Here is a 143,997-nt window from a genome sequence, read left to right as displayed (position 1 = left end):
AGTTGACTGACGGCGTCGGCGGCGCCAGTACAATTATAGGCGCTTCCACTGGGGCTAGCTGGTATGGCATTCTGAAGCGTAACGATGCGCTGCATGGATGCACAGAGACGAGTGACACTAAGTGCACAAAACGGACAAGGACCTTGCGCACCAACAGCCTTTATTAAATCGCTTTCGTTCCGTCCTATATCTATATATACAGAAAATGAAATGGTGACGTGTGCAATGACACAAGAAAGTGTGAAGTATTCAACACGAAAGTGTGACGCAACGGCTCCAGCGAACAGGTGCGTTGAAGACATGAAGCAGTTCATGGAAGTGTGCCAAACCACTCGTTTAAAAACTTCACAGTGTCTGAATCTAGCGCAACGTAAGTGCACCCTCGGTTGCGCTAAATTCAGCCGTGATATGCCACGTATACGACTCTCTTGAAAGGGACTCGTTAACGCTCTTGTGGGTGCCACGAATCTCCGACGAGCGTATAATGACCCCCAAACAGAGTTCACGTGTCTCATTAAAGGCAGTCATATACGTGGCAAGTCAGAACCCTCAAAAGAGAGTCAAAGGACTCTTTTTTCTTTCTTAGAGTGCATTGGTTCATTTGAGCATAGTGATCTGCATAATTACCGCGGACGCCGTGAGGTTCCGCGACATGCCCACGCTGCGCCCAGTATCGCGTGTAATTCTAGCACTATAGTGCTAGAATAACACACAATAGTGGGAGTGAGGCGCACCACTGGAAAAGCTGGCGCCACCACCGGCGTGACGTGCTGGGAAAGATCACGCGATTATAGCTACAGCGTCATCTGCTTCGGCAGCACCTGACGCGCGCTGAAAACGAATTTCAGGAATGCCACCTCCGCTGTAATTCTGATTACAGCGCAGGTCGACACTTGAAAGCACTGCAATATACAGCCACTATATTCAAAGGTGTGTTATATAGGGCACGGTGGCACTGCAGACATGCGGAATAATCCATTCCTTTACATTGTGCAGCTTACCGGCACACTGATGCTGATATGAACAGCATGGAAAGGAAGTGGCCCATCTTCGGAAACGACCATCACGCTAACGGACCGACTGTGCAGCCGATCCTTAGCGGAGGAAATTGGCGGCGCGAGCACGGCGCTTGTACTGACATGTGCGCGGACGCCAGATTTGACGGTGCGACGGTGGCGCTCCCGGCATACCGGATCACTACAAACCAAGGGAATCGTCTCGAGCTTGTCATAGGGCACGGTGGCAGTGGAGAGATGCGGAATAATCCATTCCTTTACATTGTGCAGGTGAGAAAACGTTTTAGTAGTTCCTTCTGTTCGAGTAATCTTTGCTTTGTTGTGCTGCCGTGCCATAGGCTGCTGTATGCAACTTGTCGTAGTATTAGAAGAAATATTGCTCTTGTCGGGAAATGTTGAGACTAATCCTGGTCCTGATGTGTCCCAGCTAGGCAAAACATATACAGCATATTGCTGATGACATTAAAGACATTAAGAAAACCAGCTAAACTCCATCGATGAAAGAGCTGGAAAAATTGACAATCACTGGACAGTGCAATTGCTACGAGTGCTGGTCAGGTCGCACACTTACAAAGAAATCACCGCATCTCCACTAATGTGCAATCCCGACGAGTGGCGAAGCACTGGGTATCGTACCGGTATGTCACCGTACGTCAACCGCGCGTTGCCACTGCGAATGTCAATTGAGTGACACAATGTGTATCTATATACAAATGTACTTATTTGGTTTCTCTTTAATGTTCTATTTTAATCCTCTTGTCATAAATCGTATATCGTCTTGAGTTCTGGATTCCGTTTTCCCTTCATTATTACTGCTTTGTGGTCTGTGAAATGCAGAGCCAATGGTCCTTCGAGTGGATCTAATCTAAAGTTGGCAAAGACAAGGTCTATGCATGTTGCTCGGGTGGTTGTTGATTGTTTCCAGTCATATGAAATGCATCGTAGAGCATATCGAGACTCATATACTGCAAAATCCAGTCGCTGTCCATAATGTCTACGTTGAAGTCGCCGACTAGTATAAAGGGTTTGTGCTTGCACTTTGTTTCGTAATCGTAATCGCAACATACATACATATGTTTCGCCTTTGAGGAGGAAATTCCGCGGACTTGCTAAAGTTGTCTACGACTCAAGCTCTTACGAAAGCATTCCTTCAGGCTTTCCCGTTGACGACAAACTGTCAGGCACGACACCTTCCGCATCCCACTGTGCACATCCTTCAGAATTGTGATTGCCAGATTTGTTGATTTCGGGAACATAGTGCCTTTGATAATTATTCAATTTCATTTTTATTACGATATTTCAGAAGTATTTTCAGTGCTGCATATGACTTTTATCTGAGACTTTACAATCGTAATCGTAATGGCAACATACACACATGTTTCGACTATAGCAACGGTTTACTGTATACCGCCACAGCGGACAGTGAGTGCCGACGACAAAGCTAGGTCCTGAGTTGCTTCTTCCCTAAAAGAAGTATGATCCCTAGAACTAAAGATTGATGACCTATAAAACAGAACGAGGCGATCCAACCTAATTATTTATGGCGTGCCAGAAAAGAAAGCCGAAAATGACCACTCTCTTGATGGAATAATTCAGGACAAAATCGTTAAAGATACTGTAATATATATTTAATTGTGGGAGTTCAACGATTGTGAGGGACACCGTAGTGGAGGGTTCCGCAAATTTCAACCACCTAGGATTCATTAACGTGCACCTAAATCTAAGTACACGGATCTGAAGCATTTTCGCCTCCATCGAAAATGCAGCCGCCACGGCCGGGATTCGTTCCCGCGACTTTCGGGTCAGCAGTCGAGCACCGTATCCACCAGACCACCATGGCTGGTATTAAAGAACCTCTGCAACTCCAACCAGTTTCAATGGGACGAATCCACCGACAGGGAAAACCTGCACCTGGGAAAACTATTCCTATAATCATGAAGTTACTTGACTTCCGTGATTAAACGAAGGTTTTAAGAAACTGTAACAAACTCAAAAGAACTAACTTTTCCATCGAAGAAGATTTCTCACCTCGTGTGCGCGACATTCGGAGAAAGTTGTGGGACTTCGCAAGAACAAAGAAACACTCTGGAGCCAAGGTCTTTCTTGCATTCGATAACCTTCGTGCTAACGGTTCTACCTATCGATGGGACGCTCATAGTAACAAGGTAACCTTTGTTGAAAATGCCTCTAACATGCCTGGTTCTAAAAAAAAAAACGAAGAACCAGACAGACGCACGTTGCGATCTCACCGCCTGAATCTAGCACATAAATAAGCTTCCTGAATTTGAATGCATGCAGTATACTTCCAAAATTGCTACGAAGTCGGGCACAGAGCCCGACTTCGTAGCAGTGTCAGAAACGTGGCTGACAAAAGATGTTCAAGATTTCGAAATAACTCCACCACATTGTGCGGTAGTATGCAAAGACAGACCAACTCGAGGCGGTGGCGTAGCAGTTTTCACAAAGGAAAAAATCCTTTCGCTATTCTTCCAATTGCAGAAGGCGTGGAAGCGGTTTTTTTACACTACTTTTCAGTCCTCAACCAAGTGTTGTCCGCTGCGTATATTTATTGATTTATTTATTTATTTATTTGTAAATACTGCCAATCCCAAAGGGATCATAGCAGGAGGGCATATGCAGTAGTTGAATACAAAATAACACAAATTGCGATACAATGGAAACAACAAATAATTACAAAGAAAGTGCAACACGAGAGGGATTAGTGGTATGTGCATATAAAGAAAACAGGCTCGCATAATAAAACCATAGTCAATCGAAGGAAAAAAAGAAGCAGGGAAAAAAAGAAAAGAAAAACATTTTGAGACCATGGTGTAAGCAGTTTAACATAGTGGAGCTTTAGCGCGAGGCGACAAATGCATCCTGTGGGGCTTCAGGTATGGGAAAAGAAAAAATAAAAGCAGAAAATACATTAGAAAAAAACAGGTGGCAGGTGCAGTTTCATACATCAATAGGAGGGGGGGGGGGGGAAAACAGAACTATCTAACAGGGTTCAAGGTTCGCTTTCAAGTGCAGTTAAGAACTGTGTTAGTGATGTGCTTTCTATGATATGTAGGGGAAGGTTATTCCATTCTCTTCTGGTCAATGGAAAAAACTGAATTTTTGAAACAGGCGGTATGGAAGGTGTATTCAGTGAGCATCTGTGTATGGTTATGTCTGGAAGGGCGTGTTTGTAAGCTTGTGATTAAGTTCGTGGCATCAATATTTACTTTGTTATGTGTAAGTAAGTACACAAATTTCAGTCTAGCTATTCTGGCTTGGCGCTGAAGAGTATCGATACCAGCAGTTTCCATTAACACCGTAGGTGATTCATGTGGCCCATACTTGTTAAAAATGAACCTTATTGCCTTTCTTTGTATGCCTTCAAGTTTAGCGATGTCTTGTTTAGTAAAAGGAAACCATACGATGTTTGCGTACTCTAGTATCGGTCTTTAGAAGCCAACAGTTTGGTATCTATGGGCGCTAATCGAAGGCGGCGTCGGATGAAAAAGAGTCGTTTGAGCGCGGTCGCTGTTATGTGGCTCATATGACTACTCCATCTTAAGACCTCAGTTATTGTTAATCCAAGGTATTTATGTTCAGTGATGGCGCTTAATTCCGTGTTAATAATTTTGTACGGGAATAACGATTTATTCTTTTTTCTCGATATTATGAGTAGGGTTGAGTTTTTTGCATTTATTGTCATTTGCCAGTAGGAACACCATTTCGTTACTGTTTGTAAAGCGCAGTCAAGGGCTAGATGATCTTCATGTGTAGTAATTACATTATAAATAATGCAGTCATCTGCGAACAGTCTGATGTTGACATGAATATTAGCTGGTAGGTCGTTGATGAAGATTAAAAAGAGAACCGGAGCCAAAACACAACCCTGTGGAACACCGGATATCACTTGGGCAGCATCAGACGACTGGCCGTCAATTTCAACAAACTGTTAACGATCTCTTAAAGTAATCAGTCATCCAATTAATTATGGGGCCGTCACCTAGTGTTATCTTAAGCTTATAAATTAGTTTCTGATGAGTCGCTAGGTCGAAAGCCTTTGAAAAATCTAGTAGTATAAGGTCAATTTGTTTTGTGGAATCGATGCCCAGGGACAGGTCGTGAACAAGTTCCAGAAGTTGTGCCACCGTAGACAATCCACGGCGAAAGCCATGTTGGAAGGATGCTAGGATAGATTCAGCGTCAATGAACGATGTTATGTGTTTGAGAATAATGTGTTCAAGTATTTTAGATGCTGGGCATGTTATTGAGATAGACATGAAATTAGCTGCATTGTACTTGTTTCCTGATTTGTATACAGGAATGATTCGAGCGGTCTTCCATTCTTTTGGAAGCCTACCAGTTGATAGCGATCTGTCAAAGATTAAACATAAATACTTTCCGACCCATTCTGCTATTTCTTCAGAAATGCGTTAGGGATATTATCTGGCCCAGAGCCTTTCTTGGCATCTAAATTAAGCAGAGGATTAAGGATACCTGAATCAGTGATTGTAAGAGGTTCTATATGTTTCTTAGCCCATGCATCCATATGAGGCATACTGCCATTATCGTGTGAAGACTGATTGAAAATAATTATTAAGAGCCTTCGCAGTAGCTAGGCTTTCGCTCGAGGAAGCTGTTTTTTCGTCGGATGACTTAGGGTTGAGGTAGTTCTAGAATTTTGTAGGTGACGTTTTTATGAAGTTATTCAGTTTGTGAGTAAAGAAATTTTCTCTAGCGGCCTTTAACGTTGTTTTCAGACTAATCATGACATCATCAAAGTTGTTTTTTGTTGACATAGTAAATTTTTTCTTAAGTGATTTTCTTAGTCTCTTCACTTTTCGTTTTGCGTGAATGACGTCACGCGTTATCCATGGGTTGTGTTTCTCTACCTTCTTCACTTTTAAGGATACGAACTTGTGAATGCAATGTGAGACCATATCTTTGAACATATGCCATAATATTGTCACGTGGTCGTGACGTCGACGAAGACAGCAGTCAGCACGTCCGAGATGAAACTTTATTTGGCCGCACTTGTGGCCGGGAAACTGAAAGCAATACACTGATAGCGGCGATCAGAGCGTCGACCGTCGATCAACTGACAAGCGGTCAAGCGCGTCGGCTTTTATACAGGCGCTATCGAACTTTCCAGCGATATCGCTGGTGGCGGCGTTATCTTTCGACAAAGCTGGAACATTCGCGTGCGGCGCGCAATCTTAACAAAACGATCTACTACAATCGCGAAATTTCTCGAACACTGCTTCGCGGACAGCGTCGAGCGTTGGTAACCGTCCTTGCTGGTCAAATCCGAATACATCAAAATAAAAGAACAAGTGGGCGTGGCATTGCCCCCCTCTGAAAAAGCATCGTCCCGATGCTTGTGAAAGAACAAAGAAGAGAAAAGAAAGAAAAATCAAGTGCCCACATAAATAAATTACAATAACAAAGGAAAGAGTACAGTCCCCAGGATCGCTAACGCGCAAAAAACGGCTTAAGGCGCACGACATGGACGACTTCAGGTCGTGCGCGGCGTCGCTAGGAGTTCGTAATGCCGTCAGGGATGACCTCGTAGTCAAGAGCGCCGAGACGTCGAAGAACCTTGTATGGCCCGAAGTATCGTCGAAGAAGCTTCTCACTAAGTCCCCGTCGGCGTATTGGCGTCAATACCCATACACGGTCACCGGGTTGGTATTCCATGTGGCTTCGTCGAAGGTTGTAGCGGCGGCTGTCAGTCGTCTGCTGGTTCTTGATCCGTAGGCGGGCGAGCTGTCGTGCTTCTTCGGCGCGCTGTAGGTAGGTGGTCACGTCGATGTTTTCCTCGTCGGTCACGTTTGGTAGCATGGCATCGAGCGTCGTTGCCGGGCTCCGTCCGTAGACCAACTTGTATGGCGTCATCTGCGCCGTTTCTTGTATGGCCGTGTTGTACGCGAAGGTCACGTACGGAAGGATGGCGTCCCACGTCTTGTGTTCGACGTCGACGTACATGGTCAGCATGTCGGCGATGGTCTTATTGAGACGCTCGGTCAGGCCGTTGGTCTGTGGGTGGTACGCGGTGGTCCGGCGGTGGTCTGTGTGGCTGTATTCCAAGATCGCCTGAGTTAGGTCAGCCGTAAACGCCGTACCTCTGTCGGTGATGAGAACCTCTGGGGCGCCGTGTCGAAGGACGATGTTCTCAACGAAGAACTTGGCTACCTCAGCGGCACTGCCTTTGGGCAGGGCTTTTGTTTCGGCGTAGCGGGTGAGGTAGTCGGTAGCCACGACGATCCATTTATTTCCGCAAGTCGACGTTGGGAACGGCCCCAGGAGGTCCATGCCGATCTGCTGGAATGGTCGCCGAGGAGGCTCGATCGGCTGAAGGAAGCCTGCTGGTCTTGTGGGCGGTGTCTCCGTCGCTGACAGTCTCGGCACGACCTTACGTATCGAGTGACGTCGGGGGCAAGGCGCGGCCAGTAGTACTTTTCCTGTACTCGTGCGAGCGTGCGGGAAAGTCCGAGGTGTCCAGCCGTCGGGTCGTCGTGCAGGGCATGCAGAATTTCTGGTTGCAGTCCCCAAGGTACAACGATAAGGTAGCTGGCTCGGGCCGGAGAGAAGTTCTTTACGAGGACGTTGTTTTTCAAGGAAAATGATGCCAATCCTCGCCTGAATACTTTTGGGACAACAATGGTCCTGCCCTCCAGGTATTCCACTAGACCTTTCAGCTCCGCGTCGGCTCGCTGTCGTTCGGCGAAGTCATCGGCACTTACGGCTCCCAAGAAGCTGTCATCATCCTGGTCGTCGGGCGGTGGTGGGTCGACGGGGGCACGAGACAAGCAGTCGGCGTCGGAGTGTTTCCTTCCCAACTTGTACACAACGGTAATGTCGAATTCTTGAAGTCTTAGGCTCCACCGTGCGAGGCGACCTGAAGGGTCCTTCAAGTTAGCTAGCCAACACAAGGAGTGATGGTCGCTCACAACTTTGAAGGGCCTGCCGTAGAGGTAGGGGCGAAACTTTGACGTAGCCCAGATGATGGCGAGGCACTCCTTTTCTGTTGTGGAATAGTTGGCCTCTGCGTTACACAGCGGCAGGCTAGCATAACTGATAACCCTTTCCAGTCCCTCCGTCCTCTGCACAAGTACGGCGCCGAGTCCAACGCTGCTTGCGTCGGTGTAAATCTCCGTATCGGCGTATTCATCGAAATGCGCAAGTATCGGAGGAGTCTGGAGGCGTCGTTTCAGTTCATGAAATGCTTCGACTTGCGCTGTTTGCCACCTGAATTCGACGTCGGTCTTCGTGCGCTGCGTTAGTGGCTCGGCGATCCGTGAAAAGTTTTTGACAAAGCGTCTGTAATAGGCGCACAAGCCGAGAAATCGGCGTACGGCCTTCTTGTCGGTGGGTGGCGGGAAAGCGGCGATGGCAGCTGTTTTCTGCGGGTCTGGGCGCACTCCATTCTTGCTGATCACGTGACCCAAAAACATGAGCTCCTCGTACGCGAAGCGGCACTTTTGTGGTTTCAGGGTGAGCCCGGAGTTCTTGATTGCTTGAAGTACGGATTCAAGGCGCTGGAGGTGTTCGTCGAAGTTCGAGGAAACCACAACGACGTCGTCCGAGTAAACAAGGCAAGTTTGCCACTTCAAGCCAGCTAATACTGTATCCATGACTCTTTGGAAAGTCGCAGGTGCAGAGCAAAGACCGAAGGGCATGACCCTGAACTCCAACAGGCCGTCCGGTGTTATGAAGGCAGTCTTTTCCCGGTCTCTCTCGTCGACTTCGATTTGCCAGTAGCCGGTCTTGAGGTCCATCGACGAAAAGTACTTCGCGTTGTGGAGTCGATCCAGGGCGTCGTCTATCCGTTGGAGAGGGTACACGTCCTTCTTTGTGATTTTGTTCAGGCGACGATAATCGACGCAGAAACGTAGGGTCCAATCCTTCTTCTTCACTAACACTACGGGAGACGCCCACGGGCTGTTGGACGGCTGGATGATGTCGTCGCGTAGCATTTCGTCTGTTTGTTTCTTAACGGCCTCCCGTTCCCGCGTCTAAACCCGGTAGGGACTCTGACGGAGTGGTCGAGCATTTTCTTCTGTTATCATGCGGTGCTTAGCAAGGGGCGTTTGTCGGACCCGCGATGACGACGAGAAACAGACCTTGTATTCCTGCAGAAGGCATCGAAGCTGGTGCTGTTGGCGAGCGGGAAGACTTGGGTTTACGTCGAAGGGTGGCTCAGGTATTGGGGTAGGCGTCGTAGCTTCGTCGGAATCTGAAAAGGCAAACGCATCGCTGACTGCCAAGATTTCTTCGATGTATGCAATCGTCGTGCCCCTGCTCAGGTGTCTGTATTCTTGGCTGAAGTTCGTTAGCATCACGCTTCCTTTTCCTTCATGCAACCGAGCAATGCCCCTTGCGACGGAAATGCCACGGTCTAGCAGCAAACGTTGGTCGCTCTAGATGACACCTTCGATGTCTTCAACGTTTTCGGTGCTTACAGGAATTATGACGCTGGAACGAGGCGGGATGGTAACTTGATCCTCGAGCACGTTCAGGGCATGTTGACATGGATTCGTATCCCGGTGTCGTTTTGTCCGACGATAGGGTTATCGACTTGGTTTTTAAGTCGATGACGGTGCCGTGATGGTTTAAGAAGTCCATGCCAAGTATGACGTCCCTGGAGCAGTGTTGCAAGATTACGAAACTCGCAGGATACGTGCGATTATTGATTGTGACTTGCTGTGCAGACTCCAGACGGCGTAATTAGATGGCCTCCAGCGGTACGGATTTCGGGGCCTTCCCAAGCAGTCTTCACTTTCTTCAACTTCGTGGCGAAGGGCCCACTGATTACGCCATAGTCGGCTCCAGTATCGACGAGAGCGGTGACGTTGTGGCCGTCGATGAGAACGTAGAGGTCGCTAGTTCGTCGTCTTGCGTTGCGGTGTGGTCGCGGCGTCAGGTCACGGCTGCGTCGGTTTGTTCCGCTGCTTCCATGTTGCGTCGTCGGGTCTTCTTCGGTCCGCGAGATTTCGTCGTCAGGGGTCTGTCTGGTTCGCGTCGTGTTCTGACGGTTTCGTCGCGGCGTCGTCGTCGGCGTCGGAGGATCTTCGGTAGTTCGTCGTACAGCAACCGCACCTCCATCGGTTGCTGCACCTTGTTTCCCGGATACGGGCTAGGCGACCGGCACCAGCTTGGGCCAGTGTACTGCCGGCGGTGCGGTGACATGTAGCGGCCGGGCGACGGCGAGCTGGAAGGTCGTCGTTCTTGCCACTGTGTTCCGGTGAGATAGTCGTCGATGTCGCGAGGCCGTTCGCCTGGCTGCGCGCGGCGCATTTACGGCGAATCCGCGTAGCCCCATCTGTCGGTAATGGCAGTGGCGGTACGTGTGGCCGGCCTCCCCGCAGTGGTAGCAGAGCGGGCGGTTGTCAGGGGCACGCCAAACGTCGGTCTTTCGGGGGGCGCATCGTTGTCCTGGCGGCGAGCGGTATGGCGTCGGTGGTGGCGGCGGCGGTGCCTGGCGGCGGAACTGCTGCGGCGGCGCAGCGTCTTGGCGCGGGCGAGGAGGGGGGGGGGGGGCGTTGCGTCAGCTGCAGCAGCATAGCTCATGGCTTCCGGCTGAGCTTGCGGTGCTTCGGGAATTCCAAGCGATTGCCGGACTTCCTCGCGGACTACGTCGGCGATTGAATCCACTTGATGCTGCGGCGGGGGTAAAAGCTTTCGCAGTTCCTCCCGCACGATCACTCGAATCGTTTCACGCAGGTCGTCCGAGCAGAATGATTGAACTTTTGCGTAAGCTGGCGTCGAGCGGCGATTGAATTGTCGGGTGCGCATCTCCATCGTCTTTTCAATCGTCGTATCTTCGAGATGAATTCCTGGACAGTACTCGGTGGGTTCCGCATCAGACCCGCGAACAGCTCCTGCTTTACTCCTCGCATGAGGAAGCGAAGTTTCTTGTCTTCCGGCATTTCGGGGTCGGCGTGCCGGAAGAGTCTGGTCATCTCTTCTGTGAAGAGCACCACGTTTTCGTTTGGCAGCTGCAAACGGGTTTCAAGCAGCGCTTCAGCCCTCTCCTTGCGGATGACGCTCGTGAATGTAGCGAGGAACCTGGTGCGAAATGTGTCCCACGTTGTCAGGGTTCGCTCTTGGTTCTCGAACCAGGTGCGAGCGGCGTCTTGCAAGGCGAAGTAGACATGCCGTAGTTTGTCTTCGCTGGTCCAGGTATTGAAAACGGCGACTCGGTCGTAGGCTTCGAGCCAGCTTTCCGGGTCTTCGAATGACGATCCGCGGAAGGTTGGCGGCTCCTTGGGCGTCCGGAGAAGGATCGGTGCGGGCGGCACAGCGTCTGTCATCGTCGCTGTGGTCGATGTCACGGTCTTTGTTTGCCGGGAGTTTTCAGGTAGAGGACCATACTTTGGCGGTAGACCTTGTTGCCTGCGGCTTCCTCGCTGCTCGGCCTTGGCGTCGACGTCTTCTTTGCGACTCGGGCTTGGTTCGCGGCTTGACGGGGGCGTCCGGAACATGAAAGACCGGCACCTCCACCAGATGTCACGTGGTCGTGATGTCGACGAAGACAGCAGTCAGCACGCCCGAGATGAAACTGTTTATTTGGCCGAACTTGTGGCCGGGAAACTGAAAGCAATACACTGATAGCGGCGATCAGAGCGTCGACCGTCGATCAACTGACAAGCGGTCAAGCACGTCGGCTTTTATACAGGCGCTATCGAACTTTCCAGCGATATCGCTGGTGGCGGCGTTATCTCTTGACAAAGCTGGAACATTCGCGTGCGGCGCGCAATCTTAAGAAAACGATCTACTACAATCGCGAAATTTCGCGAACACTGCTTCGCGGACAGCGTCGAGCGTTGGTAACCGTCCTTGCTGGTCAAATCCGAATACATCAAAATAAAAGAACAAGTGGGCGTGGCAATATTTCAATATCAGTTGAGGCCTGGCAGGGAATTTCGTTGAAGGAGGATAGTACATGTGAAAGGTGGTCGATATAATGCTATGAAGAGTGATAAGCGCGACTAGACAGAGACGAAGAAAGAAAACAGACAAAGACACAGCGCTACTTTCAACTGATTTTATTTTCGCTCAAACCCATTAACATATACCGAGCGAGCGGAAACAACAGAAACAACAAATGGACAATCAGTGGTTATATCGCTGAACCGAAACACGTGTACAGGGCAATATCACGACATAGCAAGTATCAACGCGACAAAGCAAGATATTGCAACTCTTTTTGAGAAAGCGAGAGGGAAGGCTGGCTAACGCACATTTCTTCTAATCTATTAGTTTCATAGGCCTCAACAATTTCTCTAGTCATTTTACTATCCGCCTTATGCAAGACAGAGGTGTTTTCAAACAAGGGTATGCAGCCACAATCTCTGCAATGAATGCCCAAATGACCTGAGATTGCTTTTGTGACGTTATAGTGATGCTCTTTCTGTCTCTGGTTGATACATCTGCCGGTCTGACCAGCGTACGTCCTTTGACACGAAAGCGGAATGGCGTAGACAACGTTGCGATTACAGGTTACAAAAAGTGTTCGGTGATTAATAGGACATGCGTTTACTTTGTTACTCTCTGAATTTACCTGATGACATAACCTCTGTAGACGGTCAGGAGCGGAAAAGACTACGTCCACCCCCGACTTTCCCGCAATTCTTCTGAGATTGTGCGAAATGCAATGCACGTATAGCACAACGGCAACTTTATTAGCTCTGACACCACGGCTGATGCCCTTTGATGAGCTTTTCAGCTTGTTGCTCAAGCCCTCTGCGACGGAGCTGAGCATACCTAATGGGTACCCAGACTCTTCTAAGCGCTTGACCTGATCCAGGAAACTGGCTTCCACCTTGTGGCCACATGACTTCATAAGGGAATTATTGAAACAAGATTCCACTATTGAACGTTTCACAAGTTTTTAATGAGCGGATGAAAATGGCAGGACGGGCTTGTTCCCTCTCGGCTCATAACTCCAGCAAACTTTCTGTGGCGAAAAGTACAGTCCTAAGTCTAAAAATCTGATGAAATTGCCCTCGGGCAGTTCAGGCGTCAACACCAAAGGGGACAAAACTTCTGTGAATGAAGTTATGATCTTAGAGACCGCCAATTCAAGAGACCGCCAAGTTCGTCCCTGTCTAGTCGCGCTTATCACTCTTCATGAATTCAAACCAACTAGCCCGCCAACGTGTTTTAGCCGATAATGCTAGTATCGTCAGCATTGTGAAAGTCGGGAAAGGATTTCACCACCGAATATGAGCCTTTGTTATTGACTGGTATACTACACATCACCATCTTGTGGTCGGATATTCCGTCTGTTACCTCTTTTTTTATTTCTTCCCGGGGGAAAGTGACTGCTCAGGAAAATCACATCTATTATGTTCCCACCAAACCCATGATAGCGAGTAGGCATATTAACTGCTTGGTGTAAGTTCAAATCTAACATAATATCAAAAATAACATCTGAAGGGGCTGAATGATGCGCCATTGTTAACCAGTTGATATTAGGTAAATTAAAATCCCCAAGAAGGATTACTCGACCCTGTCGAAGATGATTATGCATGTATTTGTACAACGAAAGCGTGGTGTCAGTGTCAGCAGCGGGACTTCGATAAACACAACCGACAATTGTTGAATAGCAACTGAGTAAAAGCTTGCAGCCCTTCTTGCGATGTCGAGGTGATGCGTTCACTGTATTCGTACATGATCAAACACGTGCCTGGATCTAGGTTAATCGTACTTGGCGATTTGAACCTATGGGAAGCAGAAGCGCATGTTCCGATATGCTTATAGACTTGATGCTCTCATTTATTCTCTGTCAGATCGTGACAGAACATACACATACACAAGCAACAAGTTCTAATATTCTTGACTTGGGATTCTTGAGTGACCACGTTTCGGCAGGCGGTGCAAAAATTGAACCTATTGATGGCATGCCAGATCACAAAATCACCTTACGCTCCCTCCCTATGCACGACGGCAATTTACCGCGAAAGCTAATCACCACTCACTCTGATTTTAGCAATGTAGATGACAACAGCATGCTCGACTATCTTCTTTACCAATTAAGTGCCTTCGAACATCACGCCGATGCTACCGATAGTAACGTAGTATGCATCAATTCCAACTCGCCCACCTCTCTACCTAACCGTAACGTAGAGATTATCTGGCAAAAATTCAAATCAATCGTACTTACCTGCATTCATACATAATTGTCCTCTCGTACAAAGAAAAAAAAACAGACGTAACTCTTGGATTACACGCGACATCATCCACGAAAAAAGAAAGTTGAAAAGGCTAAGAAAGTATTTGAAAACGAAAACAAGTTACGAGGCAACTCACAAACACAGGATCACGCTAACCATGAAAGCAAAGGTAAAAGCAGCTAAAGGTAATTACTTTCGTAACACCCTCGGTAACTCTTCGCAAAAATTCTGGAATTACCTTTCACCAAAGGCCAACCCCAGTGCCCAGTCTGCACGGGAAGATGAAAGCAGAGTTAACATACCGAATGAATACTTTCACTCCGTTTTCACAGCAGATGACGGTCACCTACTGAACTGTAAAACGTTTTCTAACATAGCTCTAGCACCTTTGGACATAACCCGAGGTGGTGTATTTAACCTACTACTGAAACTAGGTAGCAAAAAAAGCCTCGGACCAGACAAAATTCCAAGCGCCTTTCTTAGGAGATATGCTGAGATAATATCCCATTATCTAACAATCATCTATAAGAAATCTTTAACCATTTGTGCTCTACTAAATGATTGAAAAATCACAAAAATTATCCCAATCCACAAGTCAAGAAATAATAACGAACCTCCTAACATTCGGCCTAACTCCCTCACTAGAACTTTGTGTAAACTGCTTGAGCACATCATCCTTAAACATATAAACACTTACCTCGAGCAAAATAGCATTCTATCGGCGGCGCAGCATCGGTTCCCGCAGGTATCATCCACAGTCACAGCTTGTTGAAATTATACACGACTTCTCGAGCAGTATTGATAATCAAAACCAGACAGAGCTTTTTTTTATTTTTCGAAGGCCTTCGATCACGTATCACATCAAAAACTAATACTAAAATTTGAACACACATTAGGCAAGGGGCCCGTTAGTGGACGGATAAAGGATTACCTATCGAAGCAGACGCAATTTGTACAAATTAACCATACCAATTTTAAACTTGCTCATGTCCCTTCTAGATTTCCCCAGGGTAGCGTTTTGGCTCCTGAACTATTTCCATTCTTTATTAATGATTTACCTACCGACATCACCGTCAACATAAAACATAAATGACTGTATACTCTATACAGAAATTACTTCTCCAACCGACTACCGCTGGCCGCGCCCACGTAGCCTCCCGTTAGGGGGTCCTGTCAGTAACTCCTCGGGATCCAATAAAGTTCGTTGCCTGCCTGCCTGCCTGCCTGCCTGCCTGCCTGCCTGCCTGCCTGCCTGCCTGCCTGCCTGCCTGCCTGCCTGCCTGCCTGCCTGCCTGCCTGCCTCCCTGCCTGCCTGTCCAACCGGCCACATCACTTTAATTAATGCAGCGATAATAGTTTCCGCATCCTGTACTCCGCATGCTGTGCTAACTGACAAATGACCCTTGATGTTAAAAAAACAGTTCTTTTGCGAGTAACAACGAAGCATCACGTACACGAGTTTCCTTATGCCATAAACGATGACCCGGTAGTCTCACAGCAAAAGTGCCCTGGACTATTAATAACGTCTGACCATAGATGGGATTGCCACGTTAATAACATTACTTCCACGGCACTTACGTGGCACTTTTTTCTTAAGCGATGTCTTTGTCAAGTGCCCCGTGAAACTAAATTACTGGCTTAAAATACACTCGTTAGATCAGTACTAGAATACACCACCTCTGCTTGGTTTCCATCGAGTAATAAATTATTACCATTATAGAGGGAGTGCAAAGAAAAGCAGTAAGATTCATCTTAAATAAATATCACCTGACAGACTCCCCAAGTGCTTCAGTCAAATCGGCCGCAATACTCACCATCGAAAACCACGCTACGATTGTCTGATTAAAACTGCTTCATCAATTAATTCATAACAAGTTAAATGTTAATAATTCTATGTGCATCACTATTGCAGACACAAGAATAACTCGACTAAAGCATCCATACACCCTAAAGAAATATTGATTTCATACTAACTGTTTTAAATACTCATTCTTCCAGCTATCCATAAGGCAGCGGAGCGACTTGCCTTCCACTGTTACCAATACCTCGTCACTAACCACCTTTCTTTCCCTACTTGAAATTACATGTGTATTACTATTAGTATTTATCTTGCTACCTAGGTTCCATTAACTACTTTTCGAACGTATAACTTATTTCTATTTTTTGGTAACGCTTAGGTATCTATGTGTGACTATGATTATATCATCGTAATTATATTGGTATGATATCGTATATCTGTGTTGTACAGTAAAGTGTTCGCAGGGATGCATAGATGTTTCACATGTATAATGTCCCTATTTACCTTTACATTGCTACTAAAAAAACCTGTTCTGTTATTTTGCATGATTTTTTTTCTTTTTAATTTTGACCTTTACACAATTGTTGTGTCCTTCTTGCACCCTGCAAAAATCCCTATTGGGATTGGCAGTATGTACTAAATAAATAAAAAAGCCACTGTTTCACCGCAAGGCCGAAGCAATGATTCCGATAGCAACAAATTGAAATGTCACGCGAAGAAGGGCAAGCAGCTCGACACTTGCAGCGCGCTGCTCAAACACAAAGAAGGGCGCACAGAACGAACGCACAGGTATACGCAGGACGAGCGCAATCTAACAACTGTCCCAGTTGTTATTTCTTTGTGGTAGAGCAGCGCGCTCCTTTCGCAAAACGCGGCCGCTGCAGCGAGCGAAGTGACGTTCGTGCACTTCAACGCAAGCTTTCCGGTAGAAGCACAAGAGCAACAAACCGCCCCCATGACAAGACAACTGCGCTCGCGCGGGCGACTGCGCGACTACGCTCTGTATAGGGCAAAGTACAGCGGAGCCCCCGAACCACAACGAGTGGGACGACGACCTTTAAAGCACGCGCCCTTCGCGCCATCTCGCTGGTAATGCAGAGAGCACGCTGCAATGCCCTCGAGATCGGCGTACCGCCAGCGCTAAGTGGTGTGTATAAATAACTCGCCGTTAGTATGCTGACGAACAAACGTTTCGCGGCCCAGCAGTCTAACGCCGCGCGCTGCGGAGCGAGGGGTCGCCCGTTCGAATTATTTCTTTGTGGCTTTTATATATATATATATATATATATATATATATATATATATATATATATATATATATATACGGGACATGGTGGTGACGCCGACGGGAGAAAACAGCCGAGAGTATCCATATAATTGCTGGTAAGCCAGTGCTCGGTGCCGCAGTGCAGGACATACGCACCGGAGCCCAGTGTCAGCCTTCACACGTGTCTGCAGGGTGTCACACGTGTCTGCAGCTTGGATTGTGAAACATAGAAATGGCAAATAGCCATCGGCTGCAACAAACGCGGGCAGCCAGCATTTCCACGAGGAAGACTCCTGCTTCGGCGGTGGGCTGCGATGTTCGCCGAGCTGCAGAAGGCGTTACTGAGGCGCTTGCCCGTGCACGTTATCCGGCTAATGGCACCTTTCTCCCGCAAGTTGGCCCATACGTTGCCCACCTCCATGATCGACCCTAAAATTAGGCTGATTGACTCCCAAATTAAACTTGGCCCATCCCGACCTTATTACAGCGCAAGCTGTTACGAGATCACAACAACAACCCATTTTGCCGCCGTAGTTGTCCGCCACCTCCGCCGGTGTCCGTGACCGCTATCGCACGAAATAAGAAAAAAATGAAATGAGAAAAAAATTCACCGCATATCCACGGGTGAATGATGAAGAGCTTGGGTGAAGCTCCTGAAGCAATCATGGTTACACCGTGAAATCTTGAGTGGTTTCGCCCAGCAGTAATCAAAGCGATAGCCCAGTACATCATCAGAGACGTGACAAACACTGTACATATTTATGCAAGAAATTTTATTAATCGTAAGTGGTAGCTAGACGTGGCTTCCGTTCCCCCTTCATAATAACGGCTTTATGGTCAGTGAAGTGATGGATCGGTGATGGGTCGTAGTGGGATGTTTGCAAAGACGAAGTAGTGGGCAGTTTGCAAAGGTGGCATCCGTTCCGCCTTCATTATAGCGGCTGTATGGTCGGTGAAGTAATGGATCGGTGATGGATCGTAGTGGGATGTTTGCAAAGACGAAGTAGTGGGCAGTTTGCAAAGGATCGGTGATGGGTCGTAGTGGGGTGTTTGCAAAGACGAAGTAGTGGGCAGTTTGCAAAGGTGGTTACGCCGGACAACAGAGACGTGACAAGGTTAGACTAAGAGGAGCTTCGCCCCTAGAACATTTGTAGGATCGGATGCGTTTTGACCCTGGGCCCTCTGCGTGGCAGTCGAATATTCTACCACAGAGGCACGCGTGTGCTTGAAACTCCTTCGCAAAAATACCCGATACAGGCGTCATGTCGGGCAAGGAATCGTGTTAACATATGTAATATAGCGTCGTAGAAGAGTAAAATAACAACCAGGCGTCACATAATGCGAATTGTGCAACAAGAGGGTCGTTGAATCATTCAACGACCCTGTAATGGCCAATCCCTTTGTAATGGGAGCGAGGCAGTGCTTCGCGCCCATTACAAAGGGCTCAGCCATAATTCTTCACCGTCATCAGCCACAGCATCAACAAACTGCGCATACTGCTTTACAGTTGTGTAGCGGGTACCACGGTTCTCCGCAGAATGACGAAAAATGGCATAGTGGGTTCTTCCCTACTTCATGAAAATTACCATAACTTATGGCGTATAGTGGGTGCCTTGCATGTCTACTTGTATTGGTCGTCCCAAGAGAGTCTACAGCAGGCTCTGGAAAGGCTGCTCTTCCGGCTTTCGCTGTGACTGTGCTGCGTGTTCTGCGCAGGCCTGGCGATTTTTAAAGGGACACTAAAGAAACACCAGAAGTTGATCTTCGATGGTAGATTATCTTATTACGATTACAACGGTACCATTGTTACGGCGAGCAGAGCTTTCGTAAACGAGCAAATAGCGAAAAACCGAAGGATGGGTGCTGACATTTCTTCGGCTTTCCCGCACTAGGCGATCGTGATGTAGGAAATCACAAACGCAGACGGGCCGCGATTGGTCGACAGTGATTTAATGCTGCTAACAGAAACGCCCGATGAAATGTATCTTAAACGTCCATAAACAATACTCGGCACCTATTTAAGCCGTGCTACTCTCCTGCATCTCCTGCAGGAGATGTACATAAATTGCACAGGAGATGCAGAATTAATCTCCTGTGCAATTTTCGCTCTCGTTATTTTAGGCACAAATTGAAAATACGTTTCCGCTATTCGAGGTGTCTTACGGAGCGATGCACATAGAAGGGAACGAAACGTCACGACAGGACGAGAGCGAGCAAGTACCACGCCGCATGGGATTGATCGAGGCTCGACTGACGGTCAGACGTTACAATAGCAACCGGAAAAGGCAGTGATGTCAATAATTTTGACAAAGAACGGGCACAGAACCGACAGAGACAACCGTTCCGTCCGACAGGTAGGGTTACCAACCCTCCCGGATTTTCCGGGGCTGTCCCGACTTTTCATACAGAAGCCCGTGTCCCACGCCGTCCCTGTCGGGACAGCTATATGTCCGGGATTCGTTCTGCACCGTCCAGTAAGAAATGTTTGCGTGATCTAGCGCACGCCTTAAAATGCGCGTCACGGGATGGAGCGCGAAGTTAGCGCGAATCGCACGCGCGAAGTAATGTTGCGGTGGCTGCGAGATGCGAGCAGCACGTAGCCAGCCGAAGTGCCACTTCAAGAGAAGATAAAGAAACGATGAATTTCTCTGTAAGATACCGCAATAAAGAAAACTGATTTCGCTGGTTCCCTATGTTAGCGTACGCCTTCCTTCACTGAAGAGTTGGTCACCCTACAACGGATACAGAACGACCTCAGGACGACTTGGATTGGATCGAAACGTAAGCTCTGGGGCCGGAGAATCGAATTGGCCTGCTTTGTGTCTAACGTACTCCAATTCCGCGCCGATAGTATGCGAAAATCGCAACCAGTGCTACCCCCGAACGTCTCTGTAGATTTCTACACAACCTAGCGCCCAATCAAGACATTAGCACATATAAATTGTTAAAGTCATCGCGCTCTTCACTTGGAAGCTTTGAAGAACAATACCCCCCCCCAATATTGACATTCAGTTATGGTAATTCTGTATTTCTTCATGCGTTGAGTACATTTCTGAATTCCCTCAGCAGACGATCAAGACGTGACGCGTTCTTCCGGGGCGCTCGCCTTTCGCTTATTGGTTGTTTGCTCCCTCTCATTCTGTCATTACCTTTCATTTCGTTCCATCACAGAACGTGCACAAGATGGCTCCCTTGCCTTGGCGCTACATGCTTTGTCCACTTGTTCCTCTCGATTTCGGCTAAGATATTCTCAGGACCCATTTGTTCCCCGACCCATTCAGCACTCTCTAAGATATTCTCAGGACCCATTTGTTCCCCGACCCATTCAGCACTCTTCTTGTGCCTTAAGATTTCCCCTATCATTTTCCTTTCCATGGCCCGCGTCGTCGTCCTCAGTTTAAGTTGCGCCCCCTTCGTAAGGCTCCAGGTTTCTGCTCCATAGGTAAGTAGCGGTAAGGTTTAGCTGTTATATACGTTCTTCTTCAGAGATAGTGGTAAACTACCATTTCTGATTTGAGAATGCCTGCAAAATGCGCTCCACCCCACCCTTATTCTTCTACTTACTTCAGGCTCATGGTTCGGATGTGCGGTCACTAACAGCGCAGAACAGCGTAGAGCAACGCAGAGCGCTTTTCTCTTCAAAGACTTAAACATTACTTCAGTTTTCTACATGTTAATTTTAAGACCTACTGCTCTGCTTTCCTTGTCTAATTCAGTAAACATTAGTTGCAACTCGTCGTCTGAGTTACTCATTAAGGCAATGTCATCGACGGATCACGGGTTACTAAGGTACTCTCCTTTAACTCGTATCCCTAATTAATACTAATCTAGGGCCCTGAAGACTTCGTGTAAGTGCGTGATGAAGAGCATTGGGGAGATCGTGTCTCTCTGCCTTACACCTTTCTTTGTTGGAATTTATTCTTTCTTTACGGAGGACTATTGTGGCTGCGGAGCCGCTGTAGATTTCTTCCAGTATTTTTATACATGGTTCGTCGACGCCCTAATTCTGTAGTGCCTGCATGACTGCTGAGATTTCGACCAAACCAAATGATTTCTCGTATTTTATGAAGGCTATCTGTAAGGGTTGGCTACATTCCGCGCATTTCCCTATAACTTCATTGGTAGTGTGAATGTGGCCTATTGTCGAGTAGCCTGTACGTCATGAAATGCATGAAACATAAAAGAAAAAAAAAAAAAACATGACATGCACGAAGAGACAGGTAGTTTTCTACAGGTAGTTATGGAACACCAACTCGCCCAAGCTTTTTTATTTTGTTATGCTAGAAGTTTCGTGCACATCACATATCCCCTTCAACGGTAGTATGTACAAGTTTACGCATCAAATGTAGAGGCTTGTCACGCACCACGTGTTACTTCAACTGACTTGAAACGCGATGTGCACATTGGTACATGTACATGCTTCCCAAGTGGACAAGTAGCGTTCATTTTGCAGTGTACGGCAGTACACAACAAAATGAATGGTAGCACAACATCTATGTAGTGTACAACAGTACCGCTGGATGTGTCAAAGCATTCACTGATGTATATAAGGGCTGCGAATAAACATGAAGGCACTTGTTCACCCGGAAACTCGGCTTGTCGTGTCACTCACTCGTCGCCCGATACGCCTGACACGTTTAACTTCAGTGTGTTGTGTATTGGTACAGAGAATGGTTTTGCCAAAGGCACTACCATGTTTGACGAGCCGTTCCAATGTGCCCCGTTCCAGGATGCAAAAGAAAATTGTAATTCTGCGCTCTGAATGAATATTACCGATAACAAATCGCCTTTACATTTCAATCTTGAGAGTTCATTATTTTTAAACAAAAGTAGAACATGTGCAGGGCTGGGCAAAGATACTTTGAAATTGTATCGCGATACGATACAAGATACTCACGCAAAAAGTATTGGTGATACAGATACAAGATACTGGCGCAATAATTGTATCCGATGCGATACTTGGCACTTGTATCTTAATATACTCCGATACATTATCAAATTTGTTATTATGGATACATATTATGTAGAAGAAAACGCCTATACACGAAAATTTCTGCTTGAAAATTTCTGAACTGTGACCTATGTTCTTTGATAAAATGAATTAGAGGTCTGTTAGTATCTCAAAAGTCTTGCCCTTCTTGCTCAAAGTACATTAGTTTCCTTCCAAAACAACTTATTGGGGTTTGTTTGTTTTACCTTCTTCACAAGACAACTCTTCATACACTTCGCTGACAGCGGTTCTTGCTTGTCATTTCTGCATTTAATGGGAGTCGCTGCTCAGCTTGCCGACCAGCCATAGCGGGTTGCCATATAATCAGAATAACGTCAATAAGAAGCCTTCGCACGACGGCGCAAATACCGGTGTGGACTTTTACCTTGTCGATAAAAGACAGTTTGCACAATACCGTATATCCGGACAGGTGTGCAGCTGCAACATCGCTGGTAGCGCCTTTTTTTTTTTGGGGGGGGGGGGGGAGGAAGGGGGGACTCATGGTGTATACCGGGTTTGAGACCATTCGCTAGCGGCCCGGCCGGCACACATGACCGTCTTCATCCCATTTGTTTTTATTTTCTAAATAAGTATGTTTGTGAGCTACACAGACATGACTGGTCTCAAGCATTTCTTTCGTGAAGAACATGTGGTCCCCATGTGCTGAAATATAACCGTGGAACGAAAACTCTATATTTCAATCCGCGTCCAGATTTCACTCGTTGTGCTCATCGGTATCGATGTGTCTCGAATCCTGACTCCAAATCCCCTTCAGAAATGACCTATATGAGATATGTGAAATGCTTTTTTTTTCAAATGGCAACGTCATTTTTTTCAAACTCTCTCTGACCCCACCATGTTCACTGTCCCGGCCCTTGGAACTAAATTTCGCGACCGCGGCCCGCCGGCTGTAAGCTGAGTTTGAGACCCCTGGTGTATACATAGATGATTTAAAACTGCAATGAATTTCCATGTTCTACTTAGCTACTGGCGTAAGGGATACTTTGTTGATATACTCACTAACGTGAAATCTTTTAGCAATTTTTCTTCAACGAGACAACACATCCAACACAGAAATGCATCAGACGTATTGTGCATAGTTGCACAAAGCGTCGCAGGACACCGCCGCTATTCGCGCTATTGCCGCCTATAGCTCCCATTACGTGGCGATTAGTAATATGAAAAATATTTAAGGCCTAAAATAGGAAAACAAATATAAGTAAAATAGAGAGGTGGTTGTGTATCAAACATTCACATTGAATGAGTACAGAAACACAATACAGACGGCGCCCTTAATAGCTATCAGCATGAAGTATCGTCAACTTGCCTCTTGAGACAATAGAAAATTCAGTGCCTATGGAAAATTGCCTGAAACAGCTCGTTGGGATGCCCATGAGTAAAACGGAGCATTCAGTAAAACAACGTTTCTCGAATCCCCTTCCTAATATCTTTAAGATGGCTCCTAATGATTTTCGTTATTATAGTTTATTTATTTATAATACCCTCAGGGCCAAATGGCATTGAAGAGGGGAGTGGATACGATACATGAAAAATACAGAATTAAACAGTGCAGTGAATTCAGGTAACACAACATTTCTCCAGGTTATACAAAGAATAGTAGTTATTTCAAAGAAAAAATAATAAAATCATATAAACTAAACAAACAGAAGCAGTGAGTGCAGGTAACAGCTTCTCCTGGTTATACAATGTTATCTAATGCTTTGTGGGAAAGTTTGCAATCACTGATGGTTGCGACACTTGAGGGAAGGTGGTTCCAGTGCTGAGATGTACGGGGAATAAACGACTTAAAGAAATACTTAGTGTGGCATGATGCGATTCCTACCTTATTACGATCATCAACGTGGTTTGAAATCTACACAGGCCGGAGTATGAGGTCATTACTAAGTGTTGGATGGTGGAAAATTTTATGAAATAGTGAAATACGGGCGGCTTTGCGTCGGTGAGCCAATGGAATAAGTGATAAGGTATATTTCATTGAGGTTATACTGGTAGTGCGGTTGTAGTTAGAGAGGATGAATCTAGCAGAGTTATTTTGTACTAGTTCAAGAGAGGTGATAAGGTTAGCATGACTGGGATCCCATATGGCAGATGCATACTCAAGTTTGGAGCGTATCAGAGACTTATAATGTATTAGTTTTAAGGAAGAGGGTGCTTTGGAAAAGTTGCGTCGTAAGTAGCCGCAAACTCAGTTTCGCTGTTTTCTTAAGCGGTAAGCAGAATATTTTGTACTATATACTCAAGGCACGCCCACATAATAATATATTTGTTTTGACAATCGCCTTGGCAACGTGTAAATGTGTAAATAGTAGTAGAAATAAAGCAGACAGTTAGAAGAATAAAGCAGAAATCTTATTTTGGGAGCGCGTTGCAAAAGACATACTGCAGTGACCAGACCGCAAAAAAAGTGCAGAGACCTAGGTAATTTATGTGATGCAAAATGACAGCTAAGAAAGCACTTGTGCTAACAATCAAATTATGAGTTCATAAATTCTTTGAATAAATGTAGATTGAAGTGAAAAATACGGTACGCCAAGATATTTTCTGTTAGGTAAACGCTTGCTCTATTAGATCTAGCATCAGTACCAGTGGTGCTTAAGTTGTTAGAATCTTATTTGCACATAAGTTAATTCACTGCATGCAAGTGAAGCTTACATCCACGAGATCCTTCAAATCGCTGCTATGTAAAATCCACGCGACGCAAAGCAACCAAGGGCGTCCGCAGAACTTTTTCCAGGGGGTGCATCAGCAGAGGGTGGGGGAGGGGGAGGGGAGCATACAGCATAGGTAGCTTTTGTTTCATTGCCGTGACATGACCGGCAAGATTCGTCCATAGCAGCATGTAACGTGCAAAGTTGGCTGGTAATCCTGAATGATATTTCACGCGGATATGCGGGACTGGAGTGTGCCAATCAAGCTGTGTAGCTTACTGCTACTGCATAGAAAATTATTATCCAAAATTCCAAGGGGGGGCAGCTGCCCCCCCTTGCACCCCCCTCCGGACGCCCATGAAAGCAACCCCATTCTTGCGCGCATCACGTTTCGTTACGGAGCAAGGCGGAAGAGAATCTTCAATAACGATACTGTAACAACATCAGAATTTGAGCAATAGACGCCGCACGCAGCGGAGTGCGCGGCGCAGGACAGTTGCTAAGAGCAAGTGTCGTGGCGTTGTCGCAACTAAAAAGAAAATAAATCGAGAAAACAAAAGGTACGTGGGCTGGGCGTAGACGTCCGCGTGGTTGTCTTCCTCATCCTCTACCCTCACTGGATGACTCTGGCGGAAAAATGAAATAACGTCACTCCCCTTAGACTTTTTCAGATGGCTTAGTGGCACCAGTACCAGCTTGAGAAACGGAGCTTGGCCAGCGATTATTGTTTCGCACGGTTGTGTTGCGATAGAAGTATCTTGTATCTTAAGATACACGATACATTATCGAATGTATCGGAAATACAGATACAGATACTTGTTTTTCGAGACGTATCGCGATACAGATACAAGATACCCACAGAGTATCTAAGATAGTATCAAAGATACATGTATCTTCGATACTGCCCAGCACTGAACATGTGTTACTTAACAATAAGTATCAACGAGAACTAACGGACAATAATGCCAAGGAAAGTATAGGAGATGTTATTTGTAATAATTGGGATATATAAGTGTGAAGAAAGTAAAGTGGACAAAAAGATAACTTGCCGCCGGCAGGGACCGAACCTGCGACCTTCGAATAACGCGTCCGTTGCTCTACAACTGAGCTATGGCGGCGGTCATCTTCCCGTCCACTTTATGTGGTATATATGTGCATTTAAACCTAGGAGTGTTAGTCAGCGCCGATCGAAGCCATGGCGGCGAGTGTGGAACACTCTTTTTCTGCCTATTGGCGTCACGCCCATAGCCAGAAAAGGAGTATTTCGTCTCCATCTAAATGCGACCGCCGAAATCGGAGTCGACCGGTGGCTTTGGAGACAATAGCCGAGGACCGTAATCACTTGGCCACCATGGCGGTGGTCTCAGTCTAAGAAATGTTACGCTCTAGCCTCCTCATCTAACCGCACGACCAGAATTGGCCTTGGTAAATATGGGTCAGCAAGACACCATAACTCCTTCGTACCCCTCATGATTCCGTTCTCTCACACTCCTTGCTCAACGTGGTCATGGAAAAGATGCCTCAGCTTCAAAGCAAACTTCGAAACGCATAACAAGCCCTGTACGACGATGAAGCAGATAATCTTACTGATTTCGCGCTGAGCGTTGCTTCGCGGCTTTATTAAGAGAAACATAATTTATATGACAAGGATAAAATATATTATGCTGGAAAATACTTAATGTGGATGACATTCACTATGAAGGTGAGGGCCTCACTGCAATAAATTTAATGGCAGTGCAAGCAAAATGAACAAAACAAAGCCAGGTAAAGGCAAGTGCGGAAGAGCATAAATAGTTGATTAACGACATTTACATCCTTCTAATATGTAACGACGATAAAAACATATTTTGTGATGTAGCTTTCCTCATAGTATGCCACATTCTAGGAGAGTTTCTTATCAAAACGTGCTAGATATATTATCGAAACTGTGCTAAATTTGATGTCACCATGACGGAGATCAAAATTGCTTTCAATTATTGATAGAAAGGCCAACTGGAAAAATTATTTTCGAATAAAACAATGAGCACCTGTTTGAATCGAGATTAGCCAGATTCCCGTTTGACCAATGGGTGCGTTCTGTGGACGCCTCGTGACCGAATCAACCAACAGAGCCGCCTGGTGCTGGTTTGGCATTTGACCAATTACCTTGCTATTGTGCTCTTGTTTCAGGGCGGAGCTTTCGAAGTGGATGATTGCAGAGATCAAGCGGTTGAGGTTCATTCGAAGAAGTTGTACTGTAACATGCGCCAGCGAAAACCAAAGAAATGCTCGACTTCCCAAGTGCGTGCCGAATAATAATAATGGACATCTTATGCTCGTGTGAATAAAACACCAGAATACAGTGTCAGAAAGCAAGAATAAGCACATACGAAAGCATAGCGTCGCGTTTTCGTTTTGACATTCCGAGGAAGCAGCATCTATGTCGTTAATTTTGACGCAATACACAGCGCAATTATTCGTGCAATGTTATTTAGCCACGACAGGCCCCAAACTGAGCTGAATGTTACATGTGTGAAATCCGAAATTTACTCTTTAATAACACCCGTAGTAGCTTACCTGCATGTCAATTGCAATGCCGCTTTGAGTTGCTTTGAATACATTAACACACTGACGAAAATCCACGTAAAATCTTTTTTTGGTATTGCATAAGTGATGCGCAAGCGTAGAGTTTCATAGTACGTTGTATCCTTCCCTAGAACGTTGCTTTCGGGTGTCGTCGGCGAGGCGTCTTTCATCGTTTCCGCAGTCGTCAACGTGTCAAACGGCCTCCTGGCACGTGCATCCCGCGAACACCGAAACGCTTGTTTGGCATCAAATTTGCACAGAATTTGAATTTTTCGGATGTGTATGCAATAGATCTTGTCCTGCAGAGGGCATTTATTCCACAAACACGAAATTCAAAGAAAGCCTCCACAGAAAGTGATCTCTTTTTACATTTGCTTTGCACCGCGGGTGCAACGAATTCACATGATTCAGTCACATTCATATTCTGCAAGCATGGATGTGTGTAGCCTAGCACTAAACAAAAAAAAGGGGGGGGGTGTTTGCGTAGCCTAGAGGTCAATACACTCGCCTTCGGTGCCCGGTTGCGAGTCGGAGAATATTTCCATGTACTTATTTATTTATGGCAACGATCATTTTACGTGGCAGTGGGACAGACAGACAGTTTTCTCGTTGAGACGGAATAGAAATGCGTATGCATTTAAAATTGTTGGTGCAGGCTCGATTTCACTCTAGTAGAAAAATACATTCCTCATTTATACTGTTCGTAGGTGAAGCTTTCACGAAAACATCAATGAAGGCAAGCATTTCTAAAAATGCTAGGCAGCGAAAGTTTGGAACGTCGGATACGCCGACGATTCAGACGTTAACAAAAAGATGACAACGTAACCGTAAAAACATAAACAGCTTTCGCAGTAGTCGGTGTCAACGCTGATGGCAACATAAATGGGAATCGTGGTGCTGCAGATAGCGGCCGAGTGGGCGCCGCTTTTCGAGAGTGCGCCGCTATCTCGTCGGCCCAATATTCGAGAACGAAGCCAGACCACGGCAGACGTCGCCGATAAGACGTTGCCTGAAGCACGCTCGGAAAGATGGCCTGCAGGCGCAGCGACAATGACGACGACGTCGTGGTCACACTGGCGGACGTCGAGCGCCTGGGCACGGCCCGCATGAGCACGAGCGCCCGCGGCTACTACCAGAGCGGAGCCGACCAGCAGCAGACGCTGGGGGAGAACACCAGCGCCTACCGGAGGTCAGTCGCCTCAAAAGGGCCCAGCTCTCGCCCATTCCACTCTCGCTATTCTACGCGGTCTCTGAATGTTCGGTAGGTTCGGCGAAGGGCTCACAGATCAGGAATTCAAAGAAAAATGAATTTACTAATCCATGCAACCGGAAACCCCGCACGTCTGTTAGTCTTGCATAGACGATTGCACAATATTTAACCGCACACACTTGCTCACTCATTATCAGCATTGCTTAACTCAATGAGTGACCAAGGAACAGTTACGATATTTGATTGCACAGGCGCAACTAGCGAATCTCAATGCAGACAATTCTGTATGGTTAACCACGCACATGTTTGCTTAATAAGTACTAACATTTTGTAAGTGAGCATGTGTTAATAGACTACAAACAGTTGTGACATTTCATTACACGTGGAGAAACGTACCGATGCTCGTAACTTCTCGTCAGGCACAGCGCTCAAAATGTTACAGCGCGATGAAACTTAATAATTGTTTGCTGTATTTTTTCCTGCACTGATGTGTACAGTAATATTAATTGCTTTTCTAGTGTTTGTCCACGAGAAAATAAATACCATGTCGGGACACTGGCGGTCTAGAGGTGAGAGCTCGCTCCTTAGCGAGCGAGCGCTCAGGACTGAGGTTGGGGATTCGTGGCGTTCTTTGTTATTGTTGCAGCTTAGTCATAACGATACAATCATATGTTGCTTCCGTGTGCATGCAGGGAGAAGTGTATATCACAAGGCTACTTGAAGCATTGCTAAGTTTTCAGTCGCATATAATGGAAGCTTACATATTTTTTCTAGGGGTGGGCGAATACTCGAATACGAATCGAATAGTAGCTCAGCGAATAGCTCGATTCGCGAATCTAATATCTACCACTTGACTTCTTTAATACAGTCACCGCTCCATAATTCGATTCTTCCGAAGGATTCGCCGCACCGCTCGACCATATATGTCACGCGGTACTGACAGTGACGAAAACAAAACGCTGCCGGTAAAGCGAAGCGCTTTATTGGGCGTACTTTTGCCTAGTAAAAGAAGCGACACTAAAGGTGCAGCAAAAGCGGCAAGCACAGACGTCGGTTGTCTGTGAAATGCGTCGGCTTTTATACACCCTTATCGAACCTTCCCGCTATGTCGCTGCTGCTCGCGTTAGCTGTAGAACAAATTCGTTTACTCGCGTCCTCGGACACGGACAAAGAGCGAACGGGCACTCAATAAGAGAGGATGACAACACGAGCGCTGACTAACAACGTTTGTCTTTATGGCACCAAGGCAATATATAGAAACAAAAACAGCCTGCCCCGCATGCGCGAGACCAACCAAACGTCGCTCTCTTTAACAGAAGAGTCTGAAGAGTCTGAAATATTGCAGTGCGGCCTGCTACGAGTGGGGGTAACAGTTCTTGTGGGTGAAACCCGATCACGTCAGAAATAAAGGAATAAGTTCGCGTGGCAAGATTTTAAAAAGATGGTTGATCCCTCCTTTATAGGAATCGGAATAACACGAAAGTAAAGCGTGCCCTTACGCGAATGAATGTAAGTGAATGTTTACAGAAGTAACTGAATAGATATAAGAGAGTTTACACAATGTATATTGATGTCTGGCAGCTATAGCACCGTTTACCGTGTACTTAGCTTTAGGTGCACGTTAAAGAACCCCAGGCGGTCGAAATTTCCGGAGCCCTACACTACGGCGCCCTTCATATTCAAATCGTGGTTTTGGGACGTTAAACCCCTGATATTATTATTATTACAGCACCGTTTAAGGTTGATGCACCCACTTTGATGATTGGTGGTACATCTGCATCCCGACGACTAACGTCCATGTTAAATGATTAAACAAACCCTTGTGGTAGCTGTAGTAGTTAACGGTGAACGCGTAATCAGAGAACAAGGTGTGATAGCCAGAAGAGCGTCGCATATTGGACGCAGAACTTGGTCGCCATCCCGCGGCATGTTAAAATGTGATGAACAAACACCCTGGCCGGACTAGAGGGAAACGCAAAGAGCGTCGTGCCACCCCGGTAGCCCGGCCGCGATTTTTCTCGGGGTGAGCGCGTCAGCCGTGAACGCGGCGTTACAGCCAGGTGAGGCAGGCGCGCGTCGCAGAGCTGTTTTAAAGACGATAGTCTTTCTTGGGATACTTAAACGGAGAAAGTTTGTGCTGTCTTTCTGTCTTTCTGTTTGTCGGCACGTCCCTCGGTTCAGTCACTCGGCCGAAGTTGAACCACTTGCCCAAGGGCCAGCCACCTTAAACGGCTGACTAGGTTCATACTTGTGTACATTGTCTATCAAAAAGCAAACATTACGCACATCTGAGGCGCAACATTACTAGGTAAGTATTAGGTGGTGTGTTCCTGTAATAGAAAATGCATACATACGTAATTCTAAAGACCCTAGTTTCTTAAGCTGCGCTGAAAATACGACTGCGCCGAAACTTGGCTTCCTCCGTGCCCTCTGCGCGAGCTCATTGTTGTGTTTCGGTTTCGGTTCTGTATTGCACTGTACGAATGCCATGGGGCGCCGCTCTGGCATTCCTGTTTTACCCAGGCGACGTGTAAATAAAAGAGTGTGTGGAGAGTACTCGTTGAGTGCGGACGTTTCTTCTGCTTCAGCACTTCGCGCCAAACCGCGTGTTCGGGCTGGCTGGCGTCCCCGCCGGTCGCGTTGGTCACCGCCGGTCTTCGCCTGCTGCTGCCTGGACTACCAGCCCGCAACACAGCACTCATGTTTCCCGACGTATTGCCAGATGGCGTCCATATCTCACGCAGCGCCTCTTCTATCGTCTTTAGACGACATTTGCAGCGAAGCACGCAGATACGCGGCCAATTTTTTTTTTGGTTTGGATTAGCGTGACGCTATGAGCGAGGCCGACGCTTGGTCTAATATCGCCACCTCGCGGTGTGTTAAGGCATGGACAAAAATTGAACTTCTATTGAAAACGCGCCGAATGGGAAGGACGTTTAGCGCGTTGCAGGTGCTAATCAGGGAGGCCACAGTAATGACGAATTACTCTACCGCTCCCAGAGGGCAGCACCACGCCGCCGACCGGGAGAGTGGTAGATATAAAAGGCGCGTTTGTAAAGCCTCTAGAGTCTGTGACCGTGGCGCAGTGGGTAGCGTGCCCGGCATCTGTTGTTGCGGACTGAGTGGTCGTGGGTTCGATGCCCGCTGACGGAACTTTTTATCTTTGACATCTGATCGTGTAAATTTTTTCAACGTCATTTCCGTGACGTAAATACGTCACTGAAGTCTTGGTGGAACCCGGCATAAAACACTTTCGTGTTAAAAAGGTCATATTCCTGCGCCGTTTTCAATCTCGCATGCTGGTTCGGCAACTTAGACAAGCACGTAGAACAGTAACTTGAACAACACTACTCCACGCCCCGCCCCCAGCGCTATGTCGCACGCCGAGGAAACAAACAAAATACACCATAGCCGCGACGATATTCTACAACGGAAACTTATTTTGCTTGAGCACTCGTAAAAGTGGAGGCTTGTGAACATGTTTTATATATTGGATATTGGATTTGATATTCGTATGTTTAAAAATTCTTTTTGGTGTTCGGTTCGAAAGTTACTACACTGTAGTCAGCCGATAACGACACCAGATATATAACGATATGTCGCTTAAAACGATGAAATTCTTCAGATTTCTCAATATTTCCATTTTTCCCTCGTAAAACAAACAATGCATAACGATAGAATCCTGGCCGCCCGGACGAGGCTGTCTGCTACGTTCGTCTGAAGCTTAGATAAAAAAAAAATTAAGCCAGCTTCGCACCAGTGGTGCCAAGCCCGAAGGAAGAGCGGAGCTGGGCGGCCTTCCTTGTTTTTCTTTATTTTTCTCTTTCTTTCTTCCTCTGTTTATTTCCGCCTTTTGTGTTTTCCTTTCTCGTTTATTACTATTTTTTTCTTTCGCGCTCTCTCTCCCTCCCTCTATCTTTCTTCCTTCTCTCTCTCTCGCTATTTCTGGCTTGTCTCCCTCTTTCTTGCTATCTTTCTTTTCCTTTCTCTCTCTATTTCTTTCTCGCTCTTTCTTTGATTATCTCTCTTTCGCTCTTTCTTTCTCTTTCTACATTTGCTTCTCTCTCGCTTGCTCATTCTGTATATATATGCCATGCTTTACTCTCTCCTGTCCTCCTTTCCCTCCTCCTCCTCAGCCTCGCATCTCTCCTACCAAGCTTCACTTCCCTTTCTCACTCTCTTCTTCGTTTCTCGCCCTCAATTTCTCTCTTCTTTCTTGCTCCTTCTTTCTTTCTTCCTTTTGTTTCTCTCTCTCGCTTTCTCGCCTGTTTCCCCTGTCTATTCTTTTCTCTCTCTTTCGTTGATTCTTTCTTTTCTCTCTTTATTTTTCTGCCTTTCCTTCTCTCTATTTCTGTCTTTCTCAATCTTCTATGCTATGTTATGCTTTACTCTGCCCTTTCCCTTCTCCTCACCCTTAAATCTGTCCTCCTCACCCTCACCTCCCTTTCCCACCTCCTTCCTATACTATATACTATACAAGGCTATGCTATGCTCGGCTAGCGTGCCTGGATAGACGCTCGCCTTTGGATCGTGGGTACGCGGGCTCGAATCCCGCCTCGTGAAGTTTTTTTTTTGCCAAAAATTTATGTTTCTATTTCTCTCTATCTTTTTTATTTCTTTCTCTCTCTCTGTACTCATTGTCTTACCCATCGGGTTATTCTGTGCCGCGCCGGAGAAAGCGCCGCACGTGTTCTGGGAGCGAAGCAGTAGAAGAGTACGACAATGAAGAAGAGGACGAAGAGAGCGCGTGCAGGTTCCCGATGAGGATCATTTCTGTTTTCGCGTCACGGACAAACAGCCAGCGTAAGCAGCTCTGCTGTTAAAATAAAATGCTTTCACAAAAACAACCTCAAAACTCGTAACCGCAAAGAGGCCGCCGTGGAGAAACCTGGAAAGGAATGCTGCATTCGGCAACCTCATCGTCCCAACCGCTCGAGTAAGCATTGGAAGAAGAGCTTGCTTGGTCGCAGGCGCGTAACGCCGATACCGGGTTTCTAACAAGTGTCCGCCCGTTTGTACAGGCGGAATCACACTTGTCTAGAGCGGCGTGGCTGCGGACGCTGTTGTTGTCCGCAGCTGTTACTGCACGTCAGCTACCGGCTTCCGATCACGCCTGAATTATAGCTCAAAGACCTAGCACACGGTATGAATATGTTAGGTATCATTTCGGCGTCGGTCTTTGCATATTTCTGCAGAGAACGGCAGCTGAAGCGGCTGGCTGGGCCGCTATAGACATGTTTGATTCCGTCTGTACGTTCGTGAAATACGGTGTCCACTGAGTGCAAGGCCATGTGTCGTGAGGTGACGCAGCAGATTCATCGAGATTTCCTGCTACGTTTCGAAGCTGCAATCCTCCCGAAAACATATGGACTTTCGCTGTCGACAAATTCGAGGCTGGAGATGTCCTCAAGAATTTCGAATTTTTCGCAAATTTCTGGCTTTTAACAGGTTGCCTACATAATTTTACGGCTACTTACTTGGCCTGTAGCAAAGTGTTCAGCCTTCTTTACCATGACCTCCATTGTTCAACCCGGTTCACTTATCCTTGATGAGTGACTAAGTCTTGTAGTGTTCACGTATCTCACAGGAGTACGGCCACTAGCGTGGGTTCGGACTTAGCGAGCCACAGGGCCGCGTCTGCCGTCGCCTCGCGTGAACTAGCGCGCCGCTGCACACGTACGTTCGAGCGCAAACAAGGCGCCGAGCGCAGCGCGGCAAGTACACAGTACTGCTCTCGAAATCCGCAACACATTATTGCCTGCGGCAACACCACCAAACGCAGTACAACGCCCGCTCCCAAAGGCGGCGGGAGAAGCAAAAACAGGCTTAACCACGCCACGGCCGAAAGTGCAACACAAAGGGTGCCGCTAGCACGTCTCCGCGGGCAAAAGGGCTCACGGCGACACGCCGCTGAGGGAAACGGACAATCGCGACTATGCTGCGTACTCTCACGATACGCGACCACAGGGCCCTATCGCTCGAGTGAGGGCAAACTCCGCTCGCGTTGACTTCGATAGGTACGGTTTCGGCGTAGTACGACCACGCGCGAATGCACCGCACTGCTCTTCAGCCTAGCGTTCGGAAAGGACAACGTAAGGTAAGCGCTCGCCGCTGGCGCAAGGCACCGTTAGCGAACTTCGTCCGAGCGAGCCCAAACAAAGAAGCCGACGGACGGGAAAGAAAATACGTGCTTACCCTACGAGGTCCAGAGAGAGTCTCCCGCCGTGGAAAACGTCTCGCGAGACGCGAGCACGCTAGACTCGAACGCGGCGCCACCGTCGAGATCCGGCGCAGGGGTGAGGGGGTTTAACGTCACCCCAGCTCGCCCAGCGCCGTAGGACGGCGGAGGAGGGGAGCGGCATGACCGGACATGAGGATGGCAGAAATAGGCGAAAACCCCGCGCAATGGCGACGGGCAAGCCACAATCCCCACAGTCTACATGCTTGGGGAAACACGCTCTTTCTTACTTTCTTGCCGGTCCGGACACAGCGCTATTCCATGATAACGATCCAACTTTCCAGTGTTGTCAATATCTTCATAAGTGAATTGCACTGTATTCGGTATTCGCACACCTCTATTTTTTTCTTTTAGGCGCAGTCGAACGCCTCAATATATCTAGGTAGAATAAGGAAGAATGAACCTAGGGAGACTAGGGAGTAATTACGGTAATCGAATTTCAGCAATTTTCGCGTTGATGAGCAATGTAATGAATAACTTCAAGCAAGTTATTTGAAGAAAATTATTTACTTCTTTCCCAATTAGCTTTGACCTAATATAACATGTCCGCTAAATTTAGGGCATGAATTATTGACGAAAAGGAAAGAAAAACATGGTTGTTCCCTCCGTCGTAGAGTGAAACGCACGTGCCTTTACAAAAGTACTTCAATGTTCATTATGCAATGCTTGGTGTTTGGCGGCTTTGGCGGCTATAGCACCATTTGATGTGGACGCACCTACGTTGACGCCTGGTGGGACATATCCATCCCGACAACTAACGTCAGTGATCAAGATTAAACATTTAATTGTGGCAGGTGAAGTAGTATTTAACATAAACCCGGATACAGCGTACGGTGAACCCCGCGCAAAAATGGCCTCAACAAGCACATAATCAATAGTACTCGATATGCGCTCATGGAAAGCGTCGTCATTTGCGTAGAGAAACGGCTAGGCGTGCTCTCTCCAGTAATTGGGTAGCTTACACTTCTGCTCGTGCATACACTACCACACAGCGCTTCAGGAACGCGGGAGGCAGAGCTCGTAGCTTGAGCCGTGAACGCGCGAAGGCGTCCCGCTGCCCTCCGGCGTGTCTCACTGCAACAAAGCATGCACTCAAACTGTATTCAAATGAAATCGAGTGGAAATCACGGAGCCAGCCTCTGCTGCGCTGAGTAGGGCGTCTCGAAGCGCGTCCTGTCGGCGCTCGTTAGTGTCATGATGCAGTAATTCACTTCACCTCTCCAAGACGGCGACACCGACCCGCGCCAGCAAGGTCACTGTGAAAGAAAGAAGGCAGGATTATCAGGTCGAAAAAACAAAAAAACAGCCACAAATTCTGAAAAAATAGCCAAAAAGTAGCAATTTTAGCCAAGGGCAGCAATAGTAGCTAAAAGTAGCCACGAGTGTGGGAAAACGACTGCGACATTTCTATTTAAATGACGAAATTCTCGAAAACGTATAAAAGTACGGCCTGAACCTACCACAACTCGAATGTCTTTGATTCAAATTCTGAAAAAATAGCCAAAAAGTAGCAATTTTAGCCAAGGGCAGCAATAGTAGCTAAAAGTAGCCACGAGTGTGGGAAAACGACTGCGACATTTCTATTTAAATGACGAAATTCTCGAAAACGTATAAAAGTACGGCCTGAACCTACCACAACTCGAATGTCTTTGATTCAAGTATATTAACACGGAAGTGTTTTATGCCGGGGTCCACCAAGTACATCCGTCACGGATATGACGTTGATAAAATGAACACCAACGGGTGAGAAAGAAAAAAACCAAGAAAAAGATACCCCGCTGGGAATCGAACCCACGACGTTGCGGCCGCGACGGCAAGCGCCCGACGCCCTACCACTTAAGCCATCTCGGGACATGCTAGGCACGGCGCGAACGCGCCTTATATCTTTCACACATTCGCTTTCGCGGCGGGCGGAGCGGGGCGGTGCCGCCGTCTGTGAGAGGTGAAAAGAAGTAATGCTTCACGACCGACACTTACTAGCGCTTACTCCGAGATTGCACGCGATATCTGAGGTCATGGTTAAAGCGTCTCGATACCAGAGAAGTAGAGTGGCCGCGCTGGCGTCGCCGAGGCACCCTTGCCCTTGACGCAGTTACGTTCTTTGCCTTTGGCTTCGTGTTAGCGTGCGTCGGCTCATCGGAGTAGTGCAGATTCCACGTGCACCAACGGGATTTCTCCGCCGCCGACTGCTTCAATTGCGAAACTGCTGCAATATGCGTTGCAGAAAGGACGCGATTTCGACGGGCGAATGTCGTGCCCTGGTGGAGCGAGAGCAGCGCCTGCGAGACAGAGGCCACCGGGACGCACGCGTTTGCGGCTCAGGCTACGAACCTCTACCTCCCGTGTTGCTGAAGCGCGGTGTGTGTTATGTATGCATGAGCACAGGCGTCGGCTACCCATTACTAGAAAGCGCACACCGTGCCGTTTCTCTCCTTAATTGACGACGCTTTGAAGAAGTGCATACCGGGTACCAGTGTTGATTATGAGCTTGTTGATATCATCCTTATTTTTTTATATGCGAAGCATTTCTTAGCGAACCTTAGGCACTTTGGCCGTTTCTATCTATCTATCTATCTATCTATCTATCTATCTATCTATCTATCTATCTATCTATCTATCTATCTATCTATCTATCTATCTATCTATCTATCTATCTATGTCTGGGCACTCTCCTGGTCGTCTCCATTACTTGTAATATACCAAAGTTGGCGTAGCAGGGGATCAGTGTATGACGAACACAATTCACTGGTCACGGCATGAATAAAGCAAAACGCCTGTCGCGCAGGTCAGGAAACCCTTTTCAACAATCACTTGTAGCTCATGCTCGCCATGCCACAGTTCATGCTATGCGGGTGTGTGCCACAGGTGATTCACGGTTTCAACCAACACAGCAACCGCGAAAATACACATTGAAACGCAAGGCAAGTGAGGGAGCTGAAGGCAGAACTTCACCTGGAAGACGCTCGACTGCAATCGACTCGTCCACGTGGTCCACCAGAATGACGCAGTGTTCTCTTCATTGCTTATAAGGCTAGGCAATGGCCTCACGCTGACCGAGTATGACGTCATATTGATTGAGAGCCGCTTTGTGACACGCGGAGAAGCCGCCGCAATGTGTCCTAATGGCATACGGCTATACTACAGCAATGCGGGCTTCGACCGCTATAACGCACACGTTGCCTCGACGCTGCGGACAACGTGTTATGTCATCCCGCATTCGATAACGTATTGGCTATAAGAACGAGCAGGTACACAGGGATGCCCTGACCAAGATGGCCAAAATGAACACAAGCGACTTGGGTGGCATGCCGGCCTCAGTTTTCCTGAGCATCGTGAAGCCGTACATCATCACGGCCAACATCAACATAAGCGACAGCCTCGCTAATGGAAACACGGGCACCTTGTAGTACATCGAGCATGACGAACACGGCAACCTCGTGCCACTGTGGCTTGAATTTTGAACCTCCACGGTTGGCATTCTCGTCCCAGCCTGGACGAAGCACATCACTACCACACGTGCCCGTGGCAGTGCGGACCACCACAACCACAATATACGCCAGAAAAATATCTCGTGTAACACAGTTTGCCCTTGCGCAAGCAAACGCCATAACTATATATAAGACACAAAGCGCCACACATGCTCAAGAAGCGCCAACCACTGAAGTTGGTCTGCGTAGCACTTTCCAAGGCTACCAGTCTAGGTGGTGTTGCCTATACCCCACCAATTCAAAAGGTGACCATGTTCCGACATGTCGCCGGCTCTATCGACAGACAGTCTGTCGACGACATGACCCGGCTAGCAAACAGGCGTCTAAACATTTGGACTTGGCAGGGCTGGGCAAAGATACTTTGAAATTGTATCGCGATACGATACATTCCAATTGTATCTTAAGATAATTCGATACATTCTCAAATTTGTTAATATATATCTACATAACGCAGCATTAAACGCCTATGCACATAAATGTTCGCTTAAAAATTTATTAACTGCGACCAATTGTGTTTCATTTGAATGGAAACTCTGTTAGTATCTCAAAAGCTTTGTACAAGGTATATCTGTTTCATTCCGAAACAACTTATTCGCGTTGTTTTAGCTGCTTAACATGACAGTTCTTTATACATTTCGTTGATAGCGGTTCTTGCTTGTAGCTGTCGTAACTGATGGAAGCTAGTTGCTGTTCTGCTTGCTGACGAGCAAGCGGGTTGCCAAGTAACCATATGAACTTCAATAAGAAGCCTCCGCACGATGGTGCAAATACCGCTGGAGAGTTCTACCTTGTCGGTAAACATATTACGGTTTTCGCAATAACGGATCACCGGACAGGTGTACGTCACCAAGAACATGTGCAGCCCAGAAACGTTTCAGACGTATTGTACAGTTGCGCAAAGCGCTGCAGGACACCGCCGCTATTCACGTTATTAACACTTATAGATCCGATTACCTGGTGATTAGCAACAGTAAAAGGGTTCAGGGAAGCCTAAAGAACGAAAACAAATATATCCATGTAAATTAGAAAAGCGGTTCCGTATCAAAAACAGCGAATAAGTATAAAACACGATACGGGAGGCATCCCCAAGAGTTGATAATAATTGTTGCGTTTTACGTCGAAAAACCACGATATGATTATGAAAGACGCTGTGTGGAGGGCTCCGGAAATTTTGACCACTTGGGCTCTAAAACCTATAGTAGAATACAATTTAAGAAGTCAGGAGAGGCCCCGCCCAGACGGCCGAAGCGCAGCAGCCGATCGCCTTCGTGACTAAAGAAATAGTCCCGCTCATGCACGCGCCGATGTTCTCCGAAGGCGCTGCCACCGGCCGTCCCGCTCATGACGTCAGTCTCGAGTGCGCGCCCATTGGTGCAGGCTTGTGTTCATCCTCCTTTGAGGAGGAAATGCCACTGACTTCTAAAGTTGTATCCCACTGTGCATATAAGCATACGGGCCTCTACTATTTTCCCTCAATCGAAATCAGGCTACCGAGACCTTCGGGCCAGCAGTCAAGCGCCATAAGCACTGCACCACCGCGGCGGGTAACCCCTAATAGCTACGACATTAAAATTTAGTGCCTATGGAGAATGGCGTAAAACGACTCTCTGGGACGCTCATGAGAAAAACGGAGCATTTGGTAGAAAATGCTTCTCGAATATATTTGCCAACGTATTCAAGACGGCGCCTAAGAATTTATGTTATTGTAATGCAAACTCAAATTTGCGAATTTACTTAGCCGTACGCAGAATTATCGTTTCTGTATACTCCAGGCGCGCCCGGATTATTATATATTTGTGCTCAACATCACCTTTACATAACAGTAAATTCAAGTGGAATATAAGTATATAAACTTATAATTCACTTGAAGAAGAGCAGGAGAATGACGCAGAGAGTTAAAACTAGGAATAAAGCAGAGAGCTTACATTGACAGCACGTTAAAGGCATATTGCAGTAAGCAGACCGGCAGAAAAAAAACAATATAGGGACATAGGTAATCTACGGGATGTAAAACAAGGACAGCTAAGAAATAACTTCTATTAACAATCAAATTATGATCTTAAAAACTGTTTGAATAAAAGAAAGACAGACGTACGCCAAGATACCGTCTGGTAGGTGAATGCTTGTTGTGTTAAATCCAGCATCGGTACCGTTAGTGCTATAGCTGTCAGAATCTTATTTGTATATAAGTCAATCTCATTGCATGTAATGCATGCATTCACGAGATCCTTCAAATCGCCGAATTGTGAAAGCCACGAGAGGCAAAGCAACCTGCCATTCTTGCATTCTTCAGACTTCGTAACGAAGCATCACACAAACGGAACTTCGATAATGAATTCACAGCGGCATCAGCATGTGTGCGAAAGACGCCACACGCATTTTAGTACGTGTCACAGGAGAGTGGCCAAGTGCCAAGTGTCATGGCACTGACAAAACTTAAAAAAAACGATGAACAAACATTCGCCTGGGCGCAGACGTTCGCGCTCTTGTCTGTCGAGACGACGCGAGCGCCACCTCGTAACTCTGCTCAAGCAGTATATAAGGGCGCTCAGAGCTTATCGCCTATCCTCGTTGGAAAACTCTTGCGGGAAGATAAAATAACGTCAATGTCTTTAGTTTTATTCCGGTGACTTAGTGGCAGCAGTATCAGCTCGAGAAGCTCAAGCTCAGCCAACGTTTATTGGTTCACACGGTGGTGGTGCGATCGCAGTATCTTGTATCTTAAGACACACGATACATCCTTCAATGTATCAGAAATACAGATACAGATACTTGTTTTGCGAGACGCATTGCGATGCAGATACAAGATACACAAAAAGTATCTAAGATGGTATCGAAGATACATGTATCTGCGATACTGCCCAGCACTGGGACTGGGCTACCACCTTCATTCGATGCCACAACCACAAAAATCACCTTACGCTCGCCGCTCTCAACGTGCAGTCTGTACAGGCGCACGTGCACGACCTCAAAGATATGACGTTGTGCTCACAGAAACTGGTGTGTTAGCACTTTCTGAAACCTGGAGCGATGAGCCCACTGTGTCGTCCACCGCAGGTGGCTTCATTGCAGGTGCGGAGGCGTGCGCACATATAACTACACGGCGATGCGCAACTCCAACGTAGGCCGCATCCCACTTCTCCGGCCGCCAGACCTAGAACACACAGACAAGCAGCGGAATCGGTGAGGTCTGCGTTGCGCACATCAGTTACAATAACAAAGACATTCCGCTCGCCGCCATCTACTTGTGAACTCTCAAGAACCCCTTCCACACATGCACCCGGGTTCGTGAAACGTGCGTACATTCTCCATTATAACGGACAAGTATAAGCATTACGTATCAGCTTACCGTGTCTGGTGTTGTTAATGCCCATGTTGTTATTGGCATCGTTACGCAACTGTATACAACTGGTTATATAACACATGTGTGACTCTTCAACATATGTGTATACGTATATCATTTGCACATGTCTTTAGCGTGATTTCGTAGCGTATTTCGATCAAATCCCGGCCGCCACGGCCAGGATTCGATCCCGCGACCTGCGGAAGGCATAGGGTTGTACTCGCTGGCTGCATCGCATGAAACTGATTCTCACTATGCGTGGGATCTGCCGAATGTTGATTACTTGGCACATGTCGCGGAAACGAGAAGAGACAACTGCGTTCGATGCGAACGAAAGAAAAATTCTTGTTTTTTTTATTGCTTATTACTGCACGCGCCTTCGGTGCTCGCAGTCGTCGTCTTCTTCTTCTTGTCTCGTAGGAGTTTCAACAGCTTCCGGCCCACGAGAAGCTGTTTTCTCACCAGGATTAACAACAATCAAGTGTGTAAAGATGTTGAAGAGGCTTTCCGTCGGTCTCTAAGAGGCAGGACAGTAGCTTCCCGTCGACTCGAGAAGAAACCTCAATGACCGGATCTAGATTCCAGAAGGATATGTCGTGCACAGACCAAGATGATAGCTGCTGGTTGCACAGTTGTATATTGTTTATTCGCGTTTGATTTCTCTCTCAATTCCTTGCAATATTTCTTGTTCCATCTTTTGCGCCAATTCTCCATTCTGCTTTGTTTGTTTCTCCAGATTTCTTCTTTGCTGACTTTATGTTCACAAACTGTTTTTGACTACGTTTTTATCTTATTACGTCAGCCTTCGCAATAGTCAGATGCTCATTTGTGACGCTGTGCACATGTATCAACGGCCTGCTAATGAATGGCGCCTCAGCTTCAGCTGTGATCGTCTGCATTTGTTTTTCTGAAGAGACTTTGTTTCTGACAACTTTTATCACCGCACTTTGTTGCGCAGTAAGCTATCTTTCGCTGTACGTCGATCCACTTCTCTGAACCCTGTCTTTAAAGACTTTAGTATCATGAATAAGCACCGTTCTTGTCTTCACCTGAATGGTCTTGCTCTGTCTGATATCTTCTAGTGTGTCTAGTTGTTCTGTCTTTATGTCGATCTTCTCTGCATTGACGTGAAGCACCATTACTTTTGACTTCTCCTCTGTTGCTGCGCATATGTTAGCTTCACCTTGCACTGTCCATTAGAATAAAGTTTCTGCTGCGGTCATCCTGTCTTCCAGTTTTCTGACAACACCTCTCACCACTTGCCAATACTGGTCTGAAGCAATAATTATGCCGATTTCTATGGAGGCTGTCCTTATGCCTAATACCCCAACCCCCCCCCCCCCCCTTGGCTACGCCCCTGGCTTATAACTACGCCCCTAGTTCTGCTGCCGTTATTTTGTTTTTTTTTTCTCTGCCAGCAACCCTCCTCTGCATTCCACTTGACCTTCTAAGTATTTCATTAAGCACCTAACAATACCTTCTTGAGGTTGAGCAACATTCTAACCTTGCGCTGACAATCGACTAGTCACTTCTCCTTGTTTCAACTGGAATGCGAGTTCAGGAGGCAAGAACTGCGCTGTCGAAATGCTCAAGTCCTCGAACTTTGCCGTCGAATATTGTTGATGTTTTTGTAGAAGGCGCCCATACATATGCTCTTGGCGATAACGGTGCTGCCGTTTCCGTTATAGACGCGAAACTTTGCCGCAAGCTTCGGAAAGTGACCACGCCTCTTGATGCGATGTCCTTACGTACAGCGAATGGAGGACCTGTTCGGCCTAGAGCCGCCTGCACTGCCCGACTCATCATCGTGGAGGACCACTACATTGTTGAGTTTATCGTCCTTTCCTCCTGCTCTCACGACATCATACTTGGCTGGGATTTTCTGTCGCGTAATCAGGCTGTTATCGATTGTGCCAGATCCGAACTTGAACTCTTCCCGCTATACGACCAGTCCTACGACCACACTGATCAAGCCGCACACAAACTAGTCGCCAAAGAAGACACCGAAATTCCCCTGACAGCAGCTGCTTTGCTCCCTGTGTTTTGCAACAGCGTGTGTGATGGAGCTGCATTCTTTGAACCATCGAGCCTCTTGCTTAGTCGGACGCAACTTCTTCTGCCTTATTCGGCCCTTTCAATTTCTAGTGGAACCAGTGCTCTCTGCCTCACTAATCCCCTTCCCTATCCCATCAAACTGTTAAAGGGTGAATCTCTTGGATGCGTGCAGCCCATTGATGAAAGAGAAATTTTTACTGTCCAGCATGATCAATCTCGAAGCGACCTCGACGCCATCAGTGCAATTAACACCTCTGATGTACCAGCTTCCGAACTATTCAATTCGTCGATCGCAGACGGACTGTCGCCATCTGAACGATCTGATCTTCTCCAGCTACTGCACCAATTCCGCGAATCTTTCGATGTTGCTCAACCTGCCCTTGGCCGAACTTCTACCATTCTTCATTACATCGGCACTGGCTGCCACACGCCTGTGCGACAGAGACCATACCGCGTTTCCGCGGCGGAACGTCAAGTTATTACCGAATAGGTTGACGATATGATTCAACGCGACGTTATTCGACCATCACAAAGTCCATGGGCATCACTTGTAGTTATAGTTAAAAAAAAAAGGATGGTTCGATTCCCTTCTGCTATTTCAACAAGGTCTTCGATGTTGATAAAATGCGCTGATTGAATATTAGCGATCGCGACATAGTTTTTAAAGACGATAGTCTTTCTTGGGGAACTTAAACGCAGAAATTTTGGTCTGTCTTTCTGTCTGTCTTTCTGTTTGTCGGCACGTCCCTCGATTCAGCCACTCGGCCAAAGTTGAACCACTTGCACAAGGGCCAGCCATCGTGAACGGCTCACTAGGTTCATACTTGTGTACATGGTTGATCAAAAAGCAAACATTACGCATATCTGAGGCGCAACATCACTAGGTAAGTATTAGGTGGTGTGTTCCTTTAATAGAAAATACATAGATACGTAATTCTAGAGACCCTAGTTTCTTAAGCTGCCCTGAAAATGCGACTGCGCCGAAACTTGGCTTCCTCCGTGCCCTCTGCGCGAGCTCATTGTTGTGTTTCGGTTTCAGTTCAGTATTGCTCTGTACGAGTGCCATGGGGCGCCGCTCTGGCATTCCTGCTTTACCCAGGCGACGTGAATATAAAAGAGTGTGTGGAGAGTACTCGTTGAGTGAGGACGTTTCTTCTGCTTCGGCGCTTCGCGCCAAACCGCGTGTTCGGGCTGGCTGGCGTCCCCGCCGGTCGCGTTGGTCACCGCCGGTCTTGCCTGCTGCTGCGCCGGGACTACCAGCCCGCAACACAGCATTCACGTTTCCCGACGTATTGCCAGATGGCGTTCATATCTCACGCAGCGCCTCTTCTATCGTCTTTAGACGACATTTGCAGCGAAGCACGAAGATACGCGGCCAATTTTTTGTGTGATGCTCGTTGGTCGTGAACGGCGTGCGAACGTACTTCGATCTACGGGCCAGTATATGTGGTATGGTATTATGTTATGCTACGACGCGTCGATGTGAAAAAACGGAGATGAATTCAGAAATGTATACAACCTTTTGTTGCTTATTTCATCGTCGGCTTTGTCTTTTTCTACCTCTTAGTGCAATATGTACGCAGTTCTCACCTTGAAGCTCAAATAAAAGCTGAGCTACATGAGATTTTTGGAAGTGCCACTCAGGACTGGAGAAGAGGCGCAGGCAGCATCTGCCAAAACGAGTCGAAGACGCGTCACACAAGTTTATTTTAGATATAACGCGCACTCGTGGTACCGATACCGCTGCATGTCTCAAGTTATGAAAAAACTGAAGCTGGTCAACGCGTGTGCGCGACGTAGTACGCGATAGATCCTCGAGCTCTTTTGGGGACACGATCACCTTCGCGAGATTTCGCGTCGTGTTGTGCAGCGACTGTTACATCCACTAAGCAGACGTGAGCTGTTTAAGCCGTTAGCGGCGCAGAAGCTCACCTTGCATCGTTTTCGAGGTGCCGTGCGCCAGCTGGCTGTTTTGTTCGCGGACGGGGCGAGTTGCGCGTGATCTTGCAAACGTACGTGATCGTATCCCAAATGCATATGCTCAAGAATATCACTTCAGCTCTTCAACAAACCTAGCCACTTATTTCCAAGTGGGCAATGCAGAAAAAAAACAAAGCGCACGCGGCGCAAAGTTTCCTTTGCTGCCAGGGCGGTAGCGTTTGTTTACGTTTACGCCAGCTGTCCCAGCGTTCGATTTTACAATCTTCGGGTAACTTCGGGTTGTCTCAGCCTTCCCACACACGTGACCAAGACGCTCTTTCCTCTTCCGCCCGGAACTAGCTGGTTGACCCTCTGGCTAGCTCTGGCTGCCAGCGAACTGCCAGAAGTCCGAAAATCGAACATCCCCAGTGACGGGTTAAAACACTTGAAAAGTGAAAACCAGCTTGGCTTGAAGCGGGCATGCTGGGCGTTGTTATATAGGGCCTCCGAGAGGTCCCTGTTCCATCCTGATTCCCGGGGTCTGCGGGAGACAGCCTTAAAGAGACTGACAACAGATTTTTCTCGACTCTGTTTTTTACGGCGCAACGAAAAGCTCCCCCTCGGCACTGGTTAGACCTGCAGTGGTTGATCCAAAAACCGCAACGCTCAGAAGTGATAGCAATTTCGATAGCCCTCCTCGCAAACATTTCATTGCGCTCAACGTTCTACTTTCACAGGAGTGAGTACAACTGTTGTTAGCCACTTTCATTCTGACATTTTCGACCGTTTTATATAAAAAGCCGGTAGAATGAGTTTTCCGAACGATTGACGTCACGTGAAATCTTTTTTCCGCCGCGGGCCAGGCGCTACTGGTGTTTCACCAACTTGTCTACAGGTGCCGCTGCTCCTTCAGATAACTTTCATGCTGCCCGTGGCCTCCGCGATTAGCTCCGGCAACGGCGTGTTGCCGGAGCTAATCGCGGAGGCTACGTGTTGCCGTTCATGAGCATCGGATCATACGTCAAGCGAAGGCGGCGCCATGCAGTGTTCTGCTCACTACAAACGAATCTGTATCGGTACATATTAGGTTAGAAAAGAGTATAGTAAGAAAATGTACTGTATTTCAACACTGATATAGAGAACATTACCCGCGTGCCCCAATAAAAAATTACACCATCTCCCGCTAAAGGAGACCATGAGGCGATGCGAAGCCGGAGCACTTGCACGATCGCGTTTCGTTGGCGTTCGTTGGGCATGCTACCGACCTCGCGTCGTGGAACGCGAAGAGGGACGCTACGCGCGTCGTATCTTCCATCTAGCCCGGCCGTTAATTCTCACAGGGCGAGCGGGGAACGCGGTCGACAGGCGGGCGAGATGGGGCAGCGTAGGAGAGGAGGGAGAAGGGGAGGGGACGCGCATGCGCTCGAGCCCATCGCGGCGTTGCGCAGGAGAGAATTTCGGCATGTCTAGCCCGCGTTTCAGTGGAAGAGTGGAAAGGGGAGGGAGAGGGGGAGGGGAGAGGGAAAGTGGAAAGGGGAGGGGAGATGGGGAGGGGGGAGGGAAAGTGGAGATGGAAAGTGGAGAGGGGAGGAGGAGAGGGAAAGCGGAGAGGGGGAGGAGAGAGGGTGAGTGGAGAGGAGGTGTGTGGAGAGGGTATGCGCATGCGCAGTAAGGGTGGTCACGCCGCACACCACCACCACCACCACCACCGGATTGAGCTCCGCCTTAAGATACTTCGCATCTAAAAAGTGACGTGATCTGTATCATATGCATCTTCGCTTTTTTGCCGCGTAAGGCGCCGAAAGGGGCTTTAGTGAAAAAAAAATGAAACTTAAATTCGCGTCTAATGAGAAAAACGCGTGCCGTGCCTCCTTTTTGCCCTACTGCGATTGTTCTCGGGGCGAGGGTAAGCGGGGAACGCGGTGTTACAGCCAGGCGAGGCAGCCGCGCGTTGCAAGGCTATATGTAACATGGATGAACGCTACGAGCGAGGCTTGGGTTAAGGGCGACACCTCACGGTGTGTTAAGGCGTTGACAAAATTGCACTTCTATTCTAAACGCTCCGAATGGGACGGATGCGTAGCAACGACGCGTTGCAGGAGCTAATCGCGGAAGCCACTGTCATGATGCATCACTTCACTTCGTTTGTAAAGCCTTCGTAGTGTGTGACCGTGGCGCAGTGGATAGCGTCTCTTGTCCCGGACTGAGAGGGCGTGGGTTTAATTCCCGTTGACGGAACGTTTTGCTTCAGTTTTTCTTTGCCATCTGATCGCATCCAGTTTTTCGACATCATTTCCGTGACTGAAATACGTCACTGAAGTCTTGGTGGACCCCGGCATAAAACACTTTTGTGTTAAAACAGGGCTCATTTTAGCCGATGCTATATACAATCTTTCAATTAGTGGGGTTATCTCAATCCGAGTTCTGAGCGGTTGTCTGTCCCTTTAAGCCATTTACTCGAAAATAAACTCGCAGGGTCTCTTACGCATTCGCCTGCAGGTATAGACGACTCGAAGGCGAAAGCCATCTTCTTCTGTTTCTTCTCAGTCGATGTACGGCTCCTCCCCTGCCCCCTTGCGAAAGCTTTCTGCGTCTTGCGTGGTTTTGCACTGCCTAGACGAATCGCGGGGATTTCAAGCTCTCCAAACCTCACCTGGCAAGCTTGATGAACCTCACCGTGACCGGCCCCCTTTGACCAAGCGGCAATGACATGTGATGACGTCATCATGTGACGTTTGCAGATTTTGGCTATCTGTGACGTCATGCTTACGTCATAGGGCGGTGTCCTCACGTGATGATGATTTTTTGCATCACTCGTGTTGACGCCGCCGGACGCCGCCGCCGGTCAATTTTTGAGTTTGATGAAGCATCTAAGGCTTTCGCCTTAATAAAAACATGGGTATTTACTGCACAGGCTTCGGCTGCTTCCGCGGATGCTGCGAGATGTGAGCCGCCGTGAGCTGAGCGTCACGCTGCTGGGTGGACGCGAGCGGCTTTCCTTCCCAATAGGAATTGCACCCAGCGCCATGCAGAAGATGGCACACCCGGAAGGAGAGGCAGCGACCGCAAGAGGTACGTGCATAGCTGCCCTGTCTGATGCGTAATGCCGAACATTCACCGCACATGCACAAAGATCTGCGCTGCCTGACTTGGCATTTTATAGACAAATTAGGCTCGGATAACGCTACATAAAGGCAGGCAACAGGGATTTGAAAGCAGAAGCAACTGCCTTCCTGCTGCTTTCGTAGACTGACGACTATTTACTTGCGTTTTATGAACTGTCAGGACAGATTTTATGTAGATATGTGTGTGCTTCTTGAATTTTTTTTGTACCTATGTTCTGTATGTCGCAACGCCGAATTGAATATAGCTGTATAAACACAATAATTGCCATTTCTGCATCACTGTACCCACACATGCCGTGGTGGTCTAGTGATTACAGTACTCTAGTGCTGACCCAATGATCGCGACGTCGAATCCCGGCCGTGGCGACCGCATTTCGATGGAGGCGAAATGCTAGAGGCCTGCGTACTTAGATCTAGGTGCACGTTAAAGAACACCAGGTGGTCCGATTTTCCGGAGCCTCCCACTACGGTGTCCCTCACAATCATATTGTGGTTTTGGGACATTAAACTCCAATTTTTATTATTATCACAGTTATAGACGATCAAAATACGATGAATTTTTAGTCAATTGAAACGCGGTTTTTCGTGTTCGTTTTCACCTGCACGCGTAATGTAATTTCAAAAGTTATTTGAGCGCAAGCACACGGTGCATTCACACACGCATACGTCCAGCCACCAAATACGTACAGCACTCTACGAAGAGCGCTGTATGTACGTGTTTGGTGCCTGGATGCGTGCGTGTGTGAATGTGCCGTGTGCTTGCGCTCAAATAACTTTTGAAAAGGTTTACCAACTAGCCCACCAACAACTTCTGTTAGGCGTAATGTAAGCATGAAGCATGGCTACCAATTCCGAGACCTAAACCATCAGCGATAACCATATATTTAACAGTGCGAAGTCGTACTCTCAAGTTGTCGCATGCGAAAGCTACTCTACTTTGTTATTTCATGTTTGTGGTTCATTTATGCATAACTGCATGTAGTTAACAAGTAGTCAAGAAACGTTGTGGACAGAATAGGGGCTCACTTACAACTGAAGTTTATCGAAAAGATTCCAATAAAGCGGAGTGAGCTCGCATTCGTCGTCACAAACTAAGATCATATGCGACGCACTGAAACGTTTCTGATATGCTACTGCATTGCCAAATAGCACAGTTCTTAATCCGTCAGTGCGACTTACGGAACACACTCCCGCACATGTCTGACAGTGTGTGTATTTGGCCAACCTCGGCAATTTCGCTCACGAGTCTGTTACTAGATATTGTAACAATTGTTGCATTGTCAAATAGCGGTGCGCAACTGCACACCTTGACGTACGCAGGTAGGTGCATACCATTCACTACAGCTTTTAGAGACAAGCGCTCCCTGGGCTGGTAGTTGGCACATCGACCAATTTGGCCGATGTGACATTTACAGCAGCTTAGCGGGATCTTGTGAACAACCTCAGCGGTGCAATTAAGTAACGAAGGGCTTGACATGTCTCTTCTGGCATGCATTGCTTTAACTTTTCAATTCCCTCTGAGCACGAACTTTGTGTATGCACTTTTTTCCCCTTCCATGTTCTGTTACAAGCATCTGGACGATGCCTTTTCAGAGGGGGGCAGTGCCGCACGCGCTCCTTTCTTTGTATGTTTTATGTTACCGGCCCATTGCACGTGCAGCTGCTGTCTTGCGCAAACCGCACCAGAATGTCTGAGAACATTCGAAATTATTTATTTTAGGATCGTCTGTTATGCTTGAGCGCGCAACCGCGCACAGATGAGTTCATTTTCGAACTAACGCGGCACCAGCGATAAGGCTCGAATGTTCGATGCCGTAAGCATAAATGCCGACACGCCTTGCCGCGGTTCAGTTCTATCGACTGCCGACGCTCTGTTCGCCGCTGCCACTGTGCAGTGTGTATTGGTGTAGTTTGACTTTGCGTTTCCCGGCCACAGGTGCAGCCAAATAAAGAGTTTAGTCTAACACGCCGACTGCTGCCTTCGTCGACATCACGAACCCGTGACACCATCTAGCTGGCTCATTGCACAACCGTAGCGTCCCATCGCAGTATATGCAAAAGACTACACGTGGCCTCGGCTATTAGCACCGGGCGCCCGCTGCTGAAAGGCGCTCGGCCGGAGCTAAACTCAGATGTCCCAGTACACTAATTATTCCAAAGAATAATTAGTGCAGGCATTTAAGGCTTGAAAATAAATTACACAGCCCGTTCCTCTACAAAATATGAGTATAAAAATTTCTGACGCTTTCCTTGCATGGGTGCAGTTCGGCACTCAGTGGAACGACGAACAAACGAAAGAAGTTGCCACTGGTTTGATGGCGCTACCACAACTTTGTCGACCGCCCTTCACGTGACGCCGCGTTCCATCGCAATCGTATTTTTTTATCGTGAGTGGTCTCGCCTACATCGTCCTCAAATAATTTTCGTCGAAAAGCTATTGGAGCCGTTACAAGTAACACTCCGTGATGTTTCCCAAATGTACTCAATCATAAAGCAATAATAGAATTTCATTATATATTCCCAAAAATTCTAAAGTATTGCCCATTAGATATTTAAACGGGTTGTTGGAAGACCACCTTAAGAGTCTACAGATAAGTTCAGATATAGCCACAGATGCCTCCGTTACAGATGAGAAGGCAGGAGTGGGCATTTTTCAGCAGCATTAAACTGGTATTTTTCACTTAGACTGCCCGATACTACGCCAATCTTCCAGGCAGAATTATTCGCAATTATTCTGGCATTACCCAAACTCCCAGCGTCTATTTCTTCAGTGGTTATACTGACCGATTCCTTGTCAGTTTGCGCTGCTTTGACAGTACCAAAGTCACCGAGCGGCCTATCAGAACTGTAAATATACATGCCCAATCATGTACGTATTCTCAGTTTGGTTTGGGTGCCAGGTTATACTGGAATACAACTAAATAAAGCAGCGGACACAGTGGCGGCAGCATCAATTCAGGGCCTGGTCCTGAAGGTTCCAAGACCCTCCTCCCGAAATACTATCGCACGATTTCGAATTTTTTTGTTTTCGAGAGGAATATACAAGATGTTCTGTTCTAAACGGTGCAGATTTTCAGGACCTCGGGTTTCCGTAGTACGGCTCATGGTGTGGCTCAAGACAATTAGAAGTTACATTAACTAAGGAGTGTAGTTTGCTGGGCCAGTTGGTACATGATGAGTGGTGAAGGGTTCCAGCAATTTCAAACACGAGCACAAGAAAGGAAACGCACAGGACAACGCTGGCGTTGTCCTGCCAGCGTTGTCGTGCGCGTTTCCTTTCTTGTGCTCGTGTTTGAAATTGCTGGAACCCTTCACCACTTACATTAACTAAATTGTGATGCAGAATTCCGTTTCTAAATTCTTATTTAAACAGGCCTGGTTTTGTTTTTTCTCCTTAATGTTTTATTGTACGCAATCAGAAACCATAGAGCATTTCTTTCACAGAATGTCGCAGGTATCAAAATCTAAGGCAAATATTTCTCGAACCTCCTTTCTGAAAACATGGGTTTGAGCTTTCCGTAACGGTATGACTCTCCCTGGGGGCATCGGCCCTGGGTCACTGCAACAGATTTAACTATATAAAAGAATCAAAGAGACTGCCATGCTAACATTTCAAGTACTTATTTACTTGTGTTATTTCTTCATTTATTTATTTCATTTACCTTTACCTCTTTATTTAATTATTTTATTGAGCTCACTCTCTCTCTTTTTTTTCTCTTTAGCATTTAATGCAGAAACCGTAAATGCAACTACTATTCTCGCTTGCCTACAAATTATCTTTTTTAGAATTATCCTTTTTTTTTCGCAAATCCTACTGCCGCACGATTCATGGCCGATCCCCCGTAGTGGCCTGAGCCATTCCTCTAGGAACCAACCAACTAACCATTCAATGGAAGGAGGCGCGCGCTGAGGGCTGGATTGGATCTTTTCATACTATTAGTTCGTTCATAAGGGAGTGTCGCCCGAGCTCGGACAGATTCCGAGGTTCGCCAAACTCGGGCCATCGTGCGTCGCACCCCTGTTTGAACGTATACTTATTGTTGAACGCTCGCTGGTGACTACTGCTCGTAATTATTGCCATTCCTAGCGAACCAAATCTAGCGCAATGAAAGCTGCTCTACGCGCGCAGCTGCTCGAGACGCCGGTACTCTCATGATCGTGAGCACCATTGCGACCACGTCACTGGAGGATGTGCGCGAGGCGGCGCCTGACGGCCGCCGCTGGTTCCAGCTGTACGTGTACCGGGATCGCGACGTCACGCGCGCCCTGGTGCGGCGAGCCGAGCAGGCTGGTTATTCGGCCCTGGTCCTCACCGTCGACACGCCTTACTTCGGCCAACGACTGGCCGACGTCAGGAACAAGCTCGCCCTGCCACCGGGACTCAAGTGAGCATTTTTCGTCGTATGCGTCAATCTTTCACTCATGATATTTCACTAAGCACACGCTAAGAACGTCAATTCCACGTTCGAGTTCGTTCCGTTGATGACAATCTATTTGCTTTGATGAATTCCAAATTCCTCATTGCCGTCAATGGGGAACCTGAAAAATTATTTTCGTGCTTCAAACAAAAAATGTAATGCTAAAACTTGCCATATACGAAGAACCACTCATTTTCTTTTGATTGAGGTATAAAGCTGATTTTCATTTGAAGCACCACGGGGTCTGCGTTGCGTCTCAATATTGACCCAAATGAAGTTTTTCTTAAATTCGTCATTTTTCTCGCAAGACTTACAGCTTTCAGTGGTCTCAAAATATTTTTAACGCGAAATGTACCTTCCGTAAAGTAAGTACTGATTACTGAGATATTCATACATATCAGTATATTACAAGAAAAAAATGCAAACATAAAACATCTTGTAAAATTTGCAAAATACTAACGCGATAGTGTTAAAGAGCTCGTTGCGCTGAAATTCCGGCGTCGGTGTCGGTGGTGGCGACGTCGTTGGTTGTGAGCGAAAAATCGACGTTGTCCGTGAGCGAAACTTCGAGATATACGCCGTCTCACAAGCTGGTTGCAGCACTGTGGAAGCTACGGGGCTGCTTAGCCAACAGGAAGAGCGAGCACTCCTCACGGTGTATTCATCCGCGCCGCATCGTCTGCTCCGCACTCCATAGCTACAGTGCCTAGAATATACCACGGCCGGTCTGGAGGCGCGCGTTCGCTCCCTTGCGCGCGCCTCCAGACCGGCCGTGAATATACTTATGGTACATTCGACAGGTCGTTTCAGAGCGCTCTGACTGAGTTTGAAACTGTTGAATTCAACAGCTTTAAACCTTTTCAACGAGAACAAGCAGGTATGCAAGTCATCTTTCTTCTTCCTGATTATGTTTTGACCCGATAATGTTAGTAGCAATGGTTAGTTGCTATTTTACACACTTTTTTTCAGCGCCTTCGGAGCGCTCGAAAACGACCAGTCGAATGTACCATTAGTGAGCTTTGTCGATTCACCAAGTCCCGGACGCGTCCCGGACCAGTCGCCGGCGGCCCGCAGACGCCTCATTGGTAACTACGTCACGTGGCGCCGTTATCACGTCATCCAAGAGTCCCGAGCCGCGCGAGGGGCATCGGGCCGTCTGCGCACTGCGTGCTTGAAATGCTGCGGCCGCATCCCCTATGACGTTTGCCACGCCGTCTGCTCCGTCTATGGCTGCAACATCAGCCACAACGCCGACCCAATCACGACCGTAACGGCGGTTAGATCGTGAATGATACCTGTTTGCGTAGTGGCACAACTTACCAAGTAAACTGCTGGAGCGCGCGCATCAAAGACGCGTGTGGGCGTTGCGTCGCTGTTTTTTTTTTTTTTTCTGGAGAGCACCGCGCGTGTTTCCCCGACCTTCAGAAATACGCACATGCTCGACGTGGCCCGCAACACCGATAAGAGACGGGTGCGAAGACAATGAGAAATCCGGCAACATGCGAGGAGCGGACAGAAAAGCAGAGAGCAAGAGGACGTCGAAAATTTCCCGTGTCCAACTTAAGATGGCCGCACGCGTGACGCACCGCGCCGTCGTCTGCCAGCTGCCAGAAGGAAATCGTTCGGAAAGTTTCGGGCCGTCCGCAGGCCGCCAGGCACGCGAAAAATGAACATGCATCCGAGCGGTCCCGGACCAGAGGGCGGAGCTTCCGGTTGGCCCCCGAGGAAACTAGCAGTTGTTCCGTGTACGAATACAACCGATGAGCGAAGCTCCTTAGAAATGGCACGCAAACGACTGTGCGCCTAATCTCGCTGCTGGATTTCATGAAGGCGGTAAGGTGGGGTGAGCGTCTGCTGCGCTCCGTGGCGGGAAGGACTGAGCGTTTCAGTGCAGCGCGCGCAGCGCAGGGAGAGGGGTGCGAGCGGTGATGCGGCTGGTTGCTTCGACGGCGGCGGCGGAACGCCGCGCGCGGTCATTGCCCCTTTTGCGCCGGCTCCGGGTGGGGAGAGCCTCTGCTACTACCTTCGACAAAGCGCCCGCAGTGCGCTAGAATTATGCTTGTCATTTCACGATCCACGATAAAGGTGATGAAAGTGAAGACGACCATTATAGCCAGTTGTGCACAGAGCTTATTTCACTTAACCTCGAATTTCTGGTGCACTAGAACCGAACCGCTCAAGGCCTAAACATTTCCTCTTAAATCACCGGCCGCTTCCACCCAAAGCGATGCTTAAAGGGACTGTCTACCGCTTGGACACATTTTTCTGGTTGTGGTGAAAATGAGAAGATCGTTCGTCACATCGGCGGCAACGAGCATGCTTTTGTCCCATGAAAAAAGGAACTATATTTTTAATTTGATGTTGAAATTCGTGAAAGAATGACCGCTAGCGTCACCCAACGGCGACGTGGTTCAATCTACAGGTAGGACAAGAAATCCTTGCAGGTAGACTGATTTTGCTTAAAAACAAACGTCTATAACTTAAAACTGTACTTTACGCACTTGAGGCAACTTTCTGTTGCGTCAGAGAGTAATTTTTTGCCTTTTTTTCCTCACGCGTCTAAAAAGGCACCCGGTGGCCCTGCTTGCGGCGTCGCCTTCGATTTCGTCTGCTTCAACTCATGCCATGCGGCCCTCCGCGCTGGTCGTACCGTGCCGCTGTATTGCTGTTAGGAATCTCATATGTGCTGCGCTGTGAAGGCGTGCATCTCCTTTTCATGAATTAACTTGGCTTGGATTGCAGCAGCAGTGCTAAAGTAAACGCATAGTCTGCGATTACAGCAAAAGAAGTGTTCTGTAGTCGTATAAGGCTTCATTTAACCGCTAGCGCGCTGAAAATGGCTGTTACATTCATTACAATAGTGCTCAGCGAAAATATTATAATCCTACAGAAATAACATGTACTTTCGGTTTTAATTTTTATCGACACTACAATCGTCATCGCGTCCACCAACCAGTGTTGTGGGCATGTTTCACGCCAATGGAAGAAGACCGAGCGCAGATCGAAAAATTATATTTTAAAAATTTCTACTCACTTTCCAGAGAAACCACTGCAGGGTTGGCACTTCAGGCTGCACGCATTCGATTGTGGTAGAAAACAGAAAAACGATGAAGGACGGTAGACAGTCCCTTTAAAGAGGAGAGAGCTTCAACGGCGACGGCGGGGTGCGGGCCTAAGGAGATTCGCTCCTAAAAACGAATGCAGCGCCGGCGTCTGGGGCTGTCTGGGGCCGTGCGGAACCGTCCGGGACGTGTAAATCAAAGAAGTTCACTAGTGTGCCGACCGCGGGCGTCGCGGTGTCACAGAAAATGACTGTAGAGCACGCAGACCTGACGGCGTCTGACGAGGCCGTGCCGTCATCGCTTCTTTATTGAGACGCGGGCAAAGCGAGAGACCGAAGCGGTTGCAGCTGACGCGTCCAGCAAGGCCAAGAGCCAGAGCATTCTAACCAGCTCGCGCCACTATGATAAAGTGTATTAGAAAGGCTTCTAGTACACTGTAACTACGAGCCACGCGGCGCTCTTTTTCGCTGGTCGACTGGCTACATCGGCTCGCCCCCTGGCGCATTGCGCGATTCGAAAGATATGTACAAAAGAAAAACTAAGACGAACCGAGACTATGTACATGAGCGGTAGGTTTAAAAGTGTCCGTAGGGAAATGGAAGTCTGAGTCGGCAGGGTGAAGGGCCTATGGTCTATGGTAGCTCCGGTGGACGGCATTGGGAGCCGCGAAGAGGGCCAGCTCACCGTTGAACACGTTTTGTTGGCAGCAGCGCGAGAAACTGACGATATTGAAAGCGATAGCGGACCAAGCAACTCCACTGCGCAGCACAGCCGAAACTGCACAGGTACACGCTACCGCGATGAGGACGCTTAGTCACGGGCGTCTGAAGGCGGAACGACGGCGTGGGACAGCCAGTGCTCTGGAGTTCGAGGTGTGTTGTCATTGCTGGTGGTGCGAACGTCGTAATCGACGCGCCGTGAACCGTCTGGCGTTGGGGCTTCTGAAGCGTGGACACCAGTGCGTCTGCTGATGATGCGATTGAAATGTTGAACGTTCCACGCGTTGCCCGCCGTGCATGAACTTGGTGAGGCCTCTGCTGAAGTGCATGGTGAGACGAAGGAAGTTGCGATAGTAACTTATTGTTCGCGACAGGGTATGGTGTCTGGCATGTCAGCTGGTAGCAGGGCTTCAGAGAGGCTCGTTGTTGTGGCTCATCGGGAAGGGCAGATGAAGCACTCGCAAGTCAACTCTGGCCGCCACTCGTGACCGAAGAGGGGTCGTGATCGATTTGGCGGCCGACTAGTGTGAGAGCGGCAGGCGCCAGTGCGTAGACAAATCCGATGGCGTGCGCCGCGAGGGCAGACGCAGGGCTCGTGGTTTCAGCGGTGTCGAGGGCTTCCACAGTTAATGGCAAAGGCGCGGACACTCCATCGGCAGACAGTCCATCGCCGGCAGACAGTCCATCGGCTGCGACCAAGGTACTCGTCAAAGACGACACCATAGTTCCTGCAAACTCGTCAATGGCTGTGTCAGTCTATTGCACCGGTCTCTGCGACACTGTTGCACTTCTTTCTCCATGTGACCGCGTTTTCACTAGGAAGGCTTGCTGGTGGCGTTTGTGACCGTGGAAGTCACTCAGGGCGTCACCAATATTTTTGTTACCAACCCATCCCCGTTCATTGTTACGTTGGTGCGAGGGGAATGTCTCGGCAGAGCGTAACCCCTCGAAGACGCGTAAGTTATGGACGCACCGGGTGACACGCACTGCGCCAGCTCCCGTACGCTCAGTGCTGTTTCCACGTCTGATTCGTCATCCGCTGATGTATTTCGTTCCTTGATTGCTGACAACCTTACGTCGGTGGAGCGTTCCCAGCTTCTATGCCTGTTGGAAGAATTTCGTTCTTCGTTCGATGTCGCGCAAACTTCTCTCGGCCGCACGTCGGCTCTGTGCAGTTCTGTGTGAAGGACGGCTCTGTGCAGTTCTGTGTGGACCACCGACGACTCAATAGGATCACCCGTAAGGGCGTTTATCCCCTACCTCGAATAGACGACGCCATTGACAGTCTGCAAGGAGCAGAATTCTTTTCATCGCTCGAATTGCGCTCAGGGTACTGGCTGATGACGCTCGACCGAAGACAGCCTTTGTCACGCCCGGCGGCTTGTACGAACTTAACGTAATGCCGTTTGGACTCTGTAATGCGCCCGCGACCTTTGAGCGCATGATGGATAGCGTTCTGTGCAAATTGAAATGGCACACGTGCCTGTGCTACCTCGAAGACGACGTCGTTTTCGCCCAGGACTTACACACGAATCTTCAACGCCTTCGGCATGTTTTGATGCGTTTGAGCGAGGCCGGCTACAACTGAATCTAAAGAAGTGCCGATTTGTAGCAAGGCAGCTGACGATACTAGTATGCGTCGTGTCCAAGGACAAGGACGGAATTCTCCATCACTGACGTATTTCCGTCACGGAAATGACGTCGAAAAAATATACACGATCAGATGGCAAAGAAAAAAAGTTCCGTCAACAGGCATCGAACCCACGACCGCTCGGTCCGCAACAACAGATGCCCGGCACGCTATCCACTGCGCTACGGTCTTTTTCTTTTTTTGCTTTCACAGACTGTAGAAGCTTTACAAACTTTACCGCTCCCAAAGGGAGCGGTAAAGTAAAGTAATTCGTCATTACTGTGGCCTCCGCGATTAGCATTTGCAGCTAGACATGTGCGCCGGACCCGAAATCACCGGCGGCGGCGCGCCGGTATTTCGACCTCCGGCGGCGGCGCGTGAACGGCGCGGGGTTCATCGGACCGGCGGCGGCGCGGCGCGGCGCGGGGGGGGGGGGGGGCGTTAGGGCGAAGCAGTTAATGCGATAAGTACACGCCGTAATGTTACAAGAACGAGAGCTACCAGCTAACTCGTTTTGATTCGATCTCACTTAACTCTACAAAACGCTGGTGTGTGGCAATACGGCCGCTCTCGGGAGAGAAGCGGTTTTCGGTCAGATTGTCGTATCAGTGGTCCGAGCGCGAAGCAGTGAGCTCACAGCGCGTAGAAGGTATACGAGCCGTTCGCTGGGGGATGTCTGCCGAAAGAGCGCGCGTGCCAGCGCTCTGGACCGCGCCCTTAAGGCGCGTTTACACTAGGGCGACACGACACCGACGCAGACACGAGGCAGACGCAGACGGTCGGCCGACGAGTCGCCCGCCGACGATGTCGCCGGACCGTCTGGTCACACTAGGCCGACGACGACGCCGACGCCTCCAAAGACATCATCTCGTAGTAGTATAACATGATGGCAGACCAAAAACACCAGCAAAACGCATCGGCAGACTGGTCGTCGGCAGGTCGTCGGGAGATCCGTGGCCGAGCGAAAGTTTGCCCATGTCGTTGCATCGAACGTCGAGATTCTCGGGCATTTGACAATGGGCGTCGTGCGCACCCCTCCGACGTCTTTTCTTTGCTTCCCTTTGTCTGTCCGCACCCCGAGAGGGACAATGGTAGAAAAGGGAGAACGCCCTTAAAAATTTGCCCATGCCTCGAAGGGGGAGATCTCCCCGCGCGAGAGCCCAGCAGCGTTTGAATGGGCATTGTGCGCACCCCTTCGACGTCTTTTCTTTGCTTCGCTTTGTCTGTCCGCACCCCCGTCCCCCGACATCGGAAGGGGTGGCGGGGGCCGCGCTGCTACACCGACAGGGACAATGGTAGAGGAGGGAGGACGGCCTAAACGAGCTGCAGGTGGTCCCCCGTTTTCAACTTTTGCGAGCAAGTTTAGTCGGTGTTGGTGTGCGCGCCTTCTGTGTGACAAGAGAATCGGCCGACGAAAGGCTGGGAGCACGATAAGACGCGGACGGCGTCTTTCACAGAAGACCGGCCGACTGTTGGCGTCGTTGCAGTGTAAATAGGACGACGAGACGACAAAAGACACTCCCGGCGACAGTCGGCAGACCGAAATCGGTGTCGTGTCGCTCTAGTGTAAACGCGCCTTTATAGTCAAAGTTCACAGTTGCTGCTCGAGTTACACAGTCCCTCTCCCCAGACATCCCTTCCTGCTCATTCGCCCAGCAAATGACGGGCGGGGCGTTTCCTTGTGCTTGAGGAGCAATCGACGGCAGGCCTCACACGCGGGTTGATGTTATTCCGCGTGACGGAGATGGCTAGCTTGTTTCATCTCTGCTTTAGCCATATTCATTGCCAACGCTCGCGAGCTTTTGCTCGCGGGTAAAAAATACAATGCGCGGAGCGATGTGATCGATTTAGAGTTTATACGGAACATGACGGCGACGGTGAAAGCCTGTCCTGAGTGTCCATACAATTGCTAACGCAATGAAAAATATACAAAAAACCGTTGAAGCGGGCTCGCCTTTTTCTTGGAAAGCTGCATCGTCTCCGCTGTAAAGAGTTCGTCCGTTGGAAGAAACATACAATCCGGCGACTTTTCCATTGGTTTCTTTCTCGCCTTCAATGCTCTTCTTACAGGGGACATCTCCTCGCCACTTATTCCTTCATAAAACACGCGTACAATGTCAGCACTAAGCGTTGAACCTATCATGATTTCGCGCTTGTCGGCTACAGTCTGTTATCTCTGCATGCGCGGTCGCAAACGCACAATATGAAGCGAAATACGTTAATCGCGCAAGATATTTGTGCGAGAGAAGCAAGGCCGAGTGGGCGACTGCATAACAATGCAGTGTAGGAGAGAATTCACAACTGTTATTTCTCGTATATGGACCAGTCAAGAGCATGCACCGTGATGATGTCACGTGAATCACTGTTCTGGAATCACAAAGTGCACCAAAAGACAAGAAACGCCAAGAGAGAATAACGCGCTGTTTGTTTTTGCTTTTTCTTGTATTTTCAGAGGCTGTTTAGGGGCCCTTTACAAAAACAGGGCGTGCAAACACGGACACAGGAGAGTAGTCAAGACCAGAAACGCCGCTAACTGAAAAATCATACAGCGGCGGAAACGAAGGTAGGCACATTCCCACGTAAGAGGCCGTACCTATCAATCAAGTGCGAGTAGTGGTCTACGTGAGTGATAGCTGTTCATTCTCTCGACTTTTATCTTATCTCATGTCCGTGTTTCCACGTCATGTCTTCTTAACATGAATACCTACCAACTAGCTTAGCTATATTCTAAGTTTGCCATTCTCTTTACTTCTGTATGTATTTATCGATTTACTCGAGTAAGAATGAAAGGAAAAAGTGTACTAAGGCACTGACATATATATATTATATATTACTTAGCTATTTTATTTATTTATGCAAAGTTCGCTAGGTCCAAGACACCGAGAATATGCTGTCCAGCGAGTTGAGTCGTCGCCCTTTAAGGCTGGAGGACGCGGCAGCGTTAAGGTCAGGCAATACTCGTGATATTTCTGAAGAAGAAAAAGTCACAGTTTCACCGCAAGGGCGAAGCAATGAATGCGATAGCAACAAATTATTGTGTTACACGAAGTGAGGTTGGCAGCTAACTTTTGTATCCGATCTCGCGTAACTACAAAACGATGGTGTAAGAAAATAAGGCCGCTCCAGGGAGCGATGCTCTCCGCATAGTCACTTCGCGTTGAGAGCGCACCACGTAGAAGGGTATACGAGCCTCCCGCCCCGCTGTGATGGCTTTCGAGATAGCGCGCGCGCCAGCGATCGCGACCGCGCCCTTAGATTCAAAGTTCAAAGCTGCTCCTCGCACGACACTTCCCCGCCGTCACGTCTTCGCCTCTTTTAAGGCTCGTTAAAAACAGGCGGGGCGTTTCCTGTCTGCTTCGATGGCAGGCCTCCCGAGCGGGGTGATGTTATTGCATGCACCCTTCAAGCGACGGCAATGGGCCAGCTCGTTTAAACTCTGCTTCGGCCGCGTTCGTCGCGCCGCTCGCGCGCTTCTGCCAGCGTAGAACATATATTTCGCGGGGGGATCTTATCAATTTGGACTTCATACCAGAAGGACATGACGGCCACGGCAACGGCGATTGCAAAAAGCCGTTGAGACTGTCCATGTGATTGCTATCGCAATAAAAGATACTACAACTTCTGTGGAGCTATTCTCGATGCGTTCATCCAAAGGACATGTCCACAGTCCATTTCGGCAGAGCGCATTCAGTGATTCGAAAGAGCCGGTGAGCCGTGATGTCACCTCGCTCTTGACCACGTCGCCGCACCGAACCCGCCAGCACATTCCTAGCGTAATAGAGTGGGAGAGGAGAAACACCGTAGGAGAGGAGAAACAACTCCGTAGGAGAGGAGAAACATCTGGCGTCTTTCGTTAAGCAGCTGGCGTCTTTTCGTTTTGCTTTAGAAACGTCTGGCGTCTTTTCGTTTTGCTTTTAGAAAACATCTGGTGTCTTTCGTTGGTTTATTTCATCAATCACCGGCGTTTTGAACAAAATTTTTATTGTTTAATCACGCACAGGAGAAATCTCACCAGGCACTATCTTGGAGGTAAACAATGGCTGCTAATGGGAATGAGAGACAGAAGAAGTCGGCTTTTAGCTAACACTTACAGTTCTACTTCTACTAACGTTTCCTACTGGAACATGCCAATGGCTGCTAATGGGCAATGAGAGACAGAAGAGTTCGGCTTTTAGTTAACGCGCACGCTGCGAATTTTTTATTGTTCAACAACGCACAGGAGAAAACTCCCACCGGCACCACCTTGGAGGTCAAGATCTGGTACTAGCGTTAAGACTGGTTACGCACTACGACGGGGACGAACGGGTGCCTCTTTAAGGAGCTTCGCCCCTAAAACAGGCGGCGGCGGCGGCGCGGCGGCGCACACCTCTGCTTGCAACGCGTTACACGTCCGTCCCATTCGGCGCGTTTTCAATAGAAGTTCAATTTTGTCAATGAAAAAACACACCGCGAGGTGGCGACCTTAGCCGTAGCGGCGCAGAGCCGTAACGTCGTAAAAGCATCGGCCTCGCTCATATCATCACGCTAATCCAAACGAAAAATAGCTCTGCGACGCGCGCCTGCCTCACCTGGCTGTAACACCGCGTTCTCCCCGAGAAGAATCGCGGCCGGGCTTCCGGGGCAGCACGACGCGCTTTGCGTTTCCCTCTAGTCCGGCCGTGGTGTTCAATCATATTCAACATGCCGCGGGATGGCGACCAAGTTCTGCGTCCAATATGCGACGATCTTCTGGCTATCACACCTCGTTCTCTGATTACGCTTTCACCGTTAACTACTACAGCTACCAGAAGGGATTGTTTAGTCATTGAGCATGGACGTTAGTTGTCGGGATGGAGATGTACCACCAATCATTGGCCACGAGGCCCACCACTGGAAACGCCGGCGCCACCGTCGGCGTGACGTGCTTGGCAGGATCACGTGGTCTCAGCGGCCGCGTCGGCTGCTTGTGGCGCACTGCCGCGTGCTTTGAAAACAAGTTTCAAGTCAAACATGCGCTGCGGTCTGTTCAAATTCGGAAGTTTTCTCTCATTTTCTACTCAATTGAAACCATTGTAATAGAGTGACTGCCTCCGAAGGCGACGAACATGGGGCTCTACCGCTCGGTGCCGCAGTGCCGCGCTTACGCAAAGGAGTCCAGTGTCAGCCTGCACTGGTAACCGCGGGACAAGAAACAGCGTGAAGCATGGGTTGTAAAGCTAAGAACCGGCAAGTAGCCATCCGCTACGAGTCTTGTGTGCAACAAGCACTTCCGCGACGAAGACTTTTGTTACTGCGTCGGGCCTGCGATGTTCTGTGAGTATCAGACAGCGCGCACTGAGACGATGGCTCGCGCGCGCTTCCCGCTGGCAAATGATGCTTATCTGCCACAGGGTGGTAAAAGCGCTACCAAGCTTTTACCACGTGCGATGCCATCTCAAAACCCTCCAATGCGACCTCTTGATCGTCGGCCCCGTGCTCAGCGTCCACAAAATCGGCTGCAGATGCGCAAGTCATTGTTTAGATACGTTGAATTAAAAAACGCACAGGGTCCCTTATGCATTCGTTAAAGATGACTAGAAGGCGAAAGTCATCTTCTTCTTGTCAGTCGATGTACTGATTCTCCCGCGCCCCCCTCCAAAAGCGTTCTGCACCTAACGCGGTTTTGCACGGCCTCCGTGACCGATCACGGAGGTAATGCAAACGACCATGACGTGTGAATACTTCATCATGTGACATCACATTATGTGACGTCATAATGACGCTACATATTTTGGCGATCTGTGACGTCATGATGACGTCATATGGTGACACCATCACGTGACGATTATTTTTTGCATCACTCGTGTTGACGCCGCCGACGCAGGACGCCGACGGGCAACCTTCCCATTTGATGAGGCATGCATTGCTTCATAAGCTACATAAATTTTGTATTGCCTCCGTGATCGGCCCACCGGCCAACCCTATGTATTTTCTTGGAGCCTCATTTATTTACGTGGGAAAGATGCCACCCTGTTGGCGTTAGACACGACACTGCTGCCAAAATTGCTGGGGTACACGCCAAATAATTACTATCCTGTTTTGCGGCTGCTGGTTGCTGCAATACCTTCTATTTATTCACCGCTTTTTCAAGTTCATGTGGGTCCTAGTTCACACCCGCCGTTTGCAGAACAAGTCCGGCAAACGTTACTGTATTTTCTTTCTTTTCCTAGGCGTCGCATGCTACTACATGCTCGGTCTCGTAGACTGGTTCTCCTACCACCAGCAATCTCGAAGTGGTGAAGCTTTGGTCTATGAATTTGTTGCAAGTTCACTGGAATGCAAACGGAAGGATAATTAAGGAGCATTAAAAAAAATTCGGCTGATCCCACGTACCATGGGAGTCGATGTTATGCGAAGCATGTGGCGGGTAGGTGACTGTGGCGTAACTGTTTTTACTGAGCGACACGTTACAAAATGACGCTAAAGATTTGTATAAATTTTATACGCACACATATGTATGTTGAAGAGCCGCATATGTGTTATAGAACCAGTTGTTTACGGTTGGGTAACGCTGCCAATGGCAACGTGGTTATTACCAACACCAAAAGCGGTAAGCTGATATGTAGTGCTTATACGTGTCCCGAGAACGCACGCACGTTTCACGAACCCGTGTGCATGTGTGCAAGAAGTTCTTGACTGTTCTTGAACAAGGGCATCATCACCGTGATCAGTGAGCACCAGCAGCTGGTCACGACTTGTTATAGAATCCGGTCGTGATCGTGGTGACGAGGGGTCCATGTGTAGGGAAGTATGTGGTATAGCAGAGCTGTTGGAATTCGTGGATGCCTCGGTCATTTCGTCGACAAATTGTCTGTCGACGGAGCCGGCGACATGTCGGAACCTGAAGCCACCCTTCGTGTTGGTGAGCTATAGGCCGTCGAGGCTGGTAGGCCTGGACAGTGCTACGTAGACCAACATCAGTGGACGATGTTTGTCGTATTCGTAGACTACCTGGGCGTATGTGGCCTACATAGCCTAGTCTACAAAGCGGCTGTCAATTAATCTGGCATCATCCTCGGTCAGCATGAGGCCATCGCCCAGCCTCGTGGGAAATGAAGAGGACACTGCGCCGTTCTGGTGGACGAAGTGCACTTTACGGCGGTGCGTTGATGTGGATATCATATGTAATTTTCGTTAATGTATTCCTCCGGGGTCGAGAAATGCTTCAGTATAGCTTGCTGAATCATAGAAATAAAATTGTAATGTTTATTAGACTGCTATAAAAGCGGAGCCAACACTGGAACCACAGACGTTCATCTGATATGACGCTTGTATCGTAGGAGTACATATTGTAGGAGTATCATGTAGTGTTTATTACTTTCTTGTAAAATTAGATAGCCAGCACCACAACCACAATTGACGTTGGACCGACATTACGCCTGCATAGGCTGTTTTTCCAAACCACTTTCTATAGACCTGGCGTGGCTCAGGGGTAGAATACCGGATTGCCACGCAGAATGCTTGGGTTCGATTCCGCCTGGGATCCTAATTTTCATTCTTTCCATTCGTTGAGTGAACGCTGCCGATGTTGGTTTTCCTTAACGCTATAGCATTTAAATTACCAATGTCTGTTCTGGCCGTTCCTGGGTAGATATAAACAATCACCTGTGGCGCATACCCGTGCACCGCGGCCCGTGGTAAACGGGTATGTGCCACACGTGTCTAGTGGAAAGGGTTTGACGACGTACGCGACAGGATTTTAACGTTATTCATGTCATGACCCGGCAATCATATTCGTCAAATCCTCCTACCCTCCCATGCAAATTTTGGTCTACACCAAGTTAAGGAGGTGATCATGAGAGCACCCAGACGTAGGCGGCTAGATAGATAGATAGATAGATAGATAGATAGATACGTAGATAGAAACGCTCAAAGTGCCAGAGGTTCGCTAAGAAATGCTTCGCATTTAAAATCACAGCATATCCACGGAGTGAATGATGATGAGTGGGCGAAGCTGCGGAGGTTCATCGGTAAACCGTGAATCTTCCGTGAATTCTGCCCAGTACATCATCACCGACGTGAGATCGGGTGCGTTTATACTAAAGGTTCGATGAGTTATGACGACTTGCAGCTCACTTTAATTTTACATGTACGCTGTGAATTTTCATTGTTTAGAAAACCATTGCTTTAGAAAACATCTGGCGTCTTTCGTTAAGCAGCTGGCGTCTTTTCGTTTTGCTTTAGAAACATCTGGCGTTCTTTCGTTTTGCTTTTAGAAAACATCTGGCGTCTTTCGTTGGTTTATTTCATCAATCAACGGCGTTTTGAACAAAATTTTCATTGTTTAATCACGCACAGGAGAAATCTCACCAGGCACTACCTTGGAGGTAAACATTGGCTGCTAATGGGAATGAGAGACAGAAGAAGTCGGCTTTTAGCTAACACTTACACTTCTACTTCTACTAACGTTTCCTACTGGAACATGCCAATGGCTGCTAATGGGGAATGAGAGACAGAAGAATTCGGCTTTTAGTTAACGCGCACGCTGCGAATTTTTTATTGTTCAACAACGCACAGGAAAAATCTCCCACCGGCACCACCTTGGAGGTCAAGATCTGGTACTAGCGTTACGACTGGTTACGCACTACTACGACTACGAGGGACGAACGGGTGCCGCCTTAAGGAGCTTCGCCCCTAAAAAGGCGTCGCATTTGCTCATGTTTTGTGTAAGCACCAAACGCAACGAATGCGCTGAATAAAGAAACAGAAGCAGCGGCATTTGCCCGCTGAGAAGACCGATCAATACGCAGTGCGAGACAACTTGTCAAATGACATTGAAACGTACCCGAATTTAGACCGAAAAAGAAAAAAAAAACACTGAATTGTCGGGACGGCAGATCACAAAGTTGCCATGCGCACCGAAGCCGCACTTGTAAGGAAATTGTTTTTGAACTGCTCTGATAGCGTCCGCGCCACAGTAGTTGTTTGTTTACTCACAAATTCTCATATTTTGCGGCCTAAAGTTCACAGCGCGGTGCCAAAACGCGCTCGTAGCAAAAGCGAAACCATCAGTACGAACGTACATCCAGACGCTCATACATACAGAGGCACCGTCAGTCGTCGCGAACCCGTGCGATCGCTGGCTTGAGGCTTCTTTCTCTTACGCTCCGTTTGGTTATACAGGCAGTCTACTCTAACGAGATATTTCACATAGTTTGCACTCAGCGAGTGACTACCTTTCACGCAAGAAGCCGGTTCAGGGTCTCCAACGCGGTGACAGCGTGAAGCGGGTGCTCGGTTTTCTGCAAAGAGACAGCGACTGTAGACTATCTTGTGCTTTCAGTTCGTCGAAAATGATTATTTTGACAGTAAAGAACACAGTTCATTTCGAAAGTACTTACAGAAATGCCCTGGAGGGCTTCCGCGAGGTGTTTTTGTAGAGCGCCGACAGCAAAACCTATGGGGAGCGCGCCGGCGGTATCCTGCCTAGAGCACTGCACGGGCTCGGGCCTACCCGAAAACCCGAGCCCGGCCCGGCCCGTGGGCCGGGCCAGGCCGGGTAAAGTAGTTTTAAAGGTGGGCCCGGGCCGGGCTCGGGCCTGGAGCTCCGGGCTTAGGGCGAGGCCCGGGTTTGAGGTGACGGGTTCGGGTCGGGCCGGGCTTAACCTTTGCTCAGTTCTTAAAGGGACAATAAAGGCAAATATTAAGTCGACGTTGATCGTTGAAATAGCGGTCCAGAAACCTCGTAGTGCTACTTTTATAAGTGCTAATTTTGAAATAAAATCACGTTTTAGTGGTCCGCATCGCGTTAGCGCACTTCAAATCACCCGCCTGAATCAGACTTTCATACGTCAGTGCTGCCGTGCCCAACGTTGCCCGCCTTTACTGCGCGGCCGCCGACAGTAGTAGCAGCAGAGCGAAAGTAGCGGGACCCACAGCTGCAACAACGGCCATCGAAGCCATCGAAGCTTGCCGCAATCGCCGCAATGGATGTGGACGGAGAAATTGAAAACGGGACATTGGCTCGCGACGATGGGCTCCAATTCAGCGACTAAGCCACTTCGAGCGTAAGGGTTCATTCCGCGGCACCCAGTGAAAGACACATCGGTTTCCTTGCTGCAGCACCGGCGGCGTGCACCATTCGGGCATCCGGCAACATCACATGCATGCGGCATTTCGTCGAACTTTCTGTCAGAGTGACTTTCACGAGCGTGCAAAACACACGCGGCATTACGCGATACTGAAACTACCACTGAGACGCGACCGCGTGAGCAAAGCAGGGCGCCGGGCGAAGCGCAGTTCGGCGAAAACGGAACCTTTGAACCACGCGCGCCGTTCCCCATGGCAACAGGGCTGGGCAGAGATACTCAGAAAAGTATTCCGGAATACAGATATCGAAATACATGAACTGGAAGCCTAAAATACAGATACTGAGATACATTTGCCTTTAACGTAACGGGATATTTCGGAGATACTTTTGCAATAAGACGAAGAAAGTATTCCGGAATACAGTTACAGCGATACAGATACTGGAATACTTTTTTTTATTTGAAGGATGCTCATACTACGCAAAGACACTTATTAGTGCAGCATAATGTTGTAATTAACGTTACAGCGCATCGAAACGTCCAGTTCATTTATTTATTTATTAAAGTACCCTCAGCACCATTAAGACATTACAGGGGAGGGGGGTAGATAAAGCACATAATTAGTAATACTGACATAATTACAGGTATCAATTGCAATAAAAATACACTATTTCACAGCAACAGTAACAAGGATTGGACACTGAAATCAACATACTTGACAAACAAACTAAGCTATGCTAGAAATGGCACACTTTAAGCAAGTCACTCGAATCACTAACGAACACCAGTGAATTGAGAAAAAGCACACATTTATTTTGAAGATCTGCTTTGCTGAGAAGGTTGCTGTGTAGGCTTCTCAAATAGGCTGTCTTCTAACAGCGTCGGTTCAGCCTTAGCACAAGACTCACGAAAGAAAAAAAGTCTGTCTACCACTGAAGGCGAGCACAAATTCGTGTTATAGTGAATAAATATCGCCTTCATAGCCGATTGCCCTGCAGCGTGGCGATATGTCTTCTCGGGTCATCTAGATACCGAAACAATTCCGCCCTCACTTGGGTTGTTCTGACTGTTCAGAATCCGAAGTCTGTCCCGATTTTCGGAATCCTCAGCCGTCTGACCCTGTCGGCTTCAATGAAGCTGTCACCACCACTGACGCTACCAGCACCCATTTCAGAAAGCCGCAACAGGCTAAGTCGGCTCCGGCGGTGGGGAAGCCTGCTACCACGAAAGACCGTTTCACGCTTGTAATCAATTAGGAACGCACCCTGACATTGGAGAGGTGGCTGAAAGAGAGATATTAAGTACACAGAGGAGAGAGCATGGGGCGTTCCCGGCCATTTGGACTACGACCAAAGGCATACCCTGGACCCCGAAGGCATGTTCTTGTCACTTCCGCCGCGACTACGGGAACTGCTTTTGGAAGTGCCGCCGCTTTGAGAACTGAACGCACGCGAAGCATTGCAAAGCCTGTTCCAAGGCGGTTTCCGCGCGGGGGGTCGCGAAGTAATGGCTTGCACCCGAAAAAAATTAGGCGTGCTGCACTGACCTTGAGAGACAGCGACTTTCGTCGGCAGGGGCCGACAACACTGCTCCCGCGATTCTGCCGTCTGCGGCGTCGCGCGCTTTACCACATGGACCATTCTGTGCTTGAGGGCAGGGGCGTAGCCAAGGGGGGGGGGGGGGGTGGGGGGGGTTCAACCCCCCCCCGAAATTTTTCAGTTTTGCTTGCGTATATGTACACGCACACATACAAACGCACGCACGAACATACATAATGTATGGTTGAACCCCCCCCCGTAAAAAATTTCTGGCTACGCCTCTGCTTGAGGGGAAACCATCGCCGCCCTATCTGTCGGCGACCGGCGGCGCGCCTTTGCTTGTCTTAGCACAAAAAAGAAAAAAAGAACGCCATTCCCCCATTGGAAACACGCCTCAACTCATTTCCGACACAAAAAAAACAATGTAACGAGATACCCGCGTCCTGCATAGTATCGCGATACAGGCGATACATCGTAAATGTATTTCACTACTGAGATACAAATACATTTTTCAAATGTATCTCGATACAGAAATACAGATACCTAAAAGTATCCCTGAAATACGATCGCGATACTCTTGTATCGCGATACTGCCCAGCCCTGCATGGCAACGCCACAGAGGTTCTTTTTTCTATGAATCAAGCGGGAACGAACAAACAGCATTTTGTTACGTCTTTTGATGCACGGAAGGTTCTTTTTTTTTGTTGCTGCTAGTTTGATTACTAGTGATTTATTGTAGGCAGACTCTCATACGTCATCGGGATCACTTCGAAAATGTCGCACTCGTGGCGCTCACCATGTGATACATTTAGCTTAATTGCTCGGTATGTAGGGCACTGCTGTTGATAATACTGCCGCTTTAGACGTTGTCATACATTGAGCTTTCACTCTTTCATAAACTGTTATTTGCCTTTAGTGTCCCTTTAAAGGGACACTAAAGTGAAACACTGAATCGGTTTAGGCTGATAAAGTGTACTCTTAGAACTGGAATGTCATTAATTTCATCATTATAAGTTTATTTATAGTGGGAAAAATCTATGTCAAAGTTCCATTTTTAAATTCCGCTCCGAAATCTATGCGCGGCCCATCATGGATTTCACAGTGTATTAGTCGTATTTTGGCGACATTCGCTCAACAAAATTTTCTGAAATTTGGCATGTTGATATATGTATGACCCCCTTTGAGGTCAATGTACTTCATTTTTACCGATTAGGAACTACGTAGGCCCCAGTAGACGCCGTCGGAATCTACGATGTCACGGCGCTTGCTGCGCGAATTTCAAGGTGGCGTCACTACCCGCATTTTCTATTTGCTCGTTTTTTCGCTTACGAAGAAGCTGACCTTGGAATTTTAAAAGGGTAATTTTCTGATTATACACAAATTGTTTTTCTCTGTAGTGTCCCTTTAAGTTTATTGCACATACGCTGTGCATGCACGTATGTTCCACATTTTATCTGGAAAAACAAAAAACGTTTTTTTATCTGGGGCAGGCTATTTGAAGAAGTTTTGTCAGGGTCAAGTAATGAACAACTCTTGCTTCTTGCATATGGGGCTACCTGATTTATCTGAAATGGGTGAGCTAAAAGTAAATAGACGAGACGCTTACATTTTTACCATCTCTCTATTCCGTGCTTTATTAGGTGCATTCGCTATTATTTTATATCTCAAATGTTATTTTGTAATCGCAGTAATAAATGTGATATAATAAATTTATACCTGTAACTTTTCATCGCAAGAACTGTCACAGAGCTCGAAAGCGGCGAAACGTTCTTGAAAGTCCCAGCCCTTCACTAAAACGCAAGGACTGCGCGGGGTATTGTTACATAGAATCCCTATAAAGACCCATTCTTTTTTCCTTCACGGCTCCCAGTGGTCATGTGACGCGAGAATGATATGCGCACGGATTTTGTTTGTTTCTTCTCCGCAGTATGTCGAGAAAGTTGTTATTTTGAGTGTGAAATGGAAATTGATCCAGCACTTGCGTGCGTGAAGAGTTTCCTATTTATTTTGTGCGGTGTTTTTTTTTGTTTTTTTTATCGTGTTACGTGGACATCGAGCGTCCAGTAACACTCTTGAGGGGGGAGGAGTCAGTCTGAGGCATGCAGAGTCGGCGTGTTGTTGTGTGGTTCAGTGTACAAACTCTGCGCAGCGCAGAGAGATTCCCATGTTGCCGCGCTGCTGTCAGAATGCGTGTCGGCGCCGCAAAGAGCAGACGCGGAAGGCCCCGCTCTGGGAAAGAAAGGCGACTCTGTGGTGACGCCGTCAAAGCGCAGGACCGCCAAAGCCGCCTCCTTGCTTGTAACAAAAGGGAGGAGATAAGAGCCGAACGGGAAGACCGTCGCGCCGGTGGGACGACCGTCGACACACGGCCGCCTGGTTTCAGTTATTGTTTGGCATCCGCACGCACCCCTATGAGCGTTTACCTGCGCTGCCGTTCGGATAACCTGCCGCTAACAAGAAACACGTGTGGGCGCCGCAAAAGGGGACGCGAGGAATTTGTCTTGCGACCGCTTGGCCGGATGTGACCAGGGGATGTCTTTGTGTACAATCGCCGTCTGGTCGTAATTACGACACTCGGAGCGTTCAGGTGAACCGGCCCCCAGCTGCATGTAATGACCGAGTGTCATTAGACTGGCGAGCAACGCACTATCGCGTACACATTTCACCAGTGGCCAGGGCCTGGGAAATTTCTGGCTGCTTGTGTGGCGGCTTCTTGAAAGAGACGTTGGTACGCGGGCCGGTTGAGCCCGAGCCGAGCTTTCGGCGCTGGCGGATGTCAGGCGCATGCTCAGGCTATTAACGTGGGGGAGAGTGAGATGACACGTGTTGCGCAGTGAACCTATCCCCGCGCGTGTTGTAGATTGTGTCGTACGTTAGACCAATGCCGTGTCTGTCATGAAAGTGTTTGTGCCATTGGTTGTGGTGATGCCAACCCCCAAGTGTGATTGGTTTGTTGAGGGACTCTTTGTCTAACTGAAGGTTGAAAAGAGGCTGTTTTGGGTGTGAGAAGGGAGCGGAGGTTCGGGCTTGGACCCGGGCAGACGCCTGAGCGTGGCAATAAAGCGTCTCTTCACTGGCAACGGCTCTTCCTTCGCGCTGCCACCGTGCACTCGAGTCATCGAGGGGCGCCGATTCGAACCTCAAACACCTTCCCTCCTTAGCTAGTGTTGAAGCTAGCAGAGGATAGTAGGGAAAGGAAATTACCTCAGTCAAAAAGTCCATCCACGAAATGGCTCCATGAAAGATTGAGTATTCACAGATTTCTTGTCACTTCATGTGTGAATTGGTGTAAAAATTAGCTCACAATAAAGCAAAAAAAAAAACCGACCGGAAACATTCGTGGAAGCAGGAGCCAATATTTTCACATCCGCATTACTCGGTGCCCTCTGGCGATGCCCCCTAACTGCTGTTGCGGAGAAAAAAAAAAGATCGAGGGAGGCTGAGTTGAACGTCGTTGTCTCTGTGTATGCGATGTGAAGCCACAAAAAAGCACCTATTTCAACATCTTCGAAATCGCGCCACCTTAAAGAGGCTAGCATGCGAGTTTAACCGCTCTATAGTAGTAGTAGTAGTAGAGCCTGGAAGCTGTGGCTAGTTGCATTAAAGTTCCTGTCACTGTTCGCCAGTGGCGACCGTAACACTTTCCTAAGGAACACCTTTCACAGTTTCTCAGAGTCGCTTTGACGCTCACTCCCCCCCCCCCTTCCCCCTGTCACACGTCAGTTACCGACGTATTACAAAATGTGGTAGCAGTAATGAAGTTTCAAGTTTATTTTGTTTTGTAGCGAAGTAGCGTTACGCAATATGCGAGGAGCCATTTCACAGAGTAAGGTACCGTTGTACAAATATTGTAAGGCCACCATAAAAACTGAGTGGATAAAAAAATACATGTGCAAATGCAAAAGATAAGAACCAGTAATGAAGAAATGTTAAACAACTACAGCTAAAACTAAACAAAACAGCAACAAATGCTTAAAAAAACAATAATACAATAACTGTGGCACAAGCTAACAAGGACATAAAGCATAGAATGAACTATGGTGATAGGAGGAAGAATTTCAGAGTTCTTTTGAATGTATAAACAAGTTAGGCGATGCCTTTATATTGGGTGGCAAAGAATTCCACGATGAAATGTAAATAAGAATTGTTTGAGCTATGCAAATAAATTTGAGTTATGCCCATATGTAGAGGAATAGTGCGAACCTCGAGATTCTTCTGGCACATGACCAGTCGTAGGTGCTTTGGAATGATTCGCAGGAGGGTCATCAGGAAGAGGGCTGCGATTGTATTCTTTCACGTAGGGCGAACTTCCGGAGAGAACATTTACAGAACGCAGTTTTCAGGCGGTCCGTGAGGGTACGAGTGATAGGATCGGGGCATTCGCCATAACCCACATGAAGGAAGCCGAAGAGTGCTGGTGTCCGAATCCGCATCGGCATCGTCTGGCTTATCCGCGGGATGGTGAGGTGGGTAGTCGCTGTATTGCATTTTCTGTCTTCATGCAAACCTGTAGTTTTGTACCTCATGGGGAAAGTATATTCCTGCAGGCGCAAGGCCCAACGTGCAAGATGTTCAGTTGGGATTCTTCAGAGAGGATACACACCGTGATATTTATCTAGACCCTACTTCACTTTGACAGCTTGTGGTCGTGTTGGCGCGTACCGTACGTGTAATGAAACGACACACTCATTCCGCTGTCTCCGCGCTTCCAACACAATTTTAATTGCAGCTCACAGCGGTTCCCCTTCATGCTGACTGACGGACATACGTCGAATCATGCTCTTTCATTTCGCCTGTCTATTCTTGGTGGTTTGCGTCTTGTAATTTCACGAAATCTTTCAAAGCGGCGCGACGAAGACCAGGCATGAAATGTGAGAGCGTTTCCAGGCGTCGGCGCCACGATAAAAACACTCGGATCGTCGACGTCATCGCTACTAGAACATCGTCACTGAGGATGGTGTGCGCCATACCGAACACGTTACGGCAGTCTCGATGTCGCAGGGTGTTGAAAGCCCCTTTGAACTTTCTTACGCTCTTTGCCGTCGAAATAAAATAACTTCCAGGTGACGGACGCCATTTAAATTTGGTCAAAATACTTATGCATACCGAGCAATCGAATGAAGGACACATCTCGAGCTTGAAATTTTATGTCGGTGCCCCTTTCAGAAACTTGGGGTGGTGGAAATTGGTACGCAGTTCTCCGTTACAGTGAGCCTCGTAATGAGAGCTTCGTTATCGCTCATCAAATCGTACAATTTTTCAGGAAAGTGCATAGTCAACAAGAAAACAGAAGAAATTGAATAATCTAGCCCGAAGTCGGTTTACCTTACTCAAAAAATAAGTCGTATACAGTGCGAGTAACATACCTGCCCTTATTAGTATCCCGCTGAGTATTTATAACCTATGTACTTTGTTAAATCCGACAAAGTTCTACCTAAAGTGGCATTTTACACTCAGTGAAGAGTAACAGCTACATAATGTAGTGGTCTATCATACATATTATTACACGATTTAAAAGTACATTACATCGAATATACGAGATATCACACAAACTCAACGTGGACAAAAGACTTATTGCGGAACACGACAATGTAACCTGATACATAACACTTCAACGCAGGATGGCCAACTTCAAGGAAGCTGACTTCCACAACGTGGTCTCAGCACCGGGTGGCGGCTCGGGCCTCTCGACGTACGCGTCTGCGCTTTTTGACCCCTCTCTGACGTGGAAAGACGTGGATTGGTTAACAAGCATCACTCACTTGCCGGTCATCATCAAAGGCATCCTCAGAGGTGATCTGCTGCATGTAGTAAAAGAAACGCAGCCCCCTTACGTGAGAAAATGTCCAATGTGTCCAAGTTAATGTTAACTCGTAAAAAGAATGTTCCCGTCGGTCTCATCCGCAGCAGGAACCAGAGTAGCATTATTTGGTCGCACATTAACGTGAAAAACGTTATTTACTACCGCCGTCAATCCCTTAACTAGCTTCAAAGCGCTAAGTGCCACCATTCACAGGTAGACCTGTGCGCCGGTCCCAAAATCGCCGGCGGCGGCGCGTCACCGGTGCGGGGTTCATCGGATCGGCGGCGGCGCGGCGCGCGGGGAGGGCTGGGGGGACGTAGATTCGACAGTTGGTGGGGAGAGAAACTTGTCCCTTGAAGTTCAAAAAAAAAAAAAGAAATCTGTTTCACCGAAAGGGCGAAGCTGTGAATGCGATAGCAACATGTCGTAATGTTATACGAAGTAAGGCTAGCAGCTAACTCTTTTTGATTCGATCTCGCGTAAATATACAAAACGCTGGTTCATTGGAATACGGCCGCTTCCGGGAGAGAAGCGGTTTTCGTGCAGTTTGTTGTATCAGTGGTCACAGCACGAAGCGGTGAGATCACGGCGCGTAGAAGGGTATACGAGCCACTTGCTAATGTCTGCCGAGATGGCGACCGCGTCCATATAGTCAAAGTTTTAGAGCTGTTGCTTCTCGAGTCACGCAGCGCCCCCTCCCCGGCGTTCCTTATGCTCCTTCGACCAGCGAAAGACGGGCGGGGCGTTTCCTTTCTGGTTGAGGAGCAATCGACGGCAGCCTTCGCACGCGGGCTGATGTTATCGCATGCACCCTCCGTGCGACGGACATGCCCAGCTTATTTCATCTCTAATTCAGCCGTGTTTAGGCCTCGCCAGCGCTCGCCAGCATTTACTCATGGCAGGCCCGTAGCCAGGGGGCAGGGGGCCCTAGGGGCCCGGCCACCCCCCCCCTGTAATTTTGAAGTAGGTGTTTTTACCAAAAATAAATAATGAAAATAGGCGTTTTTCTCAAATAGTCAAGGTTTTTAGCAAGTGCCCCCCTCCCCCCGAAAGAAGTTCCTGGCTACGGGCCTGACTCGTGGGTAGATCACACTATGCGCGGAAGCGATGTTATCGATTTGGACTATATATATATATATATATATATATATATATATATATATATATATATATATGGAACATGACGGCGACAGTGAAAACCTGTCGAGAGTGTCCATATAATTGCTGTCACAGTAAAAAATATACAAAAAGCGTGGAGGCGGGCTCGTCTTTTTTCTGGAGAGCTGTAGTGTCTCCGCTGTAAGGAGTTTGTCCGTTGGAAGGATCAAATAATCCGGCGCCATTCCCATTGGTTTCGTTCTCGCCTTCACTACCCTTCTTACAAGCAATATATCCTCGCCACTTACTTCTTCATAAGCACGCGTACAATGTCAGCACTAAGCTTTGAGCCTATCATGATTTCGCACTTGTCGACTACACCCTGTTATCTCCGCTTGCGCAGTCGAGAACGCACAAAATGGAGCGAAATCTGTTGATCGCGCACGATGGTCATGCGAGACAAGGAAGAACGGGGTGGGCGACTGCATGGCAGAGCAGGGTGGTAGACAATTCACAACTGATAATGCTCGTATATGGACCAACTGAGAGAATGTACCCTAATGATTTCACGTGAATCACCGTTCTGGCGTCACGAAGTACGCAAAAAGGACGAGAATGAATGAATGAAAAACTTTATTGGTGCAACGAAATTCTGCCGGCGAAGGTGGAACGCTCAGTCCAGGGCCCCTGTGGCCTTTGCCATCTTGCGAGCTCTGTCGACCAGCTTGAGCTGTTCTTCAGGCTTCGAGCAGGACAGCGCAGCCTCCCACTGCTCCGGTGTTGGTGTGTTGTTTATTGTCACAGCCTTTGAGTGTTGGCAGGCCCATGTAACGTGATAAAGTGTTGCATGTTCTCCGCATAGCGGGCATTTGTTGTCGTATGTAGTCGGATAGATTTTGTTAAGTAGACTGAGATTTGGGTATGTATTAGTCTGCATCTGTCTCCAGGCAACCGACTGCTCTCTACTGAAGTCTTTGTGGGGAGGGGGGTAAATCCTCCTCAGGGCTCTTTGATGTTCTAGAATTGCCCCATAGCGTCTAGTGACTGTGTCTGGTTCCCCGTCGTTGTGCGCCCCCCGGTTGGCCTATGCTCGGGCGTTGGCGTCAGCACGCTGGTTCCCAGTCACAGTTTCATGGCCTGGTGTCCACGTCATGGAGCAGCACGCGCATGTGATTTTTCTCGCCTTGAGTATGCCGATGAGAAAAGCCAAGGGAGAATAACGCGCTGGTTTTTTTATATTTCCAGAGGCTTTTTTGGGGCCCTTTAAAAAGGCAGGGCGTGCAAACACGGATCCAAGAGAGTAAAGACACCACAAACGCCGCTAACAACTGAAAAGTCATGCAGCTGCGGAAAAGAAAGTAGACATAAATAGTTAACTGCGCATAGGCAAGAGGCGATATCTATCAGTCAGGTGAACGTGGTGGTTTCACTCACTTGACTTCTCTTTCGTGTCCGTGTTTGCACGTCCTGTCATTTCAACATCAATACCTATCAACTAGCTCAGCTATCTGTTATTCTAAGTTTTTCATTGCCATTACTTCTATATTTCTTTATGGACTTACTCGAATATAAATCAAAGGAAGAAAGTGTACTAACGCATCGATATATATTCCTTATCTATTTTATTTATCTATGCACAGTGTACAAGGTCCTAGACTTCTAGAAATATGTTATGCACCGAGTTGGGTCGTCGACCTCTAAGGCGCGACGAAGCTGCAGCGTGGAAGTCAGACAATACTTGCGAGACTTCTGGATGAGAGAAAGATGAGGCAATGAACTTCCGGGAAGCTATTCTAGGTTTGTCCGTCTAAAGGGGATGCCCATAATCCTTTCGGCAGAGCGCACGCAGTTATTCGAAACAGGGCGAGCCGGGACGTCATCGCGCTCTTAACCACGTCGACGCACCAAACCCGCCACAGCATTCCCAGCATGAGAAGAAAGTGGACGAAATGTGCAGGAACAGGAACTTCACAGGTTTGAACTTTCATATGAAGGTGTCCCAGATGTTTGAGAACGATGCAGGGAGTGCGTACCGACCTTCGCAGGTGCGTTAGACGGGCGGCCACATTGAACCTAATTCGATGGCTAGCGCGATCAGAGTTCGTTCGCGGCCTCATGAGGTGTGCGACCAAAAGCGCATGTCTGGGTGCTGCGTTCGTTGCGTTGAAGCGCATTCCGTCTCTCTCATTTGTGTCGAGAGCTGTGAAAGCTTCGTGACATCAAAATGACGTTGCGGAAGAAGAACCGGAAACAGGGGGTGCGCTGCACGCGTAACTCCAGCCAATAAGCGGCGGCCGAAATGCACAGTCCATGGATGGACATGGAAAAATACGTCTGTCTTGTTTCCGACTTTTCAGTTGTGCGTCTCTTAGTACAGCCGGCTAGAGCGCCCTTAAGGCCTAGCCAGGTGACCCTTAAAATCACATCCATTGTGAAAATCATGTATTGTCGACCAAATAAATAAGAAATGTCCTTGCCCCTTAAAAGTGCTTTGCGTAGAGCCACCGTACAATCTCCTGTCTAACGACTGTACCCCCGACTTCCACTGCACACTCCTTAATGATACTAGTCAGATTATCATTCATTGCGTCAACGCTAAGGTCGGTTTCCTCGGTTAAAGCCGCGTACCTATTCTGAAGTGAAACTCTGAATTCCTGTACTTTCCCTCGCAGAGCTAGTTCATTAATCGGCTTCTTGCGTATCAGTTTCTGCCGTTCCTTCCTCACGTCTAGTTGAATTCTAGATCTTACCATTTTATGGTCACTGCATCGGATCTTGTTAACTACTTCCACATCCTGTATAATGCCCGGGTGGTCGCACATTATGAAGTCTATTTCATTTTTAGTTTCGCCATTAGGACTCCTCCACGTCCACTTACGAGTAGTCCGTTTTCTGTAGAAGGTGTTCAAGATCCGTAAATTATTGCGTTCTGCGAACTCTACTAGTAACTCCCCTCTGGCATTTCTAGAGCCGATGCCATATTCCCCAACTGCATGATCTCCAGCCTGCTTCTTGCCTACTTTTGCATTAAAGTCGCCCATCAGTACAGTATACTGTGTCTTTACCTTACTCATTGCTGATTCTACGTCTTACTCATTGCTGATTCTACGTCTTGGTAAGCTATCCCAAGAGACGAAAAACCTCATTAAGAAACGTCAAGCTATGAAAGCCTCAAATGCAACAGACAAAATAGAGCTGGCGGAGCTTTCGAAGTTGATCAATAGGCGTAAAGTAGCCGACATAAGAAAGTATAATATTGAGAGAATTGAGCATGCTCTAAAGAACGGAAGAAGCCTCAAAGCTACGAAGACAAAACTGTGCATAGGCAAAAATCAGATGTATGCGTTAAGGGACAAGGATGGCAAGGTCACAACCAATATGGATAGAATAGTTGAGATAGCGGAAGACTTCTACAGAGATCTGTACAGCAGCCGAGACAGTCAGGATGATAACGTAAGAAGCAGTAATATCCCAGAGAAATCTGACATCCCACCAGTATTAACAGGAGAAGTAAAGAAAGCCCTAAAGGGAATGCAAAGAGGCAAAGCCGCTGGTGAGGATCAGGTAACATCAGACCTGTTGAAAGACGGTGGAGAGATTATGTTAGAGAAACTGGCCACCCTGTATACGAAGTGTCTCTCGACAGGGAGGATACCAGAATCTTGGAAGAATGCCAACATCATCTTGATCCATAAGAAAGGGGACGTCAAGGACCTGAAAAATTACAGGCCCATAAGCTTACTGTCCGTTGTCTACAAGCTATTTACAAAAGTAATTGCTAACAGAATTAATACGACATTAGAGTTTAATCAACCAAGGGACCAGGCAGGATTTCGTACAGGCTTCTCAACAATAGACCATATTCATACTATCAATCAGGTGATAGAGAAATGCGCGGAGTACAACCAACCCCTATACATAGCCTTCATAGATTACGAGAAGGCATTTGATTCGGTGGAGACATCAGCAGTCATGCAAGCACTGCGGAATCAGGGCATCGACGAAGCCTATATAAACATAATGGAAGAAATCTACAGCGCATCCACAGCCACTATAGTCCTTCATAAAGAAAGCGACAGAATCCCAATAAAGAAGGGCGTACGACAGGGAGACACGATCTCTCCAATGCTATTCACCGCGTGTTTACAGGAGGTTTTCAGGGCCCTAGATTGGGAAGAATTAGGGATAAGAGTTAATGGAGAGTATCTCAGTAACCTGCGATTCGCTGATGACATTGCATTGATGAGTAACGCGGGAGACGAATTACAGCTCATGATTACTGAACTGGATACGGAAAGTAGAAGAGTAGGTCTGAAAATTAATATGCATAAAACTAAAGTAATGTGGAACAATCTTGGCAGAGAACAGCGCTTCGCGATAGGTGGCGAGACGCTGGAAGTTGTAAAGGAGTACGTCTACTTAGGACAGGTAGTAACCGCGGAGCCGAACCATGAGAGTGAAATAACTAGAAGAATAAGGATGGGATGGGGCTCATTCGGCAAGCATTATCAAATCATGAATGGTAGTCTACCACTATCTCTCAAGAGGAAGGTATATAACAGCTGCATCTTACCGGTACTTACCTACGGAGCAGAAACCTGGAGACTTACAAAGAGGGTTCAACTTAAATTGAGGACGACGCAGCGAGCGATGGAAAGGAAAATGATAGGTGTAACCTTAAGAGACAGGAAGAGAGCAGAGTGGGTCAGGGAACAAACGGGGGTTAAGGATATCATAGTTGAAATTAAGAAGAAGAAATGGATATGGGCCGGCCACGTAGCACGTCGGCAGGATAACCGGTGGTCATTAAGGGTAACTGACTGGATTCCAAGAGAGGGCAAACGCGTGAGGGGAAGACAGAAAATTAGGTGGGTAGATGAGATTAAGAAGTTTGCAGGTATAACGTGGCAACAGAAAGCACAGGACCGGGTTGATTGGCGGAACATGGGAGAGGCCTTTGCCCTGCAGTGGGCGTAGACAGGCTGATGATGATGATGATGACCGTACAATCTCGTGACATATATTTGCTGCGGTGGATCAGCGGTTACGGTGCTCGGCTGCTGACCCGAAGGTCGCGGGTTCAGTCCCGGAACTTGTACATCTCAGCTGCGCAGCGGAACAAACACAAGAGAAAGGAACACGTAGACAGGACGGGCGCTAGACATCAAATGAAAATTTACTGACACAAAAACGATGATATTGTACAGACATGAGCAAAACCTTCCAAAATGTTGCCCTCGTTGGCCATGTTACTCCACTATTTGAGCAAACACATGCAACCTACATATATTATTTTTCTACCCAGCTGAAACTGACATAATGCTGCATTTATGTTGTCCCTTTATGTCTCGTACAGAAAGTTTCGCTGAGGCTAACACGAAAGTAAAGCGCTGTGCTTGAATTTCTATCGCCTATTGTTTAAAAATGCGTTGCTACAGCGCTCATATGTGACGGGAATAAATTCATTAGTGTAACTATATAATATTCTTGTCATTATCATCAATAATACGCGAGCGTGCAGTAATCTTCATCAACAATTATGTGAGCAGAGCATGCTGTGATGAGCAAGTTGGTGCATAGTTTACAAAGAATGTGTGGCCCAAGATTAAGTACAAAAGAACAAATAAGAACCACAACGAGCACCAAATCACTACTAATTTTATTTCCGAAACCGCTCAATATAATGTCACGAAAGATGCACGCACGCAATCAGTAAACTTCTGACAAGCTATAATGCTAACAGAAGAACTGACAGCATGAGTCAGAGAAACTATAGGTCGCCAAATTTAAACTTCGGTATTCGCTGTGGCGAAGTGATTACCGACGTAAGACTAATGGAAGAATGGCTCTTTATTTTTCTTTATGAGAAAATAGCCTGGCTTCTTCCCAGCAAATAGGCTGCGGCATGCAGCTGCACGAGACGTAGGGGAAAGGCATGTAAGCAAGCGTAGTTTATCAATTCCAATAATGGAACAGGGCCACAATAAATATTTCCTCAATGTTCCTGCACGTGCAGCAAGTTGGGCGCATCTCCGCATCTCTCTTGTGCTTGCGCACCGAGTGCTTCCGTAAATAAAATTAGTTGTGGGTTGAGTGCTCTTTTTCTTCCTTCATATTCCTTCCTGCGAATTTATAAGCTTGAGCCATACATGCTTCGTAAATTAGGTCGGCTGTATCAGAACCCTCTCTAGAAGAAAAACTAGGATCCGCACCCGCAAAGGCCGCATATAAGTTTTAGAGCGCAGCTTTTAGGCGCCCGTTCCTGCGTTGAGCGGCGTCGCCATTGGCGTCGGCAGCGTAACCGATAGAGCAAACGAGAACGAAAGAGAGCGAACACGTAGTCTGTCGACATCACGGGCCTCTAACCTCGCTTTCTTCCTCCGCCAGGCGTGCTGGCCCCTCGGTCGGAGCTCGTGCGCATGCAGGGCTGGCACGTGCATTGCGGCTTGCTTCGTTTGTCCTAACGGGGCTGTCGGCGTTTGACTTGGTTCGTGACGCCCGCAATGCGCAGAGTGGTGTGAGTAGCACTCGAGCGCTGCCAGTTTCTGTGTCAGTATAACGAATGTTACATTGCTGCAACTGCAGATAGCCAAAACTTCAAACACAGCTGACGTTGCCCGAACACGAAGCTGCGCTCAGAAATCGCATTAGGGAGTATCGTAATCGTCGGTGATTTTTTTTACCCAGGCACTTTAGAACTTTCGATGCACAAGCGGTGTCTAGAGGCACAACTGGCATATTGATATCATGCAGTAAAACGGATGGCGCAGCGTATATTTGCGCGTTGAGCAGCTGTGGGCGTTTAAAGGTATTCATAGAAGTCTTGCTTGCGCGCCTTATGCTTCGATACCGCCTTCATAAGGTTAATGTGTGCACACAGGCGAGAGGCGAAAATTTCGGCTAGAATGAGAGGCCATGTATGTCGACCACATCATAGTCAACTGATCTGAGACGCAATAGTTGATGCCTTGAAAAGAGCTATCAATCGCGATTAGCTTTATTGTCCACAGCGGCCGCACGCCTGGTTGTTGTAGGAGCTCTCGTCGCACACCGTCGGCGAGGAAATTCCATCTGCAAGCCACAATTATTCAACAAATTTATTCCCTTTAATATGGAATTGTTTCCAAATTGACATATTAGAATGGGTGACCTTCTTCAAGTCGCACATTTCAGAAATTTAATCGAAGGCACCCTATATAATGCGGGACAGAAAATTGAAGGACACTTCGTAAAGTCCAAAGTATGTTCGGCGAAAGCCTGTGGCCATTCGACTCCACCGACGGATGCCGCGGCGCCGCCGCGTTGCGCAACAGTTGCGCTACGCGCGTTGGAAGGAACAACGTGCAACTGTTGCTGTGCGCCGCTATGCCATCAGGCGATTGCTGAGAGAGTGTGAGGGGGAGAGGTCAGAGCTTTTACCGTGCCAGGGCACGGACGGACGGGCGCAAGTATGAGACATTAGAGGCTTTCGCTTTAATAGCTACCCGAAAGGTCAGTAGTGTACAGTGCATGTTCATCCAAGCTGAAGAGATATTGCTAAGCTTCTGATAATGGGCCTATAGGCCCATTATTTACATCACTATAGAGACGTGCTGCAAACACCGTCACAAAGTGCAAGAGTTCCTGTAAACCGATAGGGTACAGCAAAAAATGCATGACGTCATTAAGTGGGTGTATTTAATCGCTACCGCTTAATTCCTAATTCCACTCATTTTCTCTCACTGCTGATAGCTGACGACGCCGCTGAGGCGGTGAATCACGGCGCAGCCGCCATACTGGTGTCCAATCACGGCGCCCGACAGATTGACGGAGAACCGTCAACGGTACGTGTTTGTTGTTTCTTTTGTAAACTCTGTCGCCTAACATTCTATCAACAAGATTCTTAGGTGCTTATGTAGAAAATTGAGGGGTTGTGTTCAAAACTTGACTCTTTGCATAAACACTTCCGCCGTTATGCACGAAGTCCAAAGCCAATCCTACTTATATTCAACGATTTTAACCCGAAAGTATTTTATGCCGCGTTGACGGCTAAAGCTACGAACTCTGCGTCTCGCGTTCCTGAAGCTTTGCGTGGTAGTGCATGCATGAGCAGACGCACAGCTTACCCAACGCCTCTTCTATCTTGGTTTACCCTTTTACTGTGGAGCGTACACCTTACGGCTTCTTTCCTCAAATGACGACGCTTTGAACGACGCATATCGAGTAGCAGTGTTTATTGTGTGCTTGTTGTGTCCAGGTGTACGTTAACGACATCAACTACCACAAAGGTTTAATCATGATCATGGAAATTAGTCGTCGGGATGGGAATGCGCCACCAGGCCTCAACGTCGGTCCATCCACGTTAAACGGTGCTATAGCTGCCAAACGCAATAAACGCTGTGCAAGTTCTCATATATCAAATGTCAAATAAACAATCAACTACTTCTGTGAAGACACGTTTCACTTTCGTGTTATACCGATTCCTATGACGGAGGGGTCAACCATGTTTTTTTTTTGTTGTTGTTGTTTTTGTTCTGGCGGTGTTGCGGTCGTTCTAGTGTTATTTCTTATCGTTTAAGCCCCGTTTACACCGTCCAGAATGATTCTGCACTGTCCAGAATGATTGTGGCAGCGGAAGATGGAAAAAGATGCAGCAAAACTTCGCTTTGGCTTCAATCATTGTTAAAACGCAGCGGCGACTGGCACGACGACATCGAGACACATCGCGAGCGCCGACTGTTTGAGTACAGCGACCATGGCGTTACGCTAACAACGAGGGTACGGATTTGATTCCAGACCTCGATGGACGCATTTAAATAGGCGCGGAGTGCAAAACCGCCTGCGCACTTAAATTAGGCCCTGCAATTTGATGTGTAGCATAAATTACAAGTAGAACAAAGGAAAGGCTTGAAAGGAAAGTTCTCTAGGCAGGCCCGATTAACCATGATGCAGATGTTTGTATCAGTGTGCCGTCAGCACATCCTATGGTTAAGGAATTAAGGTTGCCTTCTAGTCGCCGATTTAATAAATGCACCGTCCTCTTCATCAAACTTCCTTCTTACATCTAGTTTTGTTATCGCACTTCCCTGTGACATGATAGTATCGATGTGATCATTTAGAGTGAAGCTAATATTACTGCAACGGCGCTTGCGCATGAACGTTGTGGCGGGAAGCATTATTATAATAAAACTGTATGCAAGTGAGCGTCTTTCCTTTCCATCCTGCTTTCATCCGAACCGCGTTTGCCCCCTCATAAGAAGAGCCGTCTTGGACTAATCCGACGCGGAAGACATGCCATGTGGCGAAACTGCATCGCTACCATAGATCAGGAGTCTCCAACTCGCCTCAGCTGTGTAGTAAACCAGTTTACACCCTTATGGGTGTTTTACCGTGTCTATAACTAACACCCTTACACCTCGGGAAAAAGGCGTTTTCACGAATCAAAACACCCATATCATGGGGCACTGCCAATGGTCTAAACACCCATATCAATGAAAAACCGTGAAAAATAAAGTACATAGGTCAGGGAACATTCAGTTATAGATGGCATCAGCAAGAAGTTGCACGTACGCGCCCAACCATACATACAACATAGCATATTGTGAAATACCTTATGGACGGAGCACTCGCGCTATACAGCCTTACTATGGTGGCTCATAGACGCTGTTCATGCAGCTCGACCGCAAAGGCATCTCGGATGGATGGGCTTTAAAATCGGAGACGACGACACGCCACCTGTCGGTGTCATGAAAAAATGCCGTGCCGACTTGCACGACCCAGCCCCGCCGATGCTGACATCGGCTTTTCATCGTCGAAAAGAAAGATGTTCGCGTCAGCGATACATCAGTAAGATTCTATCACAATGAAAGCAAATTTCTCTCATGTGCATACATAAGGTAATTTGCGGTTTGTGTGGTATAAATATGCGTTTTCTTCCGAATAAAATCTAGTCGCGAGTCTGCGCCCGTCCTCCTCCTTTTCTTGTCCATGTTTCTTTCGCGCAGCACCTCGTTTACTTATGTACGACCGACTCGCCCAGCAACATGCATTATTGAACCATAACACCCTTAGCTCCTAAAGGTTGTATTCGAAAAAGATTGCCCCCGTTACGCAAACCAAAAGGCTATTTGGGGAAGGAAAACACCATTACACCCTAATTTTTGCAGATTGCTTAGGCAAAAGGGTGTTTTGCTTGCTTGAAATTGCTTTAAGAGTGCGAAGTGGTTTACAGTGTAGCGGGCCGGCTTCACGAAATTTCGTCTCCCGCAGGGGCCGGGAGTGTGCAGAAGATTGAAGCCGAGGGGGAGAGAGAAATGGGAATGGGTTGAACGAAATGTCACTTAACGTTCACTAGGACAGACCGCTGGGTTAGTCGGTCCTGCATTCTGAAAAAGTGAAACGAGCGCAAATAAAGACGTACGCGAAGACGAGGCAGCGCCTGTCCTTGCCTGCCTCGTTTTTGTGTCCATCTTTATTCGCGCTAATTTCACTTTGCCAAAAGAAAAAAAGGTAACCTAACGTTGCCATTTCAAAGAAGGCCTTTTCCATATCTCATATAGGGGTCATTTCTGTAGAGGATATGACGTCAGGACTCGAGACACATATCAATACCGGTCTCCAGAATGGCTAGAACGTAGGCGCCGATTGTGAAATCTATAGTTTTTTCCACGGTTATGATTCAACAGACGGGGACCACATGGGGTGCCTTATTATCCGTGGTTAACTTCTTATGTGGTTACAGCGTTATAGCTAGACATTTTCTGATTTCCAGGAGAAGTCGGGAGTGAGTGCAGATGAAAGTAGTTAGCTTTTCCATCATCCTCGTTGTACTCCCACACTGCGTTAACTGTAGAGGTGCAAAGAAGGGGTGATTGGGCATTGGACTCGTTACAGTGCACGTGCGTTATTAAGTTGGAATCTGTGAAATCATTTCCAAGAAGTTGGGCGTAATGACGCCCACACTAACCTTTACTCGCTAAGTATGTCAACGCAATGGACAACTATACAGTGTTTGGAGATGTTGAGCAAACTAATCGATCCCTTTTGCTCATCAGATATAAGAAGGTTAGAAACGAGAAATCCTTTCAAGTAATTGGCTTGGGCTGTGCACTTGCTGCAGATCGAGTGCCTGCCGGAAGTGGTGCGTGCTGTGGCGGGCCGCTGCGAGGTGTACCTGGATGGTGGTGTGCGCTGCGGCACCGACGTCGTCAAGGCGCTGTGCCTCGGTGCAAGGGCCGTGTTCATCGGCAGGCCCGTGCTCTGGGGGCTTGCTTTCAAGGTTGTTGGGCGGCGAGACCTTCCCTGTTTATACATTTGCAGTTCAAAGCAAGCCGCGTTATTCTGCTGTTACCAAATGCATAAAATTATTTATTAAGAATACCAAAGTATAACTTCAAGGGAAAACGGGGGCTTGAAGCGTTGAGGAATCGTTGTGCAGAAAATGAGCCAACTTTTCGAAAAGAGTACTCAACCAAGAAAAGTTCCTTTGTAGAAACGTACATTTCATGTTCGATTATTTCTCATTTACTGAGGATACAAAGTTCTCGCATTGAACAATATGCACAAATTAAGCCTTTGATGCTAGCGAGCTTTGATAACTAGATTTTCAATTACAGTAACTGCGCGCGCGAGACCCTAGCTCTGTCGACCTCACTCTGACTCAGGATCACCAATATTCAGTGCGGCTGAGCTCACTCGGACTAAGAATCACCACAGTTGTACTCAGCCAAACCCAGACTCACAGGTCGCCCTTAGTCTAAGTGAGCTTGAGTGGGGAGATTCGGGGGAGCACTTGCCGACCTTCGCTCGGCAAAAACAGGTAAATGTACGGGAGTCGAAAAACGAGCCGGTGTGTAGGTGGACACGACTAGAATTGGGAGTTACAGGCATTGACTGCAATGAATCATTGACATTGTTGCTGAGCGGAGGCGAGTAGGAACAAAACTGAAAAAGGTGTGAACTTCACTCGAGTTCATACCTTCTTCACCTCACTCCCCTCGTCATCCATTCACCGCTTTGAAATGCGTGGGAGTTCATGTAGTCACCAGCGAGTGTCCTGACACGTGTGACACCTGATAGTCAGACCTGTGACCAAATTTTAAATTATTCTACTAGATTTCTACGCCTATGCACGAAACATGCTGTACGAGTGGTCATTGAAATCATGAAAGTTGAAAAGTAATAATGTCACGTGGTTAACTAACTTCATCATGATATTGCGTTGGGAACGACAGCGACCGTGATCTGAAGGTTTCTTTTGTATCCTGCAGACTACGCATGCGTCGCACGTATCAGTTAGCTTGCCAGCAAAGATTAGACAACACTTGTCTGTGATGCCGACGGATATATATACTCGGGGTGTTTCCTAAATAACCTGCTTTTTGGTTCTTGCATTCCGGCTGAATGATACATGGTGTCAGAAGAGGAATAGCTCCATGAAGGTACGACAGGTTCTCGTTGTCGTACGTATGCGGGGCAATGGAATTAGTTAAGCCTCCGGAGCGCCTACTACTTTCCGGAAACATCGCGAAGAGTTGGAACTTGTTCATCCATAAGTTCGAGCTGCTTCTTCGGGCGAGAGCATCTGCGAAGGAGCCAAGATCAGAAGCTGTGAAGGCTGCGCTGCTGCTGAGTGTGGCCGTAGACGATGCACTTGAAGTTTTTAACAACTTCGCCTTTCTGGAAGCGGAACGCAAAGATGACTACGCGAGGGTAGTGCAGAAGTTTAAGGAGTACTGTCAAGAACAACAAAATGAAGTTTATGAAAAGTACACATTCCGGTCAAGAGCTCAGAACGAAGCTGAGACCTTTGAGCGTTTCCTGCGCGACCTGCGAAAGTTGTCCCGCAGCTGCAACTTCGCTGAATTGACCCAGCCAATGATTCGCGACTAGGTTGTGTTCGGTATGCAGCAGCCAAAGTTGCGGGAGGAGCTCCTCAAAACGAAAGGTCTTACGTTAGCCAAGACGGAACAAATTCGCAAAGCCGCTTAACTGACCAGTCAACTGAACGAGGCGTGGGTTCGGGCCGAGAAACACTTCGCGTCGGTAAAAAAACGTCGGCTTAGGTACATGAAATACAACTAGCTGCATGAGCGAAGCAGGTGTCCGCGGCGTTTATAAAGACGTGTTTTGTCTGCCGAGGCGCAAATCACTTTGCAGCGTGCTGCAAGAAAGGGCCTAGAGTAGGCGAAGTGGCCAATGCGCAGGACACCTTCGACATCATTAACGTAAAAATTTACAATGTGAGAAGCTCGACGGGCTGGACCGTAAACGCTACAGTGGAATGCTTTCTTGAAAGTGGACACAGGCTCCCAACAAAATTGCTGCCATACTCGATCTATCGGAAGTGCAAAAGTAAGCACAGTTTGAAGCCAAGCAGCTCCACTCTACGCTCATATGGCGGTGACGCTATCAAAAACTTCGGTGTTCCGACCTCGCCAGTGGCCATAAAGAATCAGGCCGGTCATTTCGACTTCTTCATAGAGAAGAAAAGCAACGAGGCAGTAATCGAATGTGTGCAAGTGAGATGCTGGGATTGGTCGCGAGTTTAGTGGGTGCAGTTGACGTTGGTAGTACTGAATAAATACTGTAGGAATTTCCTCACCTGTTCCAAGGAACGGGCTGCGTAGTACGTCAGTATCGGATGGTGTGCACTGGTTCGGTACCTGTAGTCCAGCCAGCACGGCACGTACCCTTGGCACTACAAGAACCGCTGAGGGAGGAGCTGAACCGCATGGAACTAAAAGCCGTCACGAAAGTGACACAGCCAACGGACTGGGTGAACCCGCTTGTTATTGTACGTAGACATGACGGCACACTACGGGTATGCATTGATACTAGGAATATCTATATGCCTGAAACATGAGCACTATCAGATGCCTCGACGTGAAGATAATGAGACCGAACTGGCTGACGTTCCCGCCTCCTTTTCCCGCCTCGATGCTAATTCCGGATTCCACTAATTCCTTTGGATGGCGCAACATCATTAATCTGCACGTTTGGTACGCCTTTTGGTCGCAACCGCTTTCTGAGGCTTCCCTTCGGTATGCCATCAGCCCCTGAAGTGTTTCAAAAAACACTGAGCGATATTTTTTACAGAGCTCCTGGGGTGCGGGTGTACGCAGATGACGTCCTTGTCTGCGGCGCTATTTAAAGAAGAACATGACACGCGCCTTCGGAATGCATTGCAACTGGCAAAAAACGCTGGTGTGACCTTTAACGCGAGCAAGTGCAGGTTCAGGCTAACTGTTGTCCAGTTTTCGGGTGACATCATCAGCCGAGATGAAATAAGGCCAAATGCCGCACTGAATATGTCCCTTGCCAAAATGTCGCAACCAACGGACAAAACTGCAATGCACATGATTTTAGGCGTTGCCAATTACTTTGGAAAATACATTCCGCGTTTGGCGGAAAAGACCAAACTTTTGCGCAGCCTCATAAAAAAAGACACAAAGTTTGAATGGTCGAAAATCAAGCTAATGAATGAATAGCTATTTGCACATGGCTCAGCAGCGCACCTTTGTTGGCCGTTTTCGATGCTGCCAGGCAAACAAAACTTTCTGCTGATGCTTCTAAACATGGACTAGGTGCCGCACTTCTACATCTTCACGGTGACAGCTGGCGGCCTCTTGCGCATGCATCGCGCGCAATGAATGAAACTGAACAAAGGTATTCGCAAATTGAGAAAGAGGCGACGGGCATAACGTTCGGGTGTGAAAATTTTTTTCATTTTGTATACGGCCGCAAGATCGTCGTAGAGACAGATCACCGCCCGCTGTTAGCCATTGCATCCAAAGGAATCGGCGATATGCCGCCGCGTCTTCAGCATTTCATCCTGCGCTTACTGAACTACGATGATGTGCTTGAAATTGTACCAGGGAAAGAACTGCTGCTAGCCGACATGCTCTCAAGGGCGTGTCTCGACCGAAGATATAGAGGTTCACGCAGTTGGTGTAGTTTCGGACCTGGTAAGCAGGAAAAAAATGCCCCCACCTCCCCGAAGGGAATCGTGAGGAAATGCGAATCCATTTCTTGCTCCGAGAGTACACGGCGTAGTAATTTTATTGGCGTAAAGCTGGACACATCGACGCGCTCAAGTGTCTCCCTTTTGGGCGCCTCTTTCAACGAACGCTTCCTACGTGCGTTCGTAATCACCTCAGGGATGTTGCCACCGCCTTCAATGCAGCACAAACGCGTTTAGAACGCGCTGTTTTCAGGCTGTGCCAAGGCAGCACAAACGCTACAAACGCGTTTCAAACGCACTGTATTGAGGCGGTGGCGCAGGGAGGAGAGAGAGCGAACGGCGAGAGAAGGAGCGGCGAAGCACTGCACCTACCCTCTCCACATGTCGCGGGAGCTCCGCCGAGCCAATGCCACCTAGAAAAAAAATTGCGCTGGCCGAGCTCCCGCGATGCGAGCGCCCTCACACGCCAGAGCGCGCTCCTCCTCTCCACTCACTCTCCGCTACTCCGCCCGCACCACCTGCTCCGGTTGCTAGGGGCGAGGTAAGCGCGCGCGCCCGCAGCTGTTGCTATGGGAGAGGTAGTGAGAGCGGAGAGGCGCGCGGACAACGCCGGATGCCTTACATAGCCCGACTAAGAAATGCATTCGCATTTAAAACCCTAGATGGCTTAGTTGCCGCAACTGCAAGTGACCCTGACTTGCAAAACGTGACCCGCTACATCAGCGGCAGTGATAATCTTGATGGCTACATGAACCCTTTTGCTGCTGAGCGGTCCTTGATAGAGGGAGTGGTGCTGAAAGGAACCAAAGGTGTTCACCCGAAGTGTATGAGGGAACGAATACTTCGTCGTATACACGAAGGGCATTTTGGAGTAAACAAATGCAAGGCACGAGCCAGACGATTGGCGTTCTGGCCCGGACTTATGTTAAAAAGCTGCGCCGTATGGCCCAGGCCCCACGTATGTCGGAAGTGCGCATATAAGCAACCAAGCGAGCATTTTATGCTTTGAACAATGCCAGATCACGCTTGGCACAGAGTTGGCGTTGATATCTTTCGGCATGAGAGAAGCTCGTCGAAAAACTGAGCGATACATAGGTCATTGCAAAATTGAGCTGCATTTTTGCGCGATATGGAATCCCAGCCGAGGTATGCAGTGACAATGGCCCTCAGTTCGTGTCACATGAGCTTGCTACCTTTGCATCCATGTACGACTTCAGACACGTGACATCTAGTCCTGGCTTTCCAGAGTCCAATAGATTAGCGGTAAAAGGTGTCCAGATAGTAAAGCAGATCATGAAAAAGACACAAGAGAATCGCGACGACTTCTCGCTAGACATGTTGAGTTACCTATTTACACCACTGGAGGACTGCCGCTCCCTGGGCGAGCTGCTGCAAGGCAGGAGGTTACGAGCCAGGCTCCCCGACTTCAGCCCGCAATGGCAAAATTCTGTCCTTAAGCGTACGCAACACGACGGCCACAAGGACCTACCAGTGCTCAAGAAAGGGGGAGTGGTGAGGATCCGAGATAAAGCGTGCGCCCACAAAGCACAGGTCGTACAACCAGTAGCGCCGAGGTCCTATCGCGTCGTTACTGAATATGACAAAGTGCTTCGTCGGAATCGGAGACACCTGATTCCAAATCGTGAACCATTTCGATGCGATGACCTCGAAAGCAATGAGCCGGAAAGCGAGGACGACCAGCCAGAGATGACAGCACTAAATGGGACGTACGCAAGCCCTTCCCAACGCAATGCTCCCAAGACGGTCTCAGAGGGTAACTCGCCAGCCAAGACGTCTGCAGTACGATCACAACTTCAATCAAGTCCATGGTACATCTCGGCTTTGAGAAACTCTTAAACAGAGGAAGGTGTATTGTGCAGACGATGGATACGTCACAGGTATCAGCTAGCTTGCAGTGACTGACAGCAAAGATTAGACAACACGTGTCTGTGATGTCGACTGCTATATATACTCGGGGTGTTTCCCAATTAAATTGCTTTTTGGTTCTCGCATTGCGGCAGAGTGATAGATCTTCTACAGCAGCCACTGGCGCCTTTGCGTAAGGAAAGTTGCATGAAGAGTTTGCGACTGATACTTTTCGGCATTTTTTGCTGATGGCTGGCAAACTAAACAAAACTCAGACTCACTAGCAAAATATATTTCCGCTGAGGGTATACTCGGAATTATGCTCACCGGAATTCCATTCAGTCGAGTTCATTCGGACTCAGACTCGCCAAAATCCTGCTCAAACCGGCTCACTCGGTCACAAGGTCACAAGTATTATAGTCAGCCGGACTCACTCGCACTCAGATTCACCAAAATTATACTCAACCGGGCTCACTCAGGCTGAGTCTGAGTGAGTCGGCTCATGAGTGAATTTACCGACCTACGGTCTTATCCAGTCTCTTCTTATATGGTCTAAGAAACTTTAAAATCGGTTTCGCCAATTTGTGAGAACTAGGCCGACGCAAAAATTCGAGAAAATTTGTGAGATCTTGCGAGGCTCTGCAAAACATCGCGAGACATTGTGCCGAGAATCCACAGAATGCTTCACCTTAAGAGTATGGTACAGGAATGCGACTGTGAAAATACTGAGCTCCTAACAGGCCCGTAGCCAGGGAGGGGGGGGGGGCTAGGGCAACCCCCCCCCCCGAAATTTTTTTGAAGTTTTACCGAAAATAAATGAAGAAAATAGGTGTTTTCCTCAAATAGTCAAGGCCTTCGGCAAGTGCCCCACTTCCGAAAAAATTCCTGGCTACGGACCTGGCTCCTAATGTCAGTTTTATTTGCCTAGCTGTCGGCAGTGGCCACTACATAAGACTGTTCAGTGGCTTATTCTTAAATCATGACCCTTGAGTTCATTTCTTGCGGTGATAGGTGGAGCAAACTCGCTCCAAAATCGCAAACTTCTCTGACACTATCCAGGGCAAGGAAGGCGTGGACCAGGTACTGGCCATCTTGCGCTCGGAGCTGGACCGCGCCATGGGACTTCTGGGTGAGTGGTTCGCGCCTGCTTCATATAAAAAGCTTTGCTACGTTTGAACATTCACTGGCCCAGGATGACACTAGAAACATAGACTCGACTGGTAGCGCGGGATTATTGCGTTGAAAGCTGCTACTGAATAATACAGTGAAATATAGAAAGTAATCGTGCATGCCGCACCCACGCGTTCATCTAAATGACGTCAAGGAAGGGCACTGCGTGGTTAAACAAACATAGTAAAAACAAAGTAGCTAGCAGGAATAATCCCAAATCTGGTTCGCCGATACTGTGCTTTGTATCGTACAATTACGTCCTAAGTTCATTCAGGGAGGACGGCCGCATGCGCCGTATCTATATAGGTAGGGGCGACTTTAACGCTCCGATATACACTAGCCGCCGTTATTGTTGACTGGCCGTAATTCCCAGTTAAACAGAGAACCGCTGAGTATTTAATTCATCCCCGCAGGGCTTGTCTGCTTGCACAGGCTTTTCGTGTGTAGCGACACTACCAGAGGCTCCGGAACCGGGGGAGGGTGAGGGGCGTCGTCCCCACAGGTAACGAGTGGGGGCATCCCCCCAGACTCAAAGCTGTTCCAACCTCCACCCCCCCCCCCCCCCCCCCCCGTCCCTCGCTTTCTTTTTGCCTGGTACCGCCAGTGAGGCTATAGACTCCTTTGACTCCCTTCCTTCAACAAACGAAACAAAATCTTCTGGACGCCTGTGACTTCTAACACTGTATTTGTCGGTGCTTTGTCTGCGCAAGCAGCACTGCCTGTTTTCGTCTGGTTCAACGTATCTTCCGTGCTGAAGTGGTTCTCGAGGAGGTAAAGGCTCGCGCTCTATTCTGCAGCCCTTGCAGGAGAACGTCCCAGCGCCACGAAGTTAGGGTGCCTCTCGTTCTTTCCCTCTTTCTTTGATTCCATCCAAGCCCATGAAAAGCAATGTGATCAAAAAGGTCGGTGTAAGCTTGTTCCCACGTAAGCAAGATTTTAACCATGAACGTACCCAGGGTCGTAGCCAGAAAGTTTTTTCAGGAGCGTCTCACCTCCCGTTATCTGTTGTTGAGTGTGATTGCATGTGCGCGCATATACAGTGAAACCTCGGTGATACGGTCACAGTTCACACGAATTTCGGGGTGATACGAATTTTACATTGGTCCCGGCCAAGGCCCGTTGGCCTGCAATCTAATAGAGTACGGTTGTTGCGAACCTATTTTCACCCACCAACGTTTGATACGAACGTACGCTACCGCCCAGGTACGAAGAGGTGCTGTCCGCACTGTCGCGGAAGACGCGCCAAGCACGTGCGAGCGCGGGAGCGCAAGCACGGGCATGCGCGCCGCACCGCCAAATTGTAAGAATCACGTTGTAAGAAAAACACCTTTCTTACAGTCAGAATAAACCTTCAGAGACGCGTCACGGCCTCCGAGATTGTGTGCGCGAATCTTTGAGGCTCTTATGTGCCTTCACGTGTAGATTACAGAGGACATTAGCGCCATACTTCTTTTTTTCTAGCGCGTCAACGCAGGCTGCTCTCGTTGTGCTGTGTTTACACGCACCTGCCTCGTGCATCAGACATCCTATGAAAGGTGGACGAGGACCGAAAGAAGGCGAGGACGCTCTTGGTGAATAAGTCAGGCCTCACAACGTCAACATGCGCGACCGTTGAGGTAGCACTTGCGCGGGTACAGCTTTAAATCTCCCAAAAAACATCCACATCTCCGCGATAACAAAATCATAATACAGGGCCGTGATTCTGTAATTTTGTGGCCTTGATCTATCGGGTCAAAGCGCTTCTTTTGTTACTTTCGCTGCAGTACTCTGGTGGCATGCAAAAAAAGCATACTAAAATTTGAAAGGGGCTACTGCTGTCGCGGGTAACAACGCACCTGGTTCAATAATTAAATACACGCGTACGGGCCGTATATTTACGAGTGCTGGTATGATTGCCGACATCTAAAAAATTAACTGACAATCATTCAGGTTTCTTCCTGCCGTTTCTGCGGCCCTGAAAAACAATAAATGAAAATGTACGCCAGCTTTCATTTGTCGCATGCTAAATTTGCATGCTTTCTGGTGGTACGAATTTCGGATGATACGAATATTTTTGGTTGTCCCGTGAGATTCGAATCACCGAGGTTTCACTGTATACTCATACAAAATGTAAGAATTTCGGGTTGGTGAAAGGATGAACACCCCAAACCTCCTAATAGCTTCGCCACAGAACTTATTGCTTGAAATGTTCGTTTTCTTCCGGTCTAGGTCAGACCACCTTGGTTCTTCCAGACATAATGAACATAATGAAAATCTGAAAGCGAAAGCGCGGCCCACGGTCTTGTTGCTGAAGGGTTGCGATAGAGAAGCTCTTTACCAACTCATCAGGCATGTCAGCCTCCAAGCATGCGGCCAGCATTCATGGGCAGACGCCGGGACGAATTGACGATTTGAAAAAAAATGAGCATAGGCTTTCCTGCAAGGTTTCTTTCTTATCTTTTTGCCGCAAATTCGTTCAACAGGCTGCTTTTTAACACGAAAGGGTTTTATTACGGCGTCCACCAAGACTTCAGTGACGTATTTCCGTCACGGGAATGACGTCGAAAAAATTCACACGATCAGATGGCAAAGAAAAAAGGGTTCCGTCAACGGGCATCGAACCCACGACCGCTCGGTCCGCAACAACATATGCCGGGCACGCTATCCACTGCGCCTCGATCACAGACTCTAGAGATTTTGCAAACGCGTCTTTTATATCTACCACTCTCCCGGTCGGCGGGGTGGTGTTCCCTCTGGGAGCCGTAAAGTAAAGTAATTCGTCATTACTGTGGCCTCCGCGATTAGCACCTGCAACGCGTTACACGTCCGTCCCATTTGGCGCGTTTTCAATAGAAGTTCCATTTTGTCAATGCCTTAACACACCGTGAGGTGGCGACCTTTGCCCAAGCGTCGTAAAAGCGTCGGCCTCGCTCAGCAGCACGCTAATACAAACCAAAAATTTTGCAGTGGCTTAGCTCGGCTATGCCAGGATATACGTAGCGTTAGCAAAGGTTCAGCTGATTATTCTGAGCTTTCCAGATTGTCTAGGATTAGCTTGATTCTCATGCTTACTGCTGCTCCAGTGACACACATTCGTTCACATCGTTCAGAACCGGTAGACCTGGCGGCATGGCCGGGTAACGATACCCATTGGTAACGCTAAAGAGCGGAATGTTCTCCTTAACGAGAAAGTTCTTGCACGTTGTACAAACCCGCGCCACGGTTTCACCCCACTCAGGCGCCGCCACTAAACTCAACGTTTCACGCATGGCACTACTTAGCGGCGTCAAGTCTTTCATATGCCATAGCCTTTCACACACGTCGCACACGTATCCAAATGGATTGTTTACGAAGTCCGTCTCGAAGGTCCGAGTCGCACTGGCGCTTTCGCTAAGTTTCACAATATAGGCAGTCGATCTGCGAGCCTTGACGTCATCGACGGCGTCTTGTTGTTGTTGCTGCTGCAGAGATGGTCGGGCACGTCGCTCAGCATCCTGGCGACGCCGCTTTGCTAGACGTTCCTCCCTTTCCTCCAGTGTCTACGCAGCACGTTTAGCCTTCCTCTGCTCATTCTTCGTACGCTTAACCGCTAATTGCCAGGCAACTACTTCGGGATCCGATGACATAAGCTTCTCGGCTCTTCTGCGCCGTTGAGCAGCATTTGCGCTCTCCTTCTCCATGGCGTTACCCACCTGCAAACGCCAGTCAGAGGCGCTATCAAGCGTCACCAGCGCATTGTCAGACGGCGACTGCACAGCGAAGGCGAATATCTGCGCGCGCCATGGCTACGTCACCTCTCTCGAATGCGCAGAGCAGCAGCGGCGAGTCGAGCGCGCCGGCGCCAGTCTGTCTGCCCGGCTACGACGCCACTCCTCCCGCTCTCCGCCACCAGCAGCGGCGAGCCGCGCGCGGCGGTGGCGGAGAGCGCGTGAGATGCCGGCTCCGCACTCATCCTCGCGCATGCGCAGCACGGCTCATGATGACCCACGCGAAATCGGCTCCAGCTAGGCAAGTGTAGCTAACGCTACAAAATAGCTCTGCCACGCGCGCCTGCCTCATCTGGCTGTAACACCGCGTTCCCCGCTCACGCGCTCGCCCCGTGAAAAATCGCGGCCGGGGTCCCGCGGCGGCACGACGCACTTTGCGTTTCCTTCTAGTCCGGCCTGGTGTTCAATCACATTTTACACATGCCGCGGGATGGCGACCAAGTTCTGCGTCCAATATGCGAAGCTCTTCTGGCTATCACACCTCGTGTGATAGCCAGAACCGCTACGTTACGCTTTCACCGTTAACTACTACAGCTACCACAAGGGTATGTTTAATCATTTAACATGGACGTTAGTCGTCGGGATGAAAATGTACCAACAATCGTCAAAGTGGGTGCATACACGTCAAACGGTGCCATTAGCTGCCAGACGTACATCAATATACATTGTGCAAACTCTTTTATATCAATGCACAGTAAACATTCGGTTACTTCTGTAAGGGCACGCTTCACTTTCGTGTTATTTCGATTCCTATGACGGAGGGATCAACCATGTTTTTTCCATCAAAGTGCGTTCCCACCTCCTCATTTTACTCTGTGTATCGGTACTTTCCCAAAGACATGTTCCCCGATCAGCGTGCGTAGAATGGGGGATGACTATGAGGCATGCGTTCCCGAAGTAATTTTTAATAGGCTTCGAGGTGTGGGCGTCTTCCCTGGAAGTGGGAGTTGTCACGTGTGAACTCACTGTTGCTCACCAAATTAACATTTGCGTTTCTAGTCCGCAGACAAACGCCTTCTCGGAAGTGCTTGCTGCAAACACGTGCACGGGACTTCGGTTCATTGCCCCTTTTAAGCTTTATGAGCCATGCGTCGTGATGTTCGTTATTCTTGAGGTAAAACCGCTATAAAGACGTTTATTAGCGGGCACTCGGCGACGATAAACGACTGCGACAGTCAAGACGGGGTGCCGACTCTGAGCGCGAGGAGCGTGCTGTCCCAGAAGAGCGGAAGAGGACGACCCACTAGTAAGCGCTCGAGAGGGCGACCCATTAGAGGCTTCCAACGCTTCGCTACAATTACCCCGGGTACGAAAAGGGAGCCGCCTGGCGACCTAACTGCTTGTCACTATGAGCGGGTCATGGTAGGGTTTCAGGCGCTCCACGTTGACAATGTCGCGCCCTCGACGGCGCATGTCCGAAGATGGTTCAAAGGGTTCGATCACGTAGTTGACCGGGGACGTGCGTTCGACGACACGGTAGGGGCCGTCGTATTTCGGCAGTAGTTTTGAAGAGAGGCCAGGTGCAGTGGTAGGGACCGAGAGCCATACGAGTGCTCCAGGGAGGAACGTGGGCGCAGAAGTGGTGGTGTCACCGCGAATGCTCTTCTGCCGCTCTTGGTCATTCGTAGTAAATGTCTTGGCAAGCTCCCGACACTCCTCAGCGAGTCTTGCTGTGGCAGAAATAGGCGCACACTCAGACGGGTCCGGCTTGTAGGGAAGGATTGTGTCGATCGTGTGCGACGGGTGCCTGCCGTACAATAAGAAAAAGGGCGAGAAACCAGTAGTGCTCTGCGGGGCGGTATTATAGGCGTAGGTGACAAAAGGCAGAATGGCATCCCAATTTGTGTGATCGGCGGCGACGTACATCGAGAGCATGTCGCCGAGCGTGCGGTTAAAGCGTTCGGTGAGGCCATTCGTCTGCGGGTGGTAAGCAGTAGTTTTCCGGTGAACAACGTTGCACTCTTTGAGAATGGCTTCGACGACTTCGGACAAGAAGACACGACCTCGATCGCTGAGCAGCTCCTGGGGTGGACCGTGGCGCAGCATGAATCGGTGCAGCAGGAAGGAGGCAACATCGCGCGCTGTAGCCGCTGGGAGGGCGGCAGTTTCGGCGTATCGCGTAAGGTGGTCAACAGCGACGATGGCCCAGCGGTTACCAGCCGACGTTAGAGGAAGTGGTCCATACAGATCGATGCCAACGCGCCCAAACGGCCGGTCAGGGCAAGGTAGAGGTTGCAGACCTGCCGGCGACAGGTGCGTTGAAGTTTTGCGGCGCTGACAATCGATGCAGGAGCGAACGAACTTCTGCACGTAGCGGTACATCCCTCGCCAAAAGTACCGTTGGCGAATGCGGTGGTAGGTTTTCGATACCCCAGAGTGTGCACACTGCGGGTCAGAGTGGAACGACTCGCATATGTCAGAACGCAGACTGCGGGGTATTACGAGTAGCCACTGGCGGCCGTCGCCGTAATTGCGTCGGTGGAGGAGGTTGTCGCGAACGGCGAAATGGTGCGCTTGACGACGCAATGCGCGAGTGGATGGTGTCGCCGATGGATCACTCAGCAAGGCTATCAGTGAGGCAATCCAGTGATCCTTGCGCTGTTCAGTGGCGATGGTTTGAATGTCGATAGACGAAACGGCATTGGGAGACACTGAGCTGGAAGTATTGTCGTCAGGCAAGGGGGAGCGCGAGAGTGCGTCGGCGTCAGCATGCTGGCGTCCGTTGCGGTACAGCACGCGGATATCGTAGTCCTGCAGGCGAAGTGCCCAGCGGGCGAGGCGGCCTGAGGGATCCTTCAATGACGACAACCAGCATAGTGCATGATGGTCGGTGATGACATCAAATGGGGCGACCATACAAATAAGGTCGGAATTTCGTAAGGGCCCAGATGATCGCCAGGCATTCCTTTTCGGTGACGGTGTAATTGGTCTCGGCTTTAGTAAGCGTACGACTTGCATATGCCACGACATATTCAGGGAACCCTGGTTTGCGCTGCGCAAGGACAGCGCCAAGGCCAACACCGCTAGCGTCTGTGTGTACCTCTGTAGGGGCCGCAGGGTCGTAGTGGCGTAGTATGGGAGGCGACGTCAACAAACGACGGAGCTTTGCGAAAGCGTCGTCGCACTCCGACGACCACGAATGGAGGGGCCCGTTACTTCCGAGAAGCTTCGTCAGTGGCGATATGATAGTCGCGAAATTTCGAATGAAGCGCCGAAAGTAGGAACACAGTCCTACGAAACTGCGCAGTTCTTTGACGGACGTAGGTTTGGGGAACTCAGTCACGGCCCGAAGCTTGGCGGGATCAGGAAGAATTCCGTCCTTGGACACGACGTAGCCGAGGATTGTCAGCTGCCGTGCTGCAAACCGGCACTTCTTTAGATTCAGTTGCAGACCGGCGTCGCTCAAACGCGTCAAAACATGCCGTAGGCGTTGAAGGTGCGTGGAGAAGTCCGGAGCAAACACGACGACGTCGTCGAGGTAGCACAAGCACGTGTGCCATTTCAGGTTGCGCAGAACGGTATCCATCATGCGCTCAAAGGTGGCGGGCGCATTACACAGCCCAAACGGCATGACGTTAAATTCGTACAGGCCGTCGGGCGTGACAAAGGCGGTCTTCGGTCGAGCGTCATCAGCCATAGGTACTTGCCAGTACCCTGAGCGCAAATCGAGAGATGAAAAGAATTCGGCGCCTTGCAAGCTGTCAATCGCGTCGTCTATTCGCGGCAGTGGATACACGTCCTTACGAGTGATCTTGTTGAGTCGTCTGTAGTCCACACAGAACCGCACAGAACCGTCCTTCTTCGCAACAAGAACGACAGGAGACGCCCAGGGGCTGTTAGAGGGTCGAATGACATCACGTCGAAGCATGTCGTCGACTTGCTCGGTGATTACACGGCGTTCGGCAGGAGATACGCGATATGGACGTTGCCGCAGTGGCAGGTGGTCGCCAGTGTCGATGCCATGCGTAACGGCCGACGTGCGGCCGAGAGAAGTTTGAGCGACATCGAAAGAAGGGCGAAATTCTTCCAACAGGTCCAAAAGCTGGGAACGCTGGACCTGCGTAAGGTTGTCAGCTATGTAGGAACCAAATACGTCAGCGTGTGATGAACCAGACGTCGAAACAGCACTGAGCGTGCTCGAACTTCGGCCGTGCGAATCATCGGGCTCGTCCATAACTTGTGCGTCTTCGAGGGGTTCTACGCTGCCCAGACATTCCCCTCGCACCAACGTAACACTGTACGGGGAGGGGTTGATTACATAAATAGAGGTGCTGCCCTGGGTGACTTGAACGGTCGCGAAAGGCACCAGCAAGCCTTTCCTCGTGCAAACACGGTCATATGGCGAGAGGAGTGCAACGGTGTCGGATAGGCTGGCGCAGTAGACTGACACCGCCGTTGACGAGTTTGCAGGCACTTTTATGTCGTCTTTGACGAGTATCTTGCTCGCAGCCGATGGACTGTCTGCCGGCGTCAAATTAGAGAATGGTGAGAGCTCTATTTCGGCGGGTGCGCAATGAATTACGGCGTCGTGGCGGGAGAGAAAATCCCATCCGAGGATGACGTCGTGAGAGCATGCAGGAATTATGATCAATTCGACGGCGTACATAGCGTCCTTAATCATGACGCGGGCTGTGCATACCGCTGTAGGCTGAATGCTTTGGGCGCTGGCTGTACGGAGGGAGAGCCCGGAAAGTGGCGTCGTCACTTTTCGCAGTATTCGGCTGAGCTTTGCGTCCATAACGGATACGGCGGCTCCAGTGTCGATAAGGGCAGATGCACGAACACCGTCCACAAAACACGTCTATCACGTTCGATGGGCTTCGCTGAGGGCTTTCGCAGTTCGACAGCATCGCAGCCCTTGCCTCGTGGACTGCGACGACTAGTTTTCCTGGTCTCGTGGGACCAGACGTGGCCGCATCGGTGACAGCGAGCGGCGTCGTGGTGACGGGGAACGGCGGGTAGATGGAGCGGGGCGAGACGTCGGCGACAGTGGCGTAGGTGGGTCGTAATATGGGCGGTTCGCCGGGCTGGTGGCAGGCGACGCGACTCTAGGCGGCTGCACGCGATTGCAATACCGCGCCACGTGGCCGGCGTAACCGCATGCGAAGCATATGGGGCGGTTGTCAGGTGTGCGCCATCGGTTCGCTGGGGCAGGGCCCGCCCATGGTGCAGGACGGGATTGACGGGGCGGCAACTGATAGGACTGGACGGTGGGCTGCAGTCGTGGCCTGTGCGTGACGTCGGCGCAGGTTACCGGCACATCCGCTTCGAAAGAATGAGGTCGAGCGGAGGCTTCGGCGTAAATGTGTGGGGCAGCCGTAGGGATTGCTGGGGGCGTTCTTGCGACCACTTGGGCGTAACTCAAGGGTGCAGGAGCCGTACGGTGCTGGTGGTACTCGGGCATGACCTCTGCGATTTCTTGCTCAATTGCTCGACGGAGCGGAGGCAGAAGGGTGGTCGACGGCTGTTGGACGTACTGCGGGCGAGCAAAGTCCAGCAGAGAGAATTGGCGCGCGATTTCCTCGCGCCACGAATGTCTTCATCTCTGCGAGCAACGCGGAGTGGTCGGATATGGTCGACAAGCCAGCGAGCTCGGCGTCGCGTGATGGAGAGCGACGGGTCATCGATCGCTGCCGGCGCAGCTCCTCATAGCTTTGGCAGAGCGTTATGACCTCAGCCACTGTGCTGGGGTTCTTGGCGAGCAGCATGGTGAAGGCGTCGTCGTCGATGCCTTTCATGATGTGCCGGATCTTGTCTGATTCGGACATGGTGGCGTCGGCTTTCTTACAGAAATCGAGGACGTCTTCAATGTAACTGGTGAATGATTCACCGGCCTGCTGAGCGCGTTCACGTAAGCGCTGTTCGGCCTGCAGCTTACGAACGGCAGGGCGGCCAAACACATTGATAATGGCGGTCTTGAAGTCGGACCACGTTGTAAAATCTGATGCGTGGTTGTTGTACCACAAGCCCGCCACACCCGCGACGTAGAAAACGAGGTTAGTCAGCTTTCCTGCCTCGTCCCATTTATTGGGGACACTCACGCGCTCGTAAATCGCGAGCCAGTCCTCCACGTCGGTGCCATCTGCGCCAGTGAAGACCGGAGGGTCGCGGATACGAGGCACACCTGGGCAGGAGGTCGGTGTAGGCGGGGCCGTTTGCTGGGAGGCGTCTTGAGGCATCGTAGGCGGCAGGGTACGGGATCGAAGAGCCAGGGGCATCGAATGAGGGCCGAAGTTGTTGTGAAAGCCCAGCACCTCCACCAAATTATAAAGACGTTTATTAGCGGGCACTCGGCGACGATAAACGACTGCGACAGTCAAGACGGGGTGCCGACTCTGAGCGCGAGGAGCGTGCTGTCCCAGAAGAGCGGAAGAGGACGACCCACTAGTAAGCGCTCGAGAGGGCGACCCATTAGAGGCTTCCAACGCTTCGCTACACCGCGAATGTCAAGTTACACCCTCCTCCTTTGCATGCGTGGCGCATTAACTGTGGCACACAGCACCAGGGCACCAGTCGTCGAAAGCGTGATCAATGTTTTATTGGTCACGCTTTCCAAGCTCTTGTTTCTAGATGACAGTGAACATGGACTGGTTGTGAAATGTGGCCGAGTGAAGTGGGATACTCAAAGAAAAATACACTCTCGGGTTACGAGCTTTCCCGTCGTCAGAACAAGGTTCCGTGAAGCAAGGTGGCATCACTTGACCCAACTTAGCACGTCACGACTGCATTGTCCGTGTCCAGTGGTGGGCCTCGTACACAATAGCACTGTAGCGAGAGACGTGATACGAAGTGAAGGCGGCCGACGTGGCCGTGCCGTTGTCTCGCCACTTTATTAGGAGGCTAAGCGGAGCGGCGGCGGCTGCAGGCGTCCAGACCGCCAGGAGCGTGAACGCCTACTTTGGCTCGCGCCTCGAGCTCTAGGCCTTTTGCTAACTGAAGCAAAATGTAAGAGGTTGCTTAAAAGCGCGCCCTTCGGCCAATCTCGCGGGTTATACAGCAAACGCTGAAGCACGTCCGAGATCTGCGTACCACCAGCGGTAAATCGTGTATATAAATAGCTCGCCGTTTGTATTCCAAACAACGGATGGCGCGTGGCCGAATTGTCTAATGCAGTGCGCTGCGGACCGAGGGGCCGCAAGTTCGAATCGCGGTGGCATGCTTCGAAATTTTTTATGCTGCTTTATTATTCTTTCTGGCTTTCTTTTTATATATGCATACTTATACATATCCGGGATGTCACGGCAACGGCAAAAAACCCGCCGAGAGTGTCCATACAATTGCTATCGCAATAATAACGCAGAACAGCTGTAGCGTACTTCATGAAACCCTTTCCCTCAGTCACGTGTGGCACATACCCGTGCCACAGTTCATGTTATGCGGGTATGCGCCACAGGTGAATCACAGTCTTAATGAACACATTAACGGCAAACATACACATTGAAACGCAACGTAAGTGAGGGAGCTGAAGACAGAACACCACTGGAAGACGCTCGACTTCCATCCATATTGTCACGTGGTCCTGACGTCGACGAACACAGCAGTCGGCGTTTGTAGGATGAACCTGTTTATTTGGCCGAACTTGTGGCCGGAAAATGAGAACTAGAACTACAGCAATGCACGCTGTACAATGATAGCGGCGAACAGGGCGTCGTCCGTCGATCAACTGACAAGCGATCAAGCGCGTCGGCTTTTATACAGGCGCTATCGAACTTTCCAGCAATATCGCTGGTGGCGGCGTTATCTCTAGACAAAACTGGAACATTCGCGTGCGGGGCGCAATCTTAACAAACCGATCTACTACAATCGCGACGCTTCTAGAACACTACTTCGCGGACAGCGTCGAGCGTTGATAACCGTCCCTGTCGGTCAAACCCGAATACATCAAAGCAAGACAAGAAGTGGGCGTGGCATTGCCCCCCTCTGAAAAAGCATCGTCCCGATGCTTATGAAAGAACATAGAAGAGAGAAAAAACAAAACAAAACAAGTGCATACACAAATAAATTACAATAACGAAGGAAAAAATAGAGTCCCCAGGCTCGCTAACGCGCAAAAAACGGCTTAAGGCGCACGACATGGACGACTTCAGGTCGCGCACGACGCCGCTGAGAGTTCGTAATGCCGTCAGGGGCAACCTCATAGTCGAGTGCGCCGAGGCGTCGAAGTACCCTGTACGGTCCGAAGTATCGTCGAAGAAGCTTTTCACTAAGTCCTCGTCGGCGTATTGGCGTTCATACCCACACACGGTCACCGGGTTGGTATTCCATGTGGCGTCGTCGAGGGTTGTAGCGGCGGCTGTCAGTCGTCTGCTGGTTCTTTATCCGTAGGCGGGCGAGCTGTCGTGCTTCTTCGGCCCGCTGTAGGTAGGTGGTCACGTCGATGTTTTCCTCGTCGGTCACGTTTGGTAGCATGGCGTCGAGCGTCGTTGCCGGGCTCCGTCCGTAGACCAACTTGTATGGCGTCATCTGCGTCGTTTCCTGTACGGCCGTGTTGTACGCGAAGGTCACGTACGGAAGGATGGCGTCCCACGTCTTGTGTTCGACGTCGACGTACATGGCCAGCATGTCGGCGATGGTCTTATTTAGACGCTCGGTGAGGCCGTTGGTCTGTGGGTGGTACGCGGTGGTGCGGCGATGGCTTGTGTGGCTGTATTCCAAGATCGCCTGAGTTAGGTCAGCCGTGAACGCCGTACCTCTGTCGGTGATGAGAACCTCTGGGGCGCCGTGTCGAAGGACGATGCTCTCAACGAAGAACTTGGCTACCTCAGCGGCACTGCCTTTGGGCAGGGCTTTTGTTTCGGCGTAGCGGGTGAGGTAGTCGGTAGCCACGACGATCCATTTATTTCCGCAAGTCGACGTTGAAAACGGCCCCAGGAGGTCCATCCCGATCTGCTGGAATGGTCGCCGAGGAGGCTCGATCGGCTGAAGGAAGCCTGCTGGTCTTGTGGGCGGTGTCTTCCGTCGCTGACAGTCTCGGCACGTCCTTACGTAGCGAGTGACGTCGGCGGCAAGGCGCGGCCAGTAGTACTTTTCGTGTACTCGTGCGAGCGTTCGGGAAAGTCCGAGGTGTCCAGCCGTCGGGTCGTCGTGCAGGGCATGCAAAATTTCTGGTCGCAGTCTCGAAGGTACAACGATAAGGTAGCTGGCTCGGGCCGGAGAGAAGTTCTTCTTTACGAGGACGTTGTTTTTCAAAGAAAATGATGCCAATCCTCGCCTGAATACTTTTGGGACAACGATGGTCCTGCCCTCTAGGTATTCCACTAGACCCTTCAGTTCAGGGTCGGCTCGCTGTCGTTCGGCGAAGTCTTCGGTACTTATGGCTCCCAAGAAGCTGTCATCATCCTGGTCGTCGGGCGTTGGTGGGTCGACGGGGGCACGAGACAAGCAGTCGGCGTCGGAGTGTTTCCTTCCGGACTTGTACACGACAGTAATGTCAAATTCTTGAAGTCTCAGGCTCCACCGTGCGAGGCGACCTGAAGGGTCCTTCAAGTTAGCTAGCCAACACAAGGCGTGATGGTCGCTCACAACTTTGAAGGGCCTGCCGTAGAGATAGGGGCGAAACTTTGACGTAGCCCAGATGATGGCGAGGCACTCCTTTTCTGTCGTTGAATAGTTGACCTCTGCTTTAGACAGCGACCGGCTAGCATAACTGATAACCCTTTCCAGTCCGCCCGCCCGCTGCACAAGGACGGCGCCGAGTCCTATGCTGCTTGCATCGGTGTGAATCTCCGTATCGGCGTATTCGTCGAAATGCGCAAGTATCGGAGGTGTCTGCAGGCGTCGTTTCAGTTCATGAAATGCTTCGACTTGCGCTGTTTGCCACCTGAATTCGACGTCGGTCTTCGTGAGCTGCGTTAGTGGCTCGGCGATCCGTGAAAAGTCCTTGACAAAGCGTCTGTAATAGGCGCACAAGCAGAGAAATCGGCGCACGGCTTTCTTGTCGGTGGGTGGCGGGAAAGCGGCGATAGCAGCTGTTTTCTGCGGGTCTGGGAGCACTCCAGTCTTGCTGATCACGTGACCCAGAAACAAGAGTTCCTCGTACGCGAAGCGGCACTTTTCTGGCTTCAGGGTGAGCCCGGAGTTCTTGATTGCTTGAAGTACGGATTGAAGTCGCTGGAGGTGTTCGTCGAAGTTCGAGGAATACACAACGACGTCGTCCAAGTAAACAAGGCAAGTCTGCCACTTCAAGCCAGCTAATACAGTATCCATGACTCGTTGGAAAGTCGCAGGTGCCGAGCAAAGACCGAAGGGCATGACCTTGAACTCGAACAGGCCGTCCGGCGTTATAAAGGCGGTCTTTTCTCGGTCTCTTTCGTCGACTTCAATTTGCCAGTAGCCGGTCTTGAGGTCCATCGACGAAAAGTAATTCGCGTTGTGGAGTCGATCCAGGGTGTCATCTATCCGTGGGAGAGGGTATACGTCCTTCTTTGTGATTTTGTTCAGGCGACGATAATCGACGCAGAAACGTAGGGTCCCATCCTTCTTCTTCACTAACACCACGGGAGACGCCCACGGGCTGTTGGACGGCTGGATGATGTCGTCGCGTAGCATTTCATCGACTTGTTTCTTAACGGCCTCCCGTTCCCGCGTCGAAACCCGGTAGGGACTCTGACGGAGTGGTCGAGCATTTTCTTCTGTTATGATGCGGTGCTTAGCAAGGGGCGTTTGTCGGACCCGCGACGACGACGAGAAACAGTCCCTGTATTCCTGCAGAAGGCGTCGAAGCTGTTGCTGTTGGCGAGCGGGAAGACTTGGGTTTACGTCGAAGGGTGGCTCAGGGATCGTCGTCGTAGCTTCGTCAGAATCTGAAAAGGCAAACGCATCGCTGACGGCCAAGATTTCTTCGATGTATGCAATCGTCGTGCCCCTGCTCAGATGTCTGTATTCCTGGCTGAAATTCGTTAGCATCACGCTTCCTTTCCCTTCATACAGCCGAGCAATGCCTCTTGCGACGCAAATGTCACGGTCTAGCAGCAAACCCTGATCGCTCTCGATGACACCTTCGATGCATTCAGCCGTTTCGGTGCCGACGGGAATTATGATGCTGGATCTAGGAGGAATGGGTGACTTGATCATCGAGCACGTTCAGGGCATGTTGACATGGGTTCGTATCCGGTGGTGTCGCTTTCTCCGACGATAGGGTTATCGACTTGGTTCTTAAGTCGATGACGGCGCCGTGGTCACTTAGGAAGTCCATTCCAAGTATCACATCCCTGGAGCAGTTTTGTAGGATTACAAAGCTCGCAGGATAAGTCCGGTTGTTGATAGTGACTCTCGCCGTGCAGACACCAATCGGCGTTATTAGATGGCCTCCAGCGGTACGGATCTCGGGGCCTTCCCAAGCAGTCCTAACTTTCTTCAACTTTGCTGCGAACGGCCCACTGATGACGGAATAGTCGGCTCCAGTATCGACGAGAGCGGTGACGTTGTGGCCGTCGATCAGAACGTCGAGGTCGCTAGTCCGCCGTCTTGCGTTGCGGTTACGTCGCGGATTCGGGTCACGGCTACGTCGGTTTGCACCGCTGCTTCCGCGTTGCCTCGTCAGGTCTGCTTCCGGTCGCAAAGTTTCGTCTTCGGGACGTCGACGTCGTTCGGCGTGGGGCGGGGGCTCGGAACTTCGTCGCGGTGTCGTCGTCGACGGCGGAGGATCTTCAGCATTTCGTCGTTCAGCAACCGCACCTCCATCGGTTGCTGCCCTTAGTTTTCCGGATACGGGCTAGGCGACCGGCCCCGGTTTGGGCCAGTGTACTGCCGGCGGTGCGGTGACATGTAGCGGCCGGGCGACGGTGAGCGGGAAGGTCGTCGTTCTTGCCACTGTGTGCCTGTGAGGTAGTCGTCGATGTCGCGAGGCCGTTCGCCTGGCTGCGGGCGCGGCGCGTTGACGGGGAATCCGCGTAGCCCCATCTGACGGTACTGGCAGCGGCGGTACGTGTGGCCGGCCTCCCCGCAGTGGTAGCAGAGCGGGCGATTGTCAGGGGCACGCCAGACATCGGTCTTCCTCGGGGTGTAGCGCTGGCCGACAGGTGGGCGGTAGGGCGTCGGTGGCGGCGGCGGCGTCTGGCCGACAGGTGGACGGTAGGGCGTCGCTGGCGGCGTCTGGCGACGGTACTGCGGTGGTGTGTCGTCTTGGCGTGGGCGTGGAGGAGGAGCATGACGGCGGGCTGCAGCAGCATAGCTCATAGCTTGCGGCTGCGGCTCTGCTAGCTGAGGCGCACCGAGTAAATGCTGGATCTCCTGGCGCACGACGTCGGCGATGGAATCCACTTGAGGTTGCGACGAAGGTAGAATTTTTCGCAGCTCCTCTTGCACGATTGCTCGAATCGTCTCAAGCAGGTCGGCGGATCCTAGTGCTTGAACGTCGACGTAGCTTGTGGTCGAGAAGCTGCGGTTGTATTGCTGTGTTCGCATCTCAAGCGTTTTCTCGATTGTTGTTGCTTCGGAGACAAATTCTTCGACGGTATTCGGCGGATTCCTCATAAGTCCAGCGAAGAGCTGTTCCTTTACTCCTCGCATGAGGAAGCGGACTTTCTTGTCCTCGGGCATGGCAGGGTCAGCGTGGCGAAATAACCGGGTCATTTCCTCTGCAAAGATGGCCACGCTTTCATTTGGAAGTTGGACCCGTGTCTCCAGCAAGGCTGCGGCCTTTTCCTTTCGGACGACGCTTGTGAACGTCTCCAGGAAAGCGCTGCGAAAGGCGTCCCAGGTTCGAAGAGTGGACTCCCGATTCTCGAACCAGGTCCTTGCTGCATCTTCCAGGTAAAAGTAGACGTGGCGCAGCTTGTCCTCGGAGTCCCAGTTGTTGAACGCTGAGACCCTTTCGAAGGTCTCGAGCCAGGTTTCCGGGTCTTCGAATGACGACCCGCGGAAAGTTGGCGGCTCCTTGGGCTGCCGGAGAAGTATCGGCGCAGGCTGCACGGGGTTGGTCATCGTCGCTGCGGTCGGTGTTGGGACCTGGGGCTGCCTGGTGTTTTCGGGAAGGAGCCCGTACTCTGGCGGCAGTCCCTTCTGCCTGCGGCTTGTTCGACGATCCGGGTTTTCTTTGCCGTCGTCCTCCTCGCGGCTTGGGCTTGGGTCAGCGCTTCGCGGGGGCGTCCGGATCATGGAAGAAGCAGCACCTCCACCAGATGTCACGTGGTCGTGACGTCGACGAACACAGCAGTCGGCGTTTGTAGGATGAAACTGTTTATTTGGCCGAACTTGTGGCCGGAAAATGAGAACTAGAACTACAGCAATGCACGCTGTACAATGATAGCGGCGAACAGGGCGTCGTCCGTCGATCAACTGACAAGCGATCAAGCGCGTCGGCTTTTATACAGGCGCTATCGAACTTTCCAGCAATATCGCTGGTGGCGGCGTTATCTCTAGACAAAACTGGAACATTCGCGTGCGGGGCGCAATCTTAACAAACCGATCTACTACAATCGCGACGCTTCTAGAACACTACTTCGCGGACAGCGTCGAGCGTTGATAACCGTCCCTGTCGGTCAAACCCGAATACATCAAAGCAAGACAAGAAGTGGGCGTGGCAATATCGTCCACGTGGTACGCCTGAATGACGCGATGTTCTTTTCATTTCTTACGAGGCTGGCCAATGGCCTCATGCTTACCTAGAGTGACGTCAGATTGATTTAGAGCCGCATTGTGACACGCGAAGAAGCCGCCACTAAGTGCCCTGACGGCATGCAGCGATACTGCGGCAATGCGGACATCGACCGCTATGACGCACATTGCCTCGACGCTGTGGACGACGTTTTATAACAGGCTAGAAGAACGAGCAGGTACACAAGGGATGCCCTGGCCAAGGTGGCCAAGATGAACGCAAGCGATATGTGTGGCTTGGCGGCCTCAATTTGCCTGAGCGTCGGCATGACCATGGCCAACATCCACGTAAGCGACGGTTTCGATAATGGGAACACTGGCAGCTTGCGGTACATTCAGCGTGACGAACACGGCAATCTCGTGCGACTGAGGCTTGAATTTCCGACGTCCACGGTAGGCATTCTCCTCCCAGCGAAAACGAAACACATCACTACCGCGCACACCTCCATACAATTGAAATGGGTGCCCATGGAACTGCGAACCCCCACAACCACGATATACGCCAGAGAAGATATCTCGTGCACTAGGACACTGTTTCCCATCGCGCAAGCAAGCGCCATAAGTATACACAAGTCACGAGGGGCCACATACGCCCAGGTAGTCTACCACTACGATAAGCGCCATCCCCTGAAGTTGGTCTACATAGCACTTTCCAGGGCTACCAGCCTCGATGGCCTATACCTCACCAACGCAGAGGGTGACTTGAGGTTCAGTCATGTCGCCGGCTCTATCGACAGACAATTTATCGACAAAATGACCCTGCTAGCAAACAGGCCTCTAGACACTGTCTTGGACGGGGCCACCACTTTCAGGAGGTGTCACAACCACAACAATCACCTCACGCTCGCCGTTCTCAGCGTACAATCAGTTCACGCGCACGTACACGACCTCGAAAAATGCACTGTGCTCACAGAACGACTGAAAATAGCGCTAAGAAACGGGGACACAAGAAGAGGACACACGACACAGGCGCTAACTTCCAACATAATGTTTATTACCACCGCACGCTCGCCTATATCTCCAAAAGAATAACATCACATGACATAAATGATGCGCGCAAAAATTAATTTCTTAGAAAATACAATTCTTTGTCACTGAGCGTAAGCGAGGGAGTGCTGACACACTTAGACCCCAGTGAAGCGATAGCCTCAGCCTCAATAATCCCTCTAGTAAGCTTGTCAAACATTCTCTTGATAACTGTGCATGCATTGAATATCGGTGCGCAGCCGCAGGATTTACAATGAATGGCCAGCCAACTCCCCAGGTCATTTTTCACATTATTACAATGTTCTCTTAAACGATCATTAAGGCAACGGCCCGTCTGTATACTCTTTACCACAAGAAAGCGGGATACGATAAACAACGCAAGTGATGCAGGGAACAAGAACAGTTCGATGCTTCTTATTGCAACCTTTGGGTTTTCCGTCATGGTCATGAAGGCCACAAAGGCTGACCAACTTCTTGGGAGCCGAAAAGACAACCCTAACTTCAGAGCGCTTAGCTAATTTCTTTAGGTTGTGCGATATCTTGTGATAGTATGGTATGACGACTAGGTGCTTCGGTTTCTCGGCATCATGACTCGCTGTACATCCTGGGTTGCGAAGCGTACGATTACGAAGCAAGCCTTCTGCAACTGAAGTTTGAACGTGCAGAGGATAACCTGCTTTCAACAATCGGTCTGACTGATTATGAAAACTATTGGCGATTTCGTGCTCACAAGATTTGCTTAAAGCATGACGAAAACAATGACTGATGATGCCTCTTTTCACTAGTTTGGAGTGAGCTGATTGGTAAGGAAGGACCGGTTTATTCATACGTGGTTGGTATGCCCAACATATGCGGTTAGGATGAAAGGTGAAGAGGACATCGAGGAATTTTATGGCATTGCTCTCAGGCAGTTCGTGTGTGAGAGTCAAGGGTTTAAAACACTCAGAAAATTGTGAAATTATTTTTGCCAAACCTGCCTCGTCCGCTACCGTGTCGTTAGTTAACAAAACAAGATAGTCATCGACATACTGGAACACTTTTTTTATGTTCAAAATATCAAGATGTAGGTTAATCGATCTGTCAATTCTACTTAAAAATATGTCGCTTAAAATGGGCGCTATGCAAGACCCGATACAGATCCCGTCCTTTTGAATAAAAGGCTTGTCATCCCATGAAATGTAGGTCGACTTGAGGTAAAATGATAAAAGTTCTAAAAACCGACTGACAGGAATACCACACTCGGTTTGAAATCTAACAGAGCCAAACAAATCTATGCACTCTTCAACCGCAGGAAGCAACTGATTAAGGGGGATAGAATAATACAAATCAGTCATGTCGACTGAAAAACCATAAACATGCTCATCGACACAAGTTTTCACAAAATCTATGACTTGATCAGAACTTTTTACTATGAAAGGATCATCAACGTCAAGCCGGTTCAACTGTTCTTGCAAAAATGTAGCAATCAATTTTTGCCATCTATCACATTCTGCAACAATTACCCTAAAAGGCATATTGCTCTTGTGAGTCTTTGCGTAAAAAAAAACACGGTTGAACCCTCCGTCATAGGAATCGGAATAACACAAAAGTAAAGCGTGCCCTTACAGAAGTAAATGAATGTTTACTGTACATTGATATGAGAGAGTTTGCACAATGTATATTGATGTCTGGCAGCTAATGGCGCCGTTTAACGTGTATGCACTCACTTTGATGATGGGTGGTACATCTCCATCCCGACGACTAAAGTCCATGTTAAATTATTAAAGAAACCCTTGTGGTAGCTGTAGTAGTTAACGGTGAAAGCGTAATCAGAGAACGAGGTGTGATAGCCAGAAGAGCGTCGCATAATAGACGCAGAACTTGGTCGCCATCCCGCGGCATGTTAAAATGTGATTGAACACCACGGCCGGACTAGAGGGAAACGCAAAGCGCGTTGTGCCGCCCCGGTAGCCCGGCCGCGATTTTTCTCGGGGCGAGCGCGTGAGCATGGAACGCGGTGTTACAGCCATGTGAGGCAGGCGCGCGTCGCAGAGCTATTTTTGGTTTGTATTAGCGTGATGCTCAGCGAGGCCCGCTTTGACGACGCTTGGGCAAAGGTCGCCACCTCGCGGTGTGTTAAGGCATTGACAAAATTCAACTTCTATTGAAAACGCGCCGAATGAGACGGACGCGTAAACGCGTTGCAGGTGCTAGTCGCGGAGGCCACAACAATGACGAATTACTTTACCTTACCACTCCCAGAGGTCAACACCACCCCGCCGACCGGGAGAGTGGTAGATATAAAAGGCGCGTTCGTAAAGCCTCCAGAGTCTGTGACCGTGGCGCAGTGGATAGCGTGCCCGGAATCTGTTGTTGCGGACCGAGCGGTCGTGGGTTCGATGCCCGTTGACGGTAGCTTCTTTTTGCCATCTGATCGTGTATATTTTTCTACGTCATTTCCGTGACGGAAATACGTCACTGAAGTCTTGGTGGACCCCGGCATAAAACACTTCCGTGTTAAAACACTTTTAGAAAGTCATGCTTACTATTTGTGATGCCACCGACAACACGTGAGAGGTTAAGGTCTTTGCATAGCTTTTTTGCTTCCGATTTAACTTTATCAATGCGGACGTCCCCGCGAGAGGAGAAAACAGAGCTTACGGCAGTGTGAGCCTTAGAACCAAACAGTCCCAGAGTCAGGATGGCGAAGCCTCCTTCCTTATCAACATTATGTTGGAAGTTAGCGCCTGTGTCGTGTGTCCTCTTCTTGTGTCCCCGTTTCTTAGCGCTATTTCCAGTCGTCACAATGCACCAACAAGCCCAAATTTCGACAGTGCTGCTCACAGAAACTGGCGTGTTAGCACTTTCTGAAACCTGGAGCAATGAGCCCACTGCAATCACGGGATTCCAATGTGACGCCCGCAGCAAGCGGCTTCAGTGCTGGTGCGGCGGCGTGGCCAATAAAAGAACACGGCGATGCGCAAACGTTGGCCGCATCACACTTCGCCGGCCGCCGGACACCGAACACACGCAGAAAAACAGCGGAATCGGCGACGTCTGCGTTGCGCACGTCAATCACAACAACAAAGACATTGATAGCGTTCACCGCCATCTACTTGAGCCCCGGTGCACAAAAGCAGTCTGTCCAGTGGTAATTATGAACGTACCTCATCGATGTAGCGATCCACATCGCTAGCACCAGCAAAGAGAAGGAAAGAAAAGAAGACTCGATAGAAACGGAATGTAACAATAAACCGATGCAGTCGCATTGTCTGCATAAAAGCTTTACATTGGCGCAGCCGACAGGATTGCTCTAAAGGAACACCCCAAGACCCAACTCCAACAACAGAAATACTGAAGTACAATGAAGAAGAATTTGGACCGTCGCCACAACGCAGAGGTGCCTAAGATCGACCCCGGATCTATGATAGTCGTGAGGAAAGGGCTGGACTCAAAAGCTCCATTCACTGGTCCACACATCATTGTTAAAACGACTAAGTAGCAAGGACTTCTGAAGACTTTGTACTATACTGGACCAAGTGAAAGAACAGAAGAGGCATATGTCGGAAGTGTGGTACCATGTTATCAGCGTGAGGGGAATGACAGCCGACCCGGGGAGTGTAGCGATCCCCATTGCTAGCGCCAGCAAGAGGAGGGAAGAGAAGAAGACGAAATAGAAAAGTAATGTAACAATAAGAGAAGAGAGAAGAGGGAGAAAGGAAAGACAGGGAGGTAATGTAACAATAAACTGATGCAGTCCCATTGTCTGCTCCCGCAAAAACCGGGGTCATAGCTTGCCACAATAACTCTGCTGACAGGGCCATGCCCCTCATCATTTCCGGTGACTTCGACATTGATTTATCAAAACCCAAGAACGCCTGGTTCTTACAGTACATGAAACACGTTTTTCGATGTCTCCCAGGAAAGGAGGCACGATCATTTCTTCGTAAGAGGCATCCACGACTTCCTATAGTTGTACTATACTTCATACTTCACTACACATAGACCCCTCGTCGCCGCAATTTTGAACGGATTCGATTACAAGTCCTGTCCAACTGCTAATGCTCACTGATCATGCTGATGATGGCCTTGTTCAAGAACTGTCAAGGACGTCTTCCACACATGCACAAGGATTCGTGAAAGTTGCGCGTGTTCTCCGTCATAACGGAAAAATATAATCGGCACACATCCGCTTACCGCTTCTGGCGTTGGTAAGACCCATGTTTCTGTTGGCATCGTTAAGCAACTGTAAACAACTGGTTATATAACGCATATGCGACTCTTCATCCTTTGTGTGTGCGTATACCATTTGTACACATCTTTAGCGTCATTTCGTAACGTTTCGCTCAATATAAAAAATCATGCCAGTCACCTTCCCGCCATGTGCTTCGCATAACATCGATTCCCACGGTACATGGGATCTGCGGAATTTTTTTGTCTTAATATTTCCAAGCGCGCGCAACGAAGAACAGAGGGAGGTGTCCTTGTTTGCGCGCTCTTAAGCGTCCGGTGGTGGAAAACCAGCTAGCCCAAAAATCAGTGCTCCTTGCGTTAATATTTCTTGTATTCAAGACTCCCATCACAAACACTGCTGTTTATACACTCTTTCATCGCATTTCTCGAGATACACAAGACGTTTCAACATGATGGCCATATTTCCCTTGCAAATGTACAGAAACTCACGAAGTACAGATAGTGTCATTGTACAACTGATACCGATATGTACGTTTGTAAAGCTAAAATTGACATAGCAAATATTGTTAACACTCGTATACTTGCGGTACATGTTTGCACTTACATTGAATTTCGAGCGTGATTGCTTGAATAAAACATGTTTCTCATAGAAAAGCTTTTGCTCTTGACGCTGGTCTACGCCAACGTAGGAGAGCGACCATTTTTGACGATCAAAACACACTAAGTTATCCCTTAGAGGGCCAGCTGCAACACTTTTTCAGCATGGTCAGCAAATGCTGCGGAGTGGAACACGCGAACCAAACATCACAGCACAGTACGCGGCCTGGAATTTACAATTCTCAAAGTCAGCTAGAAATCGCTCCGTCTTCTTTCTACAAATGATGCCATACCCAAATGACAATGTCAGATACCTAAATTCACGGCTATTGGCTGATTTGAGGATCGTGAGCTGCAAAGTTACCGCGACCGCCGCAAGAGGCCGCCACATGCCCGCGCGCGCGCGCGATCACACTGAAAGTAAGTCACGCGTTCAAAGAAAAAAGAACAGAAAAAGTGTTGAAGGTGATGACGCGCGCGTGACGGAACTTTTTCCCCCCGTGCCATCCCTCCCTCCCTGCTTAGCTTCAAGCGCGCTCGTCGGGACGCGAGAAGAGAGAAAGCAATTACAGCGTGCAACAAATTTCTGTAACTCCGCTCGTACTTAACGGATTCTAAACATTTTTGCGGCGGTCGATTCGTGAGGCAAGAAGATCCTTTGATGAAGCCATTCGATGGTTATTTGGAAAAGTGTTGCAGGGCCCCTTTAATTAGACGATGATCAAGTGCCAGCTGGAATGAATCTGTAAATGAAAGTGAAAAGTATAGAGTGTATAATTTCTAAAAAGAAAAAGGATACCAGTATTTCGCAGTGTCATTGTCTTAACCATAAATAATTATCATCATCATCTTCTTCGCCATCATCATGATCATAAGGGCCTCTGAAGTGTCCTTAGCCCAGGGCCCCACGATGGCTTAACTCAGTGCTGCCTCTCAGAATATTCAACTCCAAAATACACTTGAAGCAGTGGCTATTCGAGCTGGGCTTCTTCATAAACTGAATAAAATTTGCTTAACATACCCTTTCACTATCAGCTGCGCAAAAGGGAATTTCAGTCTTTTATGGATGAGTTACCTAAATTTCACTCTGTTCATGGAGATATCAATGCGCACAGCAGCCTAGGGAGTAACTCGCGGCGATGCGCGAGGTCGTCTCATTCAACAGTCACTTTTCTGAATAAAAAGAAACCTGTAGTCTCGCAGACAAAACATATTCTTCTATTGATCTTAGCATAGTTTCTCCCACTCTTTTTTTTTTGAAATTAAATGGGAAGTAAATAAAGATCTTTACGCTAGCGAAGACTTTCCGATAGTGCTGAGATCATCAAGAGCGAATGTATTTGCACCCCTAAGTCCCTCGGTGCAAGGTTCATACAGAAAATTGAGAAATGTTCCGAACGCCTAGATGGTATGTCTTGGGCTGACATGTCTTCATTAAGCACAGATGCTCCTGTTGAGTGTTTTACTACATCCTCGATTGATGCTGTCTCGAAATGAACTTCTTAATCAAGTGGTGTGGCTTGCAAACGCCGTGCCCCGTGGTGGTACGAAGAGTGTCGAAATGCTCAAAAGAAAAGCAGAACAAAGCGTGGAAGTTGCTGCGTCGTGCTCCTGCTGCGGAGAATTTTATTAATGGTAATGTCCCAAGGTAATGCCCCAAGGCAGAAGAACAAGCTAGGAGAGAGAGCTAGTAGAAGTTTGTGTAGAAAGCATCACTTCTTACGCAGATAAGGCCTGGGTAAGATGCCGGAAAAGGTATCCCCTCCTTTTGGTAAGCACACAGGCACACAGCTTCCTGGGCACACATTTCGAACACGTGTATAGCTCGTCACACTGCTCCGAAACTTCAAAAAAATTGCAAAACACGAGTAAAACGACAGAAATTAGAATGAAAAATGTGCGCGAAATGAGGCATTACAAACAATCATTTTGATTAGCATAGCTTTAGGCCACACTAAACTGTTGCAACAAATCTACCCGAGGGCCTGATCGTGTCACATACATGCTGAAACATCTACACCCTGCACTCGAAAAACCTTCCTTTCAATTGCGCAGTGGCGCTGAAACGCGACACTGGGGGGAAGCTTGTCCTTTCTTCGTCCTTGCGTAAGTAGTGAACTGCAAGCACTCGTAATGTACGACAAGCCTCAAAATTAACTCTTCTTGAATGACACAATATATTTCATATGCTACTCTTGCTAAACTTGGAATACTTATTATATTTAAGTTCATTTGTAGCCGCAACTATATGGCTTACTCGACAATATTTCTTTTTCTAGTCGGGCTCCTTTAAATTCTCTCGTGTGCGTATGGTTGGAAGCGGAGAAACGAGCGCGAAATACTTTGTGGGATGCTTCCTCGTACAATATCTGAATATTAGTAATAAATGATCCGCGTATATGTGTATTTTGACGTAGTACATTATCTGTTTTTTATTCGTTTTGTAATGTCTTTTAGTTGCAATTACACGCTCCGAGACATAAAGAAGTGTCCTTTTTTTGCCACTCGCAGGTTGCCGCACCATCAGCGACCTCACTCCAGACCTGGTGGTTCGCGAGGAGCGTTTTTCCAGGCTCTGACTCGCCTACCTTATTCCCATCGTTCTTTCAATAAAAGCGGTAATGGGGAAGTAGAGGGTTACTAATTCTACGGCATCTAATGACTGAAAATATTCCCAGTAATCACCCACAAATGTTCCGGAAAGGCGTAGAAAACTGCTGCATTCACTCAAACATAATTGTCCTACTCTAAAAAAAAGAGTACGTGCGACTCTTCCCGGTGTCTCATGACTTGCCACGTATACGACTCTCTTTGAAGGGTTACGTCAACTCTCGCGGAGGCTGAGAGTCGGTGTACTCTAGGAGTGTGCCTTGACTCTCAGGAACAGTGAAAAGACTCTTCTCTGAAGCATCACATTACCAATGCTGAGGGAATCAGAAGGCTCTTGCCGGTAACTCTCCAAAGTGCGTCGAATGACGCACACTGGATCCAGTATGAAGCGACTCGATAACTATATTAAGTTAGTCAATTGACTCATGCTCTATACTGCTGGAAATAGTGAAGTATTCATTTTAAGCAAGTCTAATAATACTTGCCCTTGTGCCCAGTGACTGCAAAACAATGATGAGCTTAATTTTAACATAATTTTAATTTAAAAAAATCAAGATAACTCGCACAGACTTTCCAGCATAGTAAAATAGGAAGCGCGAAAAGATCGTCTGTGATTTCCAATTATGCCGTTGAGGAGGACCTCGTTTAGACACTTGTACGAGTATAGGCAACTAAAATGTGAGACTGGGATGTGCATACTGCCGTATGCTGCAAAGGACACTGCAGACAATGGCAGCATTCCATATTTATTCCTCGTGTTTATGAATAAATCAAAAAGTAGGCATTAGACTTGTGAGGCGTTAGACTGGAGGCATTATACTGGTGACTGAATTGCTTTAATGCCGTTTCTGTTCAGAGTGAGCAGCCATGAAAAATAGTATCTGAAAACAGCGCGTGATATTAAGAGTTTGCAAAATGCTCCACAATAACGGATCTACATAGACACGATGAAGGCTCACAACAAAACAACAGATTCAAACAGACATAGCCAGGAACGATGTATTTGCCATTACCGTGTAAACCACAACGTGCAAATAGTAGCTTTTGCAACAATTCACTTGGTAACAAACATGCAGCGCAAGATGATGTCAGCCTCTTTTCAACAACAAACGAAGCAAATGCGCCTAAACCATTAGGAGCGTTTGTGCGAGTGCCATTCACCGCTTGCCTCCGTCGCCTTTTCCAACCAAAGGGAGTGTAGGACCGGGTGGTCCGTTGACAGTGCGACGGCGTTGATGACTTTTCCATCACGAGTGGCAAGGCGACAGACCATAACGGCGGCACCTTCGTTGCCCCGAGTGTGGCTAACTGGAGTGCAGAGGTGAAAGAAGCGATGCTGGATTCTGGGATCAACCATAACACTGAGACTGATTATTTGGATCTAAAGCCACCCTTGGTGCAACACACCATAAATGTACACACATATAGCACGAGTGTATCGCTTTAAATGATTTTTCAACGAAAACAAATTTTCACGTAAAAGAAGGCGGGAACCTCCTTTTTGCAACAGGCACCAGCTACGCACGAATGAAAGCGCTTCTTTTTCTGAAGAATCGCTTGAATATATGCCCGGCTTTGCGCCGGCATACTCCGACACTCAAGCACACCCTTCGGCAGTCAGGGGCAGCCGAGAGCGGTTATTGACCGCGTGTTGTTTAAATAAATGCCGTCGAGCAAAAGCAGGTGCCACCACGCCTTCCCTTCACGTGCCTATGTATCTTGACCCATGCCAGTGGCCGTTGTGGTATCAAGGGGTAACTGATGACTTTTCTAGGAAAATAGTAATATCCAGAGCCGTATATCCCCTTGTAGCGCAGCTTCGCATGGACTTCGAGTTCGCGAGCGTCGCATTCCGCGAAGCTGGAACGTACTCGCGACACCCTGATATACGGCTCTGTTCAGAGATGTCGAATAAAGATGCGAGCTACGGCTCGTAGCAACCGCATAAAATGCTCTATTAGCATCTACCACTCAACTACATGCCTGATGCCAGGTGGCGCCCGCATGCTATCAGCGCCATTCTTTCGCTCTTAATCAAGGCGCAACACAGCGTCCACTACGCGCTTAACAAGTGTCAACAAATCTGCTAACCAATCTCTGATCCAACTCCTCACAGGTCAAATCAATAGGCACTGAAAAACAGGCACACCACCGGCGAACGGAAAACAGCAGACCTGATTTTCCTGCCCATTTAAGCCAGGCAAAATGGTTAACATCCCGTACATCATGGGCAGAGAAAGTCGTGGAGAAAGCCATACAGCTTCACTTAATCGAATGCCTACAGGAACATCACCTCCTTGCCGGCACCGCGTTTGTATTTCGCCCGAATCTGTTAGCTGAGGACGTTCCTTTGCAGCTCAAGCACGAGAGAATCGGCCTACATACCCCAAGGGCCTGACAAGAAAGAGCGATCCTAGCCATAGATTTTTAAGAAGGCCTTCGACAACGTAAGACACTACACCATCATGGCTAACCTGATAGAACTATGCTGTGGACCACAAATATACGCATATATGAAAGCTTTCTTACAAAGACGCAAGACCACAATATATATTGGAGGTATATCTTCCCAACCTCCCAACCTATCACCATGGGAAGCCATGGTAGCCCCCAAAGCACAGTTCTATCTCACTCCTATTTAACATTGCCCTCCTTAAACTACCGCATGCCGTACAACAAATCCCGGAATTTCACCATACCCTATACGCGGACGATGTCACCATATGGTCCACCAAGGGATCACTACAACTAACAGAGACCAACCTTTAAAAAAAATTCGGCAGATCCCACGTACCGTGGGAGTCGATGTTATGCGAAGCATGCGCGGGATGGTGACTGTGGCGTAATTTTTCACATTGAGCGAAACGTTAAGGAATGACGCTAGAGAAATGTGGAAGTAGTAACGCACACTCATATGCTAATGAGTCGCATATGCATTATATAACCAGTTGTTTACAGTTGCGTAGCGATGCCAACAGCAACATGGGTGTTACCATCACCAGACGCGGTAAGCTGATATGTAGTGCTTATATTCTTCAATACTGGATAGCGCGAATTCGAACAGCACAAAGACGAAACACCAATGCACAGGACAGGCGTTACTCGCAACTAAGCTTCATTCAGAAAAGTTCCCCTAGATATACACACAGTCAAGTGGCACACGCAGGCGCACTGCACGTACGTTACAGTCACAGTTCCAGTTGGATTACAGTTGTTATTCTTATACTTATCTGTTATGGCGGGAACGCACGCGCGTTTCACGAACCCGTGTGTATGTGTAGAAGGGGTTCTTGACAGTTCTTGAACAAGGTCATCATCAGCGTGATCAGTGAGCACCAGCAGCTCGACCGGACTTGTTCATCGGATCCGTTCGTGATCGCGGCTAAGGTCTAAGTGTAGTGAAGGGCGAGGTATAGCACAGCTGGTGGAAATCCTGGATGCCTCTTACGATTAAATTATCTATGACGTCTCCTGTCCTGCACGTAGCAGCGAGGTCTTTTGATGACCTGTCCACATTCAAGCCGTCTTTCACGCAGTATAAAGACCAGTCGTTGTTGGGTCTTGATAAATCAATGTTGAAGTCACCGATAATGATGAGCGGCCTGGTTCTCTCGGCAGATTTATTGTAGGAAGCATTGACCCCGGTTTTTGAGCAATCGACGTGGTCCACGTTGCGGACCACGTGAACGAGTGCATGGTAGTTTAGCGTCTTTCAGGGGTGTTCTGTCTTCAGCTTCCTCACTTTCCTTGTGTCCGCCACGGTGGTGTAGTGGTTACGGTCCTCGGCTGCTGACCCGAAGGTCGCGGGTTCGATCCCGGCCGCGGCGCTCGTATTTCGATGGATGCAAAATGCTAGATGCCCGTGTACTGTGTGATCTCGGTGCATGTTAAAGAATACCAGATGGTCAAAATTAAAGAATACCAGATGGTCAAAATTAAAGCCCCTACAATTATTATTATTATCACTTTCCTTGCGTGTCAATGTGTGTGTCCGCATTTACTGTGTTGGTTGAGACTTTGTGTCACCTGTGGCACATATCCGCATAACAAACTCTGGTATGCCGGTGTGTGCCACACGTGACTGAGAGAAAGGGTTTCATGACGTACGCGACAGGTATTATGCGTTATTCATGTCATTACCAGTGAATCGCGTTCACCATACACTGATCCTCTGCTACGCGAATTTTGGTACATTAGAAGTTATGGAGACGACCAGGAGAGCGCCCAGACGTAGGCGCCTAGATAGATAGATAGATAGAAACGGCCAAAGTGCCTGAGGTTCGCTAAGAAATGCTTCGCACTTAAAAGCAGCCTCGACAGTCCAGTGAATCGGTAACGAAGCGGGCTTATAATAATCATCATCATCAGCCTGTCTACGCCCACTGCAGCGCAAAGGCCTCTCCCATGTCCCGCCAATCAGCCCGGTCCCGTGCTTTCTGCTGCCACGTTATACAAACTTGTTAATCTCATCTACCCACCTAATTTTCTGTCTCCCCTTCACGCGTTTGCCATCTCTTGGGATCCAGTTAGTTACCCTTAATGACCACCGGTTATCCTGCCGACGTGCTACTTGCCCGGCCCATATCCATTTCTTCTTGATTTCAACTATGATATCCTTAACCCCTGTTTGCTCCCTGACCCACTCTGCTCTCTTCCTGTCTCTTAAGGTTACACCTATCATTTTCCTTTCCATCGCTCTCTGCGTCGTCCTCAATTTAAGTTGAACCCTCTATTTTAAGTGAAATAACTAGAAGAATAAGGATGCGATGGGGCTCATTCGGCAAGCATTATCAAATCATGAATGGTAGTCTACCACTATCCCTCAAGAGGAAGGTATATAACAGCTGCATCTTACCGGGCTTAGAAGTCTTACCCTCGAAGTCCGAACAGCTAGTTTTCCGGCGCAGATACTCGAGAACTACACCTCTCAAAATCAAGGTAGAAGCCACTACGTTCAGGACGTAGGCAGCATCAGAATGCTCAGAGCCTACTTCAACAACAAGGGAAATAGTGCGATCCCAATACAGAAACCTCAGAATAAGCAGTGGCGTACATCATGGGAGGGGGGGGGGTAGGGGGAGCCTGACGCCCCCCCCCCCCCCCCCCTTGTGTCCAGGCTGGAGAGGGGGGACACCCCTTGCAAGTGTCCCCTCTTGATATTTACCTTTCCAACGTCATACTCGAATTTCGCAACAGTTAATGATTGCGCACCCTCGGTAAAACTCTGAAATCTAAAGCCCTTCCACTGAGCAGAAACCAAGTGTAAAAGTGGAAGCTGCTTTTAGTTTCAAATAGCACTGTAGAGCACGAGCTTTCTGAAATGCTGCCGGTTACTTCTGAATGCCGCAAATGTTTATTAAAAACGATAGTCTTTCTTGGGATACTTAAAGGGGTACTGACACAAAATTTCGCGGCCGAGATAGCCTGCTGGATCGATTTCCGTGTACGTGCGTGTACCATCTGCGAAATATCGACAGCGAATAAAGCTTGAAAGGTATTTTATATGAATATTGAAGTTCGCGTGCGCGATCCAGCATTACAGGGCGCACCTATTGCATTGACACCCTCGGAGGTGACCCGAGGTGACCCCCCTACTTCCCCTACGTAACCGTTGTAGCCGGTACAACAAGTTGTGATGACGTCGTAGCCGCCATTTTTGTTTTGACGCGCTCGCCGCTGCGCTGTTGGTGTCTCAAGGAAATCGTCGCCAACAGACGACGATGAGGAGGACGACGACAACGAGGACGATGATGGCGACGACATCGCGCAGCACGTGCGGCAAGCGTGCGAATGCAAGGAGACGACGCGAACAGCGCGGAAGTGCGTCACACTTCTGTGTGCTGACGTGATCGAGCGCTGCAGCCGCTAGGTGGTGATAGTTGCACCCGGAGGCTTGTCGTTTTTGAAACCGAAACTGACACTGGTCGGTAATGAGGAGCCTGTAATTAATTATCTGTCGCGCGCTGCAGCAAACGATGTGCCGTGTTATGACTAACAGGCCCCCAGCAACACATTGCATCAAAAAAACGCGAGGCCAAAATTTTTGTGTCAGTACCCCTTTAAACGGAGAAATTTTGGTCTGTCTTTCTGTTTGTCGGCACGTCACTCGATTCAGCCACTCGGCCAAAGTTGAACCACTTCCCCAAGGGCCAGCCATCTTGAACTGGTATGGCTGTTCATACTTGTGAACCTTGTCGATCAAAAAGTAAATATCACGCATATCTGAGGAGCAACATCACTAGGTGGTGTGTTCCTTTAATATGAAATGCATACATACGTAATTCTAAAGACCCTAGTTTCTTAAGCTGCGCTGAAACTGCGACTGCGCTGAAACTTGCCTTCCTCCGTGCCCTCTGCACGAGCTCATTGTTGTGTTTCGGTTTCGGTTCTGTATTGCACTGTACGAATGCCATGGGGCGCCGCTCTGGCATTCCTGTTTTACCCAGGCGACGTGTAAAGAAAAGAGTGTGGGGAGAGTACTCATTGAGTGCGGACGTTTCTTCTGCTTCAGCGCTTCGCGCCAAACCGCGTGTTCGTGCTGACTGGCGTCCCCGCCGGTCGCGTTGGTCACAGTCGTTCTTCGCCTGCTGCTGCGCCGGGACTACCAGCCCGCAACACAGCACTCATGTTTCCCGACGTATTGCCAGATGGCGTCCATATCTCAATCAGCGCCTCTTCTATCATCTTTAGACGACATTTGCAGCGAAGCACGCAGATACGCGGCCAATTTTTATGCTGGGGTTTGCAAAGCAAAGTAAATAGATAATACCCGATCATCATCCGTTATTTATGTCGACCATTCACTACCAAGTACAAGTGTGATTGCTCGACTATCAATCTGTCACTTAAAAAATAAGCGGTGAACATAAAAAAGATTCACAAGAAATTTTGCAAAAGTAAATCGTGGGAGGCTATTTTCGACAAATTGTATGCGCGATGGGGAATGGAGCTAAAGTTAAATAGAGCTGTTATCAGAAAAAAGTGCTACCATTTTTATTTCATGGTTTAACCCGAATGACATAGCTGGAAATAGAGTCTACCTACGATCAGAAACTAACGTCGCCATGCAGCATGAGAAAGCACAACTTTAAATTTACATGGTTAATCATGAAGTATTGTGATGTAGCAGTTGGCGCGCCTTTAATAAACCTTGAAGACGTGGCGAACCGATCCCATCGGAGGCACAGAACAATCTCAAGATGTGTCGCCACAAACGATGGAGACGAAGAGCCCCATGTGATTATCATATACAGATGATGAGGAAGTGCCTGATAAATGCCCACACTAATTTCTCCCGCGTGAGAGCGGCCATCCTGCCGCAACTTAAAGGGGCTGTCTACCGCTCGGAAAAATTTTTCTGATTGTAGTGAAAATGAGAAGATCGTTCGTCACATCGGCGGCAACGAGCATGCTTTTGTCCCACAAAAAAAGGAATTATATTTTTAATCTGATGTTAAAATCGTCAAAGAATGACCGCTAGCGTCACCCAACGGCGATGTGGTTTAATCTACTTGTAGGACAAGAAATCTTCGCAGGTAGAATCATTTTGCTTAAAAACAAACATGTATAACTTAAAATTGTATTTTACGCACTTGAGGCAGCTTTCGGTTGCGTCAGAGAGTAATTTTTTGCCTTTTTTCCCTCACGCGTCTAAAAAGGCGCCCGGTGGCGCTGCTTGCAGCGCCGCCTTCGATTTCGTCTGCTTCAACTCATGCGCTACGCCATGCGGCCTTCCGCGCTGGTCATACCGTGCCGCTGTATAGACCGTTGCATCGGGCGAGGAGGACCGGACTGGCAACCAGCGCTTTCCTCCTTTCTGGCTCGTGCGCGACGGCGCGGAGTGTGCGGGCTGGTGCTTGGATGAGTGGCGTTTTCGAACAATTTTTGCGTGTTTTAAGTCGACCTGCGGATTTTGTTATCTTTTATTGCGATGTCAGCCAGCGAAAGGTCAACGGGAAACCACTGTGCAGTTTTTGGTTGTTCTAACAACTATAAAAAGGAAACTGCTGTCAGAATAAGTATGCGACTCGTGCATCACCAAACGCGGAGTGTTTGCGGTTGTGCGCACTCTTCAAGGTACATCGTTTGTGTTACGTTACAGGTTCTAAATCGGCAAGTGCTGCAGTATATCCGGAATTCCTAGTGTTCCACGCAGTCAAATGTCAATCGGATATGGCCAGATTTGCGAACAAACATAAGCGGTCAAGTACGGCCCTGTCCGGTTAAGGGCAAGACATCTAAATAGCACTCGAGTAGCCACCTGAGTTGTTTTCGCTTCGTTTTATTATTACATTTTAATATGATGTGTTTGATCTAACAATTAGCTTCGTAGCTCGGCTCAACACAGTGATCGCTGCAGTTGATGTATACCGGTACTAACACGGACGAGAAATCCTTCAGTTCGCAGCGGGTTAACCGGCATCATACATTTAATTATTGCTCCGTACCAGCCTTGTAAAACCCGAACATTCAATGAGCACTACATCAAAAGGATGTGGTAAGATCTTTGTCATGAGGTTGCAACTTCCGTAAGACAGCGGGGTGTATCGTATACGATCAGCGATATGAAAGCGGAATAGTAAAAAAAAAACAGGAAAAATAAGAATTCTGTCGGTCCGTGTGTAGAACAACTACCTCAGGAAGATAAATTTTTACGTGGTCAACAACCGTGTCTGACAAGTCGCGCAATGATATACAACATAGTTAATTCTCCTCTAAGCGCGATACAAAAACCACGTTGTTACGCTTGTCTAGTGTTTCTTGAACTGCCAATTTTGCTGCTTAGCTTTGCGAACGACAGCAAGGATTTCGCAAGAACAGTACATCTGGTATACAAAGTTATAAAAAAAAAACAAAAAAAAAGCGAATCACCTCCGATGCCGATCAAAGGCTCGAGCCCGGGCGTGCTTCGTGCCTTACCGGCAGAAGAAACTCTCTAACCATCTTCATCTTATCACCGCCTAAATCCAATCAAATATCACGACTCTTAAAAGAAAAAAAGAAAAAGAAGCGCGCCGGCATGTGAACATCACCATCGTTTTTATGTACCAGCAGCTCCCTGTAAACAGCTCTCACTTCGTCCACACCGGTGGACAATAAACGAGCGAATAATAAGCGGCCACTTAAAAGTTGACAAACAAGATAGGCAACTGTTTGTGAGCAACAAACAGATGCCGCGCCATGAAATCGAGACTGCGTGTTCACGCACGACCGAATGTACGAGTGGCAGTCGTTACGACAGCACAAACTTACCGTGAATGAAAAAAAAAAACTAACTAAAAAATTACATTCGAAGAAAAAAATTAATTATATGTCTTAAGAGTGGCGGAACTTGCTTGCCCTGCTAGAACGAGTCGAAATATTTGCGTGGTTTTCCAACAGACAGTGCCGAAAATATATGACATCGACCACTTGCGACACGTTCGCGCCGACGTATATTAATATCATTGACTTTAAACGGATTAAACCTTTCAGGACGTCTCACAGACTCATCTCCTACGTAGACCGCATCTCTTGATAAAAAATTCAGCGCGTCAGAACGAAAAAAAAACCGACTGCAACTGCAGCCGCACGCATACCTTCCATACAAACGCGGAGCTTCGCACATGCCAGTGGGTTGCCAGACCAGAGACGGCGCCGCCCGCTAAGCAATATGGCGGCGCCCACGAAAAAAAGGTCTATAGACCTTTTCACAGACGGCTCCCTGGGCGCCGCCATAGTTCTCTTTGGGCTGCGCTAAATAGGCGTGACCCCGGCAAAAATGCACTACCGAGGCTGTGACCTCGGCCTTTGTACTCTCGAGCGCAGCCCAACATGGCGGCGTTTTTTCTCTCCTGTGAAAAGGTGTATTGCTGTTAGGATGTCTCACATGTGCTGCGCTATGAAGGCGTGCATTTATAGTCTCCTTTTGGTGAATCAACTTCGCTTGGATTGCGGCAGCAGTGCTAAAATAAACGCATAGACTGCTATTACAGCAAAAGAAGTGTTCTGTAATCGCATTAATAAGGCTTCATTTAACCGCTAGCGCGCTGAAAACGACTGTTACATAATTACGTTAGTGTTCAGCGAAAATAATGTAATCCTACAGAAATCATGTGCTTTCGGTTTTAATTTTTACCGGCCCTACAATCGTCGTCGTGTCCAACAACCAGGGTTGTGAGCATGTTTCACGCCAATGGAAAAAGACCGAAAGCAGATCGAAAAATCCTGTTTTAAAAATTTCTACTCACTTTCCAGAGAAACCGCTGCAGGTTTGGACACTTCAGGCTGTATGCTTCCGATTGCGGTACAAAACAGAAAAGCGATGAAGGACGGTAAACAATTCTTTTAATGGTGCGGAGAACCGCTTGTGAAAGGCTTCGTACGAGAGACGTGCACAATCTCGGTACCGCGACGGCACCGGTCAGTTGGAGCAATAGCATGTTAGACGCGATAATTAACGGGTGAGGCTTGCTCCAAGACTGTGTATGGGCCAACGAACCAAAACTGAAATATGTCGCAAAAGCCAGTAGTGCGAACTGGTGTCCGGAGTACATAGGCGTATCTACCGGGGGGGGGGGGGGGGGGGCAGGGGGGGCGCTAGCCCCCCACTGAAAAATGTTGGGGGGGCGGAGCCCCCCCCCCCTCCCACTTTCTACAGCGTTTATTGTCGGCTGCAGACAGGGAAACTAACAAGTCACGCAAAGTTTTACTTATAACGTAATTTTGTAATAAGATTTGTCCTACGATTCTGCTGTGACGACTGTCCTCCGTGCATCATGACCACGCACTGTAGGCTACCTGCGGTGCGGGCTGCCTAGTCCACGCTTGTGCATCTTGCGCTCGAGCATTGCAGAGGAGGCTATCGCTCAGCAGGGGCTCTATAACATTACAGCGATCTGTCATGATTTTATTTTGTTCTGCCTGGCCTCAAATTTAAAGGGACCGACAACCAACTTTTTTGGTACCCGTTTTCTTGAGTGCAACGGGAAGCTTATCGGTCAGAGCTTCTAATCACGGAGTGGTAACGCGGAGAACGCCGCAAAACATTTGTAATCAGAGTTTTTCTATCTGCAGCGATTACGCAGTCTTAATATCACATGCTGCAAACAGTGAGAGGTGAGCGCGATAGCGATTATACGCCAGCAGTGGTGGCAAGTTATGCCCTAAGTATAAAAAGGCAATGTTACGTTTGCAAAGCCTGCGGTGCCGCGACTACTGCTTTCTAGCCTATTAAATTATTTTACAATAGTTATAGCGTTTTTCTGGGGCTTCTCAAAGAAGTACTTTGGCCGTACACAGGTCGCTTTATCACAGTTTAGTCAAGCCAAGCCAAGCTAAGCCTTCGAAAACGAAACAAGTGGTAGGATACACCAGCAGTGTTGTTCATGAAGTGGTAGCAATCCTCCACAGAACATTAAGTCGATGGCATTTTGCGAGCAGCAGCGCAAACTCGCGTGCTACTCTTCAAAAGTCCGATACGACGAGAGCAGACGAGAGTCGAGCTACGCGGAAAACGCCGCCGGACGCCGCGCGCATGCGCCGCAGCCTCTGTTTCAGCCACGAAAGCAGCGCCGCATCTCATGCTTTACTTCTTTTACCTTAGAAACAAACGGGATTTGACAATAGCATACCTATTCAAAATTTCAGCCCTCGTTCTGGTGCGTGTAAAAGCATTGGACTACGTACAACAAAGTGCTTAAGACTGCATACGTCTAGTTCATGGCGCTCGCGCTAGGCTGCGCGACATACCGGTTTTTGTTACTTTTAAACGCGATTTAAAAATATAAATCCTACTCAGATCGCGAAAAGTATTCTGGCATCTGTCACTATAATTCACGGCCTTTTCATTTCCACCAGGATCTAATTACCCGTTCTGGCCAGTTGTCGGTCCCTTTAAGTCATCCGCGACGCAACTATGGGCGGGAACCAGTAAACGTTTTATAGCCCGATCAAACGCTCTCCTTTTTCAGGAAATTCAGTTCATTTCTTTGAAAACGAATAGCATCGCCACTGCTCCATATTCAAGCTGCTGTGAGTTGATGAGTGTACAGAAGTGTCCAGTATTTTAGTTGTGCCTAGCCAACCGATTCAGGCGACGCGCTGAATCGCAAGGATTTGTTCAGCGCTAAAAAGCAACCATCCGTTCAGGCACAAAGTAATCTAGTTCTAACACACTCAGCATCGGTGCCAAACGTTTCCTCAATTCTCAAAAAACATTTCAACATACTAGCGCAGAGTGCTCATCTTAAAGTAATCTTTCCATTGCCACCTTGGGTAGTCTTCAGACGGTCTCGCAATCTGCATGACATCCTAACTTCATCTAAAACAAGGGTTCCCAATAATGTCGGTTGTCGACCTTGCAAAAAACCACGATGCAAGGTTTGCGCGCATATGACGACGTCACACATTGCTAAAAGCACTGCTTCTGATTTCTTCTATAAAATTAAAGGAAATTTTACGTGTGACACTTACAATTGCGCCTATTTGCTCGAATGTTCCGTCTGCAAATTACAGTACATTGGACAAACCGAAACGCCCTTCAGATATCGGTTTAACAACCACAAGTGTCATGCTGCCACCATTCCTAACCTTTCGCTATCAAAACACGTGCACATTCCGGGCCGCTCATTTGATAATATTACAGCTACAATCCTTCAATCTGGTTTCCGTTCCCACCACGAAAGAGAGCTTCGAGAATCGTATTTAATCTATAAGTTTAAAGCCGTCACTTGTGGTACACTCTTAAAAAAAAGGGTGTCTGTACTGACTACCTTTGGGTGGTAATCGCCTCGCTACACATATGATGACCTTTTGGGGTGTCAAACGACTCCCTTCGTTCTTCAGACCAACGACTCCCTTCTTCACAATTTGGGGTGTCAAACGACTCCCTTCGTTCTTCAGACCAACGACTCCCTTCTTCACAAGCAGAGAGTCTACGTTACTCCCAACGCAGGAGTCTACGTGACTACCTTTTATTTCCCGCTAGTACCTCTAGGTAGTCAGGGTGACCCCTTTGCCATGGTAACGCTGACCCCCACTGGAGCGTTCCTTTGACTCCGTTGTCCTTAAGGACAGTGGTGTACATGACTCCCCTGGCAAGAGTCAGTGTGACCACTTCGTGGTACTCAATGAGACACTCTGCAACAAATAATGCGTTTATTTTTCTTCTTGGTCGATATTGATGAAACTTGCTGAGTTTAGGTTTACTTATGTGGCGATTTCAAATATGCAATTATCTGGAAGAAAACGCAGTTTTTACACATAAAAATTTCATGTGTCTTGATGAGCAAGCCTTTCCAAACTTGGAGTTACAAAGTAAATCGACATATCGCTATAGTTAGGGGATAAAAACTGTATGCAATAGTTTTTAAGGAGTTTACTGCGCTGTTCTGGCATAATGTTCATGAACCCACTAGCCCACATACGAACTCGCGTTTTAAACCCATTTGAGTTAAAAGTTACATAATATTGAACTCTCGTGAGCGAATCACCAGCTAGACATACACTTACTGGTCAATGTTCAGCATACTATGACTATTGTTAAGTGGGTTTAGGACATACATTCTGGTTATGTTGCATACAGTTCCCATTTCATATTATTGTGATATGCTTACTTTGTAACTCGTGCAGGCCTAACATGGCACATGAAATGTTTGATATACTTAACACGACATATAATAGTAGAAAAATATTTGCATTTTCAAAATCAGCGTACAAATGCACATAAACTAAACAAGTTTTATAGAGATTGATCAAGAATTTCAAAAGAACTTCAAATCAGAGCGAACACCATTAGGGTTTTTATCTGACAATCGACGAAAGTTGGTGCCGCTACCTCTTGTTACTCAACAAGGCACTTCCACCGGGTTTACTCAAACAGGAACACTGTGGTGGATGCATGACAGCCGCAACAAGTTTTTGTAGCAACTTTACAGTGCTGCACTCGATTCCTCTGGGGGAAATAAAATACTACTCGAAGTTTATATAGATGAGTCTCAGAACAATTTCCGCTCGCGTAAAACAACAAAAAATGTTGATTCTAGAAGAAAGTAAGCCATGCAACACGGAAACAGAAGAGATGCGGACAGCTCAAACGCTAGCGTTTGGTTTGTCTGTGTCTTCTCTTTCACGTCTGCATGCCTTCATCCTATAAACAAACTGAAATTTCTGCGATTCGTAAAATTATTCTTTGAATCGGTTTTAAACACTTCATGCCATTTCATACATGTTCACATTGTAATGACAACCTACTGTTTTATCAGTAAGCACCTAAACTATAGGCACAACATCCTGCGAATAATGCGTAGTCCTTAGCCACGTCACCACAATTGTTAAGCATTTTATATATATATATATATATATATATATATATATATATATATATATATATATATATATATATTATATATATATATATATATCTGTGTGTGTGTGTGTTTGACATTTTTGAGCGCGCAAAAGAACAGGGACGAAAAACGACGCGGACACAGCGCTGACTTCCAACATATGCTTTATTTTCTACAGTGGTACATATATATATATAGACAACAAAAAGCAACGCACGCAGGTGCATTGTACAGGAAGGCTTCATGTAAAACCACAAATAAGTATGCATGATAAGCAATCAAACAACCTGATACCGGATTTTTTTCTTCTTTAAGAGATCAAGCGGTCATTCCTGACTACCACTATCGTCTAGTCACCCTGTGGGCCTTGCTTAGAAAGTCTAGTTCTTTTTGGATAGGTCAATTGAAGGTGCACTAATGCACATGCATAGATCGGCAAAAAATGTGGAGCTCACTCAGACTCACTCACGAAACATATCTTACCCTTAGAGCTCACTCGGACTCAGACTCACCAAACTTTTCCTCATCCGGACTCACTCGGACTCAGACTCACTATAATTTTTCTCAACCGGACTCACTCGGACTCAGACTCACCAAAATATAATTCACTCGAACTCACTCAGACTCAGACTCACGGCTCGATCTGAGTCTGAGTGAGTCGACTCATGAGTCCGCTAACCTATAATTAGCCTTTTTCTACCATAATGTCAATGCTCTTTAACGCCAATATTTCGCATAATCGGTGCGCTACTTAGCACCTTTTGATCTCGTACCTTCAAATACGAGTTATCTGACTTTGTAGTTCAATAAGGACCGTTTATTGAAAGAGATGACTCACACGAGATATTTTTATCAGTAACTTCCCATGAAGAAGTTTATGGGGGGGGGGGCCAAGGCACCTCCTCCCCCTCTCCCGCCTCTGATCAATAAATAATGAGCTGACGTATGAACGGTAGCGCGTTGACGTATGCGGGACTACACGGGAGTATAAATGTGAGCCGACATAAGGCTGATAGTAATGCTGAAGTTGAGTAGACAGGACCATAGGTCGGCAAGAAATGTGGAGCTCACTCAGGCTCACTCATGCAATATATTTTGCCTTAGGGCTCACTCGGAACTCAGACTCCACCAAAATTTTCCTCAACCGGACTCACTCGGACTCAGACTCACCAAAACTTTTCCCAACCGAACTCACTCGGACTCAGACTCACAAAAACTTTACTCACCCGGACTCACTCAGACTCAGACTCACGTCTCGATATGAGTCTGAGTGAGTCGACTCATGAGTGAGTTTGCCGACCTATGTGCACATGTCTCCCAAACTTACAATCTTCGCCGCTTCAATTATCTCGCGTGTTGTTTGTGCCTGGCTCCTTCCTGTCGCAGTGCACTGCAAATACATGTGATCGCACCCACACTTCCTGCAGTGGAAAGCCAAATGTCCCACACCTCCAGTTCGCACGTTATTGCGTGCTCACGCAGCCTGTCATTGGCACACCGTCCCGTCTGCCCTATGTATTTCTTGCCACAGGACAGCAGTAACTCATAAACGATGTTGTTCTCACATTTAACAAAGCTTTCTTTGTGCTTTTTTTGGCAGCTGGTTTTTTCAGAACCACTGTAGGAGGCCCTTGCACAGATTATAAAGCTTGTTTGGTGCTGAAAGGACAACTCTTACGTTGGCGTTGTTTCCTATCTTTTTCAGCCTATGTGAGACATCGTGAAGGTACGGTATGACGGCGCATTTCTGCTTGACAGGCTCCGTTTCTGGTGAAGCCTGCTCCTCACCCTCGCGAGCATGTTTGACAGTCTTGAGAAGGCCCTCCGCCACAGATGTGACGACATACTGAGGAAACCCCGCCTTTTTCAGGCAGTCAGCTTGCGCCTGGAAACTACACGAACACTTGTGAGGACATGAGCGGCGAAGCGCATTCATTAGGGTTAATTTTGCAATACCCCTTTTAACTAGCTTGGAGTGGCCCGAAGGAAACGGCAGAAGCGGCTTATTGGCCCTAGGCTCGTACGACCAGCAGACCTGGTCTCGCTCGAAGAACATTCATAAGTCAAGAAAACGCAAGGCGTTGTTTTGCGGCATTTCATGCGTGACTGCGAGCGGTTGCAGGAAACGCGTGAACAGATCAAGTACGTTTGAAGAATAATTGCTAAATTCGCCTGGACTTGATTCTAGAAAGACAACGTAGTCGTCTACATATCCAAACACCTTCTTTACATTTGTGCCTGTTAGCTCTGTTCTAGTTTCTAGTAACAGGCACAAATGTAAAGAAGGTGTTTAGATATGTAGAAGACTACGTTGTCTTTCTAGAATCAAGTCCAGGCGAATTGGCAATGATTCTTCAAACGTACTTGACCTGTTCACGCGTTTCCTGCAACCGCTCGCAGTCACGCATGAAATGCCGCAAAACAACGCCTTGCGTTTTCTTGACTTACGAATGTTCTTCGAGCGAGACCAGGTCTGCTGGTCGTACGAGCCTAGGGCCAATAAGCCGCTTCTGCCGTTTCCTTCGGGCCACTCCAAGCTAGTTAAAAGGGGTATTGCAAAATTAACCCTAATGAATGCGCTTCGCCGCTCATGTCCTCACAAGTGTTCGTGTAGTTTCCAGGCGCAAGCTGACTGCCTGAAAAAGGCGGGGTTTCCTCAGTATGTCGTCACATCTGTGGCGGAGGGCCTTCTCAAGACTGTCAAACATGCTCGCGAGGTGAGGAGCAGGCTTCACCAGAAACGGAGCCTGTCAAGCAGAAATGCGCCGTCATACCGTACCTTCACGATGTCTCACATAGGCTGAAAAAGATAGGAAACAACGCCAACGTAAGAGTCGTCCTTTCAGCACCAAACAAGCTTTATAATCTGTGCAAGGCCTCCTACAGTGGTTCTGAAAAAACCAGCTGCCAAAAAAAGCACAAAGAAAGCTTTGTTAAATGTGAGAACAACATCGTTTATGAGTTACTGCTGTCCTGTGGCAAGAAATACATAGGGCAGACGGGACGGTGTGCCAATGACAGGCTGCGTGAGCACGCAAATAACGTGCGAACTGGAGGGTGTGGGACATTTGGCTTTCCACTGCAGGAAGTGTGGGTGCGATCCCATGTATTCGCAGTGCACTGCGACAGGAAGGAGCCAGCACAAACAACACGTGAGATAATTGAAGCGGCGAAGATTGCAAGTTTGGGAGACAGTGCACTAGTGCACCTTCAATTGACCTATCCAAAAAGAACTAGACTTTCTAAGCAAGGCCCACAGGGTGACTAGACGATAGTGGTAGTCAGGAATGACCGCTTGATCTCTTAAAGAAGAAAAAAATCCGGTATCAGGTTGTTTGATTGCTTATCATGCATACTTATTTGTGGTTTTACATGAAGCCTTCCTGTACAATGCGCCTGCGTGCGTTGCTTTTTGTTGTCTATATATATATCTACCACTGTAGAAAATAAAGCATATGTTGGAAGTCAGCGCTGTGTCTGCGTCGTTTTTCGTCCCTGTTCTTTTGCGCGCTCAAAAAGTCAAACATGAATTACCAACTTGCCGATGCCTACGCTCTCTCAATATATATATATATGTGTGTGTTTGTGTGTGTGTGTGTGTGTGTGTGTGTCATTCCATGCCAAGTGTCCCAGACGTGGCGCTCGCACATCACAAATTTTGCTGATAAAATTTGTGCCTTTTTCCTGTGCCACATGGAGTATTGTGGCAAAACACTTTTGGTCGAAAAAAATTTTGACAATCATGGCACCCCCTCGAAATTCGCTTCTATTTATTAAACTGTACCTAATAGAAAAATGTGTATAAAATCTATTTTTGTGTGTTGAGCTACGAAACCGCGCTTGCGCTATCACAGAGGTTCTGTTTAGTTGTCCCATTCATTATTTCCGATTTTTTTTGTGTTTCACTACCAGCTACGTAGCTTCAAAAACTACAAAAATCTTCAATGTTCGTGAATTTTTCTTGAGCTATTTGCAACTCACCCTAACCAATATTAATCATAGCCTGATTTCCAGGAAAGTGTATTTTAGTACAGAAATGTTTAGGGGTAAAATAGACTTCAAATCTTTCCGAAAAAAATTGTGATATTTGAGAAAATGTACGATTTGTCACATGTTTGACCGTATTTTTCATACTGATGCGGTCAAAGTAAAAATCCTCGTCATGCGGCGTTTGATAGAAGACTTCATCGTTAAGTAACGAAGAAAGTCTAATCAAATCATTTTTTTGTTTTAAAGGAAGAAAATAATTTTTGAATTTGGCCCTCCGATCGCGCAGTGCATTTCATTTTGCTGCCACTTCGCCGCAAAGCACGTGGTCGCCCTTACAGCTGACACTCGTCACAGGCAGCGGCCAGATGCGAGATGTATGTCAGCGGCTCGTGAGTGGTCGAAAGTCTTGTCGCGCTGTCAGGGCGACGAGTAATGAATTTGCGTTACAATGAGCATTTGCTAGGCGGGCCCAATGGGAAATATGGACGCCCGAGAGCAGCATGTGGAGTCGGCACAATGTCCTAGAGGGACGTCTGCACAACTAGCATACACATACTGAAAGAAATAATGCACACTGTACACACTTCTTTCCCAGGGTATACATGTTGTACAGACGGCCTCTAGCACAATGTGCCAACAACGCCATAGGCTGCTCTCGGCCGTCCATACTTCCCATTGAGCCCGCCAAGCAAGCTCACATTGTAACGCGAATTCATTACTCGTCGCCCTGACATCAACGTGACAAGACTTTCGACCACTCACGAGCCACTGACATACATCTCGCATCTGGCCGTTGCCTGTGACGAGTGTCAGCTGCAAGGGCTACCACGTGCTTTGCGGCGAAGTGGCAACAAAATGAAATGCACTGCGCGTTCGGAGGGCCAAATTCAAAAATTATTTTCTTCCTTAAAAGAAAAAAATGATTTGATAAGACTTTTTTCATTACTTAACGATGAAGTCTTTTATCAAACGCCGCATGACGAGGATTTTACTTTGACCGCATCAGTATGAAAAATATGGTCAAACATGCAACAAATCGTACATTTTCTCTAATTTCACAATTTTTTTTCGGAAATATCTGAAGTCTATTTTACCCCTAAACATTTCTGTACTAAAATACACGTTCCTGGAAATCAGGCTATCATTAATATTGGTTAGGGTGAGTTCCAGATAGCTCAAGAAAAATTCACGAACTTGAAGATTTTGTAGTTTTTGAAGCTACGTAGCTGGTAGTGAAACACAAAAATTCGGAAATAATGAATGGGACAACTAAACAGAACCTCTGCGATAGCGCAAGCGCAGTTTAGAAGCTCAACACACAAAAGTAGATTTTATACACATTTTTCTATTAGGTACAGTTTAATAAATAGAAGCGAAATTCGAGGGGGTGCCAGGACCGTCAAAAATTTTTTCGAGCAAGAATGTTTTGCCACAATACTCTATGTGGCACAGGAAAAAGGCACACATTTTATCAGCAAAAGCTGCGATGTGCGAGCGCCACGTCTGGGACACTTGGCATGGAATGACCCTTAAATATAAGAGCTACAGAAAGATCACGAAGGTCCTGATACTGTAGGAAGGCATTTGACACACGACGTACGTTTTAGCACTATGCTAATGCTAAAACGTACGTCGTGTGTCAAGTACCTTATATATATAAGGTATGATATATATAAATATATATATTTAGCGGTGGTATGGAGAGTTCCGTACAGAACTGAAATACAGAAACACCGTCCAGAAATACAGCGAGACACATTACTGTCAGAATGAGTGAGATGTGAAAAGCAATAGTTTCGCTAACATCGTTCATTACTGTCAAATGCGGCAATATACTAGACCTGGCATAAACATTAGCATAGCCAGCAGTCAGTTTTTATGAATAGGAATCAATGGCCAGCCATAAAGCACTTCTTTGCGACATCCATTACATATTTTATGTGGCATACAGCGCAAAACATGCAACATGTGTAGTTCTCATGTAGTACAGGATTCTCATGTAGTCATCTGAGATACAGGACCCCAATAGGTGACACAGCTTGCGTGCATGAGCTTGGCAGTGTCGTGTTCCCAGACCATGTCAGGGTCAGGTGGCATTCTGGCGAAAAGGACAGCAGGTTGCACTGATTCGAGACCACTCACGGCCAGACCTTAAGCGTGGCTATTCCGAATTCTTGGACACGTCTTGACTACCTCGAGACACGAAGTTTCCAAGGAGGCTTCCTGGTCAAATGCAGCTGTAGAGCTTCAATGTGCAGTCTTGAAGCAACCTGAAATAGTCAAGTGCACAAAAATAAACACATGATGACAGACAGATCGATCACCTTTTAATCTGACAAGGGAAGCGCTCACACACCAGATTCCATGAAGTGTCATGGCAATGAACAAAACCAGGATACTCATTAACTTTGCTGTACTTTGACGGTCTGTTACTCCCTTAGCCAGCTGCAACTGTTTTCCGCTGCATGACCTCCATACAATTAGAAGGATGTTTTTTAGAGAACGCATATTTCTTATCAAAATTGTATAATAGTCACGCTCAAGATGTTTTCGCGCACACACTCTATGTCAAGAAGGAAATAGTTTGCTGCAACTAAAATGGCAATGAAGAGATTAATTAACAAAAACTCATTAATTAACTTTTAATTCCTGACCTGGAGGTAGTTGTTTATATTAGAAAGTTGTATCGCGTGCCAATTATGGCATACACATTTTTTTTAATCGCGAAAGTTACACGTAATTCGTGATATTCATCCTTGAATTTCAAGGACGAAATCGAAACTGATAGCGCCCTGACGTGCAGGAAACGTCGCTTCTCTGTTACGTAAGCTCGGAGCTACACGTGAAAAGAAGGTGATGATAGTTTAATGAAGGTGGGCCGAAGCAGAATGTGATCAGGAAAATCTGCAAGCATTCAGAAATACACAAGTAAACAGCTTATTATTTGGGTGCGATGTGTGGTACTTATCTGTAAACGTAGAAAGAAAAGGTTGATATTACTGCCGTTTCGGATGCGCGCATCTCGAAAGAAACAAATGAGCACCAAACGCCACATGCAAAGGTAAGGCGATCCGCTGACACAAGTTAGATGACTTGCCAGTTTTCACGAAAAGGTACGACCACGACGCGCCTTCATTCAAATTTCGTCACTCCCTTGTCGCGGGCAGCTCCGGTCTGACGTAACAGAAAAACCCGCGTTTTCTGTGTGCCGGACACGATCAGTTTGATTTAGCCCTTAAAATTTCACAATAAATATCTCGAGTTACGTAAAACTTTCATGATTTCTGAAAAATGGTTATACCATAAAGCGGCACGCACTACAAATTTCTAATATAAACAACTGCCCTCAAGTCAATAAATAAAAATTAGTTAACGGGTTTTTGTTAATTAGTCCCGTCAACGTATTTTTTGTTGCGGCAGAATATTTCCGCCTCGAACTAGAGTACTACTGGAGCGTGACTGTCATAGTTTTTTTATAAAAGATATGTACTGTCTGAAAAAAAATCACCCTGTATAGCATGGCAGCAGTATTTTAATAATAATAATAATTGTTGGGGTTTGACGTCCCAAAACCACGATAAGATTATGAGAGACGCCGTAGTGGAGGGCTTCGGAAGTTTCGACCACCTGGAGTTCTTTAACGTGCACCTAAATCTAAGCACACGGGTCTAAACCATTTTCGCCTCCATCGAAAATGCGGCCGCGGCGGCCAGGATTCGATCCCGCAACCTGCGGGTCAGCAGTAGAGCACCATAACCACTAGACTAGCAGTATTTTAACGAAGACCTGTAGGTCGCGGGATCGAGTCCCGGCCTCGGCGGCTGCATTTTCGTTGGAGGCGAAAATGTTTGAGGCCCGTGTACTTAGATTTAGCTGCACGTTAAAGAACCCCAGGTAGTCGAAATTTCCAGAGCCCTCTACTACGGCGTCTCTCAATCATATCATGGTTTTGGGATGTTAAACGCCAAATGTTATTATTAGTTTAACGAAGAAAACGGCAAAATGTGTATACAGCTACACGAAATATGGCGAATGTACGACAAGACTAGGCTTGCCTTCACTGCCTTCTTTCTGTCGCATCATTGTGAGCGTGCCCTTCTAGTGCCTGGCTTCAGAAGAGCTGCACGAAGGTGCAGCTATTCTAAAGGCCTAATGTGCCATTTTTTCTTCAGATCTATATCAACAGCCAAAGGTCTCGTTTTTTTCCGTTTGTCTGGAAGGACAACCCACCAGCCAGCGTTGACCAGTATAGAGGGTTGGGAGCAAACTCGGGCAAACTGTGCAGCACAAACATCACCTCAAACCTCAAACAATCGAGGTGATGAGAAGCGGTCAAACAAAAAGGAACAGTGCTGAAGTGACTTATATACATATTAAAAACAACAGCTGATTATGGCACGAAATTGGGACAATTAAGGTGCATTGTAAAGAATGTCAAATGAGGTACCCTGCTGTAAAAAGTGCTTAATATTCATTGCAGACTATGGCGAATAGAATTCAAATAGGATACAGCGAGTGTTTCGAGGTATAATGACGAAGCAATAATTGCTAGAGATTTATGAGCGAAAAGCACAATGCGACTAAGCGGTGCTACATAGTGGGAGATCACGGATTAATTTCAACTACCTGGAGTTCTTCAACGTGCACAAATCAGAGGGCATGGGAGTTTCTGTATCTCGCCCCCTTCTAAATGCAGCTGCCGGGGTCAGGAATAGAACCCGCGTCTTTGGGCTTCGCAGCGTAACGCTTCCAAGTCAATTTTAAAGGATTTTTGTCCACTGCCCACAACATCACTGTAGACTGTATCTTTGTGTTGAAAAT

General features: G+C 48.2%; 2 protein-coding genes across 2 annotated transcripts; one reads left to right on the top strand and one right to left on the bottom strand.

Moving 5' to 3' along the window:
* The first annotated feature begins 28,460 nt into the window (after window positions 1-28,460).
* On the top strand, window positions 28,461-120,877 carry LOC119390958 (2-Hydroxyacid oxidase 1). Its single transcript, XM_037658669.2, has 8 exons — window positions 28,461-28,669; window positions 48,649-48,806; window positions 52,989-53,244; window positions 75,893-76,065; window positions 84,905-84,996; window positions 88,272-88,430; window positions 95,040-95,109; window positions 120,761-120,877. The coding sequence occupies exons 1-8, from the start codon at window positions 28,509-28,511 to the stop codon at window positions 120,826-120,828; spliced, it is 1,137 nt and encodes a 378-aa protein (XP_037514597.1). The 5' UTR covers window positions 28,461-28,508; the 3' UTR covers window positions 120,829-120,877.
* Window positions 113,465-116,177, bottom strand: LOC125758156 (uncharacterized). The gene is made up of 2 exons (XM_049414989.1): window positions 115,967-116,177; window positions 113,465-115,008 (listed from the first exon to the last, which is right to left on the bottom strand). Exon 2 carries the CDS (start codon window positions 114,991-114,993, stop codon window positions 113,797-113,799), a length of 1,197 nt encoding a protein of 398 aa, XP_049270946.1. The 5' UTR covers window positions 114,994-115,008; window positions 115,967-116,177; the 3' UTR covers window positions 113,465-113,796.
* Window positions 120,878-143,997: the final 23,120 nt, after the last annotated feature.

This window comes from Rhipicephalus sanguineus, chromosome 4 (genome assembly GCF_013339695.2).
Source record: "Rhipicephalus sanguineus isolate Rsan-2018 chromosome 4, BIME_Rsan_1.4, whole genome shotgun sequence".
Classification (NCBI taxonomy): Eukaryota; Metazoa; Arthropoda; class Arachnida; order Ixodida; family Ixodidae; genus Rhipicephalus; species Rhipicephalus sanguineus.
Note: the sequence above shows the minus strand (reverse complement) of the source record. Positions and strands in the feature narration are given on the sequence as shown.

Excerpts from the sequence above, each read along its gene's own strand:
- LOC119390958 (XM_037658669.2), top strand. The coding sequence starts at position 28,509 with ATGGCCTGCAGGCGCAGCGACAATGACGACGACGTCGTGGTCACACTG. Across the intron at positions 76,066-84,904 it reads CATCAAAGGCATCCTCAGAG|CTGACGACGCCGCTGAGGCG; the intron begins GTGATCTGCTGC and ends CACTGCTGATAG. Across the intron at positions 95,110-120,760 it reads CCGCGCCATGGGACTTCTGG|GTTGCCGCACCATCAGCGAC; the intron begins GTGAGTGGTTCG and ends TGCCACTCGCAG.
- LOC125758156 (XM_049414989.1), bottom strand. The coding sequence starts at position 114,993 with ATGCCTTTTAGGGTAATTGTTGCAGAATGTGATAGATGGCAAAAATTG.